This window comes from Fringilla coelebs (assembly GCF_963513975.1).
Source record: "Fringilla coelebs genome assembly, chromosome: 26".
Taxonomy (NCBI): Eukaryota; Metazoa; Chordata; class Aves; order Passeriformes; family Fringillidae; genus Fringilla; species Fringilla coelebs.
Window position 1 is genome coordinate 4,352,132 of NC_140052.1, and position 112,060 is coordinate 4,464,191.

A 112,060-nucleotide genomic window follows, 5' to 3' on the forward strand; every position below is an offset into this window, starting at 1 on the left:
GGGCACTTCAGGGATCCAGGGGCAGCCACAGCAGCTCCCTGGGAATTCCATCCCAGCCCCTCCCCACCCTGCCAGGGGAGAATTTCATGCAATATAAGAATCCTCCTATACAATTTGAATTTTTGTTACCGAGCACCAAATCCTGCTAATTTTCCTTCTATTTTAGCCGCAGGATGTTGTGTAAGGAGAGATTCAGGATGGATTTTGCCTTTTATCTTTCCTGAGACCGGCCTGGCTTGGCACAGCTGCACAGTGACAGTGCCTGGGCTGTCTGGAGATCAGCAGTGACAGCAGGACATGGCACAGATCAGCAGACAGACAGACAAACTGGCCCCATGTCTCCTGCGTGGCACTGCACCAAACCCCTCTGTTCTGCTGCCCTTTTCCCTGCTTCTCCTCCCCTTCCTGCTTTTTGCCCCCTCACTATTCTTTAAATGTCTTTTATTCCTCTCCAAAAGACTCCCAACACAGATTATTTATTTAGTGCAGTGCAAATTCACTCTTTCCCTACCACATTCTGTTTTGTCCTTGTCCTGTGCACTCCAGACTTCCTGTTCCAGCTACCTCAGGATCCTGCCCTCATCCAGTTCCCATTTTATATCAAATTACATCATGCCATGCCATTTCTTTGGGAATGGTTTTTGTTTGCTCCTTTGGGTACTGGAAGGCCTCAATGAGGTCATCCCAAAGCTGCTCCTCTCCAGCTGAACATTCCCAGCTCTCCCAGCCTGTCCTCCCAGCAGGGCTGTCCCATCCCTCTGATCACCCTGGAGCCTCCTCTGGACCCTCTCCAGCAGCTCCAGCTCCTTCCAGCCCCTTCCAGCCCCTTCCAGCTCCTTCCAGCCCCTTCCAGCCCCTTCCAGCTCCTTCTCTCCAGCAGCTCCTGGGCACAGGGCTTGGCCAGCCCTGCAGGTGGTTCTCACCTGGGTGGGACAGGATGGAAGCACCTGGGAATGTTCCCCTGGCTCCTGTGGCCTGGCTGGGACATTCCTGCAGCATTCCTGTGCTCCTTTGTCACTCCAGCCTGACTCAGCAGGGACAGCCAGGCTCGCCCAGGGAGCCAAACCCCCACCCCAAAGCCCTGCCAGGTTTTATCTCTGCTGCTGGAGCTCCAGGAGCTGCTGTGGACCAGCAGAGCTCACCCTGCCCCAGTTGGCTGCCCCAGGCTCCTGAGCTCAAGGTCACTCCTGCCCCATCCCTGGGGCTCAGGGTCACTCCTGCCCCATCCTGGGGCTCAGGGTCACTCCTGCCCTGTCCTGGGGCTCAGGGTCACTCCTGCCCCATCCCTGGGGGGCTCAGGGTCACTCCTGCCCCATCCCTGGGGGCTCAAGGTCACTCCTGCCCTGTCCTGGGGGCTCAGGGTCACTCCTACCCCATCCTGGGGGCTCAGGGTCACTCCTGCCCCATCCTGGGGCTCAGGGTCACTCCTGCCCCATCCTGGGGCTCAGGGTCACTCCTGCCCCATCCCTGGGGGCTCAGGGTCACTCCTGCCCCATCCTGGGGCTCAGGGTCACTCCTGCCCCATCCTGGGGCTCAGGGTCACTCCTGCCCCATCCCTGGATGTCAGGGTCACTCCTGCCCTGTCCTGGGGGCTCAGGGTCACTCCTGCCCCATCCTGGGGGCTCAGGGTCACTCCTGCCCCATCCTGGGGCTCAGGGTCACTCCTGCCCCATCCCTGGGTGCTCAGGGTCACTCCTGCCCCATCCCTGGGTGCTCAGGGTCACTCCTGCCCCATCCCTGGATGTCAGGGTCACTCCTGCCCCATCCCTGGGTGCTCAGGGTCTCTCCTGCCCCATCCCTGGATGTCAGGGTCACTCCTGCCCCATCCCTGGGGGCTCAGGGTCACTCCTGCCCTGTCCTGAGGGCTCAGGGTCACTCCTGCCCCATCCTGGGGCTCAGGGTCACTCCTGCCCCATCCTGGGGCTCAGGGTCACTCCTGCCCCATCCCTGGATGTCAGGGTCACTCCTGCCCCATCCCTGGGGGCTCAGGGTCACTCCTGCCCCATCTCTGGGTGCTCAGGGTCACTCCTGCCCCATCCCTGGGTGCTCAGGGTCACTCCTGCCCCATCCTGGGGGGCTCAGGGTCACTCCTGCCCTGTCCTGGGGCTCAGGGTCACTCCTGCCTCATCCCTGGGGGCTCAGGGTCACTCCTGCCCCATCCCTGGGGGCTCAGGGTCGCTCCTGCCCCATCCCAGGGCATTTGTTGGGCTCCTTCCCTCCCTGCCCTGTTTCCCCCGGGCAGCCCCGCGCCGGCAGCACCCGGGGCTCTCTCTGCAGTGCATCCTCCCGGCCCTGCTGCAGAGGCATCGATAAATCCCAGAGCCTCCTCAGCACTCCCAGGCCTGGGCTGCCCTTCACAGGGACAGAGGAGAATGCTGCTCTGGCTCTCCCCACATTCCAGTCACTTCTGACCTCGGGAACTGCTCCCATTTGTGCTCTGGGGCAGCTCTCCTGCACACCAGTGACACATCAAAAGTAGGGGATGCAGGAGATCCTGTCCAGCTACTCAGATCCTGGCACTGAGGTTTATACAAGGAAGAGCAGCAATCCAAGTGAAATATTTGTGTGGAACAGATGGATTTATTTGGTGATCTGACACAGATTCTTATCCTGGAAAGAAATTCAGGTCAATTGTGGAAGGAAAAGTCAAAGACATTCCCTTAGGAGATGTTTCTCTGATTAACTGCAGCAAAGTTCCACTTTTACTTCATCCTTCTGGCCAAAAATCCTTTCTGAAGCAGAGCTGGATTTACAAATAGCTAAATTTTCACCAGAGAGATAGTGTGGAGCCTGTGCCTCAGTTTACCAGATAAACCAGCTGGGCTTGGAAAATTGCAGTGTCATTCCTGCTTTGCAGTGGAGCTTTGCAGGGAGGATCCAGGAGCTCGGATTCCCAGGCAGGCACTTCAAACCCTGCTCCTGCAGCAAGGAGAGAAAAAGAACAAACAAAAATATCCTTTCCATGCCCACATGCACAGAAATATCTGTTGGAACTTTGTGAGGAGGAAAGGGGCAGTGGCAGCAAACACAGATCACTCCTACCTGGAGTTTCTGGCTACAACCCTGCATTTTTCTGGGTTTTTTTGGGGGTTTTTGGGGTTGTTGTTTTTTTTTTTTTTTGAGGCAGTTTGTTCTGAAAAGAGTTAAGCTCTGGGTTTGGTGCCAGCATTGCAGCAAGGGGATGGAGCGAAGCTGAAGGGCAGCAGGATGGATGTGCTGCATCTTTAACTGGGTGTGCCCAGCCACTTGCTGCAGTCTCTGCTGCAGTGAGGGCTCTGCTGCCTCCTTAACGCTCCTCACTTAATGACAATTGCAGCTGGTGGCTCACTCAGACAGACAATTTGTCTGCACCTTGATGTCAAACAAAAATTAGCCATGAAGGGTGGGAAAAGTCCACCAGAACATCCCCCAGCTCTGGCAGCCCAGGGGTCTGTCCCTGATCTGTGCTTTGGGCAGTTTAGAGGAGCTGTCCCTGATCTGTGCTTTGGGCAGTTTAGAGGAGCTGTCCCTGATCTGTGCTTTGGGCAGTTAGAGGAGCTGTCCCTGATCTGTGCTTTGGGCAGTTTAGAGGAGCTGTCCCTGATCTGGGCTTTGGGCAGTTTACAGGAGCTGTCCCTGATCTGTGCTTTGGGCATTTGTTAAAGGGAGCTGTCCCTGATCTGGGCTTTGGGGAGTTAAAGGAGCTGTCCCTGATCTGTGCTTTGGGCAGTTAAAGGAGCTGTCCCTGATCTGTGCTTTGGGCAGTTAGGGGAGCTGTCCCTGATCTGTGCTTTGGGCAGTTTAGAGGAGCTGTCCCTGATCTGGGCTTTGGGCACTTTAGGGAACTGTCCCTGATCTGGGCTTTGGGCAGTTTAGGGAACTGTCCCTGATCTGGGCTTTGGGCAGTTTAGAGGAACTGTCCCTGATCTGGGCTTTGGGCAGTTCAGAGGAGCTGCTGGGTACAAAAGGAGCCAGGCAGGGATTTCAGCAGCCACAGCATCTCCCTGTTAGAGCCTCACACTCACCAAACACTTCTGCAGGATCTGCTGCTGTGGCGCTAACGAGGAGGTCATGGGGCTGCTGAGCTCCCTTCCAGTTTGAACAGTCCCTTAAACTCACCTGATGTGTGGCCACCAAAGGTGCTGGCTCCTGAAACTCCAAGAAGCAGCTTTTAGAGGATTAAGACAGAAATTATTTCGAACCTGTGTGTTATTCCTTCACAACTGCAGTGGCAGCTGGGCTGTGGCTGTGAGGGTTGGTGATCCAAAGCTTTCCCTGGGATGCTTTGGGCATCCAAAGCTTTCCCAGCCTCCTTGAGGGCTTGTTCTCTTTCTATAAAAACAGCCATTTGTGACAGAAGTATCTTATTAAAATCCTGGGGAATTTGTTTGTTCTGAACTTGGTAGAGAGTGTTTGCAGCTATTTTTAGAGACATTTCTCAGCACACCTTGCAGCTCTCGCTGTGCAGACACAAAGTGCTGCTCTCAGAACAATCCCAGTGTCAGCAGCTGCACTCACTGCTCCAAACCTCATCCTTTTTTAATTGAGGTTTTGATCTCAAAATGCATCCAAGACTTGATCTTCCTTCTGAGGAGCTGGAGATGTTTTTGGTTTTTTTTTTAACCTAAATCCGAGAGTGATACTTAACCTCAATAAAACGATAATTTGCTTTAATAGCAGCTTGCACCTTCTCACCCAGTCCCGTCTGGGGCTCGTGGCTATGCGTGGGACTCAGATCAAAGCTCCCTGCCCCTGCCGAGGGCTGAATGCCCGCAGGGAGGGGAGGGCAGACCTCATCCCTGCCCTGCCCTCCGCCAAGGGCTCGCTGCGCTTTCGGCGCTGCGAACGGCAGAAGTTGTTCTGCTCCCACTGCTGCTGAGAAAATTCCCAATTCCGAAGCCCCGTGGAGACCTCAGGGGGGGCTGCAGGAAGCAGAGACATTTCCCTGAGGATCAGACAGCGCTGACATTTCCAGAGGAGCGGCAGAGCCGGGCTGGGGAGCTCGGGGAGGGCTGGAACGGAGCGAAGTGTTCCGGAGCATCCGCGCTGCTGATTCATCCGAGCGCTCCCTGCGCTCCCTCCGGACGGGCTCTGGTGCCACCAAGTGCCAGCTCCCCGTGCCAGCCCTGCCGGCCTCAGCTCCCTCCCATCCTGCCCAGGGGTCTCTAGGGTCGGGATGACCCCGAGGAGTTGGAAAGTCTCTTTTTCCCAGCCCCAAGACCGAAGAAGAAGCCAGGATTCCTTGGCTCTGGTTCTCAAGGTTGTTCATTTTCTCTCATCCATTCCATTCTCTCTCTGCCCTGCTGAGCTCTGTCCAGCAGGTCGGGTTGTGGCACAGGCCCTGCCCTTGGGGTGCTGTTGGCTTTTTACACAAGAACTGCCTGTACTTTATTGACAATCATTTCCCAATACCCATCACCTGTGTCAGACAGTCTGTCTGTGCTCTAAACCAATCCAGAAGTGTCACCATCACAGCAGAGGGTGGAGGACAAGAAGAAGAAGAAGAAGAAGAAGGACAGGACACACCCAGATTCCTCCACCTTGCCTCCTGAACCCCCATTCTAAATCCCCAAAATTCTACTTTTTCACCCTGTGACAAATTCACTGCCATTCTACTCAAACCCTTGTGGCTTGTGACTCTTCACACAGAGCTGGGAATTGTTTCCATGGCTAAAATCAAAGGCTCAGGTGTTTGTGACTCCATGCCAAGGTCCCTGAGCCTCATCAGGGTCTTACATCACCCAGGGCAACCAGAGGAATGTCCTGGATTCTGACAGGACCAGAGCTCAAATAACCCTGAAACAGCACTGGAAAGGTTTGATGTGGGCATTTCCACCATGGGCCTAAAACCTGATTGCAAATGAGCTGTTAATAAGTGATTTAGCCACATTCTCAGCTTAAATGTGGAGACTGAAATGTCAGAAACAACAATTCAGGAGCTGACCCAGCACATGTCGGTCCTGCAGCGCCGTTTAGACCCAGAGAAGTGGCAGATGCTTCATTCCTGAGCATGTTCTTCTCCTCCCCAGCGAGATCCTGGCAGGTTACTCAGCAAAATGTGCAGGGGTGGCCTGAGAGCCAGCCTGGGAGTGCTGGGCTGGGTTTTGCATCCAGGGAAAGGGCTGGGCAAAGATTATTTGGAAAAAGATGATTTATTTTGAAAAAGCTTATTTATTTTGAAAAAGCTTATTTATTTTGAAAAAGATTACTTATTTTGAAAAATATTATTTATTTTCCAGGGAAAGAGCTGGAAAAAAGATTATTTGGAAAAAGATGATTTATTTTGAAAAAGATCATTTATTTTCCAGAGAAAGAGTCGGAAAGAGATCATTTTTTGGCCTCTGAAATCCAAATCAAAACAGAAGAGGAGGGAAGGTACAGCCTTAAACTGTGGCAGCTTTAAAGCTCTGCTGGTTGAGACAAAGGCACATCCTGGGGATGCACTGATCTTATGTAATGGCAGATGTAAGAGTGCCAGCACTGACGTCAACGGGGAGCTGGGACATTTTTAGGTCTTCACTCCCAGTCTCAGGTGGACTGGCTCTGCCAGCACTCTCTGTGCTGCTTGGCTTTTGTTCTCAGCCACTCAAGGTGATTCGGGCTTGTCCTGCATTCCTTCTGGGAAGGGAGCAATGCCTGGGCCTCAGAGCTCAGCTGACAGAGAAGCAGAAACTCCTGCTGCTCCTTTCCCATCGCAGAGCTGTGCTCAGCTGCACCAACTCCAGCAGCTGGGTCTTGTTTCAGCCTTGATTCCTTTGGAACAAAACCTGGAATATTCTATACTGGCTAAGGAGGGTGTACTACTACAGCAGTGCTGTTCATAAGGCTGGAATGATTTATAATTATAAAATAAAATTATCATTTGTAATTTATAATTCTTATCTATGAAATCAAACCTATGTTAGCAGACAACTCTGAGTCTTTGCAGCACATCCCTGCTGGAATGGGGCTTCAGTGGGGAATTTTCCCCCACAGTGGATTTTCTAATCACTATTTTCACTGACAGTTCCCAAATCAGTGAAGATGGGAAGCAGCCAGAGGACAGATAAGGCTCTGAATTTTCCTTTTCTGCTGTAGAAGAAAGGACAGAGTCCCTCAGTCTTGGCAAAGTGGATCATGTACCTCCCCAGGAGCTCAGTCTGCTCCTGCAGTGCTGAACAAAACCTTTCCATGTTCACAGGGCTGGGATCATCAAACACCAGCTCCACTCTGCTCTGCCTCCCTGCCCTGAACCCCTGCATTGATGTGCCTGAGCTGGGGCTCCCTGGAGCTGAATCACAGCCCTGAACTGTCAGAGCTGGGCCACAGCTGATGGATTTGTGCTTGTGAGGAACATTCAGGAGCAGCAGAGGTGTCAGAGCAGGCAGAGAGTGGGGCTGACTCAGGCAGCTCAGCTCCTCCACTCCCCTTGGCTCTCCAGTGCACACTTTGGGTCAGTAATTAGGGGCTGATGGAAGAAATGTGCTGATTTTCTCTTACACAAAAGGCTCCATCCTTCTTGTGCAGTTTTTTCCCTATTTCTTAAGTAGTGTGTCTCTAATTCATCTCTGAGCCCTGAGTTAATATTCTGGGCTGAAAGCTCTCTCCTCTCCTCTCACCTCCCAGGCATATTGAAGAATGTGCCTGATCTGGAATCTCACAGAGATTAATCCTCCACCCTGAGAGCTGCTGCTGGGTCAGGCACTTCTGTCTTACACTGATCAGACTTGGATTAGGAAAGCAATAATAAAATCCAGCCTTTCCCTGCAGCTTTGGTGAAATGAGGCTGCTGTGTTAGAGATAACTCTGATTTGGGCTGAATTCCTGGGGCAGGGCATTGACAAGCTGCTCCCCATCCATATCTACACTAAACTCATTAATTAAAATCCCAACAAACAGGAAGACACACAGAAGCTTTTCCTCACCCACTAGAGTGAGTTACAAGTTGCCAGCCAGTAATTCTATTTTCCTTTGCTTGCTGGGTTGATTGCCCGCTCCAGGCAGTGGGTGCAGCTCTGAATGCCTGGCACAGGGAGCTGCTGAGCCTCAGGAACGGAGCTTTGTCAGGAATTCTCCTTGGCCAGAGCCACGTGCAGCCCCTGCAGGCACGGGCTGGAATTGTAAAATCAGGGTGCTCCCGACGAAGGAAGTGATTGGCATCTGACTGCAAGGCCTTGGAATGCTGAACACTTGCTTTATTAAAACTATTTATATTATATATACTATATCTATACTACAAAGAATCCTAAAGAATACTCACTTCCAACTACTGAGAAACTGTCTGCCGACAGTCAGGACACAGCTTGGACCTGACGGGTTAATTAACATAAACAATTAACATAATTCCACCAGAATCCAACCAAGCAATTCCTCCAGGTAAATAATCTTCCAGCACATTCCACACGAGTACAAACACAGGAGCAGCAAATGAGATATGAATTGTTTTGATCATTCTTTTCCCTGCTTCTCTCCCAGCTGCTCCCTGTTCCGAGGGGATGCTCTGCCTGCATGGGGGTGAGAAATCACCGCTGCCGCTGGGCTGGGAGCAGCGAGAGCTCCTTCCCTGCCGGACAAAGCGGCTGCTTGTCACACGATGCCACCTTCTGTGCGCGGCAGAGTGGCACAGGCACTGCTCTCAGGAGTTCCCAGTGCTCCCAGTTCCGCAGGACCTGTGGAGTGAGTGGCCACTCACCCAGCTGGCAGTGCCCCCTCCCAGCGCCTCCTGGGCTCCCACAGGGACTCAGAACAGGCGATTTTACTAAAAATCAAGAAATATTCGTGAATGACACCCTCAAAGCCGAGCGGGGCTGGGATCGGAGGGGAGCCCCTGCCGAGGGGATTCGTGCCAGGGCTGCGAAGCTTGGGGGTTAAACCCCAGTGTTTGTGACTCGGGGGTTAAACCCCAGTGTTTGTGACTCGGGGCTTAAACCCCAGTGTTTGTGACTCGGGGGTTAAACCCCGGTGTTTGTGACTCGGGGGTTAAACCCCAGTGTTTTGTGACTCGGGGGTTAAACCCCAGTGTTTGTGACTCCTGATGCTTCACACGGGCACTGAAGGCTCGGAGGAGGAGGGTGCTGGGGTTGTGCTCGATGTCCTCAGAAGGATCGTGACAGAGCATGACTGCAGCGTGCTTTCTGTCCCCCGCGGGAGGAGAGCGTCGTGTCCCGGGGCTGCGGGGCTGCATTTGCTGCAGGAGATCACGAACCCTCTGCATTTCCTGCAGGAGATCACGAACCCTCTGCATTTCCTGCAGGAGATCACGAACCCTCTGCATTTCCTGCAGGAGATCACGAACCCTCTGCATTTCCTGCAGGAGATCACGAACCCTCTGCATTTGCTGCAGGAGATCACGAACCCTCTGCTCGTTCCTCTGCTCGCTGCAGAAACCTCCGCGGCGAGCGGAGACTCAGAATCCCCTGCAGGAGCCCAGGTTGTCTCGGGGCTGTTCCCGGGGAGACACGGGGCTGTTCCCGGAGAGTCACGGAGCTTTTCCCGTGCCTCTGGCGGTGCTGCTGGCAGGGAACCAACCCGTGTCCCTCCAGCCCCCCCGGCCGGGCCGGGGCTCGGCGAGCCCCGCTCGGGCCGTCCCGGTGTGCGGAGCATCCTCTGCCGGCCCGGGCCGCTCCGGCCGCTCCGGCTCCTCCCGGTGTGCGGAGCATCCTCTGCCGGCCCGGGCTGCTCCGGCTGCCTCTGCCCATGCCAAGTTCCTGGTGGCACCTGGCCTTGGACACCGGCAGCAGCGGCTCTTCCCGGCCTCGGGGCAGCAGCAAGTCCTGAAATCAAGCGGTTTGGGGCTCTTTGTATAGGGAATATCCAGCCCCTACCGCAGGCTGGAGTCTCAGGCCTCGGAAAGCAGCTGGAGGATGAGGGGGAATGGCCCTAATTAGATTTAGATGAGATTTTAGGGAAGGAATTCCTCCCCGTGAGCGTGGGGAGGGGCTGGGATGGAATTCTAGAGCAGCTGTGGCTGCCCCTGGATCCCTGGAAGTCTCCCGGGCCAGGTTGGACAGTTTGGAGCACCCTGGGGCAGTGGGAGGCGTCCCTGCCCATGGCAGGGTGACACTGGATGGGATTTAAAATCCCTCTCAACCCCAACGTTCCCTGATCCTATCCTAACTCCTCTATTCCCTGACTCCTGATTCTGCTCTCCTCCCTGCATCCTTTGACTCTGGTATTTAGTGAGTCCTTTGCTGAATTCTGCTCATGCATCCTCACTCTCAGGGCTGTGGGATCTCCCCTGCCCTCAGCTCTGCTCTCCCTGGCCCCACAGCTGAGATCTCCCTGCCCGATGCAGCTGACACAGCTCTGCAAGCAGGGAGCACCAGCACCGCCCAGGACTGCCCAGTACCACCCAGTATCACCCAGTATCACCCACCCAGTATCACCCAGTATCACCCAACACCCAGTACTGCCCAGTATCAGCCAATATCATCACCCAGTACTGCCCAGTATCAGCCAATATCATCACCCAGTACTGCCCAGTATCAGCCAATATCATCGCCCAGGACTGCCCAGTATCACCCAGTATCACCCAGTATCACCCAGTAACACCCAGTCCTGCCCAGTATCACCCAATAACACCCAGTCCTGCCCAGTATCACCCAATAACACCCAGTACCGCCCAGTATCACCCAATAACACCCAGTATCACCCAATAACACCCAGTACTGCCCAGTATCAGCCAATATCATCGCCCAGGACTGCCCAGTATCACCCAGTATCACCCAGTATCACCCAGTAACACCCAATCCTGCCCAGTATCACCCAATAAAACCCAGTACTGCCCAGTATCACCCAATAACACCCAGGACTGCCCAGTATCACCCAGTATCACCCAGTATCACCCAATAACACCCAGTCCTGCCCAGTATCACCCAATAACACCCAGTCCTGCCCAGTATCACCCAGTACTGCCCAGTATCACCCAGTACTGCCCAGTATCACCCAACCAGTATCACCCAGTATCACCCAATAACACCCAGTCCTGCCCAGTATCACCCAGTATCACCTGGTATCACCCAATATTAATGACCAGTATCAGCCAGTATTGCCCAGTATCATCCTCCATTGTCCCCCAGTATCACTGGGTATCACCCAATATCACCCAGTATCACCCAGTATCACCCAGTATCATCCAGTATCACCCAGTATCATCCAGTATCACCTAATATTATTGCCCAGTATCAGCCAGTATTGCCCAATATCATCATCCATTGTCCCCCAGTAACCCTGGGTACCACCCAATATCACCCAGTAACACCCAATATCACCCAGAATCACCCAGTATCACCCAGTATCGCCCAGTATCACCCAGTAACACCCAGAATCACCCAGTAACACCCAGAATCACCCAGTAACACCCAATATCACCCAGTATTTCCCAGTATCACCGGGTATTACCCAATATCATCACCCAGTTACACCCAGAATCACCCAGTAACACCCAGTATCACCCAGTAACACACAATATCACCCAGAATCACCCAGTATTTCCCAGTATCACCCAGTAACACACAATATCACCGGGTATCACCCAATATCATCACCCAGTATTGCCCAAAATCAGGCAAAATCACCCAGTATCACCCAGTATCGCCCAAAATCACCCAGTATCACCAAGTATTGCCCAAAATCAGCCAATATCACCCAATATCACCCAGTATCACCCAGTATTGCCCAAAATCACCCAGTATCACCCAAACTTGGATTTCTGGGGTGGAGGAGTTCCCAGGAGAATCCAGCCTCTGGAGAATCAAACCTGAATGTGCCTGTACAATCAATTTCCTTCCAAATCTGAAGCCAGAGAGAACTGATTGATGGAGGACACTGAAAGCTCTCAAGTCTCTTATCAGCAGCACTGCCAGCAGCAGTATCCTGGAAAAGAAATTATTGTGTTGCTTTTGTTTCTCTGTTGTGGTTCTCTGCATTGGGAAAATGTCTCTTTCCTCTTTCTCAATGGGACAAAAGGGAAATAAAGTTAAATAAAAAAAAATTTAGAAAGATAAAAGTCATAAAAAGAGCCAGCATTGGATGAATGGAGAAATTCTTAGGGCTCTGAATGTATCATTGATGGGCTCATTTATTCCTATGCAAATGCAGTTGAGTCATAAAAGCAGACAGACTTTATTTTTTTAATTCTAAAATGTGCTTCTGCTTTTTTCAGAGTATTTCTTATAAAGATCTCTAAGCTGCTTATGCAAATAAATCAAACCCTGCAAGCAAATAGAGAATTTGTGTTTAGTGAGGATGCAAAGAAGATGCTGCCCTTAAGCTGTAAATTAATACTTCTGAAGAATTGCACAGAACCACTCTTTATTTGCAGCAAAATCAAGCCCATCTGAGCTTTGTAGCTCCATCCTAAGTGGAGATCAGTCTGGGGCACAAAATCTGGTTTCTGAGTGGCTTTTTGGGTCCTTTATTGTCTGTGATTAGATGTAGAAATTGCTTGAGCTCATCAGCTCTAAAATCTGGATTTCATTTTTCTTTTTATTAGCATTGATTTGTTACTGAAGCAATAATTAAATGTGACAGCAGAGATAAGGGAGCAGCAAATCCTGGGAGAGCACTCAGGTCCTTCCCTGCTTCTCTCTGTCCAGTGGAATCTAAAATTCCCATCCCAACCCAAAACTCGGTGACTTTTTGTGAGAAGCTACCCCTAAACCAAGGCTGAGCAATCATTTTTTGGTACAAAATGCATCTGAATTCCTTAGGAAAAACACTTGACTCCTGCATGGGGCTGGAGAGGGACTTTGGGGTGCATGGCAGGGGTGGCACTGGATGATCTTTAAGGTCCCTTCCATGATCCCAAACACATTTCCAGTTTAAATATGGGATTTTGGCTCTCTGCACTCCTGACTGCCAAAATCAGAGAGAGGCTTCATTTTATAGCAACACTTTCCACATAAACCTCCCAGGAGCACAAGAGGAAATAAAATAAAATAAAATAAAAAATTACTGCTTTTAAAAAAGGCACTCCTTAATTGCCATCTGCTGAAGACATGTCCCAAGAATTATTGGGAGCTCATTTCCAGCCTTGGAAATGTTGATTAAATCTGACCACACCACCGCCCTGCTGAGGACACTTTCGGGAACAAGGCATTAAAGACGGAAGAGCTGCATTAAATATAAAATAATCAATATCCAGGACCCAGCTGTGATGGATGGACACACAGAGGGCTCCTCCTAACAGGCACTTTGGAATTAGCCAGGGGTTATTAATGAAAATCCTGCCAGAACTTCCTCCTTTTAATCTTCCCCGTGATCTGGGAAGGGAGAGAAGGAGGGAGGAGCAGAATTACTGGCACAGAAAGGAAAATGAGAATTCAGAGCCTGGAATTCTCGTGGCACCCCTGGGGTTAGGGCAGTTGTGAAACCCTGGCTCTGGTTGAGGGTTCAGAGGTACAGGAACAAGGAGGGAACTGGAAAAAATCCACCTGAATTCACACTGGTGAAAATAAGCAGAGTTTCTGCCTAAGGTGCCAAAAATCTCACTGAATTTTCAACTTATTAGGCCAAACAAATATCACTCCCGATCATCTCAGCTCCTCAAGTGCTGGCAAAACACCTTTTTGCTCTTAGTGCTGGACCCAAACCTCTCCAGCTCTCCTTGCTGTGCAGTAATTAGGAATTCCCTCATCTTGGCCTTCACCTTTCAGCCTTTTTTTCCCAGTGAAATTCCTCCCACAGGTGGGTGAGAAATGCCACGACAGCAGAGTTTATTCTTCCATCAGGACATGAGCTGAGCCTGTCCTACAGCTCTGATTACAAACCCAGTTCAACTTCCAAGGTAAATGGGAGCAGTAGAACAGAAGAAGCCCCACAGAACCTCAGCACTGAAATTCAGTATTTTGTCAGCAATACCTTCCCTCAGAACATTTATTTCCCCAGGAATTACTGAGGCAGAGAGCACAGGGAGCCCAGGCACATTCTCAGTGTCACAAACCTCATCTGGCCCCAGGGTCACTTGTGGTATATTCGGGGTATATTCCCCCATGGCAGGAAGGAAATTATGAATCTGACTCATGTTCTCAGAAGGCTGATTTATTGTTATATTATATTGTTATGTTATGTTATGTTATGTTATGTTATGTTATGTTATGTTATGTTATATTATATCATATTATATCATATTATATCATATTATATCATATTATATCATATTATATCATATTATATCATATTATATCATATTACATTACATCATATTATATTACATTACATTACATTACATTACATTATATCATATCATATTATATCATGGAATGCCATACTAAACTATACTAAAGAATTAAGGATACAGCAGAAGGTTTAACAAGATACTAATTAAAACTCGTGACTCCTTCCAGAGTCCTGACACAGCTTGGCCCTCATTGGTCATTAAGTCAAAACAATTCCCATGTTGGATAAACAATTTCCAACCACATTCCAAAGCAGCAAAACACAGGAGAAGCAAATCAGATAATTATTGTTTCCCTTTTTCTCTGAGGCTTCTCAGCTTCCCAGGAGAGAAATCCTGGCAAAGAGGATTTTTCAGAAAATATGATGGTGACAGACACTTCTGCTGCTGTCCCAAACCCAGCAGAATTCTCTGCTTCCTTTGCTTCTGCACAGCTCCAAAACAGCCATGGAGCTGCTCTGTGGAATTATCTGCACAGAAAAAAATATTAACTAATGGGTGAATGTGGGATTTTGAATATGGTTGGAAACAAGGGGCCAAACCCAAGCCTGTGACCTTTTAGTTCTCTAGAAATCATGAGCTGGAGGAAAGAAAAGAGGGAAGGGGAAGGGGAAGTGAAGATGTGACAGAGATCTTTGTCTCCAAACATTTTGTAATAAAAGCTGGGAGTACTAAAAGTCCATATCTGCTCAGTCTGTTTCCTCTTTTATTTCCTAGAAATAGTCACAACTTCCAGCCCAAGAGTTTTGATGCTGAGATTTTACCCAAGGCCACTGACTTGCAAAACCTTCCATCAAACCCTTGGCAGCCTTCCAGACAGAGGAACTGCAGCACAACCTTTGCTGACACGCTTGTGGGGTGCTTGAAAGGAAGATAAAACAATTCTGCTGCAGGGAAGGATCTTGGCATCACTACCTCAAACACATCAGTCAGGTGGAACTCGTGTCACAGCCCTCCCCAGCCCTGCTGAGACCAAGGTTCGGTGTGTGAGGTGTGGAAGGAAGGAAAAATGGTTCCTTTCAGGGAAGCTGTGCTGATGTGTACCCCTGAAGGAGTCCCTGATCAGGGAACAAAGCCTGGCTTCCCGCAGGAGCTCAGGCAGCAGCCCAAGGGCTCCTCTGCTGCTGCTCTGGAGGCTCTTCCTCAGCACATGGGCAGCAGCACACAGAGAAAATGCACAGCTGAGACCCTGAATGCTCCACCACTTGGGGAATCCTTTCCCATCATGTTTCCCTGTGGCATTCACATTTTCTGAAAAATCCCTTCGCCCAGGATTCTTCTCCTGGGAAGTTGAGAAGCCCCAGAGAAAAGGAAACCAATTCTGATCTCATTTGCTTCTCCTGTGCTGTGCTCATGTGGAATGTGTTTGGAGATTGTTCACCCACAGGTGATTGTTCCATTGGGTTCTGCTGGGAGTTGTTTTCACTCTTTGGCCAATCATTGCCAGGCTGTGTCAGGCTCTGGAGAGAGTCAGGAGTTTTCATTATTCTCTTTTTAGCCTTCTGTCTGTATCCTTTCTATATTCTTTAGTATAGCATAGCATAGCATAATTAATAGAATAGAATAGAATAGAATAGAATAGAATAGAATAGAATAGAATAGAATAGAATAGAATAGAATAGAATAGAATAGAATAGAATAGAATAGAATAGAATAATAAATTATCCTTCTGAGAACAGGGAGTCAAATTCATCATTCCTTCCTTCATTTGGGGGCAACCCAAACATAATATTTCCCTTCAGGAATATTGGTTTGGGACTTCTCACCTTGCTCCTGTACTTGCTGGTGGTCTCTCCCTGAAGGAAGCTCAGGCATTTCTCTCGCTGGCGGTGCTGCAGGACGTGCTCTGCAGAGCTGCACACGAGCTGGGCCCCCTTCAAACACTGCCCAGCCCTGCTGCTGAAGCCAAAGCTGATTTGTGTCATGGCTGCTTTGATCTGCACAGCCAGAGCTGCCTGAACAAAGGGAAATCACCAGCTGGGGAAAGTGCTGACTGAAGGGGAGGTTCTGCTGTCTCTCCTTAGAAAGAAGCAGGGGGAGCAGTGTTGGATTTGTGGGGTGCCCGATGAAGAGGGAATGATGAATGTGACTCCCTGTTCTCAGAAGGATAATTTCTTACTTTATGATCTATATTATATTAAAGAATGCTGTACTAAACTATACTAAAGAATACAGAAAGGATACAGGCAGAAGACTAAAAAGATAATAATGAAAACTCCTGACTCTCTCCAGAGTCTGACACAGCCTGGCCCTGACTGGCCAAAGAGTGAAAACAACTCCCAGCAGAATGCAATGGAACAATCACCTGTGGGTGAACAATCTCCAAACACATTCCACATGAGCACAGCACAGGAGAAGCAAATGAGATCAGAATTGTTTCCCTTTTTCTCTGGGGCTTCTCAGCTGCCCAGGAGAAGAATCCTGGGCAAAGGGATTTTTCCAGACAATGCGACTGCCACAGAGGAGGGGCAGGGAAGCCGAGCTTTGAAATTTTAATAAAATAGGAAGTGATGAAAATGGAAACAGCAGCTGACAGCTCCTCTGACTGCAGGGTACATCAAGGCCAAAACTCCCCAGCTGCCCCAGGGCTGCTCAGTCCCCATTCCTGTTCCATGGAGAGGAGGCAGCTTTCAGCAGTCAGGTGGCTCTGGAAACATTGGCATGGAATCACGAAATGCCAAAGATGACATTGCAGGGAATATTCCTCCAGAGAAAAAGCCTAAACCTGTCTGACAAATCATTGCCCTGCTCAGCTCTGTGTCACCCAATTTAACAGGGGCAAAATTCTCCTGAATCGACAGCTCTGCTAGAGGAATGTGCCTTCTGACAGAGTGACAAAACTATCCTTTGTCTCCTCAAAAAGGAAAAAAGCCTAAAACTTTCTCTCCTCAATTAGCAAAAAAGACACCTCATAGGACCTGGGGGACTTCACCCCAAACTTAAGGATGGCCAACTGGACAGAAGCCAGAAAGTCCCCCTGAGCAATTCACTAGAAAAAGAAGAGAACACAGCAACTAATGGCTTTTGTGAGGTGTTTTTCCAGTGGCAAGAACCTCTTGCACCTGGCTCAGTTTTTCTCTGTAAAGAGTTTTGTTGTTTTGCCTTTTATTAAAACCTTTCTGTTTCCAACACCACCACAGAAGCCACCCTGCTGATTTTCTGCCCTCTGAGGTAGCTGAGCTATCTTGGGTGTGAAATAGATCTCCAAGAGCTGATGAGACCTGGCTGGAGGAGACCACACATCACTGTGCCCCACTGGGGCTGAGGGAATGCAGGGCTGATGGGGATCCAGGGAATTCTGTGGCACTGGGGCAGAATTCCATGCCAGGTCCTGCTGATAAAGGGAATTCAAACCCTCTGGACCTCTCCAAGGAGTCTGTGCCTGCCCTTGCTGGAATGCAGATCCCAAAGTCACTGGAGCTGGGAGGTTTTGGACACTGCTGAACCCAGCTGAGTGAGCTGTGGGGGAGTCCCCACCCCTGGAAGTGTCCAAGGGCAGGGTGGGATCTGCAGATTTGGGGATGTGCCGTGCTGGGCACGCTGGGGCTGACTGGGGTTGCCTTTGGTGGGATTTTTCCAACCTTGGAGGCCTTTCCCAAGCTCAGTGATTCCGTGCCAGGGTCTCTGCAGCTCCTGGGTTTGAGCTGGGAGTGCTGGGGAGGTGCAAAGGCAGGTCATTATTGACTCTGAGGCACACCAACAAACCAAACCTGAGTGGCTCCTGGGGAATTCACTGCTCCTGGATCCTTTCAGCAGGAATCTGAGGCACTTTTGGACTCCTACCTGGCGCCTTTCAGCATCATTAAGCACCTAAACACCTTTACAGATCTGTCCCCAGGAAATCTCCTGTCCAAATCCTGCAATGTTTGGTGGTTTTACACAAAAGCAACAACTTTTTCAGGAGCACAAATCCTATTTCCAGCTGTGGAACAGGCAGAGAACAGTGTGACCCACAGCAGCTCGTGCATTGCTGCGAGGTTCCTGCCTCCTGCAAACCCAGTTCAGAGTGTTTCACCTTCCTGCAGGGATGGAAAGAAATCCATTCTTTACTGGACAAAACAAGAATTTTTCTCTCTGCTGTCCAGCTGCAGATGGGAACAAGTTTGTCACACCTTGGCTCCATCAGAGCTGGGTTCTGGTGCCTGTAAATTCAGTATAATTAATGAACTCTGCCCTTTCTCACAGCATTGCTGGAGCCAGGGGAACTGGTGGCAGGTAAGGAGTGGTTTTGTTGAAAATAGATTTAGAAATACACCTGACACCTGAACAGAACATAAAATGAACTGCCAAGAGGGTAATGCAAACCAAGGAACAAAATCAATATTGTCAGACAATGGGTAACAAAATGTGCAGTGGAATATTCAGACAGAAGGTATCTGGGCAATGGCATTGTCAGACAATGTCTTAAACATTTTCCATGCTAAAACATGTCCAGGCAAATGGATAAACCCACTGCTTTCCTCCTTTTTGTGGGGTATTTGCATATTTAATGATCCACCCTACTCTGCTACTTTTTCTGTATGGTTTCTGCTGGGGATTGAAAATCAAGAGTTCAGTTCTTGTCAGACCTGATCATTCATCTTCCAGAGGGACTGACTTATCACATTCATGAATAGATGGCTTTTGTTGTATGAGGTTTTTTGTTGGCTTCATTCTTTTATATTTTTTCTCCAGTTTCCATGTCCTTTCTCTTGCTAAAATATAACCTGGTTTATTCAAGGGCCCTCTTTGCTGTTTGTACACACACAGAACCTGGCTTGAGAGCATCCAGACTCATCCAGAAGCGTTCTTAAGCATTATCCCAGAAGAAAAAAAAACAGTTTTTTCTTTCTTTTCCCATCGTTTTAGCTGTAGTAACACTTTAACTGCTGTAGTTTTGATTTGGACACAGGAGGGCACCAGAATTCCATTCCTTAAACTTCAGTTGTGCCACAAAAAAAACCCAGAGGATTTCAGGAAAGTCTGCAAGAACAGGGCTTCTTTTTAATGACTTTAACTTCACATTTAGAAGCTTAGAGAAAGGTTCTGCTTTTGCAGCCTGATCGTTTGCAAATGTGCTGCTCTTTCAGCTATAAAGGACCCAGGAGTAACATGATTCCATAGAGCACTAAAAATGTGGGTGAACCTCAGTCACCCAAATTCCCCCAGCTCTGATCTGTCCCATGCCCTCAGAATCGGGGCTTTGATGTGGCTGAGAGTTCATTTCTGCTGTAGCCTCGATTAGAATTTAATTATTGATGCTGCCCCTGCTGGGGGCAGAGAAGAACAGGCTCCCCAGCAATGGCCCTGAGAAGGAACAGAGAAAATGGGAAGGAAAACATGGATTTGGTGATAAAAAATGAAATAAAAGACTTCCTGAAATAATTCCACCTTTCAGTGAGAGCTGAGCTCGCCCCCTGACATTTGCAAATCCTGATATTTGATGGAGCATTCCCCAAGCTCCCCCACTTGGGTAAAACCAGCACTCCAGTTGCTACTTGCCTGCCTTTCATGCCTTGCTCTGGTTTTCATTCGCTGCCAAGAATTTGTTTCACCTGGGCTGGAAAAACACTGGCACAGCTCAGGCAGCTTATCTGCAAATCAGGAATCTTACAGTAAAATCAGGGTCTGGGCTGTCAGTTCCACTCCTGAGCAGAAAACTGGCAGCCAGAATTCAGGAGGCTTTGAAAAAGAGTCGGTGTCTCCATGAAAACTTTTCTTCTTTAATGATCTGGCCCCAGATCTCAGCAGGTTCCCTCCTGTCCCCTACAGGACACCTCTCATGGAGCTGTTTCTCCTCTTTTTTGGGGGGGTTGTGCTGCAGAAATCAATGCCCAGGCCAAGTAAAATAAAAGAAATAAATAAAGAAATAAAACTGCCTGCCTAAAGAAAGAAACAGCTGGTTTTGCTCTGCTGAGGAAAAACATTTTAACTGATTTTGGGTGTTAGCACACAGAGGGCACCTTGAATTTCAGCAAGGAATATTCCATTCAAAGCACTGAAACTTTGACAAGATTTAACCATCAGCCCTGGAGGGTGATGGATGGAGCATTCCCAGGATGGAAGGGAATGCAGAGGGATCCAAAAACCCCCTTCTCCTCTGCTTCTCTTGTTGCCATACACTGCACAAAAAGGCCACAGAACAGCCACACCCCAATCATAGCAGGGAATATTTTGAAATCCAGGTAGTGCAAAATCAGACCTAGAAAATCCTGGTTAATTGTCTTGACATCCCAGTGACCCTGCTCTTCACATGAAGGACTCAAAGCCCTCTGCAATATGAAGTTCCCATTTATAAAGCCTGGCTGAATCTTTCAGGATTTGCCAAACCCATGAATATTTTCTGTTCCCATCCCACCAGGAGGGGCCTCTCTGTGAGCCCCCAGCTCCAGGGAAACACACCCTGGCCCCACTCAGTCTTTAACCAGAGTCACTGCAGCTTTTTATGCACGAGAACAAGGATTTTATGTGCCAGAACAACGTCTGACGAGGCTGGCTGTGCTGAGTTGGTGTTTTATAAATAACAAATCAGTTGAGCAGCTCCAGCTTGCAAATCTGGTCTCCTTTTCCTTCTGTCCCTCCCTCCACACTCTGTGCTGAGGCCTCAGGTGCTGCTGCAGCTCTCAGGAGCACCTGGAGCCCCTGGGCTGCTGAGTCCAAGGAGCAGCTCTGGGAGCATCTCCCCGCAGCAGCCCCTGGGACAAGATCCACACATCACTTCAGGGCAGGGTTTGGGTCAGGGGTTTGAATTTTCTGTTGGTTTTTCGACCTCTGAGCCTCAGGCTGGGCCCTCCCAAGGGGCTCCCCTGTTGGGGGAGACCCTCCTGGAGCAGTTTTGTGTCAGGCAAGAGAGATGCACTGGAATTTTTTTGGTCCTCATGTTCTTGTTTATTATTATCTTATCTAAAGTTTTGCATGCTGTCCACGCCAGGCTCAGTGCACTGGAAAAGCACCACAAAAATGGCCAACAATCTCTTGGTACAAGGTCTTTTAAGACTAAACTATCCAATTAAGAAAGGACACCTAGATTATTTCCCCTTTTAACCCAATAACTGATCCCACAGAGCTGCAGTGGGGACTTTTCTGCCCAGTTACAAAATGCTCCCAAACCCATGGAGAAGGAGAAGGAAGAAGCAGCATGAAGAAGAAACCCAGGACAAACCCTGTGCCTCCATCTTGCTTCCATCCACAACTCACTAAAAATCCCAAACCCTCAATTTCTCACCCAGTGACACACCTGCACTGCTCTCTATAATCTGTTGCACACTTCTGTGTGTTCCAGTCTGTATTGAAGTCCAGGAAACTTTCTCCATGAGTGAGGGTCAAAGTCAGAGCTCCCCTGGGGCTCAGGGCACCCCAGAGCAGACAGAGAAATATTCCCAGTGCTCTGGGTTTCCACAATTTTCTATGAATTCATTTCCCCCTTTTGGGTGCCTGCTGCACACTGGGTGTGACAGCACATCCTGGGTGAGTAACACTCTGTGTGTGTGACAAAGCCAGCTCTGCTCCTGGGCTGCCAGATCAGCACCACTGTTCCCAAACCAGGCACTGTGCGGCGGGACTGTGCTAAGAGTGACATCGAGTGGCCTGTGTGCAGCTTTCAGCTTTTGTTTGGGTTCATTTGTTGGAGCAAATTGCTGATAATTAATTCTTATTTAGGCTGCTCTGCCCCTTACAGGCGCCAGTGAAGAGGAAGGAAAACTGAACTTACTGGAAACACAGGTGAGAGAGGAGGGAGTATGGAAAACTCTTCCTGAGCACACCAGGCTGGGATCAGAGAGACCCAAAGGGATCTGCCCAGGGAACCCCGAGAGCTGGGCAATAACCCTGCCCTGCTGCCTCTCACTTGCACTGATCTTCACACTTTAATGCAATTCAAGAAGTGGTCAGGGGTTAAAATACTCTGAATAATCATTGCTCCCTTTCAGGAGAGACAGAGGTGTCCTGTCCATGGCAGGGGGCTGGAAGGAGACAAGATGAAAGTCCCCTCCAGCCCCGCTATTCCATGAATCCATGGGCTCCACGGGGACTAAAACAGACCACATCCAGTTACTACAGCCTGGAGAGAGGGGCAGAACCTGCATCTCCTCAGTTTGGCCCTAAGGCTGGGTGAACAACGTGATTTAACACCTCTTTAGATGTTACTGAGCACCCCTGTCCCGGGACCTTTGCCAGCCCAGCCCACACGGCTGCAGGATCCAGCCAGCCCTGCTCCGGCCCTGCAGGACCCGGCTCGTGCTCGGCTGGTCCCCGTGTCCCCAGCTGGAGGTGCTTCACCTCCAAGCCCTTTCTGGAGTGGCAGCTCCTGGCCCTGGAGTGGGGCTTGGCGTCACCGAGCGCCGAGTCAATCTCTAGAACATCGAGTCTCCTGTCAAGTGTGGCCCTGTGACATTTCCCAGATGCCTGGAGTGCTTTTCGAGTAACCTCGTTGTTTTCTTAGCTATTAATGAGTTACTCTGAACACACAGCAGCCTTGGAGCTGCCTGGGCTGGTGGAAGGGGTTGGGATGAGATGGGCACGAAGGTCCCTTCGAACCCAAACCATGCCGTGATTCTGCCGAATCCCAGAACAGCCTGGGCTGAAGGGACATGTGGGATCACTGATCCAGCCCCAGGCCTTGCACAGACACCCCAAAATCCCACCCTGGGCACCCCTGGAGCGCTGTCCAAGCTCTCCTGGAGCTCTGGCAGCCTCGGGGCCGTGCCCATTCCCTGGGGAGCCTGGGCAGTGCCAGCACCCTCTGGGGAAGAGCCTTTCCCCAAATCCACCCTTTCCCTGGTATCCAGCCCCTCCCTGACCCCCAGGCTCTGGCTGACAGTGAATCCCCTCATTTCCAGCGCCAGCGGGGCCATTTCTGCTCGCTCCCGGCCCGGCCCCCGAGGCAGCGATACCGAGCCCAGCCCGGTCCCGGTGCCGGTCCCGAGCGCTCCGGCCGTGCCGGGCGGGGCCGTGCGGGGCAGGTGATGGCGGCGGGCGGGGAGAGCGCCTCCTTCTCCTCTGCTTCCCCCTCCTCCTGCCGTGCTCTCCCCGCCCTCCCCTCTCTCGGCGCGCCGGGGGAGGCTGCAAAGTTGGGCGTGTGCCGGGGAGTTCTCGGAGCGTGTTTGGGGTCGGGTTGGGGCGGCGGGAGCGGGGCCAGGAGCGGGGCATGGCTGAGCAGCCCGCGGCGCCCGGCCCGCGGCTCCGGCGCGGGGCAGCGGCGGGCGAGGCGCGGCGCTGAGGGAGCCCCGGCACCCCCGAACCCCCCGGTGCCCCCGGAGCCGCCGGCATGGCCCGCTGGATCCCCACCAAGCGCGAGAAGTACGGGGTCGGTGAGTGAGCGCCCGCCGGGATGCCCCGGACTGTGCGCCCCTCCCCATCCCTCTGCCCCCGTTCCGTGCCTTCCCTCTGCTCCGTGCCTTCCCTCTGCTCCGTGCCTTCCCTCTATTCCGTGCCTTCCCTCGGTTCCGTGCCTTCCCTCTGCTCCGTGCCTCCTCTCCCGTCCCGTCCCATCCGTGCTCTTCCATCCCGTCCCCTTCCCTCCTTTTCCTTCTCTCCCTTCCTTTCCTTTCGCTCCCATCCCTCTCGGGCTCCTCTCCCGGTCCCGGTCCGGCGGTGCCCGCTCCCTGAATCCATCGGGGTGTGTGCTCAGCGCTGGCTTCCAGGGATCTCTCAAAGTTCAGGGCTGACTTTTATCGTTTTGCCCCTGCAGCATGTTTTACACTAAAAGCTCTAGCACAGCAGAAAAAATTTGCCTACTGGTGTGCCTGGAAGGAGATGTGGTTGGGAAGGGATAAAGAGGGTGTCATGGGCAAATTGAGAGCTCTGGGTGATGCCTTTGCCAGCGGCCGGAAATCTTGATTTAGGGCGAGGGATGGGGAAAGCTTGACTGGAAGTGTCCCAGGCCAGGTTGGACGGGGCTTGGGCAACCTGGGATAGTGGAAAGTGTCCCTGCCCACGGCAGAAGTGAAACTGGAGGAGCTTTAGGGACCTTCCGACCCAAGCCGTTCCATGATTCTGTGACTGACACTTTGTCCCTCCTGCTCTGTCCCCTGTTGAAAAGGATTTTTCTGAGTGCTGGCTCACTTGTATCAGGAACAGAACTCTGTGGTGTTGCTGATAAAATTCCGCTTTGCTTGAGAGTTTTAAACCCACGGTTTTGAGGTTGGTGGTGAGAATTGGGCAGGGAACATTTGGCAGGAAGCCACTTATGACACAGAGAGCTTTTGATAATTTATGTTACTCAGAGTGATCTTCTATGCCACTGGTGCTCAGTACTGGACTTCTCAATGTGAGAAAAAATTACTAATTTCGTGCTTGCAAAGTGTTCATCACCCCTGCTCCCCTGAGGGTGTTCAGCCTGCGAGTTTGAAGGTGAAAAACCTCACCCTGCATGATTTTCACAGCACATTGAGCTGGGTGACCCCTCCACTTCAGAGAGGCTGTGCAGGAGGCAGCTCAGCTCCTCGCAGGAGCTGCAGAGACATTTTACAGCCTTATCTGGTTTCTCCAGGTAACTGGCAGGGTGTGGAGCGCTGACACCCTGAACTTTGTTTCTTGCTGTTTAACCATGGAAGTGTGTGCATGGCCTGCCGAGATTGCTGTGGGCATCTGTAATTTCCAAACTTTGGTGGATGATCAGATAACCCATATCCTGCCGGGGTGATTGGCTCTGCTGGTGTTTTCTGAGCACACCTTTGAGCTGTTCCCCAGCTCTGAATGGCCTTGGGCAGCAGATGAATCAGAGGCACTCCTCTGACTTCCCTTTTATTTATTACCTTCCGGGGTGAGTTTTCCGTGCTGGCCTCAGCCAGCTGCTCCTTGTGACAGCTCCTCTCCCAGAAAGGCACTGGCCTGAGAGTAAGCAGGGTGGAGGGAAAACGATGCCTCTTCCTGCATGTTTCCACCCAAAAAGTTTGTGCTGGGACATACCCTGTGAGTCCTGGGTGATCAGCTGGGTGAAAAAGGTGTTTTCTTTCCCCAAGTGACATGGGGGCTGTCCTGCTGCAGCTCTGGGGTTTCATTTGCAGCCAGGACTGATCAGGTTGATCCACAGGCAGTGCCAGAATTATTGAGGCGCTGCCTGGCTTTGTCAGGCAGTGTTTGACTCATTGCATTGTAATTTTGTCAGTTTGGTGTTTGCAGACTTGATGAGTTTCTTATCTGCAAGTGTGTCCTGTGCTGTGCTGGAGGGCCCAGCTCTCGCTGGTTTGGGGTTACCTGGGAAGGGTTGGTGAGGTTTGAGAGGGAGGTTTGGGCTTTTGGGCTGGGACTGTACCAGTGCTGAAGTGGCTGCAGGGAGGGGAATGCCCCGGTTTGTGTGGGGTGGTGACAAATCCCAGCCAGGCATGAAGTGTAACCACACAGCTTTTGTTCAGAAAGGAAAGAAAAGACTGAGGGGGGATCTCACCAATTCATATCAACACCTCCAAAGGGTGCCAGGATGGTGCCAGAGCCTTCCCAGTCATGGCCATAAAATAAAACACAAGTTCCACCTCGCCATGAGGAAGAACTTTTTCCATGTTCTGTGGAACAGCTCCAGGGAGGGCCTGGAATCTCCCTCTCTGGTGACATTCCAAACCCACCGGGATGATTCCTGTTGTCACCTGCTCCAGCTGGCCCTGCCTGGGCGGGGGCTTGGAGTGGATGAACTGCAGAGGTCCCCTCCACCCCTAAATAGTCTGGAATTCTGCAGAAGAACACCCAAACTGTAGCTGCTGGTGGTCTCTGCTTTGGAAACTTCTGTAGAACTACTTGGATTTATTTAAAACGTGACCCTGGAAGTCGTGGCAGTGTAGTGGGGAATTCCAGGAAGTCAGCTGTGTGATTCAGTGTCACTTGTCTGATTTCTGCCCTTCAGGAGGGTTCCTGTCCTGGGTTCTGTTGTACAGATCTGTGCATTGTGAGTTCCAGTGGATTTGCCAGGTTTGGCTCTGCCCTGAACTGGTTAAAGCTGGGGAGGGCTCCCTTCCCCAGGGATGGCAGAGGGCTGAGTTTGGAGTGGCAGCAGCAGGGAGGGCAAAACTGGGAATTGCAGTTTTTAGGGAAGCAAACATGAGAGACAAGCAGCTTGCAGCTCTCACAGCTTCTCCCTGGCCATGAACTCCCAAGCAAGTGACAGATGGGATTTGGGGAGGGACAGGGACACCACGGAGCAGCTCAGAGGCAGCATCTCCTCCCTGGTTTGCTGGGTCTGACAGAGCCTCCTGGCCACAGGCTTCACCTCTGCTGGCAGACTGAAAGAGCATCTTCAAGGGAAGCTGGTCAGTTCTTGGGCCACACTGAACACAATAACCCGTTCTGGTCGTGTGTTTCTCTCAAAAAGGCATTGTCATTGGCAGAAATCCTTTGACAAAGACTCCTTCCAGTCAAAGAACTCTGCTCTGAGGGAAAGAACACCTTAGTGAATTCCAAAGGCTTTTAACTTTTCTTATCTATTTGTTTTAAAATTATTAACTTAGAGCATAAGGAACCAATAATGTAATTACTTTCTTTTTCTGCTGGCAGTAACCTGGATTTGCACTTTAACTCAAGTGCTACACCTGGGTTGTAAAAGCAATTCTGTCATTGCTCATCAGCTGTTCTTCACTTTGTGGCCTGAGGCCTGAATGGAGTGAGAGACCCTGGAGTCTGTGGAATCCTAAATTAGTCTGTAATAAATCCATTATAAACAAGCAGCCAGGTGCCTTTTCCTGCCCCCCTTCTGCTGGAGTGGCAGTGCTGGGCCAGGGCAGGAGCAGCCCCAGCCCCAGAGCAGGATGGCAGCGCTGCCTTTGGGGCCAGGTGGTTTCCAGGTGGCTGCAGGGATGATGGATCAGGCACACCAGGTTCTTGTGGCCCCTCTGACTATGAACCAACAGGATGTGAAGTGTTTGTTCATCCTTGTGCAGCCTGAGCTGCAAATGCACCAATTGTTCAGTGAATACACAAATCTGAGCTTCCAGAATCAGGAATTATTAACCCAGGTTTGCTTGGAAGAGCTCTGAGGTGTGAAAACCAGAGGAATTTGCATTTTGGTGAAGGTGGTGGCTTGCACCTGGAGGGCTGGGGGGATTCCATTGTCCTGAAGGAACAGCTGGGGCTGTGCCAGGGGGTTTTAGGTTGGATTTTGGGAAAGGCTCTTCCCCAGAGGGTGCTGGCACTGCCCAGGCTCCCCAGGGAATGGGCACGGCCCCGAGGCTGCCAGAGCTCCAGGAGAGCTTGGACAGCGCTCCAGGGGTGCCCAGGGTGGGATTTTGGGGTGTCTGTGCAGGGCCTGGGGTTGGATCAGTGATCCCACATGTCCCTTCCAGCCCAGGACATTCCATGACTCCTTCACCCTCATTTTTGGGGCAGTGTGGCTGTTCCAGAGTGTGTGTGGTGGGACTGGGGAGGGAGCTGGGGGATTATCCTGGAATTACCCTGCCAGGTTCTGGTGGCTCTCCCACCCCAGGCAGCTGTCCTGGCTGGCAGGAGCAGAGATTGGGCTGCTTGATTTGAAGGGAAGCACTGAAATCCTTCCTCTGTCAGATCCCACTGGTGGCTGGTTCCAGTCATGGCTCAGGAATGGCAGCAGCTCCTGCCAGCCCTGGGGGGCTGAGGGAGCAGGGAGGGAGCTGCAGGACCAGGTCTGCTCACTGGGGTTTGGTTTGTGGTGACTCCTGGGATGCCTTGGAGCAGCTGCCTGGAACAGGGGCTGACAGAATTAGAGAATCAAGTGGGTATTTATTAATAATAAATCGATTAATTACAAATAATTAAAGATAAACAATAACAAATTAATAAATATTTCTTAAGAATAAATAATATTAGAGGCCTTCAGTAGCTGCACCTTGGGCAGTCAGCAGCCTCCAAGGTCACAGTGGTCACAGTGAGTTTTTCAGACAGGTGTGAGTTTGGTCCATTTCCATATCAGGGGTTAATTGTCCAGTACAGCTTCAGGTGATGCAGTCATTTACCCCCAGTTTGCTCCTCCCAATTCACTCTCGTTGATGCTTTTTGGGGCCTGAGGCAGTAGAGTGTCCTTGGATCTCAGGCCTGGAGGGATTGTTTGTGTGCCCAAAGAGTGAAGCCAGGACTGACACTCTCTGTGGAGTTCAGAGGGATGCACCAGGGCAGGGCAGGATCTGGAAAATAGAAATGCTAAAGCTTAAGGCATCACCTGGGGTGCTGGGCCATCAGCTCCTGGCTCCCTGTCCCATTCCAGGCACCTGCAGAGCTCTCTCCTCAGACAGGCTGGGATCAAAGCCCTTCTCAGTGCTGGGAGTTGTGCATCCTGTCAAATTAGGGCCAAATCCATATTTGTCTCAACTTGCTCCTTGCTTTTCCCCCACCATTCCTGTTCTGACTTGGAGCTCACATCCCCTGTTGTTGCTCTGGTTCCTAGCAGGGGCTCCAGAGGATGGAAAAGCCAATCCCCCCATTCCTGCTGCAGAGCTGCCCACCTTCCTTCCTATGCATGCAAACACTCTGCTCATTCTCCTGCTTTATTATCATTTGTGGCTAAAAATTGGCTGATGGCAATGCCAAAAAAATTCCCAGTGGGGGAAAGCAAACCCTGGGCATTGTGAACAGCAAAGAATTGAATCTTCCCAGCAGATGACACTTCATTTCTGACCTAGTTTCCCAACTTTTATTGCTGTGTCTGCAGTTGATTTGATGTGAAATTTGGCCATGCTGCTTCTTGCCTCCATAGTCCTTCCTATTTTTTTCAAAATCCATATTAGCCAGGGTCTGTCTTCTCTTATTTTTGGTGATTTCCACTCTGCTGCTGAAGTCATTTCCTGTGAAATTAATCCTGTGGACTTCAAAGGCATCTCATTGCCATGAACAAGACTTGTCAATGTTCCTTATCTAACTCTTACTTTGAAAAGAAATATTTCCCCAAGTGTTTTGTGACTTGTGATGAGTTTGTGACTGACATCACCTTCAGGAGCTGTCCCACAGTTCATCTTTTTAACAATTAAATCCCTTTTATGGAGGCTCTAAAGAGGCATCCAGAGCTGCTGGGTGCTTCTGGAGCTTGGGCTGAGCTCTGTCCTGCTGATTAAATGTGGGTTAATTGTTGAGGTGTCAAGAGATCACAGGAACCAACTTCCCCCAGAGCTGGGTGTGGGGCCAGTGCTGAATTTCACACCAATTCTTGATTGTTCTCATGGCTCTTCCTCTGGCATAGGGACTGTATTTGCCAGCACAACTGCAAATGGGAGTTATGGAGAGGAAAAGCAAAATTAACACTCAGGAACTCAGAAAAATGCAAATATATTGGTCAAGCAACAGTGATAGTGCACTAATGTATAATAATCTTTATCATCATGGGTAATAATCCTTATCATTGAGCTTTGAAAAATGCACACCCCTTCTACCTGCAAACTTTAATTGCAAATTACATTTTTTGATCTTCAACTTGCACTTTACTTGAGTGGTAGGGCATTTCTCTCAACTATTGCTTTTAAAGAAAAAAGCTCCTTTTCTGCCAGGGCATTAAAGACACAGCCATGACCAAGCTTAGAACCACGTCAGCCCACAGCCATAAACACATTTCCCCCCTTGCTGCTGGAGCTGAGGGGATGTTTCAGGTCCAGTGCATTTAATTGCTGATGCCTGAAATCCTGCCATGGAGTTGGGTGCATTTGCCAGCAAACCTGTGCTAATAAAACCAGCCCATAAATACAAGTTACTAAACAGCTTTTTGGGCTGGCAGTCTGTGCTTGACTTCAGAAAGTGATGATGTTGCAGAGTTTTAGTTGGAGCAGTTGCTAAAATGATAATAAAATGTCATTTTGGTGCAGTACAGGCTGTTCTTCCCAGGGAGATCTCCCAGGCCTAGAGGGGGAAGCACCATTTAAAGGATTCATTCTCTGGCAGCCTGGCTCAGGTGATGTCTGGCACACTGTCACAGAACACAGTCAAACCAGCAGTGCTGTGGGGAGCATTCTGTGCTCACTGACACTGAATGTTTGGGAGGTGTTGGTGCAGTGCAAGTGCCCCTCGTGCTGGAGGTGCTGAGTCTGAGCCAAAAGTTCATTAAGGTGCAGTGGAGATAACAATTCCTGCTCTTGGGAAGTCTGGAACTTTGATCCTCCATGGCAATAAAGACATTTATGGCTTCAGCTCCAAAGTTCTGAGAGTGGCTCAGAATGTCACAGGCAAGTAGTGGCCGGTTAGTTCTGGAGAAGTGCTTTTTCTTTTTTGGCCTTTTTAGCTTATTTCACCTGATTCTTCTCATAGCTCCATTCTCTTGCTCTGGCAATGCCATGGGGGCTTCAAGCTGCTGAGAGATGGAGTTTGATGTAAAGGAATAAAGAAGGCTTCAGTGCTTAATTCTTCATCTCCTGGCATCTCAGGCAGTTTAATTAAAACTTACTGCAAATTTTGGAGCAGTTTTTTCTTCATTGTTCCTGGCAGCAAAGGGATCAATATTCTTGTTTGGCTTTTTGCTTCTAGTGCAAGACCCACCCACCCATTCCCTGCCAAGATTTCTTGCTCTTCATTTTCATCCTATTCCCCCCATTTCGTGTTACCTGGGATAGGTGGCGAGAGAAAACTGCCTTGGAATTCCCATTTCTCTGGAAATGAGAAGCTGTGAACCAGTCTGAGCAGTGCCAGTTCCCTGATGGGCTTTGCTCTGCAGGATGGGATCAGTGAGCCCCAGGCCATTAAGGGAAGGTCAGTCTGCCCCACAGTCCACCTTGGGTGAGCAGAGTTGCAATCCCATTGTTGTGCATGTCAGAAATTCTCCTTGTGTTACCCCTGCCAGCTCTGGGGTTTCCATAAAGGGATTTACCAGTGGAGCTAAAAACTCCTCAGCACTGAATCCCAAATTTCTGCAAATGGGCTGAGCCATGCTGGGGGTTCTTTCCTCAAACTGTGGGAGAGCTGCTTTGTCTCCTCCTGAGCCCTGGCTGGGCAGGGAAGGTGTTGGAGCCCTTGTTACAAATTCCCACTGTCTGAGGGGTGTTTGGTTTGCAGCTGACAAGGGGGGGTTCCTCAGCCTTAGCCTGGATTTGCTGTTGGTTGTGCTGAAGTTTGAGCTCAGGGCACCTTTCTGGTACAGTTCAGCCCCAGGCACAGCTGGACCCTGTGCTCAGATGTTTCCCTCCTTAACCCCCTCATCTCTGCCCCTGCAGTGTGCCAGCAGCAGAGCTCAGGCTGGGAGCACTCACAGCTCTGGGCAGGGGCATTTCCAAGTTTTCCTCCTCCTGCTTTGATGTTTTGCCCAGTGAGAACTGGGACAGTAATTTCAAGCCAGTGGCAAATTCAATTAATTCTTTTGAGAGTGCCACACGCTTTCAAGTTGGAAACGAGCTGAGCAGTCCAATTTATGGAGTGCTGGGGTCTTGCTTTTGCAAATCTGCCTGAAAATTTCTTTGGAAACATTGCTGTGTTGGACTTAAAGTAGCCAAGCACAGATTGCACTTTTAGCTCGGAGGAAAAAAGGTAATTACAGACAGACCTGGTAAAATCTAGTTGCAGTTGTGTGGGTGTTGTAAACAAACACTGCATCTTCACAGGCTGTAAAAATGAGAATTAAATCAGAGGTTGCTTTTGTGGAGTGGGATTGTGCAGTTATTAAATCAGAATTAGTGCCACGGTACTGTGGGGTATAAACTCCTTCTTGTGGAGGGCACAGCCCCAAAAATGGCTTTGTGTTCTCCCAACTGTCTTTGGACAAAGGAACAAAGGAAAACCCTAATATAAACTTGAGGTGTGTTGGTTGCAGTGAGGCCAGCAGGCTGGGCTGAACACAAACCAGGCTCTGCCCCTCGAAAAGCAAAACCAGTGGCAAACCCCTTTGTGCTGTGGTCGTGTTGGAACAATTTCGTGGGTCAGGGTGATTATTTTAAATGTTTTAGTGTAGTTTTGGGAGAATACTGATCCTCCAGTCTGGGTGCTGGTGCTGGGATCCCAAAGAGGCAGAACAAAGCTGCAGGGCTTGGAGGACAGTGACATCAGCACCTTTAACCCTGACAGGATCCCTGGCAGGGATCACCAGACCTGGAACTCTGCAGCCTTCACAACTGTTTGATGCTCAGGCTAAACTTCGTTATTTATCTCCCCTTTCCATGTGCTGCTCTCACTGGGATGCCCTGGGAGCAGAAGCTGGGGCATTCCCCACACCACAGCCTGGGGAATCGCAGGATCAGGGGAGATCAGGTTGGAGGAGACCTCAAGGATCATCTGGCCCGACCTTTCCTGCCCAAGCCTTGAAGAGCACCGTAAACAGATGCATCAAAGCTGATAAAATGTACAGAGGTGTGAAGAGAGGCCAGGCTGTTTTTCCAGCTGTGTCTCTGCAAAGGGAACATTTCCTGGTGTTCCAAGGGGACTGGAATTGCAGGTCTGGGTGTTGTGGTTGGTTTCTTTTTTCTGAAATCACGGCCTAGATCTCGTTGGGTGCTGTAAATTCAGGAGCAGGTTGGCTCCTCCACTGGCAGCACTGATTTATTTCTCCTCTGGCTCACAGCACTCACTCCAGACAGGAGCTGAGACAGCTCATGTAGATTAATTCCTTATCTGAGCTTAAAACCCCCAAGGGCCCTTTAGAGTGAAAATAATAAAGGAAATGGAGAGGCCAGTGAAGAAAATGACACAGCAAAAGGTTTGTGTGTGAGTATTCACTGGGTGGAAAAGAAACCAGAGTGTCTGTGAGGGTCAGAGCACAGGAGCAGCTGAAGTTTGGCTCTTTCCACCCCAAGTACTCTCAGAGGCAAAACAGTTTGTGCTGCTGCCCAAATCTGGGTGTTTAGGGTGTATCTGTGTCCTGTGCATGGTTCAGATGCACTCTTGGGAACTGAACATTTGTTATTTTTACACAGATACCGTGGTGTAAACACTTTGCAACAAATATTTGAGGGGAAGGTGACTGATGGGGATTCTGCAGACATGAAAATACAGATATTATCTGGTTTTTCCCCCTTACAATCAGGATATCTTGTGCTTTAGCAGTTCTGAGTGATCTCAGTTTGCCTGATTTGGATCTGAGGAGCTCTAATTAAAATCCAGGGACTCATTTGTCCCTGTTCCAGAGCACTGTTGTGGAGCTGCCTGTGGATTTGGGGGTGTTTAAAGCCATAAGAGGCCATGGGATCATCCCATGGGAGCCTTGTGTAACCTTGGGAAAGCCTCCCCATTCCCATGGGCTGGGCTGTGAGGTTGTTTTTCCTAAAGCAATCCAGGCTTGAGGAGATTAAACCATTGAGCCCAGGATCTGATCCAGCCCCGGACGGGGAGTGAGACAGGATTAGCCCAAAGATGATGAGGGCATGGCTGAAAACCTTCCCTGCTCCCACATCTGGGAATCACTTCCATTCGGGCTCTTTGCTCAGGACAGAGTCTGTAAAACCTCTGATTGTTTGCTTGTCTCACTCCAGGATAATCCATTATTCAGAGAAATCAGGGAAATCTTTCAGACTTTGATCAAGTGTGCATGAAGTCCTTGTCCTGGGCAGGTGAGCAGGGCACACACTCACTTGGCTTTGGCTCCTGGGACGGTCTGAGGCTGGAAGTGTTGGAAGCCTCTGGAGGGCAGTGGCTCTTCCTGCTTTTCTCCTGGTTCCAAAGAGAGGATGAGTGTAAAACCCAGCAGTTACAGCATCCAGATTCCAAAGGGCACGTCCCATCCTCCTGCAGAGGCAGATGATGTCATTGCTCAGATGATTTCATGCTCATTTCTGAGATAACCCAGTTTAGAAATGTGGAGTGCATTCATTGTGTGAGGTCAGCCTGGACCAGGGAGTGCACAAGGTGCTGAAGTCAGAAACCCCCAGAATTCCAGGGAGTTTGGGGCTGGAAAGGCCCTTAAAGATCCTCTCATTCCCTGGGCAGGGATTGTCCACCTGCAGCTCCTCAGAGGCTGGGCTCTGCTGAGCCTGTGTGGCTGTTAATGAAGGGTGGCTGTTAATGAAGGGTGGCTGTTAATGAAGGCATTTCCATCTGCATAATCCCATTCAATCTCAGTTACTGACACCCCAAATGCTCAGCACTCACTCAGAACTTTTGGAATGAATCTGAATGGCAGCAACCACCATCCAGGAGTGGGAATTTTTTCGTAACAGTGACTAAATGTCCATATTTCCCAGTGTTGAACCATGAATTGCTTTTTTCTTGAAGAAGGAGCCTGACATCTAAATCTTAATTATGCCATTCTCAGTTTGTCAGACACAAATTCCTGGGAAGTTACCAGAATGTTTTTGCTCCATACATAAAAAAGACTTTGTTCCTCTGAAGAATGAATTGCTTGGGTAGTTCCTTGTTTTTTCAATCAAGCCACTGTGTTTTGGGCTGGATCTTGGCACCAGGCACCATCCCAGGCTCCTCCAAGCAGGGCTGTCCTGCAGAAAGGCCATTCCTGGGTGCTGCAGCAGCGCTCAGATCACGCTGGTTCTGTGCTGTGGGGTTTGGCTGTGGGGCTGAGGGATGGAATGAGCTGGGGCTGGGCCCCTGAATGGAATCCTTTGTTCTGGGGAGCAGCCCCAGCCTCTGCTGGCAGATGGGAGGGCAGGGGGAGCGGGACGTGGCATTTGGACGGGATTGTTGTGTCTTTGTGCTGGGTGGGGCAGGGGAGTCCGGAGCCAACTCACAGATAATGGATCTTGCAGGGGCTCTGTTTTCCAGGCCAATAATTCACATTTCAAGTGCCCTCATGGAAGGAAAGATTCCATTTCCTTCTGATTCGAGTTACACAGAAATCATGTGTGACAGTTGCTGCTTCGTTTTCTTTGCATTTTGAGGCATTTTAGCCCAGCTTGGCCTTTAGGGCAGTCTTGAAAAGGAATTAATCTGTGGGAAAAATGGTTCTAGGAATTAACAGAAACATGGAATCATGGAATGGTTGGGTTGGAAGAGACTTAACAGCTCATCCCATCCCACCCCTGCCAAGGCAGGGACACCTTCTCCTGTCCCAGGGGCTCCAGCCTGGCATTGGACACTTCCAGGGATCCAGGGGCAGCCACAGCTGCTCTGGGAACTCCAGCCCACCCTCACGGGGAGGAATTCCTTCCCAATATCCCATCTAACCCTCCTCTCTGTCACTTTGAAGCCATTCCCCCTGGAAATGCCACATCTGTCCCTGGTGCCACTGAGCCCCAGCTCAGGTTCCATGAGCTGCTCACAGACCTCTGGCACACAGAGGCTTCTCCCTGGGCTCTTGCACAAAGAGGAGCTTTCTTGTGGGGTTTGCAGTGTGGTTTGGGGGTTTTTGCTTGCAGTGGAATTGTACTTGTTGTTTTGTGCCCATGCCTGGTGCTGAGGCCCTGTCCTGTGAGTGCTGCTGGGGTGGCCCTGGCTCAGGGATGTGTGCTGGGGCTGACCTGGTGGCCCAGGGCAGGGACAGAGCCAGAGCTGCTCCCTGATCCACCCTGCTGAGCCCTGGGGAGCCCAGGCTCTGGCAGGTTTCCTTTGCCCCTCCTGCAGTCCCTGGTTTGGGGTGACTGAGGCAGAGCATCCCCCAGGTTGTGTAAGGCCCTCAGGGTTCCTCCTCCAGCCCCTCTCAGGAATCACCCTCTGCCCTGGAGCACGAAAATCGCTGCTTATCTTCACCTTCTGGCCCTGGCTGTGCCATAAAATCGACTGCTCATGGAATTATCTGCTGCCCTTTCCAATCCTGATGGATTCCATGGGCTGGGTGCCCTTGGAAAACACATTCCTCACCTTTTAACCAAACTGAAGCCCTAAACCTAACACGAGACATTGCCTCCAGTTGTGCTCGAAGAAATGATCATTAAACAAACCCAGGCTTGTGTTTTCCACCTCTACCTCCTTATTTGGATTAAATTTCCTCAATTTCAGTGCTGCTTTTCATCTGGGATGATGAAAGGAGCAGGATCAACGCTCTGAAGTGAATTTCAAAGGACAGAATCACAGCTGAAGTTTAGCTCGGAGCAAAAAGACTTCACTTCAGATATTGCTGCAAATTTAAATACAAAAGTCTCTGTATTATTTTTCCTTCTTCCCTTCTTGCTGCTCTGTCAGGATTTAAGTGGAGGGGTTTTATTTTTCCACACCATGCCCATGTTTGTGATGTGAAGCTTCCTTTTCCTTTCAAGTCAGTGAGAGGTCACGGAGGGGGCTCCCAGCACAAATCCCTGCAGATGGGATGGCTGGGACAGCTCTGACTTCCAGCAGCAGGAAACATCACTTGCAACCAGCAAAGTTCCCAGGGAAAATATGCCAGCAATTTGTCTTTTATAATCTCGTACATAAGTACGAGGGAGGAGGTTTCAGACAGTGACCCTCTGTTCTGGCTTAGTTCAGTCTGGCAAGGCAAGGAAAGATAAAGTTGACTTTTTTGCTTGGTTTTTTTGATGTGGGAGTTCCTCCAGGTTGTAAATGCTGCGTGTTGGGATGTGAAACCTGCCTGGTGGAGCAGGGAAGGGGAGTGCAGGGGCTGGTTCTGCCTTGTGGCTGCTGTGATCTTTAGGAAGGGGAAGGGATGGCTGGGTGCTCTCTGGCCTGAATTTACTCTGTGTTCCCAGCAGGAAGGCTGGGCCTGTGTCCACCCACCTTTCCCTGGGCAGCAGTAGATGGGAAAAATGCAGCCTGGTATTTGTATAATGGGTGATTGTCCCAGAAAAACCCGGGGCATGTGGGGACTGTGTGTGGGAATCCCTGGGTGTGGCAGCCCTGCAGCACCACAGCGACCTGCAGGGGCCAGGCCAGAGGGGAACTGGGGGTGCTCTGGGGCTGGAACCCCTCTGCAGGGCTGGGAGAGCTGGGAATGCTCACCCGGATCCAGGGAGAGCTGGGAGTGCTCACCCGGATCCTGGGAGAGCTGGGAGTGCTCACCTGCATCCAGGGAGAGCTGGGAATGCTCACCTGGATCCAGAGAGAGCTGGGAATGCTCACCTGGATCCTGAGAGAGCTGGGAATGCTCACCTGGATCCTGAGAGAGCTGGGAATGCTCACCTGGATCCTGGGAGAGCTGGGAATGCTCACCTGGATCCAGGGAGAGCTGGGGGTGCTCACCTGGGGAAGGGAGAGCTGGGAATGCTCACCTGGATCCTGAGAGAGCTGGGAATGCTCACCTGGATCCAGAGAGAGCTGGGAATGCTCACCTGGATCCAGGGAGAGCTGGGGGTGCTCACCTGGGGAAGGGAGAGCTGGGAATGCTCACCTGGATCCAGGGAGAGCTGGGAATGCTCACCCGGATCCTGGGAGAGCTGGGAATGCTCACCCGGATCCTGGGAGAGATGGGAATGCTCACCTGGATCCTGGGAGAGCTGGGAATGCTCACCTGGATCCAGGGAGAGCTGGGAATGCTCACCTGGATCCTGGGAGAGCTGGGAATGCTCACCCGGATCCTGAGAGAGCTGGGAATGCTCACCTGGATCCAGGGAGAGCTGGGAATGCTCACCTGGATCCAGGGAGAGATGGGAATGCTCACCTGGATCCTGAGAGAGCTGGGAATGCTCACCTGGATCCAGGGAGAGCTGGGAATGCTCACCTGGATCCTGAGAGAGCTGGGAATGCTCACCTGGATCCAGGGAGAGCTGGGAATGCTCACCTGGATCCTGAGAGAGCTGGGAATGCTCACCCGGATCCTGGGAGAGCTGGGAATGCTCACCTGGATCCAGGGAGAGCTGGGAATGCTCACCTGGATCCTGAGAGAGCTGGGAATGCTCACCTGGATCCTGGGAGAGCTGGGGGTACTCACCTGGGGAAGGGAGAGCTGGGAATGCTCACCTGGATCCAGGGAGAGCTGGGGGTGCTCACCTGGGGAAGGGAGAGCTGGGAATGCTCACCTGGATCCTGAGAGAGCTGGGAATGCTCACCTGGGGAAGGGAAGGCTCCAGGGAGAGCTCAGAGCCCTTCCAGGGCCTGAAGGGGCTCCAGGAGAGCTGCAGAGGGACTGGGGACAAGGCAGGGAGGGACAGGACACAGGGGATGGCTCCCACTGCCAGAGGACAGGGATGGATGGGAGATTGGGAAGGAAGGAGGGTGGGGAGGGGCTGGGATGGAATTCCCAGGGAGCTGGGGCTGCCCCTGGATCCCTGGCAGTGCCCAGGCCAGGCTGGAGCCCCTGGGACAGTGGGAGCTGTCCCTGCCATGGCAGGGGGGGCACTGGGTGGGATTTAAATCCCAACCCAAACCACTCTACACTTCTCATTCAGGTTCAGCTTTGGCCATGAACATTATCCAGATTTTTCTGTTAGAATGCAAATGGAATTTTTACTTCTGGGCCAGTTCTGGGTCTTTAAGGTGCCTGAGCCCCACACCCAGCTCACCAGTCAGCTTTCAAATCCTGTTTTGCAGCCCCTTTGTGGGGAGGGAGAGGAAGGTGGGTGTCCAAGCAGTAAAATTCCTGTGATCCTGTGGAAATCATGGATCCAGAGCCTTGTCCATGTGTCTGTGGCCCCAGGGAACAAACCCTGCCCCGCAGCAGAGGAAGCTGTTCCTGCCTGGGATCAGGGATGCACATCCCAGCCTGCTCCTGCTGGGATATTTGTAGCCACAATATTTTGAAGAAAGCTCAGATCTGGGAGAGAATTTCTGGTGGTGAAAGCCCCAGGCTGTGCTGGAGCCCTGCCAGGAGGCAGAGCACCTCACCCCCATGGGAATGGGAGGCGCTTCATGGGAATTTCCTGGCAGAAGAGCTCTGATTTTTATTTATTTATTTCATTTCCAGTCCAGAGCTCCTCAAACACAAACCCTGGGAAGTCTCAAGAATTCTCCTCTGAAAATGTTTGGGTGATTTTTTTGCTTTCTTTAAAACAAATGTGGTTGTTCACCAATGGATATCCTCAGGGATACATAAATATGGGAACTTTGTGTTTGGGAAGATTTCATTGCTGCATTTAGGATGTGATCTATTCTTAAATCAGTATTTTAAATAAATCAGGGGTTTGGTCTGCTCTGACTTTGCTGACAATTCCTTGAACCACAGCAAAGCATTTCACTGATTTTGTGTCTTTTTACTTGGTTTGAAAGCAAATTCCATTTAAACTTTCTCACCTGGTCCCAGGGAGGGCTCTGCTTTGCCTGCAGCAAGTCCCAGGGAAAAGGCACTCCAGGAGTGTGGGCTTCTGCCCTTAATCCTATTCCCCCTGGAAATCCCATAAGCATCCAGCTTAACTTTGTCTTTGGAAGGGATTAAATTCACACAGGATCCCAAGTTTTGGTGCTAAAATTGGTTCTTGGCTGGGGAGATCCTTTAGCAGCGAACAAGTGTGGTTTGGTTTGGAAAGGAGTGGTTTAGTCTGGAATGGGGGTGGTTGTTGTTACAGCATCCCATTTCTGGTGTTTGCTGGTGCTGGAGTTACTACTGAGAAAGACTAAAAAACATGAATTACAGAACTGATGTTCCTGAGGTGGTGGTACCTCTGTGGGCAGGTTTTTGGCAAAGTGGGGATGAGCAGCTCTCCAGAGGGTGTCCCAGCCTGTGTGGAAGGTAAAACCCCCCTTTGCTGTCTGTTAGTGATTCTTCTCCATGATAAAATCTGGACATAGATACATGATGTCCTTTCCCAGTGTATTACAAACCCAGCATGACTTCATCCCTTTCCTCCTTTTCCCAGATCCTGCTCTGCCTTTGGAGAGCCCATTCCCAAAGCTGATTCCCTCATGGTTCTGTTTTGCCCCTTTTCTCCCCATTTTTCAGCCATCTACAACTATGAGGCCGTGCAGGACGTGGAGCTGTCCCTGCAGGTGGGGGACACCGTTCACATCCTGGAGATGTACGAAGGTAGGTGCAGCTCACAGGGGCTTTGGAAGGAAAGTAGGAACAAATCAAGATTATTTTTCAATTTTTGGATCTGTATTTTCAACTTCTGTTACGCCCCAAAGCACAAATTTAGTGTGTAGTGGCTGCTGTAGCCTTTTAATTTTTAAAATAATGTTAAAAATGCAGAAATGCAGAGGGTTTCTCCTCTGTGCTGTTCCAGGCAGAGTTTGTCAAGGTAAGGTTTCACCAGTATCTCAAGGCAGCACTAAAAGGGAAGGAATCATTTAATTCTGGCTGTTCACTGCTGTTTTCACCTCTGCTTTGGCTCCTCTTTGGGCCAGGCCAGGCACCTGTGCTCATGGGATGAACTGATCCTGCTGGAAAATAAGAATAATAATTTTTAGAACCTCCCTAGTTTTTAACCTGAGTTACTTCTTGATCTGAGTGAATGACAGAAAAGGAGAGGGAAGGGCTCATTAGTTCATGGTTCATGTTGTTTTGAGTTGTAATATCACAAACTGGCATTAAATGTTCTTAAAATGCTCCAGTTGTGGAGCTTCCATGCCCCTTTTAGGTTGTTTCTTCTAGTCCTTCACTGGGACATTTTTCATAATACCTTAATGTAAACCACAGAGTAAATAAAATTCTTAATTTAAAGATTAAAATGACGCTTGAGTGTTTCAACTCTCCCTATCAAATTTGACTCTTTGACAAAGATTTCAATATTGAGACTGGAACAGAGCCATTCAATCATTTTAAGGAATGCTCTGGTCGCTGCTTCCCTCTCCAAAACCCAAAGGTAAATTATAAATCCAATTATTTTCACAAGTGACATTGACTTGAATGAAGATTCTGTGCTCAGGATCAGCACTGAGAACAGGGAGCTTCTCCTTTAGCAATTTGTTCTTGGCCCTTTGTTCCCCTTCCACCCTCAGGACCTGGGAGCAGCTCCCAGTCCTGGCAGATTCTGTCATGGTTTTACCCCTCTGTGGGTGATTGTGGTGGGGGAGAGGGGAAAAGGGAAATACTCTGTGGGAATCACTGATTTATGACATGGTTCTGCAAAATGACACAGGGAAGGGGGAGAACTCCCTCGGGAAGAGGAGGCATCTTGGACTTGCCAGAATTTGGGGGATTTACTTCTTTCTCCCTATTTTAATTTTTTTGTGATTGTTTCTCCCCTATTTCTTGTAATCAGTTCTACAGATACAGGAATAGGGAATGAGTACATAAATGGCACCTTTTTTTTGGCCTGAAATCTCCCAGCTTGGAGCTGTGTCAGGAGAAAATTGCCTGTGAATAGTTCGGGAAAGACGTGAATGTTTTCATGTGTGAAGGGGAAAGTGATGGTTCCCATATGCTGAGCCATCAGTGGGGAGCAGCAATCTGTGGCTGAGGCACCTCAGAATTCCTGCAGGGCACCAAAAATGGCTTTTCCCAGAAGGAGCAGCCAGAAATGCAGGCCAGACAGTTGGGAGTGTACGGGAGGAGATGCAGAGATGGTGACTCTGCTGTGGGTCTGCTCTAATTTCCCATAAATTCACCTCAACCCCTCCCCATTCTGATATTCTGCCTGCCTGGGAGGAACTTCTTGTGTCTTCCTGAATCTCTTTTTTTGGGATATCAGCTCTCAGCTGTGTTCCCAGCTCTCTGGGGGTCTGGTTTTGAGGATAAATGTTCTCACAAGAGGCTTTTTCTGCTCCTTTTCATGCTAATGCTGCCTGCTTACCACTAGAGCTGATAAAAACTGGTTTTGTTCCTCTAATCACTGCTCTTATCTGGACACACAAGCCTCGACTGAGGAAAAGTTTCCATGGAACCAGGGCGGGGGCTCTGTGGGAGGAAAGGCTGGAGATGCCCTGTGGAATCATTTTTTGGGGCTGGGAGATTCCCCATGAAGTCATTTTTTGGGGGAGCTGGGACATGCCCTGAGGAGTAATTTTTTGGGGCTGGAGATGCCCTGTGAAATAATTTTTGGGGGTTGAAGCAAATAATTTTTGGGGGTTTGAGAGATTCCCTATAAAATAATTTTGGGGCTGGGAGGAGGAAGCCCTGTGAAGGCATTTTTTGGGGCTGGGAGATTCCCTGGGTATTTTTTGGGGTTGGAAGATGCCCTGTGGAGTCATTTTTGTGTCACCTTACCTTGCCCGTAGCTGAGGGCACTCCCAGGCTGTCAGTGCCATTCCTTGGGGCGTTCAGGGGGGGTTTGGGGCTGTCCAGAGGCTCTGGGTGCAGCAGCAGCCCCTGGGTGTTGTCACTGTCCCTGCCCAGCCCAGGATGCTCAGGAGCACATCCCACCATGTCCCCAGGGCTGCTGCTCCCGGTGATCCAGAACATTCTGCATTTCCTGCTGTTGGCTTCCTCAGCCAGGTGGGAGTTCTCTGTGCTCTGGGGTTCTGGCTCTGCAGGGATCCAGGTGGATCCATCCTGAGGTGTGGGCTGGGCTGGGTGTTTGCAGTGAACGTTATCTGCTGCCAGACGCAGCCCTGGGAGAGCTGAGCTGCTCTGGGCTCAGGCACAGGCAGTAAAGGGTATTTTGGGTGTGCTTTGGGGCAGCTCTGGGCTGCACAAACCTCTCCTGAGGTGGCTCCCAAACCCTCTGGGCAGTCCCTGCGGTCAGGTGCTGCTCCTGTGCTGCCTCACAGTGCCGGGAAACTTCCTGAAATTGCAAAATCCCGGCTCGGTTGTGCTGCCACTGCAAAGGTTGGAATCACAAAATATCCTGAGTGTAAGGGACCCACAGGGATCATCCAGTCCAACCCCTGGCCATGCACAGACACCCCAAAACCCCACCCAGATTGGGGCTGAGGCTCTGAACACACTTTGCCTCTTGTTTTCCAAGCCCCAGTTAGGCTGATGCAGTTGGGGTGGATGGTGAGTGCACCTGGGAAGGTTTGGGGGTGATAAAACAGTGGGGATCACACTCAGGGGGAGATCACACAGGGGTGATAACACAGGAGTGCTCACATGGGGGGACAACACAAGGGGTGATAACACAGGAGTGCTCACATGGGGGGACAACACAAGGGGTGATAACACAGGGGGTGCTCACATGGGGAGGATCACACGAAGGGGGTGATAAAACAGTGGGGATCACACACAGGGATCACACAGGTGTTGATCACACAGGAGGGATCACACAGTGGGGATCACACACAGCAGGGATAACATGGAGGGGAATAACAGAAGGGGATAACACAGAGGGTGATTGATTCTTTTTTCTGACCTGCAGCTCCCCTGTGCCAGGGATTCAGCCGGGGGTGACATCCCTGGAAATTCAGCTCCAGCTTGGACAAAGGACATAGGGAAGGAGGTCAGAGGGAAACTACAGCCTGAGCTGTGTGAACTGAAGGCTCCAGATATTTCCAGTACAAGCTGTCCGTGGAGTCATTGAATGCTTTGGGTTGGAAGGGACGTTAAAATCATCCTGTCCCAGCCCCTGCCATGGGCAGGAGCACCTGCCACTATCCCAGGTTGTTCCAACCTGGCCTTGGACCCTTCCAGGGATGGAAACACTTCCAGGGATGCTTCTGTGTGCCAGTAACAATCTGTGTAGGACACTTGAGAGCTCTCAGATCTCTTTTCTTGGATCCCTTTCCCTTTCACACAAACAGAGCCAAACCCACTGCAGATCCCAGGGCTGTTAGTTCAGGTCCCACTCTGCAGAGCAAGGTTTTATTTTCCCCTCATGTCTCTGCCTGCAGAAGGGCACGAGCTCTGGACAAGATTTCTCCTTCCCCTGACAAGAAGACACTCAGTGCATGTTCCTCCTGCCTGCCAAGGGTTCAGCACTCTGCACGTGCTGCAGAATCCAGGAAAAGCCGGGATTGGAAAAGGAGCCTTGCTGCCTCCAGGACTTTAGAGGCTGCTCCAGCGCAGGGAGTCTGTCCTTGGGCAGGGAGCTGGGAGGACACTTTGCTGTTGAGGGAAATCTCTCCCAAACTGCAGGATTTATCGTTATTATTGTTAGCTGTGGGATTTTAGGGGAGCTGGGGCTGGAAGGAATGTGTGCTCACATACCGTGACCCCTGGCAGGTTCCGTTCCTGCTGAAAAGAAGTTTACCTTGAATTTGTTCCTGGTTTCAGTCACCCCTGGGGAGGGTGAAGCAATGCCCTGAGTGCTGTGGGACAGGACAGGCCCCCAGGAGGAGGAACAGGGACCTTGTGGTCCCACATGTGACCTGGCCTTGCATCACTGGGGAGAGCTTGATCATCACTGGAGTGTTGTCCTTAGATTTTTCTTTTCCATACTGCATAAAATCCACTTGGTGCAAGGTAAAGTTGAGGACTTGATCAACTAAAAAAAACCCAACAAAACAAAACAACAACCCCAAACTTGGAATAATTTCTTTGCAAGTCTGCTATATTTTTGTTTTCTGAAATCTGAGTGTTGGCGCAGCTGAAATTTTCCATGTCATCATCAACTGCAAAACCTTTCTCTGTTTTCAGCCCATCTCTGCTTGGGGAAAGCACTCAAACATTTAAACAGTCTCATTCCTCTGAAGATTTAAGCAGATTTGGGTTTTTTTTTTTGTTTTTTTTTTAAGAAGAAATCATGTTATTAATTGACCACTGCCCAAAGATTGATGTTCCTGTTAAAGTGAGGGATAAAGTTATTGAAGGTGGGAGCAGAATCCCAACAGAAGTTGCACGAGGTGCTTGCAGAAACAGCTTTGCACAATCTGGCCCAACGTGCTTTTATGCAATGATTGCAAAATATTTTACAGGAATGGGGGGAAGGCCAGGGGGCCCTTTGAAACAGGAGGAAGTTGTGCTGTCAAAGGGCTGAACGTGTTAAATGGAATTGAAATCCCCCCTGGTAAATTCCATGAGCTCTGTCTCCCACCCTGAGTAATTTGTGCTTTCCCCTTCCATTAATGACAACTTAGATAAAAATAGAACCTAAATCTTCTCATCCCTAATCCAGGACCTCATCCATGGCTCCATAAGCAATGGATAATCTTGTTTTCCTCCTGTGGAAAGAAATGGAATTTCATCTTTCCTCCTAACTTATTACTGGAATATTGGAGTTTTTGAGGTGGAGGTACCTCCCCATTTCTGGAGAAAGAGCACAAAGCTGCACTTCAGAAAATAAATAAATAGAAATACAACCACATGCGCATAAAAATATTCAAAAAATATGACTTGAATAATTCTAAGCTCTAATTTATGGTTGAGGAGTGTCAGATCCATGGTTCTTTATGGAACCTTCTTTGATAAATATAGGAATATTGGGGGGACCAACAATAAAACCACCAAAAAAATTTAAAAACAAACCCAGAGAAACCAGCTTCCCCTCCTCTCTCCTTTGCCTGATTATTCCCTTAAACCCCTTTGCCTCTTGATGCTGCCACTCAGCTGGACATAATCTCCTTGGATGGGCTTTAATGTCCCTCCCAACCCAACCCATTCCATGGAAATCCTGGTTAAACCCAATTGCCAAGAGAGGTGAAATGTTCTCTCAGAGGCATTTGCTCCTGAGGCCTGGGCAGCACAATTGTTCCTTCTGTCTTACAATTTTTAGATCTTATCAAGGTAGGATTGATAAACAGGATTTGTGCAAGGGCAGAGGGAGTTCAGCTCCTACAAACAGAGCTGGCTCCCCAGGAGTGGATCCCAAATGAGAAGATGAATAAATTGGTGTTGTAGAAAGGTGGTGAGAATCACAATTTGTATTTAATTGCTATCTACAGGAAATAATGAAATACAGATATCTGTGTTTGCTTTGCCAGGCTGGTACCGAGGATACACGCTCCGGAATAAATCCAAGAAGGTACGACCTCACATTTGGGTGATTCCCATTTTAATTTCACACCTTGCCAGACCCCATCTGGTGCTGAAAGCTCTTGTATTTCTTGTCTTAACCTCAGGCAGGACTCCTGGCCATGGTGTCCTGTCCTCAGTGACAGAGATCAGTGACCTCGAGCTGAAAGTGCAGAGCCATGTGTTGGGAATTCCTCCACTGGAAGCATGAGGGATGCAGTTGGAACTTCCAAAATTAGCTGTTCCCATCTCCACACAGGAGATTATTGCTTTATCATGATGTTCTGGGACCTGTGCACATCCAACATTAGTTCTGTTTAATGGGAACATCAGAGTTTTGACTGGAAAATATCCCAGAAATTGCACATCCTTGGCTCTCAGCCAAGCTGCTGGAGCTCGGGCTGGAAGCTACCTGGAAATCCAGGTTCCCCCAGGAATGCTGGCACCTCTCCTGTGGTAACATCCCCCACAGCCTCTGCTTTTAGGGGTGAAGAGGAGAGAAAAGGGAACAGAAAAGGATTCCAGCATTTCCAAAAGGTCTCTCTGTAACAACAAAAATTTGGGAATTTCTGCAGGTGCTGGTGGTGGGAGCTTTTCTAGGGAGCACAGGGTGGCCTGACTGAGGACTCCAGGAATATTTCATGGCAATGACTGGTAATTTTCAGGATTTCCAGCATTTCCTGCAGGAAGATCAGGGTCATTGGTGTAAAACAAGGAATCAGCTTCTCTGAGTTGCCAATGTGGAACCTGCTGCTCCTCCCTGTCCTTTTTTCCTGGCATACTGGGACATTTCTTACTCCTTTCCCCTGTTTTGTTTTTTTTTTAATATCTTCTTGTCACATCCTACCCACAGTAGGATTGATTGATTTCATTTCTCTCTTTATTTTTAGGGAATTTTCCCAGAAACTTACATCCATTTAAAAGAGGCCATCGTGAAGGACCGGGGGTAGGTTGGCACTTCTTTGGCAGCAAAACCCAGGGAATTTCATTCCATTTAAACCCCAGAAGAATCAATTGAAATAGCTGTGGTTGCCACAAAGGCAGGGTGTACCTCCTCAGCTGGACTAGCGCTGCATAATTCCATTTTTCAGAGCACTGACAAAGCAGAGCAGTCGGGAGTGGGGGCAGCAGATGATTTGCAGAGTTAAGGAAGCTCTGCTGGACCAGTCACCAGTGGGGAGGGTCAGTCCAGCCCCATCCAGCTCCCCCGGGGACTCTGCAAGCCATAACAGACTCCTGCTGGCAGCCAGGGCCCAGCAGGAGCGTGGATTCCTTCCTGTCTTGGAAAACACTGGAGGAAATGACTCCTCCTTGGATTCCTTGAGCTGGGTCTGTCTCGTTAAGTGAGAGCAAAACAGCGGCTGCAAAGGAAGGAACTTTATAAAACACGTCTTTTTCAACTCTTATTTTCAAGTAACTGTTACCATTGTGTGTGGGGATTCTTCCAAATTCAATTTCTGTCTCCTTATCCTGGGTTCGGAACAGATCCACAGGGAGTAAGAGGAGTGAAAGGAGCTTGAAGCATTTTGCATTAAAAATGGATGATGAGTGTGGATATGTGTCATGAGAACAGTTTAAGGGTCTTGACATCATGTGTGAGTGAACTGTGTGAACATCAACTCCGCTGGAATGTCCATTTTTACATTTATCAAAAAAGGGTGTTTTCCATTAGGTTTCACACTCAGGGTTTGAACTTTTCTCTGACTGTCCCGTCTCCCCAGGCAGCACGAGACAGTGATTCCCAGCGAGCTGCCCCTCGGCCAGGAGCTGACGGCCACGCTGCGGGAGTGGGCAGTGATCTGGCACCGGCTGTACGTGGTGAGTGCTAGGGCTGGCTGGGAGGGGAGCTCAGCCTGTGAGGGGAGCTCAGCCTGGGCCTGGGGGCTGTGAGGGGAGCTCAGCCTGGGCTGGGGCTGTGAGGGGAGCTCAGCCTGGGGCTGGGGCTGTGAGGGGACCTCAGCCTGTGAGGGGACCTCAGCCTGTGAGGGGAGCTCAGCCTGGGCCTGGGGGCTGTGAGGGGAGCTCAGCCTGGGGCTGGGGCTGTGAGGGGAGCTCAGCCTGGGGCTGGGGCTGTGAGGGGAGCTCAGCCTGGGGCTGGGGCTGTGAGGGGAGTGGGCAGTGATCTGGCACCGGCTGTACGTGGTGAGTGCCAGGGCTGCCTGTGAGGGGAGCTCAGCCTGTGAGGGGAGCTCAGCCTGGGGCTGGGGCTGTGAGGGGAGCTCAGCCTGGGGCTGGGGAGCTCAGCCTGGGGCTGGGGACTCTGAGGGGAGCTCAGCCTGTGAGGGGAGCTCAGCCTGGGGCTGGGGCTGTGAGGGGAGCTCAGCCTGTGAGGGGAGCTCAGCCTGGGGCTGGGGCTGTGAGGGCAGCTCAGCCTGGGGCTGGGGCTCTGAGGGCAGATCAGCCTGTGAGGGGAGATGAGCCTGTGAGGGGAGCTCAGCCTGGGCCTGAGGGGGTGTGAGGGGAGCTCAGCCTGTGAGGGGAGCTCAGCCTGGGGCTGGGGGCTGTGCGTGGGGTGGGCAGTGATCTGGCACCGGCTGTACGTGGTGAGTGCCAAGGCTGGCTGTGAGGAGAGCCCAGCCTGGGCTGGGGCCTCTGAGGGGAGCTCAGCCTGTGAGGGGAGCTCAGCTTGGGCCTGGGGGCTGTGAGGGGAGCTCAGCCTGAGCTGGGGGCTGTGAGGGGAGCTCGGGCTGGGGCTGGGGGCTGTGAGCGGGGTGGGCAGTGACCTGGCATAGGCTGTACGTGGTGAGTGCCAGGGCTGGCTGTGAGGGGAGCTCAGCCTGCGAGGGGAGATCAGGCTGGGGCTCCGAGGGGAGCTCAGCCTGGACTCTGCAGGGTGCTCTGTGTCCCTGCCTGGGGCAGAGCTGAGGGATGGAATGGGGCCTGTGGGGCTCAGAGTGTTCAGCTGTGGGGTCTGACAGAAGCAGGGTGACACTGTGGGTGGCACTGCCCTGGGGCAGCAGGGCCTGGCACAGGTCATGCTGTCACCATGTCAGGGCTCCCTAGAAGGCCCAGCTCACCTGGGAGATCCAGGCCCTGCCCTGCCTGTGCTTGCCAGCCCTGCATGAGTGTCAGGGCTCCCTGGAGGGCCCAGCTCACCTGGGAGATCCAGGCCCTGCTCTGCCTGTCCTTGCCAGCCCTGCATGAGGACAGGAAAGCCCAGCTGGCCACAGAGCTGGAGTTTGACACAGCCGTGGGCAGGGTGGGCTCTGCTGGGCTGGGAGGGTTGCAGGCACCCCATGGACTGGCTGATCCCCACCCAAAGCTCCCCTGGGAAATAGGGACAGGGGAAGGGACAGAACCAGGGATGTGTCATGGGGGGAGATGGGACTTGTCAGAAACCATATCATGGAATGTTCTGGGCTGGAAGGGATCACTGAGCCAGCCCCAGGCCCTGCACAGAGACCCCAAAATCCCACCCTGGGCATCCCTGGAGCAGTGTCCAAAGGCTCCTGGAGCTCGGGCAGCCTTGGGGAGCCTGGGCAGTGCCAGCACCCTCTGGGGGAAGAGCCCTTCCCAAAATCCAGCCTGACCCTCCCTGGCACAGCCCCAGCCATCCCTGGCTCCTGTCCCTGCCCCACAGAAGGAATTCCTTGGCTGCTCCAAGGCTTCCCCTGTCTGGGGCTCTCAGTAGGGTGGGGAAGGAGCTCTCATGTCCCAAATCCCTGAGCACAGTCTCCTCAGCAGTGTCACAAGCTGGCACTGCAGGGCTCTGAGGGCTGTCCTGCAGCAGGTGCTTCTTGCTCAAAGAAATGAGTCCACAGGGAGTTGCTTTATTTTAAGGGCACATTAAAGGGTCAAATTTGATTTTTCTCTGAGCAGTAACAAGTTCAGCCTGCACAAAATGTGCTCCAATTAATTAAGAAGAGGGAGTGAGTTTAAATGAGCTCTAATCACCCAGTGCACCCAGAGCAAGTTTTCCTATTGGAAATTTCACCAGGCCACAAATAAGTTATATTTGTGTGCCACAAAACCACAAGAATTTATTCCACCCTCTCAATTTAATGAGAAGCTCTACGTGATGGTATTACTGTGTGAAAAGAGAGTTTTGTTCCTGGCATTTTTTATTTCTGAATAACCCTCAGATCCCAGCCTCAGAATCTGTTTTTCTAACAAGCAGAAATCTTTCATGTTCCTGTGCTTAACCACTATAAGTCTTAAAATAGGTTTGGAAAATGTTGTGGTTTAAAATGGATTTGAGTTTATTTTATTTTCCCTGCAGAATGTATTAAGAGAATATTTTAAAAAGCTAAAGGAGGAAGGAGGCATTTGAGGAGAAAAAGGAAACATGAGGGGATTTTTTATTTTGGCAACATTTAATTTCACTTCTTTAATTTCTGTGGGTTTCATTGCAGCAGTGGCTTTATCTCCACTGCAAAATAAATACAAAAATGGGGAAAGTTTTTAATTGGTCTAGTTAATAGGAATTAGCTGTGGAGATAACTCAGGTCAAATTGAGGTCTGCTCTGAAAATTCACACAAGTTTTCTTTCTTTGCAAGCTTTTTTATGCAAGAACATGGGCTGGGGGGGTTTTGTTTATGAAATATATCTGAAATATCCTTTTTATAGAGCTAAAAACTCAAGCAGCCCCCGTCAGCACCTTGGTGTTCACCCAAATCAAAGGGAGGATTGTTTTCATACTTTTAAATTGGAGGGAAATACGAGTAGTTTATATCATTCCTGCTCATTGCAGAGATGAGAGTGAGGAGATAATTGCAATTAGGTTCTTTTTGTGCTGTGTGGGAGCAGGGGGGGTTTGTAGCTCACCATGAACAGTTCCAGCCCCCCGTGAGCACCAGAAGGTGGCCCTGGCAGTGGGGGAGGTGTGACCCAAACCCAGCTCCTGGCCTTTGGGGTCTCACCCCAGGGAGGGCTCTACATGCAAAACCAGGCACTGAGTTAGGCTTAAATGTCTCCTTTGGAGCTGAATAACCTCATCACTGTGCCAGTTACTCAAATCTGTGGCAAAAGAGTCAGAATCCTCCCAGGAACTGCCCCACTGATGTGGCAGAGAGAGAGGGAAGCCTGGGCTCCCTTTTTAATGGGTTGAATGTCTTCCCTGACACTTTAAAAGCTCATTTACTTATCTGAGCACACACTGCCACAAACAGGGTGGGTTACCACATATCCATGTTTAATTACAGCCTTGGAGCTTGGAAGTGCAGGAACAAGGTGTGGGGCTGGGACTGATTTTATGAGGGTGGAACCAGTGAAGGGCATGGGAAGTATTTTCATTAATTAGGGATGGTAACAGGAGTGGCAGGAGGGGACTCTTCACCAGGCAGGTTTTGTTCAGTGCCCTTGCTCAGCTGTGGTCCTTTAACATAATTTCTCTGTCCCTTTTATAAAGAACCTCCATTAGAGCAGTCTGGAAGTGCTGGAAGTCACCAGGGATCTATTTTTAGTGGGTGAGGTTTTTCTGAAATATGTCCCAGGGAAAGGTGAAGCCCTTAAAGACACTTAAAGATCTTAGAGGCACTTAAACCTTGGCAGTGCCAAGTGCTGCAGAATTTACAGTGTGGCTCTCATCTTGTGGTGTCACAAGGTGCCAGGTATTTTTAGTTCAATAAAACTTGTGTGGTTCTGCAGCTGCATTCATTTCAGAAAGGTTGCTGAGCTAAGGTTCCCAGGTTTTCCTTTATTAAAATTGCCCTTTTTTTTTTTTTTGCCTCAGAACAACAAAACCACGCAGTTCAGGCATGTCCAGCAGCTCACCTACAGCCTGATAGAGTGGAGATCCCAAATCCTCTCCGGGACCCTGCCCAAGGATGAACTGGCTGAGCTCAAGAAAAAAGTCACTGCCAAGATTGACTATGGCAACAGGTGAGCTCCAAACTCCACCTGCAGGGCAGAGGAGGCTCCCCAACCCCAGAGAAGGCTCTTAATGCCAAAGCAGGCACTGAATTAGGCTGAAATTAGGCGAAATGGCAGCTTGGAGTCCCTGTGACATCGTGGCCACCTGGCAGGTGGAGATGGAGCAGTTGGTTCTTGATGTGCTGCAGATCTCTGTGCTTTGGCAGGAATTCTCCTCTCTTAATTCTGCACAAATCCTGGCACGGGGCTGGCCTTTCCCTTGGAGCACAGTGTGTGCCTGAGTTTGGATGTGGGGGGAAATGCTCTGCTTTATCAGCAGCTGAGGGGCAGGATTCCACACACACCCCAGTCCTCAGTGGTTTGCAGTCCCCAGGACTCATTTATCTGCCTGTCAGCTGTGATCCAGGTCCAGTAAGTGAATTAAGAAGAGGCTTATGACAAAGAATAACAATCAGCTGCAATCTGGGAGCTGAGTAGACATTCATCCACCTTTGAAACAAAGTCATTTAAGCAGGAATAAGGGAGATGTCACCGTAGGATTGAGTTACCTGACTAATTCCTTCTCCTTTTAATGGGAAAATGGGAGAGAGGAGTTTTTTGAGGCAGGAAAACCAGCAGTGAGTGAGGTTATTCCAAGGAGTGGGATGTTGAGCGCTGGCAGCCTAGGCAGTGATTTGATCTTTGCTGCTGCCACATTCTGGCTCTTTTTTTGTCTCCTGGGGCTGTCCAGGATCCTGGGTCTGGACCTGGTTGTCCGAGATGACAATGGGAACATCCTGGACCCAGATGAGACCAGCACAATCTCCCTCTTCAAGGCCCATGAAACTGCATCCAAGAGGATTGATGAGAGGATCCAGGAGGAGAAGGTACCTCTGATGTCCCTGGGTTGCCCTCTGTGCCCACTGAGTTTTTATGTTCCTCATAATGTTGTGCTCCCCTGGCAGCAGAACTAAATTCTCTTGTGTTTGTTTGTAGTGGAAATATAAAATGTAATGGAAATATGGAATTCTTTGCAGTCCCTGCAGCAAAGTCTGGACCTCCGGGGGCAGCCAATATTCAACTCCACACACACTTACAGCCTCTATGTGAACTTCAAGAACTTTGTCTGCAATATTGGGGAGGATGCAGAGCTGCTGATGAGCCTCTATGACCCTGACCTCTCCAAATTCATCAGGTAGAGGCTTTTTTTGGAAATTCTTAAGCAATGTAGTCATCAGGGTGATTGTTCATAGAAGTCAGCAGGTTAGAAAGGGAGATCCAGCAGATGTTTCCCAGTTCTGTTGGTTGCTGCCCCAGGGGGAAAAATGAATTCCAATTACTTTGGAATTAATTTCAGAGAGATGGAAGTCCAGGCACTGTCCCTCCTGAAGTTGAGTATTTCTTTGATCCCACATTGCTCTTTATATTCTTAATTTTCCCTGCTGTGGCTGCAAGACTTGGTTAAGCATTTCATTAATTGTTTCCCAGTAGATCATGGATTTAAATGATGTTTGGTGTCCAGTCAGTGCCAGTTCACATCTGAAGAGTTGGGAGGATATGAGGAGCTTTATCAGGGAGGCAGTTCCGTGTCAGGAACACTCTGTGTCCATCACTGCAGTTATCAGGTGTGGCCATGCACTGGGAATTGTCCAGGGAAGCAGCTGCCAGGGCTCACCCCATCCTGCCTCCATCAGTGAGTCACTTCAGAGGCATTTTGGGATAAAAGATTGGTCAAATATTCCTCAAAGATCAAAATGCTGTAGGGCTTTTGCCAGGAAATGAGGATGTCAGGTGTTGATTTGTTAAAATTTACTTTTTCTCCCTTTCTTTGCAGTGAAAATTACCTGGTTCGTTGGGGCAGCAATGGGATGCCTAAAGAAATTGAGAAACTGAACAACCTGCAAGCAGTGTTTACTGTAAGTTTAGAGAATCCCAGAACAGGTTGGACTGGGAGGGACCTGAATCCCATCCAGTGCCACCCCAGCCATGGGCAGGGGCAGCTCCCACTGTCCCAGGCTGCTCCAACCTGGCCTTGGGCACTTCAGGGATCCAGGGGCAGCCACAGCTGCTCTGGGAATTCCATCCCAGCCCCTCCCCACCCTGCCAGGGAAGGAGTTCTCCCCAGTATCCCATCTCTCCCTGCCCTCTGGCAGTAGGGAGCCATTCTCTGTGTCCTGGCACTATCGGTGTCTCCATCCTCCTCGTGGTCTCCCTGGAGATCCAGAAGGCCACAATTTTTACCTGTGTAGAACCCAACAAAACGCCTCCTGTGGTATTCACATTCTCTGAGCAGAGAGCGACATAATTCTCTCTCCCAGGATTTGTCCTGGGGAAGGCGGTGAGAAGCTCAGAGAAGAAAACAATTCTTATCTCTCCTTGCTGCTCCTGTTGTTTGGCACACGTGAAATGTGTGATGGAGACTGTTTAGCCAAAGTGATTTGGTTTCTGGACACTATTGAAGGTTGTTTTGTTTCCTTGGCCACTTGGGTCAAAGCTGTGTCCTGGCTGTCTCAGACAGTCACGGGTTTTTCTTTAGTATCTCTTTAGGATGGAATTTAGTATAGTATTAGTGTAATATAGTATAGTATTAGTATAGTATTATAGTAATTAGTATTATTATTATTTAGTATAGTATTACTATTTATTATAGTATGATATAGTATAGCTTAATAAAGCAATTGTTCAGCCTTCTGAAATCATGGAGTCAGCACGTTATTCCCTGGCTGGGGGATCGCCTGTTTCCCCTCCCTTCTTCCCTCCCTCCTTCTCTTCTTCTTTTCCCCTCAGAAAGGACATTGATGGAAGTTGATGTGAGCTCTTTTTTCAGGACTTGAGCAGCTCAGACCTGATCAGGCCCAGGATCAGCCTGGTGTGCCAGATCGTGCGGGTGGGCCACATGGAGCTGAAGGATGGCAAGAAGCACACCTGCGGGCTGCGCAGGCCCTTCGGCGTGGCAGGTGGGCACTGCCTCCCTGGGGGCACCTGCAGGGCCCAGGAAACCCCTGGGGGACTGGGACACGGGGCTGGGAGCTGTGTGCTGGAAGTGCCAGCACAGCCTGGGGGCTGCCAGGGCCAGCATCTCTGCTCCAGGGTGGATAAATTGTCCCTCTGAGATCTTTCATGAATGTGGTAGCTGGAGATCAAACACTGTGACTGCTCACTTTTGTCACCTCCCACAAAGATAACAGGCTGCCAGGCTGCAGCAGACTTATCAGGGCCTTATCAGAGTGGGATTTGCTCCTCAGGACTCATGGGATAAAGCTGGAGGTTTTAAAGGAGCCTTAGTGAACCAGACTGCCAATTCTTATTTTATTCTTGGGATTTCTTGTGAAGGGGCTTGCTTGAGATCCTTGGTGGAAATGAATATCCAAAGAAGCAGCATTTGAATACAAGTGGAATTTCTTTGCCTTGAAATGCCCCAGTTCCACCTGGTTTTCTCAAAGGGTGTATTTCATAAGAGTATTTTATCAGGGTGTATTCAATGTTCACACTCACTGCTATGGGCTGACAACGCACATCAATGTAAATGTTCTTTAAAAAAGTTAAAATGAGAGTGATGCTCTCCATTGCTGTCACAGAATCCCAGATATTTTGGGGGTTGGAAATAACCTTAAATCCCATCCAGTTCCACCCCTGCCATAGCCAGGACTCCTTCCACTATTCCTGGTTGCTCAGAGCCCTTGTTTTGAGTGACACTGGCCCAAAATAACCCCTTCTTGTTTCCATTCTGAGAGGGCAAAGCTCTCTCTGGGTTCTTGGCAGCTCTGAGTGATGCTCTGGTGTCATTGCAGTGATGGACATCACTGACATCATCCACGGGAAGGTGGACGACGAGGAGAAGCAGCATTTTATCCCCTTCCAGCAGTGAGTACTGGGCTCCAGAGCTCACCCACCCCTGGCCAAAGCCGGCATCATCTGGGGAGGGACAGATGTGTCTGGGAGCCTGGCAGAGCCCTGGGGGCTCCACAAATAGATCAGCTGATAGCAGCAGGCAGCTCTTTGCAGGGAGAGGTTTCTTTCACTGCTCAGGAGCCTTTGTTCCCCTTGGTTTTCATGGCTCTGTCAGAGACTCAATTGCTTGGGGGCTTCAGCCCTGCAGCTGGAATTTCTGGGCACCTGTGGGGTGAGGAAGAGGAGCACAGAGTAAAATAATGTTGTGGGAGGGGGCTGGGAGGATGTGACTTAAAAAATTTTGGGGGTTGAAAGGCAGGATTTTCAAAGAGACTGAGCAGAGACACAGCTTTTTGTCACTGCTGTGTGGGACCCTCTGTGCCACTCCCTGCCCACTGTCAGGGTCAGTCACAGGGAAGGGGGTTCTCCCTCTTTCTGGGGAAGAAATTCCAGCCCCAATGAGTTCTGCATTTCTGCACTGAGAGTTAGACTTGTGTGTTTGTTCTGCCTGCTCTGATTGCTCCCTTTTATTGGCACATTGGAGTAACAAAACTGGAGCTTGTTTGGGTAGACCCAGCCTTGTTGTTACAGCCCTAAATAGAGCAGAACATTGGCTGCAGCCATTTGTTATTACAGGGTATTTTCAGGAGAGATTTGGGTTTGTTTCCCTGCCCTTTCAGGGCCTGGAAGGATGGCTTTCCCTTTGCAGAATAACATTAGTCTGCTACTTTTTTTGTGTGTGTGAGTTTGATTGGTTATTTTTTATTTGCTTAGAGATTCTTGTTTTGGTTTGGCTTTTTTCATCTGTTTGTTTGTTAATTGTTTTGGTTCAGGGTTTGTTTGGGGTTTGGTTTTTGGTTTTTTTTTTTTACTTGTTTGTTTGATTTGGGGTTTTTTTTTTGTTGGTTTGGGATTTTTTCCCATTTTTCTTCTGCTCCAGTGGGGCTGAGTTTAGACCCCCAGCTGGACACCAGGGTGGGCAGCCTGTGGAGACCTCGTTTCTCCCTCATTATTGGTGGTGTGGGTACAGGAGTGAAGTCAGTGTCAAGATCCAAACCTCACTAGTCTTGTTTATGACTAGGGATGGGCTCATCCCTTAGGTGTTGTCACAGCAATAATTCATTTATATTAATTTATATTACTTCACCAATAGTTAATCTGCATTGGGATGGCTCTGAGGCAAACCTGAAGTCAGGGCTTAAATCCAGTGGTCAGTGTTACTTACCTTAGCCCTGAGGGATAGACTGTGATGCATTTCCTAGTGTGAATGTTTACATGGATTTTGGGCAGGTGAAGGAATGAAAATCCCCATGGAATCCTTAAAACCCCCACATTTAATTGGAAACCAGCAGCTGTTGGCCAGACCTCTCCTGTAAGTGTTTGGTGTCAGTCTGTCCCAGTTCCTGATCCTGTTTTTGTGGTCTCCCTGCCCAGGATTGCCATGGAAACCTACATCAGGCAGCGGCAGCTGATCATGTCCCCCCTGATCACCTCCCACGTCATCGGCGAGAACGAGCCCCTCACCTCTGTCTTCAACAAAGTCATCGCTGCCAAGGAGGTCAACCACAAAGGCCAAGGTGCAGCCTGGGGGAGCCTGGCCTGGGGGAGGTTCCAGGGAATAAATGGGTGGTGAAAGTCTATGGAGCAAGGTTCAGTGGAGTTTAATCCCTTCCCCAAGCCCAGTCCATGGTCTTTGCCATGGTTCTCATTTTGTCCCTTTGTCCCATCACACATGGAGCCGAAATTCAGATAAAACCAGACAAAACTTGCATGAGGGCAGGTCCTCCAGCTCCTCACTTGCTTGCTAGTCATACGTTTAAGGTCAATATTTTTAACACCTTTAAAATAGAAGTGTTTTATGGGGCGTGAAATATTTGTAGGTGGACGTGGCTGCATGTCCCAAAAGGCTTTGGTGTTTAATTACATTATTCCAGATTTTTCTGGTCTTCCTTGGCTCAAAGATACTCAACATTCATTTCTGAAAGTTTGGGGCTTGCTTCAGAGAATCTTCTTGCCCAGAAAAATCTTACTCAGATTCAGGGACAGGGAGGACTGGGCAAGAGAGAACCAGATGGGGACATGGAATGGTCATGAAAACACAGATTTTTTTGGAAGGCTGAAATTTCACGGGTTTGTACCTTTTTATTTTCGGTAAACAAGTGTCATCTCCCTTTTCTTAGGTCTCTGGGTCTCCCTGAAGTTGCTCCCTGGGGATCTAGCTCAGGTTCAGAAGGATTTTTCCCACCTTGTAGACAGATCCACTGCAGTGGCTCGAAAAATGGGGTTCCCTGAGATCATCCTTCCTGGTAGGTCCCATGTGCTTCTACATTCCATGAAGTGAAAGAGCCACCTGAAATTCTAGAATTTCTGTCACAAAAAGATTTATTTTAAAAAATTATCTGAAAACTTTGTATTTTTCTTCAAATTTCCAGGTTATCTTCTTCTTTTTTGTCACAAGAAGTTGAAAACATGAGTTTCCTTTCTTATAGCAAAATGATGGTTTATGGAGCTTTTGGAAGAAAGTGTCTCTTTAGTCAAAAGAATTTTTGTTGCACATGCCTTTGACCCACCCATTCAGAGTGGGTTTAACCCTAGAGAGCTCATTAAATTAAAAGAAAAAGGCAAAACAAAAACATAAGTACAGAGGTTTGTAGAAAGGAAAATGGTTCGTTTTAGAAGATTTCATGTAATTTGAGACAGAGATGAAAATGGTGTGATGAGGGCTGTTGTTAATTAAAGGCTAAGAGGAAATTAGGATAACATGGTACCCAAGGGTGTTAAATTTCAAGCTGTCACAGTGGGAATGAGAATCCAGCTCATTAAACTCTGGGAATTGCAGGTGATGTCAGGAACGACATCTACGTCACCCTGATCCAGGGGGAGTTCGACAAAGGCAAGAAGAAAACCCCCAAGAACGTCGAGGTCACCATGTCTGTGCACGACGAGGACGGGAACCTGCAGGAGGTAGGACGGCCTCTGACACCCTCTGAAGATTTACACCCAAAATCCTCCATATTTACCTTTTTCCCCCCTCCCTGTGTTTTGTCCAAAGAAAGCCATCCACCCTGGGGCTGGCTACGAGGGAGTCTCGGAGTACAAGTCTGTGGTTTATTACCAGGTCAAGCAGCCCTGCTGGTACGAGACTGTCAAGGTACGGCTCTGTCATCACTGCGTGTCACCTGAGTCAGGAACGGGAGGGAGGCACACACAGACTGGCTCTCTCCAGCAGGCTAATCCCAGTTTATTAGAAACCCATTCTTTTATACACCCTTCTGAGACCTGATTGGTTATTTAATCAACACCCAACACCACTGGCTAATTAAGAAGACACCCTTTGGTAAACATCTTCTGAGAAAACAGCTGTTCAAAACACCAGCTGCAAGATTGGTTTAATTCTTTCTCTGAGCTTCTCACAGCTTTTCCCAGAACAGTTCCTAGGAAAGTTACCTGTTTCTCTGACTAAACTGTCGTATCCACAGGTCCCCCTTTTTGTTTAAAGGAGGAGGCAGGGTCTGTAATCCCCTGCAGGGCCCCTTGCAGGAAGGAGAACAAGCACAGCTCAAGAAGTCTCTTTAGCAATTTGCCAGTTGTTAATCAGAACCTCAATCGGACGCTGATTTAGAATGGTCAGAGGGATTTCCACCATATACCATTGAATTCTTTACCATCAAGCCTTGTTGAGTGTGTTTTTCTTATAAAAAGCCCTGACTAATTCTAAGGCAGTAACACACCTCATTAGTGTGCTCAAGGGTCAGGTAGTCCAACTTGTCAACAGCCCTTTTCCAGAAACGTCAACATCTGTGTCCTCCTCTGTGTGCAAACCAAGACTGATGCAGAACAGCAGCTGCATCAGCACCAGAATGTGCTGGATGGTGGCTGGGGACAGGGACAATGCTGTTTTCATCCTCTTCTCCATGCAGGTGGCCATTGCCATCGAAGAAGTCAGTCGCTGCCACCTGAGGTTCACGTTCCGTCACCGCTCGTCCCAGGAATGTGAGTGCCAGGAAGGGACACCTGCAGGACTGCTGTGCTCCTCCCATTCCCACTGGGTGTAGAACTCTGATTTCTGCTTATTTACAGTGTTACAGATTTTATTCTTGCTCAGTTTACTTATTCCCAGTTTTGTGGCAAGCAAAAAACCAAAAATGATTCAAATATTTTGCACCCCGAATTTGGTGCTGGTTTTGTCCTGAAACTGAAATTTTGTAAGGAGCAGCAGTTTATCCCCCTGAAAGACAATGATCAATGTTTGTTATTGCTTTGGCTTCTCAGTGTAGGGTGTTGCATTTAATTTATTTCCAAAAATTCACTGCAAGGCCTGGTGGGCTTCTAATGATCTTCATATAGGAGGATTTCTAATTAGACTAATAAAATGAGAGCATTAGAGCCAGAAGTTCCATCAGATCACTTCAGAGCCCTGAAATGAGATCAATAATGTGAGGCTCAGCCATGAAAGGCTCTCAAAGGCACTTGGTTCTGAGGCAATGACATCCTTCCATATCCACAGCTCACAAACCAAAATCCCAACTAAAAACATCTATAGAATTCTGTATCAGAGGATCATTGACTTGTTAAGATTAGAAAAGACCTGGAAGATCAAGGAGTCCAACCAGTAATCTGTCCAGAAAAACCACTAAAATTGTGTGTGGGACATGCTCCAGGAGGATGTGTTTGTGTAGCTGCAGTTACCTATTAAATAAAGCTGCTGATGAGGTCAGAGGGCTGCATTGTGGATTGTGTGCACATGAATCAGACAATTGCTAATGGAGATTTCTCCTGTTTTGCAGCTAGGGATAGATCTGAGAGGGCTTTTGGCATGGGCTTTGTGAAGCTGATGAATGCAGATGGAACGACGCTGCAGGATGGCAAACACAATTTGATTATTTACAAGGTAACCTGGGCATTTCCAGCCTTGTCTCATGTTTGACTCATAAAAGTCTCTTCTGGCTGATTTTCCTAGCAGGAGAAAGCTACAAAATGTGTGGGGGGGATAGGAAATCCTCCTAAACTCCGTGGCTTTGGAAATTGTTCATTTGCAATATGGGCAACTTAGCCCTGAAATTAGGAACTCAAACAATGATAGAGATAAAAAAGTGTTTCAAACCCATTGTGGCTGTCACTGTGGGACATGACCCTTCTCCCTGCTGTGTCCCACCAACAGGGTGACAACAAGAAAATGGAAGATGCCAAGAGTTATTTGACTCTTCCTTGCACCAAAACAGAGGTGGAGGAGAAGGAGGCTCCCTCAGGGAAAAACCTGCACTCTCTGGCCAACTTCACCCCCACGAAGGACAGCACAAAGGACAGCTTCCAGATTGCCACTGTCATCTGCTCCACCAAACTCACCCAGAATGGTAGGGCTTGTGCTGGGGCTCTGAAATACTGAGGGCGTTTTCTCCAGGCAGCTTTTTGCGTGTGGCCAGAGAGCCTCAGCTTTCATTTTGCTGCTCATGTGTCAGTGGTGGCCCCGTCCATCAAGCTGCCAGAAGAAGCTCCCAGGATGTTTGTGCAGCCCCTAGAAACCCTTTCACACAAATATTCGATCAGACTGCCAGTGCTCAACCCAACAAGTTTGCTGGCACATGTGGAAATGTCACCTGTCAGTGCCAGTGTCTGTGTTTTATCAGAGTTTGAAATGTTTGAGGTTAATTGCCTTCTTTCCTCTGCCTGTTCAGAGCAGCAGTTAGGGCTGAGCTCTCCAGGGTGATGATGTGCATTAACTCTGCCCTGCTGCCAGAGGGGTCACAAAGAAGAGCAGTATGTGCCTGAGTCCAGCCTGGGCTGCTAAATGATGGAAGACTTCCAGCAGCTCTGGAAGGCCCTGTGCTGAGTCGTGCACTTCAATAAAATTCCTGGCTTGAGATACCTGCTCTTGAGTCCTTAAAAAAACCTGCAAAATGGTCTCCAAATGTGTTATCAGATGGCAGCCAGGTTTCCATTTATAGCAGAGCTTTGCTGTTTTGCCAATACAAAAGAAGCACCTCAAGGTAACATTCTGTACCTCAGGGTGACTGTTCCTTGTGCACTGACTAAAAATAGCCCCCAGCCTGTGCAGCCCTTCAGGCAGCTGGAATTGCTGATTGCTCTTTGTGTCCTTGCAGTTGACCTGCTGGGTTTGCTGAACTGGCGCTCCAATGCCCACAACATCGCCCACAACCTCAGGAAGCTCATGGAGGTGGAAGGAGGGGAAATTGTGAAGGTATTGCCAGGGATCTGAGCCTCCTTGGTGCGCACAGTCTTGTGTGTCAGCCTAGTGTTGGACCCAAAAGGTGTCTGGGTAGGCTGGGAGGGCAGAATCATCAAATCATGGGATGGTTTGGCTTGGAAGAGACTTTAAAATCAGCTTTTTCCACCCCCTGCCATGGCAGGGGCACCTTCCACTGTCCCAGATTGCTCCAACCTGGCCTTGGACACTTGGACCCCAGGGATGGAGTAGCCACAGCTTCTCTGGGAACCCATGCTCCACCTCTCATTAGTGGGATTCACCAGAATTACAGTACAGGGGTCAGGGAGAGAGCAGTGACTTTATTTTCCTCTTTATCCTTATGAAATAAGAGATACATCCAAAGCCTTAACTTTTCATTTTCAACTCCTTTGTGAATGTGGAGGGGCTCACAGAATACTGTGGGGAGTGGACCTGAAATGAGGGAATTTAATTCCACAGAAAAGCTGAAGGATTTAGGAGGAAGCCTTACCAGCAGAGAGGGGTCCCAAGAGTGAACGTGCTGGGATTTTGCAAGGTGATGGTTTTCTGGAGCAGCTGAACATGAAGTTAATGTGTCACTGCAGACAGGCTGAGTGCAGTGTCCTGCCTGGGATAGGGCTGGGCTGCTTTGGAGAGCTCAGCATTTTCATCCTGTGGGATAAAAAGGCAATAGAACAGCAAAGTGGGGCCATTTAGAGCTGAGAAGAAATATCTTCCTTACCATAGAGATGATCATGACAATCGTGTGCATGGACACAGAACTGGGATCCCCTTTGAGATGTTTTCTCATGGACCCAGGGCTGGGATCCCCTTTGAGATGTTTTCTCATGGACACAGGGCTGGGATCCCTTTTGAGATGTTTTCTCATGGACAGAGGGCTGGGATCCCTTTTGAGATGTTTTCTCATGGACACAGGGCTGGGATCCCCTTTGAGATGTTTTCTCATGGACACAGGGCTGGGATCCCTTTTGAGATGTTTTCTCATGGACACAGGGCTGGGATCCCTTTTGAGATGTTTTCTCATGGACAGGTTTTACAGTTCAGCCAGGCTGGAAGAGGAGGAATGATCCAACTCATGCTCCTGTGCAGGATGCCAGAAGCAGTTGCCTTTCCTCACCTTTTACTGTTCTTTTCCCCTCTAGTTTTTGCCAGACACCCTCGATGCACTTTTCAACATCATGATGGAAATGTCAGAAAATGAAACCTATGATTTCCTGGTGTTTGATGCCCTGGTGAGTGAATCTTCTATGGCTGCAGAGTTTGTTTTCAGCCTCATTTCCAGTCTGTTCCTGGTGATTCCAATTAGCAAATGGTATTTTACTTTAGAAATAAATTAAACACTTCCTAAGGCTTTTTTAGGAGCCAGGACTGAAATGCACATCAGGTTTTAGTAGCCACAGTGAAAAGAGTAATAAATTGCACACACACAGTATTTAGTGACTGTTATAACATGAATAACACTCTCTGTAGCATTAATGATGTTGATAAAACAAAAATTATAACCCAGCAAAATAAATGAGTGTTCTATTTGAGTTAGTGTGCAGCTCTGTGCATCTGCTTCCTTCTGGATTTCTGGCAGGTATTTATTATTTCTTTGATTGGAGACATCAAGTTCCAGCATTTCAACGCTGTGCTTGAGACTTACATCTACAAACACTTCAGTGCAACCCTGGCCTATGTGTGAGTATTGGTCCCAGCCTCAGGTGTCACCCAGCAGTGTCACTCAGGGCGTTGGGGATGACATCAGCTCTTGGGGATGGATTTGATTAGGTCATTTTTGATGATGTTAATGGGATAAAGGCAGCAGAGAGCAGAGTTCCATCCCTTCTCTGTGTTCAGGAGAGAAAGAATCCTTCATATTGCTCTTTTGGCCCTCTAAAAAATTCTGTTGTGAGTTTTTTTTCTGTGAAAACAGACAGAAAAGACACTTCTGTCATGGATCTTGGCTTTCCAGTCCCTTGATCAAACACCCCTCAGCCACAGGTCATCACCCTCGTGGTAACAGAAGTGAAAAGTTGAAACTGAGGCCGATAGGGAGGGCAGAACCAGAAACCAAACTGCTTTTCCTCTCTGAAAATCTCCTTTTAATTTTCACTGATCCACATGAACGGGCTGTCACCCTAAAATAAACACAATTTGAAGTCCCCCTCTCCTGGACTGCTCCTTCCCTGCCCTGCCACACAGTCACTGCTGCCACGTGGTTTCCTTTTCTCCTCCTGCTCCACTCCTGGGAATTCTCACACAGGGAGAAAGCCTCAGTCCCTTCCCCTGGGAGTGGGGTTTGCATCTTCCTGGACTGCTCCTTTTAGGGCAGAGGAAAAGCAGAGCAAGGGGGTGGAATCTGTAGACTTTCAGCCCAAGATTTGAGAAGGAGATGGGCTGTGAGGAGGAGCCCTGGGGTGGTTCTGTGCCTGCAGTTCCTCTCTGGGGTGAGGAAGCTGCACTTGCACAGGAACTGAGCCGTGCCTGTATTGGTTCCCCTTTTTGTTTTATTTCCAAAGGAAACTCACCAAAGTCCTGAACTGCTACGTGGGGAATGCTGAGGACTCCAGCAAGACAGAGCTGCTCTTTGCAGCCCTGAAAGCCCTGAAGTACCTGTTCAGGTTCATCGTGCAGTCCCGGGTGCTGTACCTGAGGTGGGTGCAGCCCTTCCATCCCTGGGCCTCCTCTGGGAAACCCACTGGAGTTCCTTCCAGTAAATATCACTAAAGCAGATATTCTTCAACAAATCCTCTATCACTGACTGATTAAGAGGGTCTTTCTGTACTTTGTCTGTAGCTGGAACATATGAGTTGAGCAAAAATTGAAATACCAGACTAGAAGGGAGAAAAACCTTTTAGTCCTCCCTAACATGCAATAAGCAGCACAAAAAGGAACCTAGTATTCATTTTTATAAAGTAAAGCATGGAATTTCCTCCTCATTTTCAGAAACTTAAAAAAAACCAATACACAGATACTTAAATGATTAGGTGAGGTGGGGGATGACACATTCTCCAGCTGGGGTAAAATCGAAGTGGTTTAATTGCAGCATCAGAAACATCTTTCCAGAGATTCACAGTGAGGGTTTGAAACCCTTTATTCATGTCCATTCTGGATTTTTTTCCTGTTTAATACGTGGAACCCAAGCAGAATTTGCTGCAGTGGCAGCCTAAAAAGTACAGTTTTCCCCCTATAACAGATTCCAGCAGGAAATGGCTGCAAAATCTCCAATTCCATTTTTACCTCCATGTCTTTGTTGAAGGAGATGGCATTAAGATGTCCACAGGATAAAATCCTGTTCCAGCTGCTGGATTTCTGTGTGTAACTGGCCCTTTTCTTTGCAGTGTGTATGGGAAAAGTGAGGATGGGAATGAATTCAATGATGCAATTCGCCAGCTCTTCCTCTCCTTCAACGTCCTCATGGACCGGCCCCTGGAGGAGGCTGTCAAGATCAAGGTGAGCAGAACTTCCAGGGAAAAGTAAAAATCTTTAATTAGATCAACTGGTGCAGTTGGGAACGGGCTGGGCCAGAAAAAGGAATGAGAGAATTGTCCATGAATCCCTTCTCCTCCATCTTTCCCACTCTACACTGCAGATCTGGGCTGGCTGGAGGCACTTTGGATGCATAAATTGAATTTTAAACCAGTTCTCTGTAGTTGCCCCCAGATTAGCTTTTGACAAAAACTGGGTTTCCCACATGCATTTCATGTCCTTGGTTTCTTTCTTCTTACAGGGGGCAGCTTTAAAGTATTTGCCAAGTATCATAAATGATGTCAAACTGGTATTTGACCCTGTTGAGCTCAGGTAACTATATTAAGTTTGTTTGTCCTCTAAACCCAGCTTGTCTAGTGGGAAGAATTTTGGAAACTTGGCTAAAAACAGCCACTCTGGTTATGATCTGGTGGTTCAGATCCTGTGCATGGACTCAAGGAAGTGCTGGCTGGGCTTTAAAGGAAGTCAGTGGAGTTCAGAGGATTCTCTGCATCCCAGTTTTTCATTCTGGGAGTGTCCAAGCCCAGGTTGGATGGGCTTCGAGCAACCTGAGGCAGTGGGAGGTGTCCCTGCCCATGGCAGGGGTGGAGCTGGGTGATTTTAGGGTCCCTTACTACCCAAATCATTCCAGGATTCTGGGATCCTTACAGGAACCTTGAGATTTTACTGAAAAGCAAAATCTGAGGGCAGTAAAATGTTGATATCTCATGCAAGTTTCCACCAGTTCTTGGTGAATGCTCCTGAAAAATGTGGCAAATGCTGAGCCTTGGCTGGAAAACCAAAAGTTGTGTTTATCCAGGAAATTCTCAGCCCTGTGGGTTCCTGGTTGTGGTGCTCAGAGCTTTGCCCAGAGCTGCCCAGCCCTGTCTCCCCGTGCTGCCACAAGTGATTTGCTGGGAAGCAGCAGACAGGCAGCAAATGTCCATGGAATTTCATTAAAGGGAATCTGGGGTTGGAGTGAGTCATCACTGCTGATGGAAGGGGCATCTGGGAGGAGGCTGTGCCTTTGTGCTGGGCGTGTTCCAGCTTTCAGCAGCAGGCTGCTGAGTCGGTTCAAGGCTTTCCAAACTGTCCCTGGCTGTGACAGCCAGCGTGGTTAACCTGTGAGGGCACAGAGCACTGCCTGTTCATGGGGTTTGGGATGCACCTGGTGTGAACTGGAATCAAAGCTTAATTTGAGGAGGTTCAAGCCTGCAGTTCCTGTACACTGCTCAGTTTTACTTTCACAGAATTCACAGAATTCTGTGACTAGGTTGGAAGAGATGTTAAAAATCATTGAGTCCAACCTATGCCCTAACACCTCAACTGGACTTCAAGGCCTGTGCTAAGTGTCTTGAAAATCACTCAGGGCTCTGTGGTAATGTGCCTGTTGGATGGAATTCCCAGAGGAGCTGTGGCTGTCCCATCCCTCCCATGCTGGAGCATCCTGTGGCACTGGGAGGTGTCCCTGCCATGGCAGGGGCTGGAGTGGGTGAGCTTTAAGGCCCTTCCAGCCCAGCCCGTTGTGGGATGCTGTGTGGCTCAGGTGCAGGGCAGTGTCTGTGTGGGATGGATGGGCTGATGCTGGGTGGCAGTGCTGACCCTCTGCTCCCTCTGGGTTGCTCACAGTGTCCTCTTCAGCAAGTTCATCCAGAGCATCCCTGACAACCAGCTGGTCCGGCAGAAGCTGAACTGCCTGACCAAGATCGTGGAGAGTGACCTGTTCAAGCAGGCTGGTGAGTGGCACTTGGAAGGCTCTGGGCTCTGCCAGGGCCCACACAGCCTTCAAAATGAGTTCCCTGACAGTCATCAGGGGCAATCCACCATTAAATCCAACTCTAGAAACATTCCTTGCCATTGGAGCACTGAGGTTTTTCTGTGCAGTCTTTATACAATGCCCAGTATGTGGGATCCTGATCCAGGGTGGTGATTCCAAAGGAGGGAGAAGCTGAGGGTGCTGTTTGATGGAATATAGAGAATTTATAAATGAAAGGGTGGGGTTAGATGGGATATTGGGAAGGAATTCCTCCCTGTGAGGGTGGGGAGGGGCTGGGATGGAACTCCCAGAGGGGCTGTGGCTGCCCCTGGATCCCTGGAAGTCTCCAAGGCCAGGCTGGAGCCCCTGGGGCAGTGGGAGGTGTCCCTGCCAGGGCAGGGGTGGGATGAGATGATCTTTCTGGTCCCTTAACCAAACCCATTCTGGGATTCCATTATTCAAATTACAGATCATCTATGACTCTCTCCAGGCCATTTGCCATAACTCCAGTGGCTTTAAGCAGGTTCTGGTGTCCCAGATGGAATCAGGAGCAGGACACTCTGTGGGGTGCCCAAGCTGAGGCTCTGCTCTGTCCCTGTGTCCCTTTGCAGAGTGCAGAGATGCCCTCCTGCCCCTGCTGATCGATCAGCTGAGTGGGCAGCTGGATGACAACTCCAGCAAGCCCGACCACGAGGCCAGCTCCCAGCTCCTGAGCAGTGTCCTGGAGGTCCTGGACCGCAAAGATGTGGTGAGCACGAGCTCTCAGGGCTGCCAGTTCAGCTCAGTTCTTTTGAGAAGTCACAGTAAAGAAACATCCTCTGCTTGTGCTTTACTGACTCAGGATTGTGGTATTTATAGAAACTGTGATGCCTTGCTGTGCTGTTCTTTGTCTGAAGAGGAGCCAGGAAAGGTTGAATTAGTTCTTATCACTACTAGAAGCATTTACTTCCCTTTCTAGAGACCAAATGTCATCTCAGCTGCTTTGGTGGCTTGTTCAGTAATTTGGAGCAGGTATAAAAAGGAGGTACATGGTATAAAAAGGAGGAGGTTACTCATTCTGTTATGGAACAGGGACAACAATCACTGTTCAGCCAGAAGAATGCACTTCCCACTCTGGCCATGGGAGTTGTTCTGAGTGCCTGTGAACAGAGTGGTTTGAGCTGTTTGGAGAAGAGATGTCAAAGCCCCAGGATGAGCTGATGAAGCTGGGACAGATCCATTAAGGGAATTCTCCACCCAGTGAATCCCAGAGTGTTTGAATCGATCGCTCATGCACTTCAATCTCCTTTTTCTGCTTCCCCTAATGAAATGAAGCCCTGCCAAGGCAGTCCTCCCACACAGGGAGCTGCCCCTGGAAGGCTGTGCCTGAGGAGTGGTCTCCAATGTCCCTTGCTGGCTGTCCCCAGGGTGCCACTGCTCTGCACATCCAGCAGATGATGGAGCGGCTGCTGCGCCGGATCAACCGCACGGTGATCGGGATGAGCCGCCAGAGCCCGCACATTGTGAGAGCCCTTCCCACCCCTGCCTCCTCAGGAGCTCTGACAGAGGGCTTCATTCCCTGGGAGCCCTTCCCACCCCTGCCTCCTCAGCAGCTCTGACAGAGGGGTTCAGTCCCTGGGAGCCCTTCCCTACCCCTGCCTCCTCAGGAGCTCTGACAGAGGGGTTCATTCCCTGGGAGCCCTTCCCCATCCCTGCCTCCTCAGGAGCTCTGACAGAGGGGTTCATTCCCTGGGAGCCCTTCCCCACCCCTGCCTCCTCAGGAGCTCTGACAGAGGGGTTCATTCCCTGGGAGCCTTCCCACCCCTGCCTCCTCAGGAGCTCTGACAGAGGGGTTCATTCCCTGGGAGCCCTTCCCTACCCCTACCTCCTCAGGAGCTCTGAGAGAGGGGTTCAGTCCCTGAGAGCCCTTCCCCACCCCTCCTGCTTCCCCAGCACGTTTAACAGTGGGCTTCATTCCCTGGGAGCTCCCCGCTCCTTTCCCATCACTCCCTGACAGAAGATTCATTCCCTGGGAGCCCTCCCCTCCTTCTCCAACACCTTTAACTGTGGGGTTCATTCCCTGGGAGCCCCCCACTCCTTCCCCAGCACCTTTAACTGTGGGGTTCATTCCCTGGGAGCCCTCCCCTCCTTCCCCAGCACCTTTAACTGTGGGGTTCATTCCCTGGGAGCCCTCCCCTCCTTCCCCAGCACTCCCTATCAGGGTTCATTCCCTGGGAGCTCTCAGTGGGCAGCAGTCCCTGATGAACTCATCTCTCCCTGTCCTGCAGGGCTTCTGTGCCACCCAGCCGTGGCTCCTGGTGTTTTTCTGAGGATTAGGATTCAGGTTATCCCACTCCACTTTGAGCTGAGTCACTGGGGGTGATTTCATTTCCTTTTGGCCCCGGTGCACAGAGTTTTGTGTCAGTGCAGTGCCTGACAGGATCTTTGCTGCATTTTGTCACCTGGGCTCAGCAGGATGAAATGCTGGGGGATGAGACCCCTCAGGGGCATTTCTGACCTCTCTGTGGCAGCTGAGGGGTGCAGGCAGCTCTGGGGTGTTTTAACTCACCCTGGAGTTCATGTACAGAAGGATGGGAAAGCCAGGAGCCAGGGATTTACCTGATCTTTGATAAGTCTGGGGTCACTTTAATGTGCCACCCAGGAGAATTGCTGCTGGCCCTGCTAAATCTGAAAATCAGAGTCAGCTTGGAAAAGACCTTTAAGATCTGATGGAGTGGATCAATAGATAGAAAATAAAATTCTGTGTTTGGAGGATGTGTTTCTCTTGTGATCCATGGGGAGAAAGAAGGCAATACCCAGATTTCAAGCTTGAATTTTAGGCATTCTTGACTGGTTTAGAGGAGCAGTCTCAGGTTGATGTCAGGACACAGATAAGGAGGATCCTGATCAGTGATATTTGACCAGGTCACACTGACATGCCACACTTAGAAGTTGGAGTGCTTAACCCAGGAGAATAACCCAGTGATTTGTGGTTTTCCCTTTCCAGGGCATTTTCGTGGCCTGCATGACAGCAATCCTGAGGCAGATGGAGGATTTCCATTACAACCATTACATCAACACTTTCAAAACCAGGCAGGACATCATTGTAAGTCAGCCTGGCTGGGAATGAGCTCAGCCCAGCATCACCACTCTGCTCTGCAGGGTCATTTCTCTGCTGAGTTTGGCGTGAGCAAACCCTCAGCAGTGGCTCCTGGTGCCACAATTTCTGGGAATTCATTCCTGCCACCCCTGCTGGGCATTGGGGGGGTTGCTGACTCAGCAGAGCCCAAGAGCAGCATTTGTGGCATTGAGGAAAAACATCTTTAATGGGTAAAAAATGTTTGAGTCAGGAACCAGAAGAGGGAATGAAGATGGAAAAGAAAAGCATTTCCCCTTGTCTGGCTCTCACTTTGTGCCTCTGTTCTCTTTATCTAATTCTTTTCCCTCTTCTGAAGTTTAATTAAATGCTTGAATCTTGCTTTAGTGGCAGCAATGTCGAGAGCTCTCAGAATGTTAAAAATTCTCACCTCAAAAATTTCACACCTCAAAAACTTTGGGTGTGAAACAAGGTGAGATACTACATTTCTGAGGGGTTTTCTGCTTTAGATCAGCTGATTTTCCCCCAAACTCCCCAAAATGGCCCACACTAGTGTTTTAGCAAGACTGGTGCACAACACAAGAACTGTTGGAGCTTTTTTGTCCCTTTATTCCTTATTTTGCAATTGGGAAGTGGCTGTTTATTGAAACACCAGCTGGGGAAGGGCTTGGAGTTGAGTTCTTCCTGTACCAAAACCCACCAGAAGGTTTGGAATTCAGTCTGGGGAGCCAAGGTGATCCCTTTTTCCCCTGTGCAGTTGGAATGACAGAATTTCACAGAAAATCACTTGCAAAATCAGCTCTTGAGGCAGCGTGGAGCAACACAGCCATCTACAGGTCACTCACACTTTTGTGTGGGTTTGGGACTGGTTTTAGCTTACCCAAGTGATTTATTGGGAAGGAAGAAAGGAAAAAAAGCCCAAATCAGGCAGATTCAGGAATTCTGGAAGTGTTCATCCACTGAGAAGATTTTCAGGACAATTATAGAACACAAGAATTTCTAATGTAATTTTTCTACACTTTTCAATCTACAGGAGCAAACCTGCCTTTGTAGTGCTGTGGTAGTTGTTAATACCAACAGAAAATTTTGTTTTACTGCAATAACTGCTTTTATTTTTCTTGTTCTTTATTGGGTTTGTTTGTCCTGGTACTTCCAGCCCTGCCTTGGCATCATTCCCTGGTTAGTTCGGCCCTTTTAGGAGTTAATTCATGTCTTCAAGGTGCCTGTGTCAAGGCCAACCCTCTCATCAGGCTCTGATTTAATAATGCCAAAAGGATTTTTCCTGAGGCAGCACCAATGCTCCATTTCTCCATCAATATCTTGCCAATTCTTCAGCCCAAACTGTTCAGCTCGACAGATTTTTTGCTGCTGATCATTTCAAGGGGAGGCTCCTCCTGTGACCTTCTTTGTGTCCCTCTCAGATTTGAATATTAACGTGCTGCTGCAGAGAATAGAATTGATTTAGGAGCTCAAAGTGGCTTTTGTACCTGCAGAGTCCACAAGGAGGAGATCAATATTCCTGATATTCCCTTCTTTTGCTCGTCTCTGTTCATTTTCCTTTTTTTTCTCTCTCATTCTGCAATTCAGCCTTGTTTGTTCCAAGTTTGCAGTCTTGTTTGGAGGGGGTTTCTACAATAACATAGTATAATTCTAAATCACCTCTCTGCTGTTATATTCACTCTCCCTAACTGTTCTTAAACAGGACCAGGAAAGATTTAACTCTAATTAGTGAGTGAAAGGACATTGTAATTTCAGACTTTGTAGATCAATCTGTTGCATTGTCACCACTCAGAGATTTGGGAACAAGCCCTGCAATATTGGTTTTGCTCTGTAATCCAGTTTGTGCACAGCTTTATGCAAAACAGCAAAGACAGATATCCTGAAACAGACAGACATTCTGTGCAATTATTCCTCCTTGTGCCACGGGATGGATGAGCTGTCTGGAATAATTTCAGGAATAATTCACAGAATGAGAGACCCCTCCTAGGCAGGGCAGGGCACTGATTGCCAATCAGCATGATCAATAATCAGTGCAATCCCAAACATTTGCATTTCATCAGGTCACAGCAGCATCTCCCTGTAATTCCATGGACACAAAGCTACCACGTGCAGCCTGATGGGTTTTGTTTTTCCAACAGGACTTCCTGATGGAAACATTCATTATGTTCAAGGATCTGATTGGGAAGAACGTGTATGCACCTGACTGGATGGTCATGAACATGATGCAGAGCAGGTACAGGCTTAAGTCTGGCTTAAGTCTGGCTTTGGAGCCTCCCTGGACCTGACAGGAGGGTGACTCACATGAGTCAGTTTTCTTGGGTTCTTTATTTATTTTATTTATTTATTTCTTGTTATTTTTATTTATTTATTTTTATATCTTAAGGCTTAAGTCTGGTTTAAATACAGGCTTAAGTCTGGGTTAAGTCTGGCTTTGGAGCCTCCCTGGACCTGATAGGAGGACAAGTCACACAAGGCAGTTTTTATTTTATTTTATTTTATTTTATTTTATTTTATTTTATTTTATTTTATTTTATTTTATTTTATTGTTTTATTTATTTTTATATCTTTTCTTTTTATTTTCTTCAGCCACTTCAGGTTGGTTTCAATCAGATTCCAGCCAGTTTTAATTCCTGTGCATTTCTACTGGTGGAACTGGAAATCTGTCCTGCCCAGAGGAATGTAATCAAACCCTGGGGTCTTTTTTCCAGTTTAAACCAGAGAAGCCTTTCTGGTCTCTGTTCTGGGGGAATCACATGGGAAACCTAAAGCCAGAACTGGCCAGTGCTTAACCACTCTTCCAGAGAGGAGATTTTCCCTGATATCCAGTTTTCCCTGATATCCAGTTTTCCCTGATACCAAATTTTCCCTGAGCCTCCCCAGTGCAGCCTGAGGCTGTTGAAGCAAGGGTTAACTCTGCCTGACTATTCCCTGATTTAGAGGAATTCCTGCCCTTTTTGGGAGCATCTCTTGCTGTCTGCTGAGTTTACAGTAGGAGCTGTGTGCCCAGAGCTGCAATGTCACTGATTTTGTGTACAGAATCACCTTTGTTTGATGTTTTTATCTCTTCAGGGTTTTCCTCCGGGCAGTGAACCAGTTCACCTCCGTCCTCAACCGCTTCTTCCTGGATCCAGCACATTTTGAGCTCCAGGTGATTGTCCTGTTTGTCCTGGATTTTCTTATGGATCCCAGACCTGCCAGAACAGCTGAATCCCACTGTTAGCAGGCTGTGGCTCACTGAGGTTCCTCCCCTCATGGAGGGAGCTCTGCACTTGGGGCTGGGCAGCTTTTTTGTGCCGGTTGTTGCTTTTCCTTTGTTTCCTCCTCTCGGGTTTCTGTGGTTGAGATGACCCCAATGTATCAGAAATTCTCTTTTTTCCCAGCCCCACGACCAGAGAAGTCGAGATTGGTCAGTTCTGCTTTTCCAGGCTGTTCATTTTCTCTTTATTCCATTCTCTCTCTGCCCTGCTGAGCTCTGTCCAGCAGGTCGGGTTGTGGCACAGGCCCTGCCCTTGGGGTGCTGTTGGCTTTTTACACAAGAACTGCCTGTACTTTATTGACAATCATTTCCCAATACCCATCACCTGTGTCAGACAGTCTGTCTCTGCTCTAAACCAACCCAGAAGTGTCACCATCACCCAGAAGATGGAGGACAAGAAGAAGGACAGGACACACCCAGATTCCTCCACCTTGCCTCTTGAACCCCCATTCTAAATCCCCAAAATTCTACTTTTTCACCCTGTGACAAATTCACTGTCATTCTACTCAAACTCTCGTGGCTTGTGACTCCTCACACAGAGTTGGGAATTGTTTCCATGGATAAAATCACAGGCACAGGTGGTTTTGACTCCGTGCCAAGGTCTGGAATCACCCAGGGCAGCCAGAGGAATGTCTTGGGTTCCAACATCCTCCCATTTTAATCTCCTTTCTCTCCCCCAGCTCTGGAATAACTATTTCCACTTGGCAGTGGCCTTCCTCACTCACGAGTCCCTGCAGCTGGAGACCTTCTCCCAGGCCAAACGCAACAAAATCATCAAGAAGTGAGTTCAGTTTTGGGCCCTTTTTGCTGTCAGGAGGCTCCGTTTGGGCTGTCCAGACACCTCCAGTGTGGGAGGAGGTGCTGTGGAAATGCTGAGAAAGGCACTGTGATAAAGGGGTGACCAGGACAAGATGTCAGGGCTGTCAGTTAGGATTCCAGTTAAAGAATTATCTTTATTCCTGGTAATTCTTCCTTTAGTTTGAAGTTTGAAGGCAGATTTCTTGTTTGAAGTTTGCTCAGGCAGATCTTGAGCTGTTGCAGCACCTTGCCAGGGGTGTCTCCATTGGAAGGTCTGTAATGGAAAGGTTGTCATGATTCCCAAAATTCCCTTATGCAATTCCTCAGCCTTTGTGGGAGGTAGGTCAGAGGAATCCTAAAAGCCCTCCAGCTTTTTAGTCTCCCACCTTTTCCTTTTTTCTTTTCAGAGCCATTCATAGCCCCAAACCAGTAATTTTTAGTCACTGAGCAGCTTTTGCCTCTTCATTCCCTTGGAATTGGGTGCCTGGATATCTCTGAGCATCTTGACACAGACTTTTGTGGTGATTTGTCCCCTTTTTTCTGCAGAAGTGGCTTGAAGAAGCCTGGTAATGAAATCCTTGAGCATTGCCTTGATGTCAGAGGTTAAAACTTTAGGAAAAAGCACCCAAACCCAACCAAATTGCAGGAAGCAGAAGGGAAGCAGCTTTCAGGAAATCTGAATTCCCAGGAAATTCTGCTCTCAGCAATCTGCAGTGTCCTGTCAGAGTGAGCTGTGGCCACTTGTGGCTTTGCTGTTCACTTCTCCAGCAGCATTCCCAGCATCATTGCCGTGCCTGGGCCTCTCTCATCTCTTCCTTTCCATGCTTTCTCTAGGTATGGGGACATGAGGAAAGAAATTGGCTTCAAAATCAGGGATATGTGGTATAACCTGGGTGAGTTCCAGCTAAAGAATTATCTTTATTCCAGCTCTCAAGCTGCCTTTCAAATCCTTTATTTTCTTATAAAAGCTGCATGTGTTTAATGTGGGGAATTGCACTTACAGTTCAGCTGTTTCAGCACACAAAAACCTTGTTTCTGTGAATAACTTGGAAAAGCTGATTTTCTCCTCACATCAGCTGCTGAGATAATTTATTAGATTCCCTCCAAAGGATGTTCTGCCATGTAAAGGATGAGTGGGATTTTTCACAGAGCCTTTTTTTGTGGTTTACAATTCAGCTCAGTTATTTCCTTGGGCAATTCCTGAATTTTGGAGCTGTAACCTGTTAAATCTTCCTAAAGTAACATCCACATAAAATCCAAATTCTGAGCAGAGTGGTTGTTGTGTGAATAATGTGCTTAAACATTGGGAAATCCAAATCCTGCCACTGGACTTAGATTTGACTTTAAATTTCTTTCAGGTCCCCACAAAATAAAATTCATCCCAGCAATGGTGGGGCCAATCCTGGAGGTGACCCTGGTCCCAGAGCCTGAGCTGAGGAAAGCAACAATTCCCATTTTTTTTGACATGATGCAGTGTGAGTTCAACTTCAGTGGGAACGGGAACTTCCACATGGTAAGGGATGCCATATATAGCCCATATTTATCATTATACTATATATAGATAGATAGATATTAAATGCAATATAATATGAACTATATATATAATTAAGTAATTATATAATAATATATATAGAAATTAAATAAATATAATAATGAATATAATTTGAAATATATATACAGTATGTAAAAAGACACAATATTTTAGTATATATTATATATACATTATTATGCACAATGTAGCTGTATATTCATTATATAATAATGAAATAATATATAATAATATATGATAATGAAAGAATTATATAATAATGAATATAATATGAAATATATATATATGCAATATGTAAAAAGACAAAATTTAATACATAATATTGTGTATACTGTATTATACACAATGTAATTGTATATTCATTATATAATAATGGACTAATTATTTAATAATATATGATAATGAAGTAATTATATAATAAGGAAAAATAATATTAAATATATATATGCAATATGTAAAAAGACACAATATTTTAATATATAATATTATATATACAGTATTATGCACAATGTAATTGTATATTCATTATATAATAATGGACTAATTAATAATATATGATAATGAAGTAATTATATAATAAGGAAAATAGTATGAAATATATATATGCAATATGTAAAAAGACAAAATTTAATACATAATATTATATATACTGTATTATACACAATGTAATTGTATATTCATTATATAATAATGGACTAATTATTTAATAATATATCTAATAATCATAATAATATGAAATATATACACAATATGTAAAAAGACACAATATTTTAATATATAATATTATATATGCAGTATTATGCACAATGTAACTGTATATTCATTATATAATAATGAAATCATTATACAATAATATATATGATAATGAAAGAATTATATAATAAGGAAAATAATATGAAATATATATATGCAATATGTAAAAAGACAAAATTTAATACATAACATTATATATACTGTATTATACACAATGTAATTGTATATTCATTATATAAAAACGAACTAATTATATAATAATATATAATAATCATAATATAAAATATATACACAATAGGTAAAATAATATTTTTATATATAATATTGTATATACAGTATTATACACAATGTAATGGTATATTCATTATATATGACTATAAAATAATATGTATATAAAATTATATCTATAAATACACTATAATACATGTATTTGCAATATATGCACAACACTGGTATCTTCACTACACGTGTTCCATATTGTCCCTAAGGCAAAAGAAAAATTGAGTATTTAAACAAAAAAAAATCCCCACCCAAAACTGTGCCCAACCCCTTGGGGAGTCCCTGTGGTTTGCAGGGTCCAGCACTTTCCAGTTCTGCCCTGACTGAGCCTTTCCATGACTTTGATAATCCCTGAATTCCCCTTTTTTCACCCTTCCCTGCATTTGCAGAGCTGTCAATGCTCACCTGTAAACTGGGAAGGCCCTCAGAGGGTCTGCAGTGCCATTTCAGCTGTTTATTCGCCTTTGCAATAACAGCAGAAATGCCCCGAGAGCCTGTGGCAGTGCAGCGAGTGACCCTGCAGGGACCTGCTGCAGCCAGGGGTCAGGGGGGTCAGGGGGGTTGGGGACCCCAGGGCGTGGCTCTGGGGGAGGCTGGCATTGCCTGGTTCCAGCCTTGGCATTTGGGGCTGTTATCCCTTACTCTGCCTCAGCCCCGGGGCAGCTGAGCCTGCCCTGCAGAGCAGGGAGTGCTGGGGGAGCCCTGGCATTGCCTGGTTCCAGCCTTGCCCTTTGGGGCTGTTATCCCTTACTCTGCCTCAGCCCTGGGGCAGCTGAGCTGTTCAAGGTTCTGCCCTGCAGAGCAGGGAGTGCTGGGGGAGCCCTGGCATTGCCTGGTTCCAGCCTTGTCCTTTGGGACTTTAATCCCTTACTCTGCCTCAGCCCCAGAGCAGCCTGAGCTGTTCAAGGTTCTGCCCTGCAGAGCAGGGAGTGCTGGGGGAGCTCAGGGCCCCCAGGCTGCTCCTGCTGCCAGCCCTGCTCTGAGAGCTCTCCCCCCTTCCCTGGGGCTTTGCCTTTCCAGTTTGAGAACGAGCTGATCACCAGGCTGGACCAGGAGGTGGAGGGGGGCCGAGGGGACGAGCAGTACAAGGTCCTGCTGGAGAAACTGTGAGTTTTAGTTTAGAGCTCTTCTATTTCTATTATTTCATATTTCAATATTATATTTTATTATTTTCTATTTATATCACACTTATTATTTTAAAATAAATAAATTATTTTAATAACTAATAAATTCATTTTATTTATTATATTAAATTTCTTGTTTTGTATTATTTATATTTATATATTATATATTTTTACATTATTTTCTATTCTATATATTATTTATATAGTATATATTTCTATATTCTTTTATATTACATGTATGATATATTTTTATACTATTTTCTATTCTAAATATTATAGTATAGTATATATTTTTATATTATTTTATATTACATGTATGATATATTTTTATACTATTTTCTATTCTATATATTATAGTATAGTATATAGTTTTTATATTATGTTCCATATTATATATTATTTATATATTATATTTTTACATTATTTTATATTTTATATATTATCTACATACATTTACATTCATATTTTATATGAATTTCTATCATATATATTATTTAAATATTATCTATTTTTTCACACTTTAGTGGGCTGCTTTCCTAATGCAAAGGAGCCCTAATTCATTCATTATTCCAGTGAGCAGGAAGCTGCTGCAGCTGCAGTGATCTTAGTGCTGTGCAGGTGTTCTGGGGCTGACTGCCCAGAAATCAGGGTTTTTCTGCACTTTTAACTGCCCTAAACTGGAGAGGGAACTCAGAGTCAGCTGCCAAACTGGGGAGGGGGCTGGAAGTGGAAGTCATTTGGTAATTTTTGAAAATTACTGAGTAATGACTCTGCCATATATTTTTTTGAGATGCTATAAGAGAATTCCATGTAATCAGCAGACTCACCTAATTCTAGTAGAGAATTTTAGAGACAAGAAATGTATGAAATGTCTGTTTGAATCTAATCTGCTTTAATGTAATCTGGTACTTCTGAGAAAAATTGCTTTATGGCCAGGTACTGACTTCATTTCCTGTGTGTGAATCCAGAGTAGTGGTGAGCAAGCAATAAAGTCAAGATACAGAGCAGATACTTAGTTCAAAGGATTCAAAGGCTCAAATTTAAAGCAAAATTGGAGGTTTTAGCAGCAAAAACTCAATTTTTTTTGCCCAACAAGTGCTGTCCTGCCCTGCCTGAGCTGTCTGTCTCAGGTGTGGATGTCCAGCACTGAGTGTCCATCCAGTGAAACTGGGTAACTCCCATGGAAATGTGAATAATTCACACCAAAATCCCATTGCCCAGTACTGGGAGAGCTGAGTGTTCTGGTGTCCTGCAGGCTGCTGGAGCACTGCAGGAAGCACAAGTACCTGGCAGCCCCAGGAGAGGTGTTTGCCCTGCTGGTCAGCAGCCTCCTGGAGAACCTGCTGGACTACAGGACCATCATGCACGATGAGAGCAAGGAGAACCGCATGAGCTGCACTGTCAACGTGCTGGTAGGGCTGGGACATGGCCCTGGGACACCTCCTGGGCTGGGGACATGGCCCTGGGACACCTCCCTGGGCTGGGACATGGCCCTGGGACACCTCCCTGGGCTGGGACATGGCCCTGGGACACCTCCCTGGGCTGGGGACATGGCCCTGGGACACCTCCTGGGCTGGGGAATCATCACCTGGGCTGGGGACATGGCCCTGGGACACCTCCTGGGCTGGGGACATGGCCCTGGGACCCCTCCTGGGCTGGGACATGGCCCTGGGACACCTCCCTGGGCTGGGACATGGCCCTGGGACACCTCCTGGGCTGGGGACTCATCACCTGGGCTGGGGACATGGCCCTGGGACACCTCCCTGGGCTGGGGACATGGCCCTGGGACACCTCCTGGGCTGGGACATGGCCCTGGGACACCTCCCTGGGCTGGGGACTCATCACCTGGACTGGGACATGGCCCTGGGACACCTCCTGGGCTGGGGACTCATCACCTGGGCTGGGGACATGGCCCTGGGACACCTCCCTGGGCTGGGACATGGCCCTGGGACACCTCCCTGGGCTGGGGACATGGCCCTGGGACACCTCCTGGGCTGGGGACATGGCCCTGGGACACCTCCTGGGCTGGGACATGGCCCTGGGACACCCCCCTGGGCTGGGACATGTCCCTGGGACCCCTCCTGGGCTGGGGACTCATCACCTGGGCTGGGGACATGGCCCTGGGACACCTCCCTGGGCTGGGGACATGGCCCTGGGACACCTTCTGGGCTGGGGACATGGCCCTGGGACACCTCCTGGGCTGGGGACATGGCCCTGGGACACCTCCCTGGGCTGGGGACATGGCCCTGGGACACCTTCTGGGCTGGGGACATGGCCCTGGGACACCTCCTGGGCTGGGGACATGGCCCTGGGACACCTCCCTGGGCTGGGGACATGGCCCTGGGACACCTCCTGGGCTGGGACATGGCCCTGGGACACCTCCCTGGGCTGGGGACTCATCACCTGAGCTGGGGACATGTCCCTGGGACACCTCCCTGGGCTGGGGACTCATCACCTGGGCTGGGGACATGTCCCTGGGACACCTCCCTGGGCTGGGGACTCATCACCTGGGCTGGGGACACCTCCCCCAGGCAGGGGACACCTCTCATGGGCTTTGGGCACCTCCCCTGGGCTTTTCTAGAGCCCCTTGGAATTCTTTTTAATCTAGAGGAGGATTTTAATGAAATCCTCATTCCGTTTTTGGTTCATGGTGTGCTCAAGTCAGGCTCTGGAGCTGTAATCACAGAAAGGTGGAGAGTCCAGAATCCTTGGCTGATCCTCCCAATCTGGAACCCTGGGACTTGGGCAGAGATGGTGCCTGGCTGATGGCTGGGATCCCTGTTCCCCTGCAAAGAGCCTGTATCACTTTAGACAAGGGATTTCTCTGATTTGTCCCTTTTTGGAGGTGCTGGTGTCCCTCTGGTATGAAGGGATGGTCCCAGGGCTGAACAGCCAAAATGACAGCAAATATCCCTGAAATGCCTAAAGCTGCTGCTCAGGGTACCTGTCTGGAGATGATTCTGCAAATCTGGGGTGCTCTGCATTGCCAGGGTTTGACTTTTCTCTTGTTGGCAGAATTTCTACAAGGAGAAGAAGCGAGAGGACATTTACATCAGGTAGGCTGAGTCCCTGAGCCTGAACAAGGCTGTGTTCCCTGCATGCAGGACTCCTCCACAGCAAGGATTTCCTTTGCTTTGCCCAGGTATCTGTACAAGCTCAGGGACCTGCACACAGACTGTGAGAACTTCACAGAGGCTGCCTACACCCTGCTGCTGCACGCTGAGCTGCTCCAGGTATCCCAGGCCTTGGGGTTTAGTGAGGCACACACAGCTCAGAATAACCAAAGCACTTTTTTTCTGCTTTTAATGGGACTTTGAGTCATGTAGGTACCAGTGGTCATTGAGGGGCTTCACAATCTTGGAGATTCCACAATAAAATAGTTATAACTATGATATATATGAAATTATATATATATATAAAATGATATATAAATAATCATATATTATATATAATGATTGTATATTATATAAAAGATATAATCAAATAATAATGATAAAAGGAAAAGAATTATTAGCATCAGTTTGTTGCATCCTCCTGCTGGAGTGAGCTGGGAGAGAATGTCTCAGGTTTATGTCCCTGCCAAACTTCCTGTGCCTCCATGAGGGATTTGGTTTGAGTCACCCTGTAAGGATTTTTCTGGAAGCGTTCCAGTTGTTTCACCTTTGCCTTGTGCCTGTCCCAGTGGTCAGAGAAGCCCTGTGTGCCTCACCTGCTGCAGAGGGACTCCTACTGTGTGTACTCCCAGCAGGAGCTCAAGGAGAAACTCTACCAGGAGATCATCTCCTTCTTTGACAGGGGCAAGGTGAGTGCTCACCGTGGTCCTGCAGCAAACCCTGCCTTGGCAGATTCACTTTGGGGTGGATTTAGGATTTCCTTACTGGTAAATTCTTGGCTCAGTGGTTGGGGCAGGCTGGGCTTGGCTACAAGGGGAAAAGCAGATGTGGTTCCACACCAGGCTGGGGTTTTGACAGGGAGCCCAGCCCTGCCATCAGCAAGGCACCTGCTTGTCTGGGGACATTTAAATCCTATTTCTGTGCTGGCCAAAGAGTGTCTGGAGGGTGAAGCTGTTGAAGGGTCTGGGTAGATGGGAGCAGGGCAGGTGCTTTCCTTCCTTCCTTCCTTCCTTCCTTCCCCTGGGAGGGCTCCTGTCAGGTTTTGGGCTTGCAGGGACAGAGGCTTCCCTGGCTGGCACTGACCCTGGGAGCTGCACCTTGGACAGAGGGCTCAGCCAGGGCTGAATGGCTTTGAGCTGAAATAAGGGAAATTTAAATGGGGTCTTGGGAAAGAATTACTCCCTGGGAGGGAATTCCCAGGGAGCTGTGGCTGCCCCTGGATCCCTGGCAGTGCCCAAGGCCAGGCTGGAGCACCCTGGGACAGTGGGAGGTGTCCCTGCCATGGCAGGGGTGGCACTGGGCTTTCAGGTCCCTTTCCACCCAAATTCCATGATCCCATGATCAGATAAACCCAAGGAACCCCTGTCCAAGTGCTGCTGGAGGAGGAGACCCCCTGGGCTTCTCTCTCTGCTATTCAGACCTGTCCTTCCTCCTCCCAGTGCCTCAGTTGGTCCTGTCAGGATCTCAGTGGAGACCTGGCTTTGTAAATCACTCTCAGATCTCCAAATCACAAGATCTGTATGACTGTAATAATCTCTGCAAAAAAAAAAATGCACAGCAGAGTCTAAGGGAAACCTGGCAGAGCATGAAAGTAGTGCCTGAATTAAAATCAGCTGCATTTTTGTTTACCTGTCTGTGCTAATGAAGGCTTTTAACTGAGTCTTTCATGTTGCTTGTGCTCTTCTTCCCCCTCCTGCCTGCCCTCACCCTCGCTGCAGATGTGGGAAAAGGCCATTCAGCTGAGCAAGGAGCTGGCTGACATGTATGAGAACAAGGTCTTTGACTACGAGGGACTTGGCAATCTCCTGGTGAGGCTTTTCCCCTCCATATCCAGCAGGCTGCTGACTGCTTCAGTTAATGCTCTTCAAGCAGGATAAGCCTAAAATAAATGTATGTAAAAGACAAACAAACCAACTTAACCCCACGGCTTTGTAAAGGTTAGAGCAGAATAAATATTTTCATAGTGTCTTTTCACCTCCTAATTAGCATGATAATACCATGTGCAGATGTGTGGAATTCTTGATCTTAACCAAATGAAGGAACAACCAGGGTGTATTTTCAGGCTCCATAAATCTCATCACCTTGTTATTTCTGTGGTAAAAGTGCTGGGCATGAACACAGAGCTGGAGAATCCTCTTGGCTCTGAATTCTGCTTTTCAGTGGTTAAGGATGGAACCAGATGGTCTCTATGTTCTTTCACAGCAGAATCATCTGCCCAGTTTTATTTCTGCCAGTTCTCTGACATTTGTCACCATTTGTGTCTGCTCCCTTTCAGAATATATTTGTATTTCATTTGTTTTCCCACAGTGAAAGATTTCAAATCTCCTTCTGGAATCCTAAAGCCATGGCATTGTTCTCATGTCTGCAGAGCAGGAAATGAAGTTGGTTATGGCCCAGACAAAGCAAATATTTAATCAAGTAAATGGATAAGGATGAGAGACTGCATCAAAAAGCAGTTGTGAAGTGTGTTCTGAGGGCAGAGATCAGGGACTGTCCCTGGGAATGAGTCCTGGAGCACTCCAAAGTGAAAGTGTGGTGTTGTTTTCTTTTCCAGAAAAAAAGAGCTACTTTTTATGAGAACATCATGAAGGCCATGAGACCTCAGCCCGAGTACTTTGCTGTTGGATACTATGGACAGGGTTTTCCCTCTTTCCTCAGGGTAAGGATCCTTCCCCACTCAACTTCTGCAGTGCTGGAGACCCTGAAAGTCACAACTTCTGCAGAGCTTCCAAGAAAATTCAGTGCCAAACTCCCTTTCCTTTCGGTGGCACTGACAGATCCAAGTCCCAGGAGTGTTTCAGAGCATTTCAGTGTCCAGAAAGAGTCAAATCAGAGATGAAATTTTGTGTGTTACCAGCTCAGGTGGAGTCTGGGTGTTACAATGATTGATAAGTTCTTCTATGGATTTAAGCAGAATTTACCTTTTGTGCTTGTGCTCCCTCTGAAATGTGGCTGTTGCTGTTAGGAAATGTTCAACCTGTGAAGAATTTATCCCACTGCTTTTCAGCCTCAATCAACCACATTTTCAGGACAGGGATGATTTCAGTGGTCAGGGAGAGTTTGTCCCACACAGAAGAATTCAAGTGCAAAGGTGCTTCTTATTCCAGCTGCTGAGCACTGCTGGATCTGTGTGGAGGACAGGAATGACTCAGATCCAGGCTGAAAATATTCCTGTTACTTCAAATTCAGGGCCATTTTACCTTCTCAGACTGGAGCTGTTTGAAGCTGTGGTCTTGAGTGGAAGCCAAGCTCAAAAAAAGAGAAGAATGTTAAATTGGAGCTGTGTGAGGAGATGGCATGGAGGGCTTTCAGCTCCAGGAATCCATCCCTTCCTGAAACCCCTGCCAGGTGGAAAATGGTTGGCCATGGTCTGGTGTTGGGTGTGGGACAGACCTGCCAGGGGGACATCGTGGGTGGTGGTGGCCAGGAGTGGGGCTGAGGTGAAACTCCCACCTGTGCCCAGGGAACTCCCACCAGGCTGGCAGGCAGCAGGCAGGTCACTGTAGTTAAGAATTTCCTGGTACTTTTATTCTGTTACAAAAATCAGCTCCTGGCTGAGATTCCTCTGCTGTACCTGGGAGTGCTGGGAGGTGTGAGCAGCCCTGTGGCTCTGGGATGTGTTTGTGTGGACAGCAGCACCTGTGTGAGGGTGTCCCTGCTCAGTGCAGGTGCCTTTAGAAGCTCCTTTCCAGCCCTCTCTGATGATTCTCCGTGCAGCAATGGATTTTTTAGCCAAATCTGAGGTTTGTCACCAGGAGTTGCTGTGCCCTCCTTTCAGCCCATGTTCCTTCTCTCACCTCTTCTGTCCAGCTGGGATCCACCTTTCCCATAAACCAGCTCTGGAGGGGTGTTGGGAAGCTCTGTCCCTCTGCTTTGTTGAATTTTAATTCCCTTTTCCTTCTCCTGCCCACAGAACAAGATTTTCATCTACCGAGGCAAGGAGTACGAGCGCAGGGAGGATTTTAACCTGAAGCTGCTGACCCAGTTCCCCAGTGCTGAGAAGATGACCAGCACAGCCCCTCCAGCAGAGGAGATCAAGGCTTCCCCCAAACAGTGTATCTTTTGGGTTTGGGGCGTGCTGGCACACCCCAGAGCTCGATGTTCCCTCCAGGAGCACAGCTGGTGAACAGCAGGGATGGGCTGAGGGGTTTCTGCTCCTGGGGGATGTGGGGGCAGGCACTGGGCATGGAATGGGGCTGTAAGAGCTGTGAGGGTGGATTTAAAGGCTGCCAGAGTTGAACAAGTTGCTGTCAGGGTGAGGAGCAGACTGCAGGGAGGGGTTCTGTGTTCTCACTCAGGGGCTGCTGACTGCTCTGGCCGTGGTGGGACCCAGTTGGGTATTTCTGGGTGAAAGGTGGGAAATGCAGGCTGTGAGAAGTGAAGGCTGCTCCCTTCTTCCTTGCAGTCCATTAGCATTTATGAAGTGCTGGGGTTTGTGTGTTTTTCCCCTTTGTAAGAAGTGTGAAGTGATTATGTTACTAAAAGTTGTTGGGTGCAGAGCCCTTACTATTTTTAATTCTTATTTCCCCCCTTGCTGGTGGGACTCCAGGCTGTGTCCCAAGCTCCCCACCAGGCTTAAGATCCTCTGAACTGGGGGTGTGAGCCAGTGGAGATGCTCCAGATTGCTGCCAGTGACTTCAGTCAGTGGCTCTTGGAGGATCCATGCCAGGAAAACCAGTGCTGGGCTTCCAGCCTGTGCTCAGCAGGCCAGGCTGGGGAATCTGAAGGTCCATTTTGGCCCTCAAACCCTGTGCACAAAGGCCCAGCCCAGGCAGTGATAGCAGATGCTTCCTGTGCAATCCTCCTGCCAAGCACTGAATCCACAGAGGAAATTAAAATCCATTCAAGATCAAACTTGGTATCAAAAATGCCTCTTCTGTTGCTGCTTTGTTTCAGCTGCTTCCTCTGCATCTGTTTGTGTTTGTTCTGATGTTCCTGGCTCGGGATGAAGCCGAGCTGCAGAGTTTGGAGGCAGATCTGACCCATCCCCAGGGTTTGGGGGTGTTGGGTTCCGGGGCTCTGGCACAGCCCTGGGCTGAAGGGAGCAGCTGCAGGGCTTGGATGTGGGACAGGATCTCCTTGCACTCCCACAAACACCTCCTGACATGGGGAGTGCCCAGATCTCTGTTGTGTTAGGCAGACCTTGCTGCTCCTGGGGTTGGTTTTGCTTTCAGGCTCCTTTAACCTCCTTTGCCTCAGGCTCTTTTTCATTTCTTTAGGCTGTTTTTGTTCTTTTATGACAAAACACCTCGTTCCTCTTTTGGTAGGGATGTGCTGGGGCCACCAGGTGAGCTGTGCTGAGCCTCAGGGTTCCCTGCAGCCCAGAGCAGCCCAGTGCCAGCAGCTGAGCCCAGGGAGCTGAGCAGGGCTCAGCAGGGCACCAGCCTGGCCTAAGGAGCTCTGCAGGGACCCACAGCTCATGGGCTGGGCTCAGGGAGCTGAGCAGGGCTCAGCAGGGCACCAGCCCAGCCTAAGGAGCTCTGCAGGGACCCACAGCTCATCAGCTGGGCTCAGAGCCTCAGCTAGGCTGGCTCTGGCTGCTGGCCAGCTGGCTCCTCACACAGGCAGGGTGACTTTGCTCTGCCTCTCCAAATGCCCTTCAGAGCTGCCTCAATGAATTAAGGGATGTGTGGAGCTGCCTTAACCCCCCACTGAAACGCTGCTGAAATAGGGGTCTCCTCCAGCCAGGTCTCATCAGCTCTTGGAGATCTGTTTCACACCCAAGATAGCTCAGCTAACTCAGAAGGCATAAAATAGCAGGGTGGCTTCTGTGGCAGTGTTGGAAACAAAAAGGTTTTAATAAAAGGCAAAATAACAAAACTCTTTACAGAGAAAAACTGAGCCAGGTGCAAAAGGTCCTTGCCCCTGGTAAACACCTCACAAAGTGATTGGTTTCTTTGTTCTCTTCTTTTTCTAGCAAATTGCTTATTTGGGATTTTTTAGCTCTTTTCCAATTAGCTCTCCTTAAGTTTGAGGTGAAGTCCCCCAAGTCCTATGAAGTGACTTTTTGGCTGTTTGAGAAGAGAAACTTTTCGGCTTATTTCCTTTTTAAAGGAACAAAAGATGATTTTGTCACTCTGTCAACAAGGAGCACATTCCTATACACTGCCACTTCAGACAGCAGAGGATTCCCAGAAGCCATCTCCTAATGGAAAAGCCTTGCTTTTCCAGCCAGCTTTTTGCTCCTGTAAAGCCTCAGAGCAGAATGTTGGAGGAACATGATAAGCTGTTGTGTTGGGGATACAATTACTGAGATCTTTTTAATGTCTGTCATTATTCACAGGTACAAAAGCTGAGTGTGAAGCAATTCCTTTGTTCAGTTGGCATCATGAATCTGAAATGTGGGAGGGAAGGAGCAGCAGCCTCTGATAAATAACTGTGGGGTGGGAGAAGAGCCAGATGCAGCCACAGAACCTCTGCAGAGCCTTGCTGCCCCTTTTCTTGTCTCCCAGAGGAGAAATCAGTGGTGCCAAGGACTCCCAAGCATTTTCAGGGAATTTCAGCACCTGGAAGTGTCCAAGGCCAGGCTGGAGCACCCTGGGGTAGTGGAAGGTGTCCCTGTCCATGGCAGAGGTGGCACTGCACAAGTCTCAAGGTCCTTTCCAACCCAAACCATTCTGGGATTATTATTTGTAAAGTCCTTTTCCTTTTGGATTTTTAATTTACAAGGAGCCTGCAAGATGCAGCATAATGCCTGTGATTTGTGATGGATTAGTCAGGTTTGAAGAAAAATACTTAATGAGAGCATAGGGACTTGTGGAAAAGTCTGACAATGGAAACAGGAAGGGTCTTTCCCTCTCCTGTTTTCCCAAAAGGGTTCCTAGTTTTTCATCCTTAACCAGAGCTGCTCAGATGTGCAGTGCTTCATTGTGAAGCCTGTGATGAACCTGCCACCTAATTACAAAGATAAACCTGTTCCTGAGCAGATCTTAAAGTAATTAATTTTTCTTTTCCCTCAACATTTTGTGTGTGTTTTCTCCACTAACTTGGGCACAAGGTACTGTGCCTTGGTATTTTGTGTGAATTGTGTAAATTCCTCCCCACAAACTGTGAGGAAACACTTGAACATTTGAGTGAGGAGGATGGGAGGTGAGGAAATCACCTTTTTACTCTGCTTCTTCCCAGCTACTACAGAGCCAACGAAGTGCAGCAGTTCACTCACTCCAGACCTGTCAGGAAAGGAGAGAAAGATCCAGACAACGAGTTTGCTGTGAGTCCTTTGCCTTTTGTTTGGTTTCTTGGTGGCATTTTAACCAAACTGTCACCTTGTCCCTCTCCCTGTGGCCCCAGAGGTTGGGAGTGAAAAAGCAGGAGACACAAAGGGCATTGCAGCCTCCCCCTGAGGCTGGGGGTGATGTCAAGGGGCTCCCCAGCTGGAGTGGGAGCATTCAGCATCCTTCAGAATCCCTACATGTGGAGCTGTGAGAGCCCAGGCTGAGCAGAGCCCAGTGAGGGGAGGTGGGAACGGCTGTGGAGCTCTGCCAGATCCTTCTGGAATCCTCACTCCACACAGGAGAGGTTCAGTTGCAAGGCCAATATTTTCCTTACACCTCAGGTATCTTTTTTTCCTTCTCTGCCAGAACATGTGGATAGAGAGGACAACCTACACAACAGCTTACTCCTTTCCAGGCATCCTCAAGTGGTTTGAGGTCAAACAGGTCACAACGGTGAGTTCTCCATGGGGCTGCATCTCCTCCTCCCCAGTCCCTCATGGAATGAAGCCCTGAACCCTTGGGAGTGCCAGTCCTGTTACTGGGGGATGTGGCACAGCTAAAATCAAATTATTTCATTTCTTACTCCGTGGAGAGGAAGGAATCACAGAGCTATGAGATCCCAGAATGGTTGGGGTTAGGATTTACTTAAAATTATCCAGTGTCACCCTCTGCCATCGTCAGGGACACCTCCCACTGTCCCCGGCTGCTCCAGCCTGGCCTTGGGCACTGCCAGGGATCCAGGGGCAGCCACAGCTCCCTGGGAATTCCATCCCAGGGAACAATTCCTGCCCAACATCCCACCCATCCCTGCCCTCTGGCAGTGGGAGCCATTCCCTGGGTCCTGTCCCTCCATCCTTGTCCCCAGTCCCTCTCCAGGCAATTCTGGAATGATTTGTGTTGGAAGGGACCTTAAAAGTCACCCAGTGCCACCCCTGCCATGGCAGGGACACCTCCCACTGTCCAGCCTGGCCTTGGGCACTGCCAGGGATCCAGGGGCAGCCCCAGCTCCCTGGGAAGTCCATCCCAGCCCCTCTCCCAATATTCCTTCCCAAAATCCCATCCAAACCTGCCCATGGAATCCTGGAATGCTTTGGGTTGGAGGAGACCCCAAAGCCCATCTGGTCCCACTATGGGTCCCACACCTCCCCCTGTCCCAGGGTGCTCCAGCCTGGCCTTGGGCACTGCCAGGGTTCCAGGGACAGCCTCAGCTCCCTGGGAATTCCATCCCTGGGAATTCCATCCCAGCCCCTCCCCACCCTCACAGGGAGGAATTTCTCCCTAAAACTTGCATGAAGGTTTGAAAGGTCTATTCTGTGACTCTAAAGAAAGTTCCTTCTGTTTCTTGTGTGCCTCAGGAGGAGATCAGCCCCCTGGAGAATGCCATAGAAACCATGGAGCTGACCAATGAGAGGATCACCAACGTGGTGCAGCAGCAGGGCTGGGACCGGAGCCTGCCCGTGCATCCCCTGTCCATGCTGCTCAGCGGCATCGTGGACCCCGCCGTCATGGGGGGCTACACCAACTATGAGAAGGTCCTGGCACAGCCATGGAGCCCCTCTGCAGGGCTGGCACACCTGGGGCTGGGAAAGCTCCAGAGAGAGCTCAGAGCCCCTTCCAGAAAGCTGGAGAGGGACTGGGGACAAGGATGGAGGGACAGGACCCAGGGAATGGCTCCCACTGCCACAGGACAGGGATGGATGGGATGTTGGGCAGGAATTGTTCCCTGGGATGGAATTCCCAGGGAGCTGGGGCTGCCCCTGGATCCCTGGCAGTGCCCAGGCCAGGCTGGACAGTGGGAGGTGTCCCTGCCATGGCAGGGGGGCACTGGGTGACTTTTAAGGTCCCTTCCAACACAAATCATTCCAGAGTTGCCTGGAGAGGGACTGGGGACAAAGGATGGAGGAACAGGACCCAGGGAATGGCTCCCACTGCCAGAGGGCAGGGATGGATGGGATGTTGGGCAGGAATTGTTCCCTGGGAGGGAATTCCCAGAGCAGCTGTGGCTGTCCCTGGATCCCTGGCAGTGCCCAGGCCAGGCTGGACAGAGCCCTGATCCTGGAAGTCCCTTCCAGCCCAAGCTCTGCAGGCTCTGGGAGCTGCTCCTGGACCCCTGCAGTGTGCAAGGACCTGGCAGGACCTGGCAGGTCCAGTTCCATCTGCAGCTGTCCCAGCCCCCTGTGTGGGGCTCTGTGTGTGCAGAGCTCAGGCAGGAGGAGAGGAGCACGAAGAGCAGAGCTTTGCCCTGACTGCAGGGTGGAAGTGCTCAGCTTCAGTGCCCTCAGGGCAGGGTCCAGCTCCTCTGCACTGGGATGAGAACCTGCTCCTGCCTTGTGGGGCACAGAGGTGCTAGGGCAGCCCAGGTAGCAGAGAAAAGCCCAAACCTGCCCTTTCTGCCCTGGATTAATAGGGAATGAGCAGGCTGAAGAGGCTTTCTCTTGCCAGCAGCCTCTGTGTCTTTGGAATCTTGCAACAGAGCAAATGATTCAGGAAAAAAGCAGCATTTCCTGTGCAGGTTTACTCAGCTGAGTTCACTTGAGCAGTGTAGGTTGTTCTTTTTTGTGATGTTTAACTTAAGCTGTTGATTCCCTCCACCTCATGATGAAATGGGCAGCACAGAATGCACTGCTTGTTTCCACAAAGGGGGTGGAATGTGGTAGAACACATTTAATTCTCCTCAGCTGTGTCCCAGCCCCATCAAACGAGGTGCACACGTTAATTGGGAGAGGGGCTGATTGATCTGGGCTCTGACTCTGCTGATTCCAGAGGAGTTTGGGTGCTTTGCCAGGGCTGAGTTTGGCCCTGAATCCTCCCATTTTATGAATTAAGGTTGACATCAAGTTTAGAATTACAAAAGTGGGAAAGCAGTTAAAGCTAGAAAACACAAAACCTCTGCAGCCACATCTGGAAATACTCATTTCTGGTTCATATTTTCCTATTTCAGCTGCAGATCAGTGCAGAACTTTTGGTTTTTGTGGGCGGCTAAAATCTGCCTTTTAATTGTTTCATTGTAGCCAAAACCCAAAGTTGGGGTTTTAAAACATCTTTCCTCTTGCAATAATTAAGCACTTTCAAGGAAAATCCTCTGGGACCAACCCAGCAGCCCTTTCCCAGGCTCACCTCCATCCTGTCAGGATCAAACCCCCAGCCCAATAAACTTGTACCACAGTCCAGTCTTACAGAAGTAAAAAAAAATATACTCAGAGGCTGAAATAGCTCAGAGAAACAAATGAAAAACTTATTAGGGGATTTATCTAGGAAAAAAAATATTCTGAGCAGGAATTGGGATCCATTTTAATGGGATACATCTTGGGAATTGGCACAAATTTAAGTTTTCAGTCCAGGGAAGTGGATTTGTGTTTGTTCAACTTCAAACCAAGACCAGCTTGTGCTGATTAAAGGTAAACCCAGGAGAAGTGGAGACTGAAGGTGCTTTGTTGAAGGAAGCTGGGAGCCCAAATCCCAGCATGGTCTTTATTTCCACTGAATCTTTGTAACCAGCCCCAGGTGAAAACGAGGGATTTAGGGGCTGAAAGAAGGAAATTGCAGCAGGAGCTGCTTTGCTCTCCTTGGGGCAGCTGTGCTTGTGTGCTGTGGGGCACTGACTGCTGGAAAATAAAGAGGCTTTTTGAAGTCAGAACTTGAGGTTTTGGGTCCGTCACTCACATTGAAGTGAGAAGTAGAAGTGATGGAACCTCAGTTATTCAAATCAGTGCTGGTTGAGAAGGGGATCAGGACTGAGCAAAACCTTCCTGATGCAGTAACTGTTTTTCCATGTGTCTCACTAGAAAAAACATCATTTTTTAAAATAAAAAAGTGGGCTTTGTTCCCTTTTCCCAGCAGCCCTGGTTCTTTGTCCCTCAGCTTGGTGCCAGCACAATTTGGGTTTAATATGAGGAATAATGGCAGGGAATTGCTCTTAAAGGACCTTCCCCTCAGAGCTGCCTGAGGAAGCAGTGTCTGTGTCACCTGTGTCACCTTCCCTCTGTGCTTCCAGGCCTTCTTCACAGAGAAATATCTCCAAGAGCATCCTGAAGATCAAGACAAAATTGAGCTGCTCAAGCAACAAATTGCTATACAGGTGTGGAACTGGGAGAGCTGGAGGCACTGGGGGAGTGGGGAGGAGGGAATCCTGGAATGGTTTGGGTGGGCAGGGACCTTAAAGCCCATCCAGGTGGGCAGGGACACCTTCCACCATCCCAGGCTGCTCCAAATCCCATCCAGCCTGGCCTGGGGAAAATGTTGATGTTTGTTCAACACCTGGAGCTGCAACACTGAAGTTCCCTGACTGGCAGCAGCTCTGAGGCAGCAGCTCAGCTCCCTTGCTGTGTCCCTGTTTATTTTTCCCTCTGAAAACACAAAACACGTTGATTTAAATCCTTTAATTTTATCTGAGCTGTTGAACTCACACTCAGGGGAGCAGGAGGGCTGGTTTGTGCTCCTGCAGCTCATTCTGCTCCTTCCTCCCACCCTCCTCTCTCCCTCAGATGCCTCTCCTGGCAGAGGGGATCCGGATCCACGGCGAGAAGCTGACGGAGCAGCTGAAGCCGCTGCACGAGAGGCTCACAGCCTGCTTCAGGGAGCTCAGGAGGAGGGTGGAGAAGCAGTACGGGGTCATAACTCTGGTGAGGGAACCTGGTTTTGCCATGTTTGGCCCCAGAGGAACCCAACTCCCCCTTTTCCACCCGTGGGTGGGTGTGAGGTGGTGTCACGGAATCCCAGAATCATCGGGGTTGGGAAGGAGCTTTGAGACCATGGAGTCCCAGCTGTGCCCAGTGCTCTGAGTGCCACCTCCAGGGATGGGCACTCCAACCCTCCCTGGGCAGTGCCAGGCCCTGAGCCCCCTTTCCATGGGGAAATTCCTGCTGTGCCCACCCTGAGCTGCCCTGGCCCAGCCTGGGGCCGTTCCCTCTGCTCCTGTCCCTGTTCCCTGAGCACAGCCCGACCCCCCGGCTGTGCCCTCCTGCCAGGAGCTGTGCAGAGCCACAAGGGCCCCCTGAGCCTCCTCTGCTCCAGGCTGAGCCCCTGCCCAGCTCCCTCAGCCCCTCCTGGGGCTCCAGCCCCTGCCCAGCTCCCTCAGGGATTCTCCAGCCCTTCCCAGCTCCCCCAGGAATTCTTCAGCTCCTTCCCAGCTCCCTCAGGGATTCTCCAGCCCCTTCCCAGCTCCCTCAGGGATTCTCCAGCCCCTTCCCAGCTCCTCAGGGATTCTCCAGCCCCTTCCCAGCTCCCTCAGCCCCTCCTGGGGCTCCAGCCCCTTCCCAGCTCTGTTCCTTTCCCTGGACTCCCCCCAGCCCCTCTATGTCCTTCCTGAACTGGAGGGCCCAGACCTGGACACAGCACTTGAGATGTGGCCTCCCCAGTTGCCCAGGGGACAGTCCCTGCCCTGGTGACAGTCCCTGCCCAGGGGACAGTCCCTCCCCAGGGGACAGTCCCTGCCCTGGCCCTGCTGCCCCCTCTGCTCCTGATCCCACCCAGGTGCCTTTGGCCTTTTTGGCCCCACCTGGGCTCATGTCCAGCTGTGTCCATCAGTCCCCCCAGGTCCTTTTGTGTGCAGCAGCTCTGTCCCCAAGCTGGGGGTTGTGGCCCAAGTGCAGGGCCCTTGGTGCTGTTAACCCTTGTGTGCCCGGGTTGAGGCCCTGGGCCCAGCCTGGCTGCAGATCTGCTCTGTGCTCACGGTGTTCCCTCCCTCGCTCCCTGCAGCCCCCGGCGCTGACCGACAGGAAGCCGAGCCGCTCGGGCTCCGTGGTGCTGCCCTACATCATGTCCTCCACCCTCAGGAGGCTCTCGGTCACCTCCGTGGCCTCCTCCGTGGCCTCCACCTCGTCCAACTCGTCCGACAGCGCTTCCTCCAGGCCGGGCTCCGACGGGTCAGTCATGGCAGGGACCGGCAGGGACTGCAGGGACTGCAGTGATGGCAGTGATGGCAGTGATTGCAGTGACTGACAGTGCCTGGTAGTGACTGACAGTGCCTGGCAGTGACTGACAGTGATGGCAGTGACTGACAGTGACTGACAGTGATGGCAGTGACTGGCAGTGCCTGGCAGTGACTGGCAGTGCCTGGCAGTGATGGCAGTGACTGACAGTGCCTGGCAGTGATGGCAGTGCCTGGCAGTGGCTGGCAGTGATTGGCAGTGATGGCTGTGATTGCAGTGCCTGGCAGTGGTGGCAGTGACTGGCAGTGATGGCAGTGGTGGCAGTGACTGGCAGTGGTGGCAGTGACTGGCAGTGATGGCAGTGGTGGCAGTGACTGGCAGTGGTGGCAGTGACTGGCAGTGATTGGCAGTGATGGCAGTGACTGACAGTGACTGGCAGTGACTGACAGTGATGGCAGTGGTGGCAGTGGTGGCAGTGACTGGCAGCAGGGGGAGGTGCCTTACACAGGATCAGGTGTCACTGTTGAGTCAGGAGCAGGAGTGAGGCACACACAAACTCTGACTCTCTCCAGCAGGTTAATCTGGGTTTATCAGGAACCCATTCCTTTATATGTTGTAGTGTGTTGCAATTTCCTGTTTTAGACTTCCCAATCCTTTCCCAGGTAGCAATAGCTCCTCAGTTCCCCTCCCCCTACCTCTTCCTAAGTGATGTCCATCAAGCTTAACATCCCAGCAAGGGTCGTCGTGTGATTGGCAGAAGTTCAAAAGATGCTTCTCAGCCTTGATTATATTCCACTGGTTCCACTGAAAGTTACAGTTTGTGCACCATAAGCCATGCAGTGCCCTGTTGGAATAATATCCCAATATTACCGCATGGAACGTGTCTGGGCTCGTCCCGCCCTCGCTGCTCGGCCAGAGGCAGCAGCTGTGGTGTTTCAGCACAGAGATCCCTCTGGCTGGCTGGATGTTGCAGCTGGACACTGAGAACAAGTCCAGGCTGGTAAGAACTCAGGTTTACCTCTGGTGAAAATCCTTAGGCTAGGTGAAGAAGAAAGGAGAGGATTCTACCGCAGGGTTTAATCCAGAGCTTTATTCCAGGGTCTCAGATCTCTGAATCTCGGTAACAGCCACTGTGGAATCCCGGCCGCATGGTCCCAGGTCCTTTCAAGCCCAGGTCCATGGTCCCAGGTCCTTTTAAGCCCAGGTCCACGGTCCCAGGTCCTTTTAAGCCCAGGTCCGTGGTCCCAGGTCCTTTTAAGCCCAGGTCCATGGTCCCAGGTCCTTTTAAGCCCAGGTCCATGGTCCCAGGTCCTTTTAAGCCCAGGTCCATGGTTCCAGGTCCTTTTAAGCCCAGGTCCATGGTCCCAGGTCCTTTTAAGCCCGGGGGAGGGGGAAGGGCGAGGATAGGTGAGTTAGCAACCAGGTGGGAGAGGGCGAGTCTCAGGGGACAATGACACTGGGACAGGCCAATGGCCCAGGGCTGAGAGGCATCTTTGGAACTTCTGCCAATCTCACACGCCCTGGCTGGAATATTAAGCTTGATGGACATCACTTAGGAAGAGGCAAGGGGAGGAGAACAGAGAAGCTATTGCTACCTGGGAAAGGATTGGGAAGTCTAAAACAGGAAATTGCATCACACTACAACATCTCCCCCTAGTTTTGTTTAAAAAGAAGAGGACTGGGTTTGTGGTGCAGAGTGCTTGCCAAACCATGGTTGGTAAATTGGTTCCTCCTCTACAGGAGGGTCAGTGTTTTCTACTGAGGCTTCTATGCCATCCACAGGAGCACTAAGGGCTTCCAAATGGTAAGCTTCAGGAGGGGGAGATGAGCTTGAAATCAACTTGAGAACCATGCGTTTGATTTGTCCAAAAACAATGCTAACAACTACAACAACAATAATTAATATAAACAGAACTAAAACCACAGTTTTCAGAATAGATCCCAACCAGCCCAAGAGTCCCCAGCCTCTGAACAGTCCACTCAGCCAGTCGTCAGTTTCTCTCTCGATGTCATTCACCATGGTTTTCATCTTGTCGATCATGGCACAGACTTTCTCTGCCTTTGATGACAGGTTGAGGCAGCAGAGACCTTCAAATTCTTCACAGCGATGGTTGTGCAGAAGGAGCAGATAGTCTATGGCTGCCCTGTTCTGAATGGTGGCTTGCCTGGTAATTTCCTCATCTGATAAGAGGTCACTCAGGGCAGTAGAAGTGAGATTTGCCTGTTTTGCAACCCAACATTGGGTTAATTCCCCCATGCTTTTAGCTGCTGAGATCCACGGCAGAAGGACTGTAATTGAGGTGGCCTTAAGCCTGGACCAGTGAACACTTTCCGAATTACAGTCAGGGTCTAATTGCCTTAGGTCTCTTTTTTGGATAGCCAATGTATGTGTGTTGTTTTTTATTTGCCAATGTATTAGGTTTGTTCGATTTGGGGTTAACAGGCTCCGCTTGCCAAAGGTACATGGACCTCCAAGCAGACGAGGAAGGAGACCTGCCCATGCTCTGTCTCCACACATTAAAAACACACCTCAAGGGAGGTGCACCTGAGGAGTGCATTACTAGGACTGAATTTTTGCACCAGTTTTTGTCCGTGTAGTGTGGGTTGCTAGGGTCCGGATAGGTGTTTTAGCTTCATGATACAGTAACTGGGAATTGAATTTAAAGTGAATGCAAAAGGTTGTTTGCATTCATGGAGCCTAGGAGATGGAACTCTTGTGGCTCCCTTTTTGGCACTGGTAACTTTCTCGCCCACTCCTGCCAAACCAGTAAAGGATTGTCAGCAGGATAGCGGCCAGGAGAAGGTGTGAGTAGGTTCACTTCATTTAAAGCATCCCACATTTCGTTTGGGAACTCTGAGGATTTAAAGGGAACTCCCACCAGGCAAGTTGACAGGGGGTCAGAGGCTGTTGCTGTGGAGAGACAAATGTGATCTTGTCCAAGGGCTCTGGCCAAGGTGGTCCATACGTTTGCTTTGGGCTGAGGGACTATCCAGGAGATCGCTGGAGAAATGATCGCAAGCAGGACGAGGAGCAGGCTCGGCCTCATGGCGTCCTGAGACTGCACACAAACAGAGGGACCTAAACTGGTAAAAGGGAACTTAAGACAAACACATATTACAAATTATTCCAGATAGGAGGCTTAAATGGAATTTCCTCCAGAGAACGCACACGGCGTTTCCTTCTCCAGGCAGCATCAGCGACCTGGGACACTTCTGTAGATTTCTCTGAGACTTTGGGAACACAGGGCCTTACCCATTTGGAAGGAACCCACTTTAAACCAGAGGGGGTGGGCACACAGGCATATCCACGTCCCCATGTAACCAGTTTGTAAGGTCCCGCCATTTTCCAAGTCTCAGGGTCCTTTACTAAGACCAGAGGCTTTTCTTGCATCAGCACATGATTTATACACCCTTCTGGTACAATCAGGTGCACCTGATTAGTCATTTAATCAACACCCCAAGACCACTGGCTAATTAAGAAAACACTCTTTGGTAACATCTGAGAAAACAACTGTTCAAAACACCAGCTGCAAGATTGGTTAAATTCTTTCTCCGAGCCTTCTCAAAACTCCCCAGAACAATTCCTGGGAAGGTTTATTTGGCTTCTTTCTTTGACTAAACTGTCACATCCACAATCAGGTGCTCTGAAAATCAAGATTTTCTCCGTGGAAATACATTTAAAATTGTTCCTGGAGGTCAGTGTTCCATTTTACAGACGGGGGTTTGGAGCACCAGCAGTGGGAACTGAGCCCCAGCTGCTGCCTCTGGAGCCCCAGCTATCCCCAGGGCATTCCAGGTGCCTCCTGCCTCAGTTTCCCAGGAAAACAGGGGTGTGAGGCACCACCAAGGGGTTTATTTTGCTCAGCCAAGAGGGGAAGAAGGCACACAGCACTTGTTTCACCCTGTTTGCAGCTGCATCCATGGTGTGGAAAGGAGCTGCCACACCTGGGGACATCCCCTGATGTCACTTGTCTGTACATTGGCTTTACAGCTGGGATGAGCAGAGTTCAGGTGGTTTGGTCCAGGTCAGTGAGAGTCATGGCTGAGCAGGAGCTGCAGCTCTGGCTCCCTCTGCAAGCAGATCACACTTTACCTTGGACAAAAACCACATCATACTCAGAATTCCAGGGGTAACAGCACAAATCCCACTGAAAAATCCATGGTCCTGCCTCACTTTTTCACAGAAATCCCTTACACAAAGTGAGAGATCACAGCTTTTTAACAGACAGCCCTTGCCATGTCTGAGGGACTCGTGTTTCATGGTTTTCTCACTCTTTTGGGCCACAGATCTACCCTGGAGCCTCTGCTGGAGAGGAGAATATCCACATCTTCCAGAGCTGAGGAGCTGCCTGTGAAAGAAGATGGTGACAACAGGATTAGCAAACTCAAGAGGAAGGAGTGGAGCATTAGCAAGTCTCAGGTTATTGTGGAGAAGGAGCCAGAAACAGAACTGACTTCCAAAATGGTAAAAACCCAATAATGACAGCAGTAATAAAAGCCCCAGCAGGAGCTGAGTGTTTCCATTGCTCTCAGCCTTGCTGCTCAGGGGGAGCCTCATGAAACACTGGGAGGGGCTCAAATACCAGCAAGGCTCAGTCATCTGAGTCATTCTCTTCTTTTAATTTGGAAAATTCCTGTCCCAGGCCCAAGTGCAGCTTGGCTGGAGGTGCAGACTGGGAGCAGGAGGAGCTGAGCAGAGCTGAGCCCTGGGTGCTCTCAGCCCTGCTTGGGTTGGAGCCAGGAGCCCCTGCTCAGGCAGCAGCACTGCACAAATCCAGTGTCCTGTGGGGTGCAGAGCCCTGGGGTGGATCAGGGAGTTGGGAGAAGGTGATCTGGGGGTTCAGTCACCACCTCTGGACAGCTGGATCTGCCTGGCTGTGCTCTGCTGCAGCCCCTGTGAGGGCAGGGTGGTCTTTGCTTGAGGAGTAAAGCAGAATGTGAATCCCCAGAGAATGAGGTATTGTCCTGGTGGACATAAAAACTGTGCTGCACCTTGAAATACTGTCCTGGTGGGCATAAAAACTGTGTTACACCTTGAAATATTGTCCTGATGGACATAAAAACTGTGCTGCACCTTGAAATATTGTCCTGGTGGACATAAAAACTGTGCTGCACCTTGAAATACTGTCCTGATGGACATAAAAACTGTGTTACACCTTGAAATATTGTCCTGATAGATGTAAAAACTGTGCTACACCTTGAAATATTGTCCTGATAGATGTAAAAACTGTGTTACACTCTGAAGCTGAGAGAATCGGGCACCTGGGTATTTCAGTGCTCCTCATCTCACTGAAGTTGGTGCTAATCTGATTTAACACAGGCTCATTTTTCACAGTAACAAGAAAACAAATTCCTGTGTTTCCCTTTCCTCTCCCAAGTCCCAGCTGAACCTGGCAGGGGCAGGTGATGCTGATCCATTTTCAGGAATTCCCATCAGCTCTGAGGGATGCTGCCAGCACTTGGAGGCTGCAGAGTGTTTCTAAGAAGGGATCTGTGGTGCCAGGATGCTGTCTTTGGTACTGACAGCATTTCCAGCCCAGGAAAATTGGGGTTGTGGATGTTGGAGCTGCAGGAGGCCTGGCCCTGTGCCTCTGGAATTGCTGTTGGATGAAATCCCCAATATCTCTGAAGGGAAGGAGCCATCCAGGGTTCCAGTCCTGCTTCAGGATGCTGCAAAGCCCAGGGAAAGCTGCTTTTGTGGCTGCTGTGCTCCATGGTGAGGACAGGAGCTGGACAGGGATTTTCTGGAGCTCTGGACTAAGCTGTCTGTGAGCTGAAAAGGCTGAGGGAAGCAAAGACTGCCTGGCCTTTATGTGTGTGTGGTCCCTTCTGTGCAGAGAGAAATCCTGCACTGCTCAGGGATGGAGAGCTGGCCTCTGCCAAAGAGGGTAATGATGTGTTGGGGTGACAGCCTGCTCTGGGAAGGGACCCCAGTGTGATGCACTGCACTTTGGGGGCCACCCTGAGGCGGCCTCGGGGTTCGAGTGAAGAGCACAAAGGGTGTGACACTGGAAGGAGCTGGATGCAAATTCCCAAATGCAGAGGATTTGCTCTGTAAAGCCTAAACCAGACTCATTTCACAGCCCTCAGGAGCTGCAGGATACCAGCAGCCCTGACCTGCACCCAGAATTTTATTTTTCTTTATTTCTTGGAAAGAGTTCCCCCTCACTCCCCTCCAAAGTTTATTCACAGAACTGCAGCAGTTTTTCAGTGTGACATCTTCCCACCTTAATTGATTAATACACTTAATTAGTACATTAATAATACCATTAAAAGCAGTTTAGTGCTGCTCAGGAAGTCCAGGGGAAGCTGGGCTGTGTCCTGGGAGCACAGAGGGTGCCTGTGACACAGCCAGGGCAGGGCAGGGCTTTACTCCTGTGCCAGGTGTTGTGTCCCTGGGACAGCTCTGGGTCACCTGGCTGTGCTCACCTGTCTGTGTGTCTATTTGTGTCCCTGTCACACTTATGGATTCCCTGGCTGTGCTCACCTCTCTGTGCCAGGTGTCTGTGTCCCTGTCACAGCTCTGGGTCACCTGGCTGTGCTCACCTGTCTGTGTGTCTGTCAGTGACAGCTCTGGGTCACCTGGCTGTGCTCACCTCTCTGTGTGTCTGTCAGTGACAGTTCTGGATTCCCTGGCTGTGCTCACCTCTCTGTGCCAGGTGTTGTGTCCCTGTCACACTTCTGGATTCCCTGGCTGTGCTCACCTCTCCATGCCAGGTGACAGTGACAGTTCTGCATTGTGCTCACCTCTCTGTGAGCTGTGACCTCTCTGTGAGCTGAGCTCGCACCTGGCTGTGCTCACCTGTCTGTGCCAGGTGTTTGTGTCCCTGTCACAGCTCTGGGTCACCTGGCTGTGCTCACCTGTCTGTGTGTCTGTCAGTGACAGTTCTGGATTCCCTGGCTATGCTCACCTGTCTGTGTGTCTGTCAGTGACAGTTCTGGATTCCCTGGCTATGCTCACCTGTCTGTGTGTCTGTCAGTGACAGTTCTGGATCCCTGGCTGTGCTCACCTGTCTGTGTGTCTGTCAGTGACAGTTCTGGATCCCTGGCTGTGCTCACCTGTCTGTGTGTCTGTCAGTCACAGCTCTGGATTCCCTGGCTGTGCTCACCTGTCTGTGTGTCTGTCAGTGGCAGTTCTGGATTCCCTGGCTATGCTCACCTGTCTGTGTGTCTGTCAGTCACAGTTCTGGATCCCTGGCTGTGCTGACCTGTCTGTGTGTCTGTCAGTCACAGCCCTGCATCCCTGGCCATGCTGACCCGTGTCTGTGTGTCTGTCTGTCAGTCACAGCCCTGCATCCCTGGCCGTGCTGACCCGTGTCTGTCTGTGTGTCTGTGTGTCTGTCAGTCACAGCCCTGCATCCCTGGCCATGCTGACCCGTGTCTGTGTGTCTGTCTGTCAGTCACAGCCCTGCATCCCTGGCCGTGCTGACCCGTGTCTGTGTGTCTGTCTGTCTGTCAGTCACAGCCCTGCATCCCTGGCCGTGCTGACCCGTGTCTGTGTGTCTGTGTGTCTGTGTGTCTGTCAGTCACAGCCCTGCATCCCTGGCCATGCTGACCCGTGTCTGTCTGTCTGTCTGTCTGTCTGTCTGTCTGTCTGTCAGTCACAGCCCTGCATCCCTGGCCGTGCTGACCCGTGTCTGTGTGTCTGTCAGTGGCAGTTCTGGATCCCTGGCCATGCTGACCCGTGTCTGTCTGTGTGTCTGTCTGTCTGTCAGTCACAGCCCTGCATCCCTGGCCATGCTGACCTGTCTGTGTGTCTGTCTGTCAGTCACAGCCCTGCATCCCTGGCCATGCTGACCCGTGTCTGTCTGTCTGTGTGTCTGTGTGTCTGTCAGTCACAGCCCTGCATCCCTGGCCATGCTGACCCGTGTCTCTGCTCTGTTCCCACAGGGCCCAGCAGGGAGGGCCCCGAGGCCCAAGAGTCTGCAGCTGGGGGACACCAGGCTGAGCCTCCTGCAGGGCCCCTCGCTGCAGCCGCCCGCCCCCAGCCCGCCCCCCATCACCCCCAAAACCCCCCGGACCCAGAGTAAGTGCTGGGGTGGGATGGGCTGGGAATGGCTCTGGGGGGGTTGGGGGAGCAGCTGGGGAGGGAGGGAGGGAGGGAGGGAGGAAGGGAGGAGCTGCTCTGAGTCACAGCCCAGCTCTTGGATGTCTCGAAAATCAAGATTTACTCCATGGAAATACATGAAAATTGTCCCTGGAGGTCAGTGTTGTTGTTCCATTTCACAGACAGGGGTTTGGAGCACAAGCAGTGGGAACTGAGCCCCAGCTGCTGCCTCTGGAGCCCCAGCTCTCCCCAGTGCATTCCAGGTGCCCCTGCCTCAGTTTCCCAGGAAAACAGGAGTTAGTTATCGTTTTTGTCAGAGAACAGAAACTGGCTGTGGTATCAAAGAGCAGATCTGTGGCTTGCACATCACTTGTTGAAGCAGTGCAAAACAGGAATTGCAGGGAACAGTTCCTGGGTTTCTCAGTTCCTGTCTTGTTTTCTCCTGTATTGACCTGGACAAGAAGGATGAGGAGGGACTTTGCACAGGGGTGTGGAGTGATGGGACAGGGGAACAGTTTTAAACTGCCAGAGGGCAGGGTTGGATGGGATTTTGGGGGGAAATTCCTCCCTGGCAGGGTGGGGAGGGGCTGGGATGGAATTCCCAGAGCAGCTGAGGCTGCCCCTGGATCCCTGAAGTGCCCAGGCCAGGCTGGAGCCCCTGGGGCAGTGGGAGCTGTCCCTGCCCTGGCAGGGTGGCACTGGGTGGATTTAGGGTCCTTCCAACCCCACCTGTCCCATGACTCTGAATTTTGGGCAGGTTTTTAAAGCCTGAGGCAGTCAGTGCAGAGGCTGTAAATCACCAGTCAGGTCTGCAGGAGCTCTCCAGTGGATCCCCAGGAGGGCCCTGCAGGGATCCCAGGGTGTTTGTGATCAGCTCTGTGCTAAATCATCAGTGCAAGCCCTGAGGGGTCTGTTCATTAATGAACAGGAACTCCCATCAGTGCCAGAGTCCTGGGAGAGCTTGCTCTGCAGCTTGGACATGCAGCTGTAAATGTTCCACCTCCTTCAGGTGGAACTTATCTTCAAGAATGAATAAAATGAGTAATTTCAAAGGTTTCAAAAGCATGCTGAATGTAAAACAGTACAACAATCTGGTACTGGAAAAGGAGGGGGGAAAAAAAATCCCTTTCTTGTATATTCAGGAAGCTCTGTAGTTAACTCTGCAGCACATTAAAGGTGGCTTAAGGTAAAAATAAAAATCCCTGGGCAGTTCCACCCCTAGAACTCCTTGGCTGCTGCATTTCTCAGTCTGCTGCTGGTTTTTGAAAGGAACCAGAAGTTCCTGGGCAGGACCTGGCTGTCTCTGTGTCAGAAATCCAGTGCAGATAATGATCTAAACCAGCATGAGATTGTCATGAGAGGATGAAAACAAAAAAATCCTTACCAGGGCAGGGGATGAGTTGGGGAGACAACCAGAAACAAATTCAGGAGCTCTGTGAAGAAAGATCTGTGAAAGGAAAGTATAACCTCTCTCTTCTCCTCAGCAAGGCTTTAATTGCTGGAATCCTTCTGAGGTTTGGGTTTTATCTCCTCCATCAGCTGGAGTTAGAATCAAAGTGAGCTCTGAGGGGCAGCCCAGGAACACCCCAGATGTGCTGATGGGAGCAGTTTGCTGCTCTCTGGGGCAGCTCAGAGCCTTGGGGGAAGGGGAAGCTCCTGGGGGCACACACTGGGAGCTGGGGGGCTCAGCTGGGACCCAGCACATGCAGGAGCTGCTCCCAGATGGAAACCACTGGGGACTGAATGCTTCTCCCTAAAGTCTCTGTGCAGCCCCATTTCCCTTTCCTTGCTCACCTTCCTTGTTTGTTCCCTTTTTTTTTTTTTTTTTTCTTATTCTTAATTTTTTCTTCTGTTTTGTAATTTCTTCTCTGGCTGTTGTTGTTTCCAGGCTCTCCCTCCTTGCAGGCTGATGGATTGGGCACACCACCCCCCCCTCCCCCCAAGAGCAAACCCTACGAGGGCAGCACCCCCAGGAACTCTGTGGAGGTGAGGAAATGGGGGCTGACAGCTTCTTGGAGAGAGGCTTTGGAGCAGGAGGCACCAGAGGAGTTTTCCAAGCTGATTTAGGGTGGTGCTGCTTGAAACCTGTCTCATCATTTCACTGCTTCACTCCCTGAAACCACAAAAGAAAGAAAAAAGGGTTTTTGCTTCAGGAGAAGGCAGTGGAGTGCAGTGCCTTTAGTATTTTCTTTTTCCAAGTGGGAGTTGTGTTGTCCTTGGTCAGGAAGAATGTGTGTGGGAGTGGGAAGAGACATGGAAAACACACCAGCAGCAAAAGCTTCAAAAACATGATCAGCCTAAAATACTGCAATAATTTGGGCTGAAAAAGAAGTGTGGGGGAAAAAAATCACAATTTTCAGAGGTCTCGAGTGTCTCCTCCTAAGCCTCAGCTCAGCAGAATCTGATTGTTGAAGCCATCAGTGACTTTTGAAAGCCTGTATTTAAATCCTGCCCTTTGTCTCAAGTCCATGGAGTGATTTTTTGTAGGAATATCAGACTGCCCCTCTGTCAGTGCTGCAGCACTGATGTTTCTCTCACCCTTGGTGTCTCCAGGCTGTTTGGAATCCCTGACACACAAATATTGTGTCAGAATCGTTTCACCTGCCCCTGGAGTGAAGGTGCTGGTGGTGCCAGACTAATTCCTTAGCAGTGGGAAGCAGAGAAAGGATGCTGTTGTGACTGAGAGAGGGATGGTGCCTTCCCAAAGCCTGGCAGGAGTTACCTTTTGCACTTGGAAGGGAGGGATGTCTGCCCCAGCCCAGTTTACAGAGAGGATTTGGGGGTGTCTGAGTGAGATAAACTGGGATTTGTCCAAAAAGAATTTTAAGAATGAGCACACTTAACAAGAAAACAGCTCATCACTTAATTCAGTGTTGTGACACTGGATTAAAGCCTTGAAATATGGGATCAGGGGAAGTTTTTCTTCTTTGCCCTTCATTTGGCTGGAAGTGACTGTGCTGCTGTGCCCAGCAGAGAGATCCCAGCTCCAGGGATGCTGTGGGAGTCACTGGATCAAGAGGATTAATAAAAGAGCCTCCTTCCCTTGGGTCCTGTAAGGAAACTAATTACTGCCATGTCCTGGCCTGCAGCATCCCCTTGGCTGGCAGCCAGAGGGAAAGGATTCACAGGGCTGCACAGGGAGATTGGGAAGGGTTTTCTGAAGGGTTTTGTTTGCTGTTGTAAAGTTGGGTCTGTCCTCCTTTGGTGAAAACAATCCTGAAATGTTGAGTTTTGGCTGAGAAGTGATGAACCACACAGCCTCCTCCCTATCCTGGCCTTTCCCATTTCATTTATTTACAGGATGCCCCTTCAAACAGGCAGAGACAACGTGAACCCCCCCAGTGCAGTTTTCTGCAAGAGCAAGAAACGCCCTCCAAGCCCCTCTGCAGGCAGGCAGGATGTGGCTTGTTTAATTAGAGCTGCCCTTGCTTCCATTTTAGGGTGTAAAGTTTTGTCATTCTGCTTTGAACACGTTTTACATCCTTTTGGGGCAGCTCATCCAGGCAGCAGGAGAAAAGAACCTGAGTTTTGCAGCCTGGAAGGAAATGGGTTTGTTGCCATTTTACTGATCACCAAAAGGAGGGATAAGTGCTGAAGTTGGGCTGCAGGTCAGGAGCAATTAAAGTCTGTCCTAGGCATGCTCAGGCAGCTGAAACATTTCAGCTTCTGGTGTCTCCTGGGGTCAGTCCTTGCTTGGCCCTGTCATGTGCAGCTGAGGCTGAGCTCCAGGCTTTGCTCCTGAAATGGCCATCAGGGCCCTTTGGGTTTCTCATTTGGTGAAGCAGGATCCTCCACTCACCAGCCATGCTTTCTTTTGTGTTTCCATCTCCTCAGGTGGCTCCAGCGCTGCCCAGCAGGCGAGAGGCCAAACCTCCCCCTCCACCCCCCAAAACCAGGAAATCCAGCGTGGTGTCCTCGGAGCAGGGGCTGCCCTGAGCCTTTGGGGTCAGCACGGCCCAGCCCTCAGTGGGGCACAGCCTGCAGTGGGGATCACCCTGCAGTGGGGCACAGCCTGCAGTGGGGCTCACCCTGCAGTGGGGCCCAGCCTGCAGTGGGGCTCTCACCCTGCAGTGGGGCTCTCACCCTGCAGTGGGGCTCTCACCCTGCAGTGGGGCCCAGCCTGCAGTGGGGCCCAGCCTGCAGTGGGGCTCTCACCCTGCAGTGGGGCCCAGCCTGCAGTGGGGCTCAGCCTGCAGTGGGGCTCTCACCCTGCAGTGGGGCCCAGCCTGCAGTGGGGCTCACCCTGCAGTGGGGCTCAGCCTGCAGTGGGGCTCTCACCCTGCAGTGGGGCTCTCACCCTGCAGTGGGGCTCTCACCCTGCAGTGGGGCTCACCCTGCAGTGGGGCTCACCCTGCAGTGGGGCTCTCACCCTGCAGTGCTGCTTCCTTCCCTGCCCGCCTGGCATCAGCCCTGCCTTCCCCCACTGCCCCCGGAGCCTCCCTGGAGATCCCACAAAGGAAACTGGGGCTGGTTCCCTCCCCTGTGTGTGCCTGTGCAGCGCTGCCACATCATCCAGACCTCTCCCTGCTGGGACTCCTCTCCCTCCCAGGCTGTCTGTCCTGCTGCAGTCCCAGCAGCTCCTTCCCGTGCCCCTGCCGGGCAGCACCTCCTGTGCTTGGCTGGGTGCAGGATCCTCCTTCTGTGCTTCCAGGGGTGAGAAAAACCCTGCTGGGAATGATGGAGATGACAGAAACTGCACTTTGGCCAGGGCTGGACTGGCACCACTGCCCTGATCCCAGAACTGGTTTGGTGCCACCTGCACTGGTACCAGAACTGAACTGGTACCACTGCCCTGATACCAGAACTTTACTGGTACCACTGCACTGATCCCAGGGCTGGACTGGCACCACTGCCCTGATCCCAGAGCTTGGACTGGCACCACTGCACTGGTACCAGAACTTTACTGGCACCACTCACTGATCCCAGGGCTGGTTTGGTGCCACCTGCACTGATCCCAGGGCTGGAGTGGCACCAGTTCCATAATCAGCTCATGGTCTGTTTCTTTATCATCAATATTGATGAAGATTTTGCTTTCTCTTCCAGGAAATAATTTTGTTTGTTCATTCTGTCGTTTTGCTTCTGATTGTCTTGTAGAAGTTGGGAGGAGCCACTAAAACCCTGCTGAGGGTGTTGCTCACAGCAGGAAATACAATTCCTGTTGGGCTGGGGGTTCACAGGCCATTATTGTGCTCCCCTGACTGGAATGGGTTTCTGACCTTACTGAAAAACCAAAGTTTGTTAAACCCAATGAAAAGTTTCCTCAGCAAAGGCTTTTTCAGGGTAAACCAAACCCAACAAAACCCAACCCAACAAAAACCACCCCCAGGAGGGTTTTGCTCAGACTGAAGTTGTCATTTTCTTTTGTCCTTCCCAATTCTTTTGACATCTGTGGGACTGCAGGGGCTGCTGTGCTGCCTGCCCAGCTCTGGAAGCAGATTGCCCTCACCCCAGAGTCATCCCTGAGTGCCACCAGCTCCAGCTTGGAGCTGCTCTGGAGGTGGCACTGCAGTCACATCCCATCCATCCCCAGCCTGATTGCTGCAAGCACTTCCAGCTGTCTCCGGGCTGCTGCTCCTCGGGGGAGATCTTGGGACTCTCCCTGGACACCCTGGGCAGCTTTCCCCTCTCTGGGCCTTTGTGGGATGTGTCAGCTCCTCCTTGTGTTCCTGGACACAGATGCTGCCTGACTTGAAAGCCCCTGGCTTCTGCTGCCTTTCCATGTTCTGTGCACTCACTCTCCCTCCCTGCTGCCCTGCACCACCCCAGGATCCTCTGGAAGTTCCCTCAAAGCAGCTTTTGGTCTGGGCTGGGGATTCTGCTTCAGGCAGACCAGGATGTGCTCTGAGCTGGCTGAAGTGCAGACCCACAGCACCTCTGTTCATCCAGGCCTTTCCCCCTCTGCCCTCAGTCCTGGGTGCTTTGCAGACAGGCTGGGTTTGACTCTGAGTGACTCAGCAGGAGCAGGGCAGGCTGAGCAGGGATCCCAGGAATGCTTTCCCTGCTGTGGGCAGAGCAGGGGGGGCTGAGCAGGGATCCCAGGAATGCTTTCCCTGCTGTGGGCAGAGCAGGGATCCCAGGAATGCTTTCCATGGTGTGGGCAGAGCAGGGGGGGCTGAGCAGGGATCCCAGGAATGCTTTCCCTGCTGTGGACAGAGCAGGGCAGGCTGAGCAGGGATCCCAGGAATGCTTTCCCTGCTGTGGGCAAACAGACTGAGCTGTCAGGTTTGGGTGTTTTGGTTCTGAGTGACTTTGGAGTTCTCTTTTCCAGCCTTTTTGTTCTGCTTTAACAACTTTAACATATGGAGGTCCCTTTTGCATCCAGGTTTTCTCCTGGAGAAGGAAAACTCCATGCAGAAAACACTCCCAGGAGGAGGTGTCACCTTGGGAAGAGTTTTTTCATCTGATGTTTAACCAGCTTTTTGCTCTTTTACTTGGGGAGATTTAGCCATGGCTGCGTGTTTTGCAGTTCCAGACCGGGATTTTGAGCAGAATCTTTGGCTTGGTGGTGGTGAATTATCCCTCCCTTCCTGCCCTTCCTTGGCAGGGGTGAGAACAGCTCCCACCTCCAGCTCTGCCCTGCCTTGACATTGCTCCTCTCCCCTTAAACCTCACCTGGATTTGCTGCTCACAAGCTCAGGCTCCTCCTGTCCCTCCCTGTGCCTGCCCAGTTTGGGATGGGCACCCCCTGACCTGGGAGGAGAGGAGCAGCTGACACCAAAGAGTTCAGAACAGGTTTTCCCTTCCCAGGGCATTTGGGGCATTTTCACTGGCAAATTTGCCACAAAAGGCTCTAAATTTGGTTCTTTTTTCCCCTTCCAGCATTATTTGTGTTCTAGAGTTTGTGAACCTGTCCCACTCCTGCTCCTTTTGGCAGTGTCCCCATGCTGTGTCCAGTTCTCTTACCTGGCTGATGAAAGTTGGCATCACTGGCTCGGAGGTGCAAGGTGGAATTTCTGTTCTGTGCCCAAATGATTCAGGGCTTTGGGTCAGTTTGGGGGGAAAAAAATAATCCAAGTGTCAGATTTTTAAATTTAAGTGTGTGAGGAAGAACAGGGCATTCAGCTGATTTTAAATGAGTGGAATTAAGTGCCCACTCTTAGGAGAAATCCCACTGGAACCCTCGTGGTGTGAAGTGTTTGCTCTTTGCTTGGGTACTTGAGTTGTGAGATTTCATTTCCAGGGGCAGTGTCAGGTGTCTCTGCCTTGTTTTTTTAAATGAGAATCATCTCTTCAGGTTAATTAGGTGCTTTAGGAAGTGCTTCTAATGTGTTTTCAGCTGGAGGGTTTGAAATGGGAAGAGGACATTCCAGAATGATGATCTCTGCACAAACTGCAGCAATTTCTGCCCAATTCAGTGAAATCTCAAAGTTAAAACATCCACTCTGCAGAGGAGACAAAACCTAATCCCATTTCAGAGCCAAGCTCTTCAAAGCTGCTGTGAAATTTCCAGTCTTTGAGGATTTCAGTTTTTCTCCTTTGGAGAAATGTGCTCAACACTTGTTTTCTGGAGCTTTTAATTAAAATCTGTCATGCTGTGATAAATTCCTTTAAAAATGTGACAGGCTGTAATCCAGGGCAGAGGGGAGAGGCAGCTTTGCCTTTCAGGGGATTATTGGATCAGGGAAGGACAGGGATTCCAGGGAGAGCACTCTGGGATCTGCAGTGCCACAGAGCTCCAGGGTGGATGTGCAGGGGCTCTCTGGGCTCCTGAATCCCATAAAGTCCCTGCTCCCCCCCAGGGTTTGCTCCAGGCTCACACTGAGCTGCACTTGCAGTCACACTGCCCCAGACTTTCCTCTCCTTATTTATTTTTACCGTTGTAAATGCAAATAATAACTTTAAATCTGTAATTTAACTCATTTTTTAATATAGTGAAAACATTCCTGACCTGCTTCTGCTATCTTCTTTTGGATTCTTTTTATTTTAATTAAAAACTTGACCTTATCACTGTTGCAGACCAAATCCTGTGGTGGACCAGGGTAAGCTTTCCCAAAGACTACAGCAGGGAGGAAAAATAAACAAAAATGGGATTTTATGGCTGTTCAAAAGCTCAAGGTTCCCCTGATTCTTCTCTCTGAATATTAATTAAAGCACTTTTAGGACACTTTGGGCACTACAGGGGGTACTCCAAGGAAGTTCACACCTTAACCCATTTTTCAGGTCCCTGTGGTGCTGGTTTGTGTTTTTAGGCAGAGTTCACCCCAATGTACATTGGATTCATTTTTCTCACTGGGATTAGAAAGGTTCCATCACTGAACCCTGGGATGTGTTTGTTGGGGGTTCAGGAGGGTTTGGGTGCTGTGGAAGGAGTTTTTGTGTGTTCTGGGATCCTGTGGTGGTGGTTTCAGTGCAAACCCACTTTTGCAGACTGCAGATCAAATGTTTGGGGTTTTTTCACTCCTGTGCAACTGAATCAGTAAAAAATTCAGCTTTGAAGTGGCTCTGGAGGAGCTTTGGGAAGGGCCTGCAGCTCTCTGGGGAGATGCCACACGAGTCACTGGCTCTGTAAAGCAAGGTGTACACATTTTTGTGGGGTTTTTAAATGCAATGATTGTTGTAAAGTTTGTAAATACATTTTTAAAATAAATGTAGTTTTTATGACTGAACCAGAAAAAAGAGCAGTAAAAGTCTTTCTTCCATGGGCCACTGGGGGACAGGGGAGGTAATTCCCAAAGGGAGTTGATTCTTTATTCCAAGTTTCCTTCTGTTCCACCCTGAGGGGAGTGAGGTGAGCCCCTGGTTTTGTCTGGACACGTGAAACAAAAGTTGTCACCTCCAAATTGTCCCTGCAGGACTCAGAGCAGACCCTTCCCTGCTGCCCCCACTCTGGACTGGATGTGTTCTCTTCTGCATAAATCAAAGAATCTACACAACAATTTTCCACTCTTTTAATGCAGTTTCAGAATATTTATTCACATATTGATCCAAGCAAAGTCCATTTGAGGAGGAATTTATTTTAACACAGTTTTGGAACCTCACTCTGGCTCTGTGGCTCCATTTCACTTTGGAAATTTTTAAACCTTCTTCCTTCTGCCTTCTCCCTCCACCAGCCTCTCCTGTAACCACACACCAAAATCTGGGTTTAAAGAGCAGAAAGGACTTTGAGGATGGAATTTTCAGGTGCTGAAATATCACAGAGGTGAAGCCCTGGGGTGATTTGGATGGAGATGAACTGGGGGAATATCTGGGGCTTTGTTCCCTGAGGTGCCTCAGGGAGGGGGAATTTTGTGCTGCCTCCCCCCAGCCCCAGGAAATGGTGATAATTGGAGTTTTTCCATGGGGTGGAACATTTCCAGCCACTCCCCTTTTTTCCCCTGTTTAATATTCCTGTAGCAACACCAGGAATGTGTTGGGTTGGAAAATCTGGGTGTGGGAAAAGCTCATTTGTTTTCAGTGTTATTAAGCAGCAAGAAATGAGAAGTTCCTGAGCAAACCTCAGGGTCTGGTGGGGTTTGGTCCTTTCAGCTCTGCCAAGACAGGCCAAGTTTCCCTCAGTGTGCCAGAAAGGACTCACTGCAAATATCCTGGGAATTATTCTGCTGTGTTTTCCTGCCTAACATCACCTCTTGCAGTAAAAAAAATACTCAACTCTAGTAAATTACTGCTGCTGGAAGTCATGGGCCACGATTCCAATACATGTTCAGTACAAACAGGATTAAAGATGAGCTAAAATCATATTTATTTAAGCAGTTTCTGCATGAAAATCCAGTGGAATTCAGGCTCTGCATTACTGTTCCTGATTTTATGAGCCTTTTCCAGGCCTGGCTCCTCGAGAGCCTTTCAAGCACTCAGAGCTTTGGGGTTTGGCTTCAACTTTGAAGCAGAGATTGACTTCAGGGATGGCCCAGGGACACTGCCCGGGACGTGGCGGCCATCTGGCCCCATCAAGGCCTTCTGGGTTAATGAAAAAGCACATTTCTGCCTGAGCAGGCTCCCTGAGTGTCAGGGAACTCAGCTGTGAGCGCTGGGCTGGGCTGCTGTGCAGCAGGAGATGGAAATGGAAATGGAAATGGAAATGGAAATGGAAATGGAAATGGAAATGGAAATGGAAATGGAAATGGAAACGCATCGCCCTGCCTGGGGAGCCTGGGAGCAGCAGCGGCATCTGCTGTGCCCTGAGGCAGCTGGGACAGGGACAGGGACAGAGCAGGGACAGGGACAGAGCAGGGACAGGGACAGAGCTGGGACAGAGCTGGGACAAGGACAGAGCTGGGACAGGGACAGGGACAGAGCTGGGACAGAGCTGGGACAGAGCTGGGACAAGGACAGAGCTGGGACAGGGACAGAGACAGAGACAGGGACAGGGACAGGGACAGGGACAGAGCTGGGACAGAGCAGGGACAGAGCTGGGACAGGGACAGAGCTGGGACAGGGACAGGGACAGGGACAGGGATGGA

The 112,060-nt window shown here is 49.7% G+C and overlaps 1 protein-coding gene across 1 annotated transcript; it reads left to right on the forward strand.

Moving 5' to 3' along the window:
* Positions 1 to 23,361: 23,361 nt before the first annotated feature.
* On the forward strand, positions 23,362 to 105,680 carry DOCK5 (dedicator of cytokinesis 5). The gene is made up of 52 exons (XM_084221872.1): positions 23,362 to 23,421; positions 39,666 to 39,749; positions 45,461 to 45,501; positions 46,382 to 46,437; positions 47,213 to 47,309; positions 51,164 to 51,312; positions 52,034 to 52,169; positions 52,320 to 52,477; positions 53,117 to 53,198; positions 54,110 to 54,239; positions 55,074 to 55,146; positions 56,608 to 56,750; positions 57,354 to 57,479; positions 58,013 to 58,137; positions 58,226 to 58,324; positions 59,094 to 59,166; positions 59,961 to 60,064; positions 60,335 to 60,527; positions 61,275 to 61,372; positions 62,521 to 62,610; positions 62,958 to 63,058; positions 63,880 to 64,014; positions 64,702 to 64,813; positions 65,091 to 65,161; positions 66,458 to 66,564; positions 67,196 to 67,332; positions 67,991 to 68,086; positions 69,571 to 69,669; positions 71,799 to 71,893; positions 72,730 to 72,808; positions 73,597 to 73,697; positions 74,549 to 74,607; positions 75,073 to 75,227; positions 77,316 to 77,401; positions 78,675 to 78,831; positions 80,435 to 80,475; positions 80,562 to 80,652; positions 81,102 to 81,221; positions 82,251 to 82,340; positions 83,087 to 83,191; positions 84,446 to 84,587; positions 87,385 to 87,466; positions 87,658 to 87,742; positions 88,113 to 88,199; positions 89,102 to 89,278; positions 91,741 to 91,824; positions 92,231 to 92,368; positions 93,444 to 93,610; positions 97,904 to 98,081; positions 101,507 to 101,642; positions 103,552 to 103,649; positions 105,498 to 105,680. The coding sequence occupies exons 1-52, from the start codon at positions 23,379 to 23,381 to the stop codon at positions 105,597 to 105,599; spliced, it is 5,613 nt and encodes a 1,870-aa protein (XP_084077998.1). The 5' UTR covers positions 23,362 to 23,378; the 3' UTR covers positions 105,600 to 105,680.
* The last annotated feature ends 6,380 nt before the right edge of the window (positions 105,681 to 112,060 follow it).

What these genes read in the sequence shown, in the direction of transcription:
- DOCK5 (XM_084221872.1), top strand. Translation starts at nt 23,379, where the DNA reads ATGGCCCGCTGGATCCCCACCAAGCGCGAGAAGTACGGGGTCG. An exon ending in GCCATCGTGAAGGACCGGGG is followed by an intron (nt 46,438 to 47,212) that starts GTAGGTTGGCAC and finishes CCGTCTCCCCAG; the next exon opens with GCAGCACGAGACAGTGATTC. An exon ending in ACCTGCAAGCAGTGTTTACT is followed by an intron (nt 53,199 to 54,109) that starts GTAAGTTTAGAG and finishes CTCTTTTTTCAG; the next exon opens with GACTTGAGCAGCTCAGACCT.